Raw genomic sequence first — 144,179 nt, 5'->3', positions numbered from 1 at the left:
TTAGTGGCGAATCCATAGTTTTTTCGGGTCGCTCGCTCAGATCAACAATGACACTTCAGATACCGTTTAAATCCAAATTCAGCTCCACAACTTGGGGATATATATATATATATATATATATATATATATATATATATATATATATATATATATATATATATATGTAGATAGATAGATAGATAGATAGATAGATATGATCGAAAATAATTATTCATCAATTATTCGTTTATTACAACTCTAAGTATTTATTCTAACAATTATTATCATTACAATCCTGAAAATTATTCCTACAATTTTTTGTTTATTATCTCTAAATAATTATTCAAACAATAATTCGTTTATTGAAAAACAGAATAATTATTTCTTTATTCAAATAATAATAATAATTATTAAAACAATTGTTTGTTAATGGAATGTTAGGTGTTGATTTTATTAAACCTATGGAAGAAATATTCAAACAATCCGATTTACTTTACTTTCAGTAATTGGATTATTCGCCTTTCCTTTTAATTTTAACCCAATTCCATAACTATGTAAGCAATATCATAGCTTAACATCTGCTTACGTATACGAAATAATTTCACTCATGTAACAATAACAAAATTTTAAAAAGAGAACTGAAAGGCATTAAGAGATACGTAAATGTGAGTGATTTAATTTGTTCTGTTCTTATTGTTCCAGAAGTTTCTACTTACAAACGACAAGGAGAAGAAGTAACCAATTTTCCATGTATTTAAATTACCCTTCTTTTGTTCAGTATCCTTGAGACATCTCGAATATGCTTTACCTCCGAGTGATGTGTGTTTCATATCCTTCAGGATATTCTTAGTTTTCTTTAAGAATTGATGTGGAAAGGAAGGAAGATGAAGCAAAAATGTTTTTTTTTCTTTTTTAAAAGAATAAGGAAAAAGGGATAAAAAAAGGAGCTGAGATGATCTCTTGTGTTGTCTTCCGTCTGTTTTATATGCTAATGAATCCCTTGTGTTGCTATGACTACACAATGGATCACTTGTCTTCACGAATTGGTTCTTAGATCTTCCTGACTAGGCACTTTTTCTTACCTTAAGCATAAGGTCAGGGTCATAATAAAGATGAACTGCTACTCTAGTTGTAATACGATACAGTTAAACAATATGTTTTGGTATTTTGTGCATAATGCTTAGTGATGCCTGTTCAAAATTTAGATTTCGAATAAATATTGTGTAAAAGCAATATTAAACGAGCAACGTCTTTGTAATATGTTATTGTATATAACCGGGTTTCCAGTTACTTTTTAGAAATTAGTTCTTCCTCGTGGCTAACCGGTTAGCGTACGCTCCTTTGTCGTGTGAGGCCTGGGTTCGATTTCTGATGGGAACTCATGTGATTCGGATTTCACTTTAATCAGTAGGTCCCGTTTCTTATGGCCTCGCTGCTGAAAGGGACGTTAAACTCAGAATCAACTTATTTTAAGAAATTATATTCAATCAATTTTATTGATTGATTGCATGCTTAGTGGAGACGTCGAACCTATTCGTTCTCATTACGAAAAGTTCAACAATCGATACGAACGTCTCATTAAAAATAAACTAAATATGAAATGTTACGTACATGTGGTTAATTTTCACAGTCATCAAGTTAATTATCAATGAGAACATAACTTTGTTAAATTTAATTTTTAATGATTGACTATCGTAAGTCTCAAAACCGGTACTTTCTTCCATGAAGCAGCAATATCTAGTTTTGAATTATTTCTTTAGTTTCAATATGAATTTACGTTGCATAGGAGTTTCATGGCTTGCTGTACATTTACTCTGTGGGCCACGTAACCTGAAAATTATTCTCAAATTTTAAGTAATCATTGCATTGTAAATCGTTGATCACTACACTCATGCGATCCTAGTTCTCAAATATGTAAATAGTAAAAACAAATATGTTAAGCTAAAATTTACTGTTCCTTGGTATACCAAGTTATTAGGATAATAAAGTCGCTACAGAGCATAGCTTCTATTACTTCTGCTGGGCATAATTTACTGTTACGTCTGGGTATAACAAACAATTCTGAGAGCTGGAAATATTTTAACAACTGGTTCTAGCGAACCGGTGCGAACCTCCTGATTAGCACTAGTGGTTTTGAATACATAATTTCAACAAAGTAATTCAATTGTACTTGGAGTACAATCTGTTAAGAAAAATGATCAAGTGCATAATGTTATTTGAGCGGTTCAGTCGAACATAATGGTAAGCACCTTAAGTTATTAGGTAGAATGGGTTATGATTGAATTACAGAAGAAAACGTACTTACAGATTGCAGAGGAAGCTTGTTTAGTATGTGTCATTGTATTGAATTGCATGGCGATGAGCAACCTTTTTTTCCCAGTTTACTCTAAAGTTAGAAAATGTGGCATCATACTATTATGTTCAACCAAGCCGAACCGCTCATTTATTGACATAACTGACAATATTTCAGATACAACTATGAAGACGCTGTATGCTTGAAATGGTTAACAACTAAAGAAATTTTGGATGGGGTTAGGAAAAAACCTACATTTGAAGGCACTGTGGTTATACTGAAGACAGATCCTAGAAAAACTTCAGAATGGTCAGCTGTGACATTCAAATTTACACTCTCATGATAACGAGAAAAAATCTTTACGAGTTTATTGCTCATTTGCACTGTATATCATTTAAGGTATCTCACTTAATAATACGTTCTTTCCTCTTTAACCTCGGTACTTGAGAATACAAAAGCCGCTAATGAAGTTCTCGAAATTATTTAAAAGATGCAAAATAACCGTAACTTTTTTTTCTGTGGTACAAAATCGAATATGGATCAAAGAAGATGACTGTCGGATCACATTTGTAAAAATCCTTGAATCCACTCTCAATTATTAGAGAAACCACATCCTTGCACATCTAATAGTATTTCTTTATGAGTAAATTTTAAAATATCACTTACATTAGTTTTCCATAACAATCTACTTAAGTATTGTTTCGTTAAGGTAACTTTTAGAATGACAACTGTGCAAAAGCAAGAGAAGTAAGAAATAATCCGTACAAGTTATGTCTAATTGTAAGTAGATAGTAATCTGTCAAAACTATCATTTGATAAATGGTGATATTCGTAAGATAAAAATGTCAAATATAAAATTTGAAAAACTGTAATAGAAACGAAGATGATTTATCAGTTACTTAGTAAATTTTCTGCATGCCATACAGTTTCAAACTTTAAATATTAAAAAGTTCTCAAATACCCAAAACTAGAACTCCTGAACATTAAATAGTGTAGTTTAACTTTAAAACATATCAACTACACTGGACTGCAAAGCTAGATTTTTATTCTGGCCTAAAAGCTTTATTTGTTGATTTTATGGGAAAATTTGATCCGATTTCAAAATTGGTTATCGTTTTCTCCTACACACATGTTTTTTTTTTCTTTATTTGCTTTTCTTGTAAAAGATAAATATACTGTAGTAGTAACATTTACACTAAAGAATTTAACAAATGATCAAAGTCCCTAAAAGGTGCTGGATGATGATTTCCATTAGCATCGTATATAAGGAACGTCCCTTTTCATAGTGAACAGAAATATGCCAACAAACTTTTGCTTCATTGTCCTTTGTACCCTTTTTCATGATTGAAATATTCTGATGAGAAAGCACACCATGTTCATCGCCGAAGGCCCCAAATTCTAAAAGAGAAAAGTCCTAATGAATGTGGAGAAAGTGGATCTTGAGATACATACTCGAAATCTTCATATGCCTTCAGCAATGACTTTACTTAATCCCTATAATTGTCAGATTTTTTGTTTTCAGATTTTGGCTTTCTCCAAATCATGCGGACAGTAAATCGTATATGAAATGAACCGTTACCAACCCTTATTAAGTCTTGACTAAGAAACACACAAGTGTGAGGAGTCAAACTTGTTTTGATCCCTATGCTTTGGAACCAAAATAAATATATTTTCTATTTAAAAGAGTGAATTTCTATCTTTCAGATTTAAATGTCAACTTACAATACACACAGCAGAAACTATGCGAATGGTATATATGAGTTCTCACACACAAACCAAAGGTCCTAATAAGGAACAATATTCCAATAATCACTTCAAAAATCTACAAAGAATTGAAACAATTAAACAGTCCTGTTCAAGTAACAAGACCTGACATGTCTCTGCCTCACCCCGCCCCTAACCAAACATGATCTCAACATAAATCTGTATGTCATCTACAAATAATATAAACAATAGTAAGTGCTCCAAGTCAATCATTGTAAAAAATACAATTTTCACATGAAAATTGTTTAAAAAGATTCTTATATGTATGAAATTATGTGATAGCACATCTAGATTCCTCATATTACAATGCTATATAACGATCCAAAATTATGTCTAGGATAAGGTTATGTGAGCGTAATCGGGATTAACTAAATATTTCTCTTGAATACGGTTCGTCAAGCAAGACATATGCAAAGCGAAGAAATCAATAAAATGAATACCTTAGAAAGTATGTAAAGGAGTACTTTAGTACTGGATGAACCTATTACATAAAAAGAAATGTATAAATGTAAATGCAAAACCATCGAAAACTACATCACATAAAACCTACACTTTGTGCATTCGGATCATTTTCCATGTGATAATTGACAATCACTTACGAAACATGTTTACAGTCTAAAGTATTGGAATCCCACACCAAAAAGTGCCATGTGTTACTAATAGGTAAAACAGATTCTATCTGGTTCCGCAAAACCTTGTTGGTTATGAATAAGTGCATCCTTACCAAAATTCAATCATGCTTAGTATAAAATCTAATAAATTAATGGTAGTCGTCTTGAAAATCGATACATATCAAAATTCCTTGAAGTTAAATTTCAAGTCCATGTTGCTTTAGAAGAGTCCACGAGAAAGAAATTTCCATATTCGAAACGTTCTTAGAGTATATAAATGAAATAATACTCCAAATAATAATTATTAAATTAATATATGTTGTAAACTTGATTAACCCAGTTCATAAATCACTTCATAATAGAATTATAATTTGATTTATTTTATAATTTCATTCATGTATATCGAAATACATGGTTAATTGACAAAATGATCGTTATGATATAACTATAAATCATCAGCAATAACAAAATAATTTAGCACATTCATTAAATGTAGGTAGGATTAATTATGCAGGTGCATTGTATTAATGCATTGATAAAGCACATTAAATATAAAATAGAAATCCGTACAGATTAGAACAAAATTTATATTATTTATTAGTTTATATTTCTGAGCATTTAACACTTAATTATTCAATAAAACTATCATTCTTTTCATTTCGTTATAAATTCATTATATTAAATCTTTGCCATTTATATTAGAAATAATTACCTTAATGAAACGTTTCTAGTATTCTCGGTCATATATTCTATAGTCTTATATTCATTCAGTATTAATTTATTTCATACGAAGTTACATTACTGATTCAAGGAATATACATTACTGATACTATTAAAACACATAATACATCTTTTAAAGTTATCTGACCAACACTTAATCGTGGCTAATCTCCTTAGCAAATCATATCAAGGTTAAGTTAATTTACATTACTATATTATGGTACAGAAAAAAGTCTAGTATAGTGAGATCGTTCTACCAAACTATAAAATATTCAACATCTAGAATAACATCTGTATTTAAGCCCATGTTTTAAAGATAAATATTAGTAATTTAAAAGCAAATGAATGGACAAATTTGGTGTTGAACATATTATGGTAATTTAGATTGTAGTAAATTTTGGAATTAAGATCTAATTGATTTCTCACGAAATTTCATTTCTTGGGGAAATTCTTCTAGGACATTAAGCTTAGCATTTCATGTCAGTTATATACAAAGCCAAAGACATGAAACTTTTATTTATACCTTTGAAGATTATTAAAAATGGAATTATTCAGTTCAGATTAAAATTGTATAAACATTTCAAACGTATAGAACACACGCGAGTAGAGACAGTTAGCTTTAAATCGTAATATGGTGATTATTTAGCATTATCTAAACTCTATCGAATTCTAAGTTCCAATTTCTCAATCCTTATTAGAAAAAGAAAATATCTCAATTTGTGATTAATGCAAATTCCGAAGAGTTAGCACTCGCCGCTTCGCAACGTGTGGTACCACTAAGAAATTATAAAACAAAAGTTGCAGCACAGTGTCCAAGTTAAGTACATCACTACGCTGGTTATAAAGATGAAAAGTTGTACGAGTATTAAATAATGAATTGTATTCCATCGAAAAGTCATTAATTAAATAAGTATTGAATAAAATGAAAGAAGGTCAAGTTAAAGCAGCTACAGCTACAAATGTTGCAAATGTAAGCGTATGAGCCAATTTTCTACTGATCCCTATCCCGCCAGGCACGAAAATCACACGAACATCACACAATCAGATTCACATATGAACTTATATTCTTATCTTGTTGATTTCAAACTTTTAACATCATAAATCAGTAAGAAAAGATCATATCCTATCTCTTCTGAGAGCTCGAAATTTAACACTAGCATAATAATACGACAGAATCACAACAACATAGATATTTATGAATAATATAATTGTAATTAAATGAAACAACACTAATAAAGGTATTTATACATAAAATGATGAACAGATAATTATAAAATAGATTTGGGTAATCATTGAAATGCGGGCCACTTCAAGATGTGGAAGAGAAGGAGAAAAAAATACTATCATTATGCCGTGTGTGTTATTGAGAAATGCTTCTAAGATTGTGTAAAAGACACCTATTTAGAAGATAGTATAAAACACAAAAATACCTGTAGAAGTAGGTCTAGTATATCTGTTCCTTCTACTTTCCCTGCAATAAATACATCGTATATACAGTATTAAGTTTTGTATACATGTTATTGATTAGTTAGAGAAAATAAATTCAATGTATATCCCCTTTTCTTCCTTAATTACTAGTTTGCAATTTTATATTTCCCTATTTTCACGGAAGTTGTTATCTATCATCTGCTTGAAACTTTATATACTTCATTTCCTCTTCTTCACTTTTCCAGGCAACTTTTTTTCTTCTGCTCACTTACCCCTATTTGTCTTTCTGACTCCTTTGAAAGTATCAAGTTACCCAGTACCATCTGCTACAAATTATTTAAGTGTATGAAAAGTAAAGAAGTTTTAATGTGATATCAATACGCTGTCTAGCCATGTTGCCATAATGGCTTGAGTAATTCCTACCCAAACTTCGCGAACGAAGTCTCATCCCATCGCATCGTACCACCCCAACCCGTGAAAACTATATAATAAGATTTCTAATTAAGGGAGTGAGGGAGTGAATCTCATGACGGAGAAAGCTAGTGGCTCCTCTCAGCGGATGTGACATAAACTTTCTTTTTCCTATCTACCGTTTCCGCAGTGTGTTCCATCATCTAAGATTCATGGCGGACACTTATTACCGGAAAGTCGCTTCGTCGACTCCCAGACACGTGACCCACGCGGAAAGAAAAAGTTGCTTCTACTGTCGTTTTACTAGCTTTACTCTTAAATGACTCCTTCCGGGCTCGAGTTCTGAACCTTTTATGCAATGGCAGAAAATGACGTCATACAATTCCAGGTAATTGGATCAAGGTTGCCAGGAATTACACATTTTCTTATTCTCTTCACGAAATTTTATAAGTTTTATTTCTTACTACGAAAACCCAAATGTTACTGTCTTTTAAGGGAAAAAAGGTGTAAGCCTATTATTGTCGATTTGGAAAAGATACATATTTTTGTTCAGAATATACAAGGCTCCAACTTTGAATCCATCCTGACTATTCCAGTTTTATTCAGTAATGCATTCAACTAGGCCTATGTGACACTTACTTTTTAATAATGTTCACTAATGATGTTTGAAATTGTTATAGTGTTAATATTATCGTTATCTTGTATCCATATCTTCTGAAATGAAAACGAAATGAAATCTTTCAGTTTTACGTCCCACGATTATGCCGGCTAAACTAAAGGAGTTCACCATCCTCTTAGGTATTGACCAACACCAATTTGATCTCCCTATGACCTACAGTTCCCGAGATATGACTCCTTAAATTCCCCGAAATTGGAGATTTTTAGCCAATATATCAGGAACGGTAAGAGTGAAGTAAAAATCTTATCACTTTCTCAGATAGTTTTTGATGCTCTATCGAAGGAGGGCTCAAAATTGAAAAAAAAAATCGCACGCAAATAACAGACGGACACACGGACAAAGAGAATTCAGTAAAGAACTTTTTAAGATCGTTGAAAAGTTTAAAAAATCATGTTTCAGTATTACTATTAATGAATTTAATAAAGAATAAATTTAATTTTATTAAATTCAGGGATATTTAAAAAAAAAGTATTTAACTTAAGAAGTTATGGAAATACTTTAAAATACTGATTTAACTCAAGAACGTAGCCAAGTGGAAGACAAGGGACATGTCCCCTTCCCCGAAATTTTGAACGGATAAAACTGGTAAGGGGTTAAAATAAAAACTAAGGAAGAAAACACGGAAATGGTGTACAAAATAATTATCCTAATCAAATCTATTCTCAGATTTAGACTTATGATAGTATAGTAGAATTTAATAGCCATAGTAGGAGTTCACTAAATTAAGCTTTTACTCTGGAGTAAACAGGTACATAATTGGAAGAGGACATAGTTGTGTGTCTGGGCGCAATTACCCCGAGTAAATCGACTACTCTAAGGATAACGTTTATTCCGCCATATTTATGTGAGTAAATTGAAAATCCGCTAGTAAATTGTGAATTCCTGCAATAAGGATAATGATGGGGAGGTTGAGACAGTTAGTGTTTGCTAATAATTCGAATGAAGATGATTTTTATGATGGAATTCGGGAAGTAATATGAATAAGAGAAACAGTAAATTTGAGGATTACCTATGATGATGCTCAACTTGTCATATTTTCCGTTGAATAAAGATAGTAACTTGTACCTACTGAGTATCATTGAGCAGAAACTAGAATTTTCCCTGGCATGTAACTTATTACCGGTACTTTTTTCTTTAGTACTATTTCGGTGTAATAACAGGAAATTTGTTATTCGATACTTTTCTGTACTAGGTCAATATATTTGAGTATCGAATGTGTATGATCTTTGATTTTTTATTAGTTACTGAGTTACTCACTTGCAATTATTAGATATGATAGCGAAATTAAACTACTTTCACACTATTATGTCGTTCGATCCTAACCCTTTCTAGCAAATAACTCAATTTCACCGGGAGTGGCGCTCATTATTGTCTTCCCCCGAGCCTCTTATACGAAATTTATTTTAGGAGATGTGGATTTTGTATCACAAGGTAGTCTCTCTATCTCAGATCGTTTTGCTCTGACATCTATAAACAGAGATGCGGACGCTTACAGTCAATCTACAAGACTTCCAATAAGTTTGAGTAGAATGGTTTGGAAGTTTTAAAACAAAAAAAAAAAATTGTCTTGCTAAACTGGTCTCTAACTAGATACTTAAAGAGGGTAAATCAAACATTATCCGCAATTTTGACATATCTTTCTCACGTTGTTCATACTGAACTCTGTTCTCGTTCTTTTGTTGTTATGCTGTTGTTTTAGTGCTATGAACGTTTGATCCTAATTCCTCCATTTGTCTTCCTTTTGTTGCAGACAGATAATGGCCGGTCCATTTGAGTACGTTTGTTTTATCTTGGCACGCTTCCCGCCAGTGCACTTGGTTGGCTTTTAAAGTACTTTCTGCTAGCACTCACGTGAGCGTTTTAATCCAGTAGACATCGGCTTTGTCGTGTAGGTGACGTTAGTTGTCAGCCAGACCATCAAATGAGGTCATTGCTGTTTGGTGGGCATTCGAAGTGCTTAGTTGCCACGCGAGAACAAGTGTGTTACAATGACTTGTGAGTGGTGTGGCGTTCGCAACTTAACTGCGGCGTAGCAAGAACGCGTTACAGACAGATCCGCCTTAAGGATGGAAGCGTCACATGCTAAAAACAAACCTACTCTAGAAGTTTGCACTAAAGAAGAACATTGACCAGTGATCCGGTTTTGTTGTCGAAAGGTTATCAGGAACCATGACTAATTTCCAGACTACATGCTACTTCATCAATAGTCACTCGTCTGTCTAACACAACCATATCACTTGCATGCCCAATGCTGTCATCATTTATGGCCATAGATGGCCGTCTATCTCCTTCCTCGTGCATAACACTTGCGATCATTTTTGAATTTTTGAATCACTTTGTAGACACTCGATTGCAGCAAGACACTGTTTCCATATTGTGCCAAAAGCCTTTGATGGTTTGTGGTCCCTGATCACTGCTCGTTGTTCCTCTTTGGTGCAAACTTCTAATTGATCGTCCATTATCTATCTCCAACTAATTGAAGACAAATGAAAAAATTAGGATCAAGCTTTCATAGCATGACCACAACAACATAACAGAAAAAAAACAATGCAGAATGAACAATATTGAAAGCGTTATACCAAAATTGCATTGAATCTTTCAATGTTTTTACGTACCAAAGGATGCATATATATGAACTTTTCTTTTTCTTAATATTTTTACAATTATTGATACTACTTAGTTTATCAATAAATACGAAAAAAATGCAGAAATATGCACGAAATGCGGTTTAGAAAGCAGAGAGGAACTTTTTGTTTGTAACCACGTACTGGCAACATTGAATTTAAAATCCTCGATCAATGTGTGTCAGCAGAGACATCTAGCAGCGAGAGTAGGAAGAGCAAATAGCTGTCGTCTATCTTCATTCGTTTCATAAAGAAAATGATCTCTTTTGTCCTTTGAAAAAATCTATTTAAAGACAGAGAAAAAGAGAAAGAGTTTAATGGATATTCGAAAGTGCTTCACTCTTCGCATTAGCCACTGAAGAAAAGTCGGAAACTAGAATTAATAATGCAAACGTGTACGACCAGATAACGTTATGGTAGCTATTATAGAATTTATCTCCTCTGTTTTTCCGCTATACAGGTTATAAAAGCTATTTTCACGTCTTTTTTCATGTATATATATATTTTCTTACGGACATCCTCGAATTTTATAGCCGTAATTATCTCCGGAATTAGTGTTTAAGATTTGTAGGCCTTTTCGTTGCTCACCAGATAATTGCATTCAATCTTAAAATATAAAAATGAAATACATTCTTAAAAATTATTCATACATTTTGAATTACTCTTTCATAAATAACTTTAAAACATGGGTTAGCTTTTTTTGTTGTGACGTTTCGACAATGTGCTATTACCGTAAATCAGTAGTAAATGGTTGTCTTTGGAAGCAGCAAAGACAAGAGCGCACGCGCATACGCACTTTCTGATCCCAGGTTTTACCTAGATATCTAGAAAATGCGGGCAAGAAGGAAATACTTTCTTAATTTCTGTTTATGTTTATTGATTTAAATATGGATTATTATGGATTTCTTACTAATTTAAGATTTAGGATAGATTAGCGATTGTACGATTCCCAGTTAACCGAGCCTCTGGACTAACCAAGATAATCTAAGAAAAATTTCCAGTTGATCTTCTCAACCTATAGCGCTGATGCAAAATCGCAGCGTCAAAGAAATGCCAAGAGATATCACAGGAAATAATCCCTGATTCTTTTTGTTTAAATGAGTTTTCTATAGTACTATATATTTGCAAAAATATTAAATTTCAATAGGTTTTATTACACTGTAATAATCAATTCCTGTATTCAACAAACGGTTTTGTCATTTACAGTAGTACTACTATGATTAATAATAGTTTATCTCCATATTATCCATGTTTTAGCGTATCTGAGAAGGCCCTGTCCCATTTACCTCAGATAATCGCAAGTCTATTGTACTTTCAAACACACTTAACGGTTACTCCTCAATGGGTCCAAACTTCAACCACAATATTGTAAGTTGGTACTTAAGGAAAATGTTGTATCATTAAAATGAAAAAAAGAGAACTAACTTTCGGACGTGCTCTGCCCTCTTAAAAGTAAGGAATGTTACGGCAACGGCATTGCAAAATTCGCTTGAGTTTTAAACACTTGTTTCAGGGTTTTCAAAAAATTCGCTCCTGATAGATGCAGGGGGTAATCTGTACTTTGATTTGAAAGATTGGAAGTAACTCATTCATAGACACCCTAGGCTATCTCATGTACTTAGAAACATAAGATTTAGACAGATAACTATTTATGTGACGAGATCAATTAAAGAGAAAGAATTTGTTTCAAATAAGTGTGCTATGAGGGAAAAAAAGGAATTCAAATGTTTCACTCAGAATAGAGTACCATATGAATCCCTAAGTTAGGGATATAAACTTATCATTAAAAATAAGCAGACTTTTTTGAAAATTCTCATTTCGATAAACTGCTGAAAACTCTGAAATAAATTTTGGATTATACTTACAAGGGGCGTATGCGAACCATGACAGCTAGATTTTTATGAAAATTGGTGCTTTGACTAATTGTGGATCGCTAATCATCATGGTGATAGTCACTTGGTGCGGAAATGCTTTGTTTATCCGCTACGTATACATATACCAAGCAGTGCCCGGCGAGGCTGTGCCAAGTTGTCTCCAAAAACGCCGGAGAAAGGCAAAAAATGAAAAATGTGTGCAGATAACGTGATACCTACGAGAGAAGGACACGTGACCAAGAACATGTCAGTACTGTCACACAAGCAGTGTTTCCATTCCAACAGAAACTTATAGTTTTTCAAATAGAACGTATATTATTTGACGACATCAAAACAATTGGCATAAAACGTAAAAGAAAATAAACAAAAGTCGGGTTATCACTGTTCCCAAATAAGGGCGATATGAGGCTCTAAATTTGAGAAATTATTGAATCCGTAAAATGAAACGAACAAATGCACAACAACAACAAGACTGCAGAAGGAACAAATGTAAGTAGGGAGTAAACCACAGCATTCACAGCATCCAGTAACTAACAAGTTGGATATGTAATATCGACTGTGCGGCTAGGGCGAGAAATGCACGTATTTTGCCATACTATCAATTAATTTTATATTGTATGTATTGGTGTATTATATTGCGCATATACATTACTGGTAACCTGAACACTGTGTTCCACATTGATCGTTGTTTCACATGCTAACGTTTTCTATACTCTCGACTGACATCTATCACAGGTAATCGATTCTTAACCTTTGCCAATCGATTCTGATGTACTTTCTTGTCACAGATTAGTTACCTTTCGTGTCACAGCTTTTATGTACTCTTTTAGCCGCTACGCTGGCGTTTCTGTGCTTTGGAAGCCATGCACTATTGCATGCAGTGTTGCAATCCCGAAAGTTCGTTTTATCACTCTCGGGAATGGTTCGAGATATCGATTCCACACAAATGCCATTGAAATTGCTGTGCTCTAGGAAGACTTGCTGTTCATATTTCCGCATTATGTCACATGAGACTTCTTTCTACGGCTTTTTGAGTGAATGTAGCCTCTTTAATCAATGGATGCTAAGCATACTGTAGTTTACTCCCTACTCTAAATTTGTTCCTTCTGCACTCTTGTTAGTGTTGTACAGTTGTTCGTTTCTCTGTACTGCTCCATAATTTCTCAACTTTAGAGCCTAATATCAGTGTTATTTGGCAACACTGATAACCCACCTTTTGCTTATTTTCTTTCACGTTTTATGCTGATTACTTTAATGCCATAAAATTATATACGTTCTATTTGAAAAACTATAAACCCTGAGTATGTATTGGGATAGCAAAACTGCTTGTGTGACAGTATTGATATGTTCTTGGTCATGTCTCCTCCTCCCGTAGGTATCACGTTACCTGCACACATTTTTCATTTTCTGCTTTTTTCCGGCGTTTTGGGGTATAGCTCGGCAAACCCTCAACTGGTCACTGCTTGGTATATGTATTATACGTAGCGGGTAAACAAAGCATTTCCGCACCGAGTGACTATCACCACGATAATTAGCGATCCACAATTAGTCAAAGTACCAATTTTCATAAATATCTTGCTGTCACAGTTCGCATACGTCCCTTGTTAGTACCTGACTCGAGTTAGGCTTCAATCATAATTTTGATTAAAAGGCACATGCAAAGGGGATTGAAAATGATTGCAAAAGAATACAGCATCTCATGAGCTACTGAAGTTATGAAGATGAATCTTGGACGCCTCATTACAGATATGCGAACATGTAACCCAGCATTCTCCAAAATTCCGGATTCAAGGAGGACTAAGAGGAGTTTCTATAAATATTTCTCCCTCCCCCACATCTGAAATGAAATGAAATCTTTAAGTTTTACGTCCCACCGTTATGCCGGTTAGGCTAAAGGAGACGGTGATGATGAGAGATTAGTGACATGGTGGAATGAAGAAAGTGGGAGGAAACGGGAGAACCCCGAGTAAACCGAAGAGCATGGTGTCTGTCCATCACAAAGTCCACACGGATCGAGCTGGGATCGAACCAGGGACCCCAAGCACCGGAGGTGAACGCTCTACCACTGAGCCACCGCGCCCCCTTTCCCCACATTTGAATAGATGGTCTCTGTTTTTTTATGATCACATTACGGGATACAGCATACTCAACTGGAATGAATTTTGAAACATAGTACCTAGATTAATGGTAGTTATCATGTCATATTGATTTAAGGGCATATGCTTAGGAGGTATGAAATTCAAAATTTATTACGAAAATATAGTATCTTGTGGTCGTTTAAAAGTATGCTTTCATTAAAATGCTATCCTAGGAAAGTAGGAGGTTGAAATACGTGTTTCCAGAAACCTATTTGCTCCGTGCAAAGGAGTGTTCTAGCTATTTTTTTTTTAATGTAGCACCACAATTCACATTACAAAAATTTTCTTTACACAAGAAATACGCGTAATTATTTCTACGTACTGGAATATCATGTGCTTTCACTCGCACTTTAACATCTAATTACGACATGCATGCTAAGGTCTTTACGTTTCTGTCAGCCTTTTTAAATTTACAAGCCCTGATATTTTAGGAATGTGACACAATCGATGAAAATTAATTAGAGTTGTTTCTGTGAAATTAATATATAGAAGTGCCCGTTCTTCGCACATAAATAATAGCGCTTAATGAATATAAAACCAGAAACTTCAATATTATTAAAATGCACCTCCCTTTTACTCTTTAATAGTAGGATTTCTGCAACACGTATTCGCTTATTTTACTGAAAAGTTTGTAAATCAAATTTCTCGCCTCAATCTGAAATAAATCCTCACATTAAACGTTTACTGAATAAAAAATAAGATTATACGAATGGAATAGATAACGCTGAACCAAGTGTTCAGTTATTTGTAATTAAGAATTTATAAATCTCTAACTTATGCGCATACTCACAATGACGATTTTATGAATACAAAATTGCGAAATAAAATATTATAGAATTTATTCCGTTTGCTCCTTTAGGAGTCGAATTTACCACAACGCAGAAACATTCCTTTATTTATAATTAAGAATTTTGTGTACCAAATTTCAAACCAGTAACTTAAGCGAAATGTCTCATTAGGCATTTTTTAAATCAAGACTCAGAAATATTAATATTATTCGGAATTTTCGAAAGGATTCAAAAATGTTATGTTAATGGAATGTTTACATCAAGCGGTGTGTAATTTATGTAACTTGAGGAGTTCCTGAGACTGTATTCTTGTCAAAAAAAAAAAAAAAAAAAAAAGAATTCCTCTTAGGATAAGCTTTTTTAAGCTTTGTAATTCATTGCTTTCAACAAAAGTAGTTTTCTGTCCAAATTTCACGTCTTTAGCTATAATATCCAGTTGATAAGTGAGCAACTTTTACTCTGTTATAATATACTGTAAACATAAAATATAACATTTTGAATAAATCAATAATTCGTAGCTATACATCTCATTTTAGAATATAATATAAAGTTGAAACAAAAGGAAAGAGATAGTAACATCCACACCAACAGATCTTCAATAAGACGTATTGCCATTTAACGTCCTAATGGCAGCAGTTTGCCGTGAGATGCGACGCGAACTGCCGCGCAGAATAGAAAGACATCTCAAGCAATGGAGCTATTCACATATGCTCGGTGGTCGCCACCCGTTTACGCGGCGAGCAAAAATAGCCGCCTCCCCCCCCCCTAGAAAGCGGCAGCTGCCGCACGAAGCGTATAGCCAAGCGAAACACTGAAAGTAATGGAGCTTTTCACATGTAGGTGGCGCTCAATCACTTGGGTGTTGGAAGAGACAGCAAGTGTTGCCAGGAAAGAGTAGAGAGTGGCAGCTGTAATATGGATGTGTGTGTACGTACGTAGGTCTGTGGAGTGTGTTTGTGTAAATGGTTGTGTTCTAGCCTAGAACACCTCGAGTAATTTTAACCTGACTTGCTACATAAAATATATGAAAAAAGATTACGTAAACAAATCGAAAACGACCGATACTACCGAAGTGTCGAACCCATAGATCATTGATTAAAAAAGTTCAAATCAATACAAATTATCTCTTTCTGTATAGTAGAAGATTGAGATAAATAAATGTCCGGGCACCTTTGGGCAAATGAGCTTTTAATTCTATAAATTTGTAGTGCCCCAAAACTGAAATATACATATAAAATGTAATATAGTCTTAAATATTTTAGCAATATTACATATTTTACAATCTTTTGCTATATCTTTATGTACTATATTCCTATATAATCTGTTACATAAAAATTCGTAATCCGGACTTTAGTATTAATACCGTAATGTACTTTAGCAAAAAAAGAAAGAACTTATGATGTGATATTTGATAAATATACCGTATTTTGTATATTTTATAACTATCTTAACACTTCTATGGGTGTAATTTCTTGAATAGTCCTTTGAATTCAGAAACCAGAGCAGTGCTTTAAAGAGACTCGAGTCAATCGTCAGAACTCTTAAAAAACAAATAAACTCGAAATATTATAATAATAATAATAATAATAATAATAATAATAATAATAATAATAATAATAATAATAATAATAATAATAATAATAATAATAATTATAATGCCTACAGACCAGCCTTGGGCTCAGTGGTTGAAGGAATTCTGTGATAGATCTCAACGATCGACTATCCTGAAAGAACTTTATTCCGGTTTTCCCAACCACAACAGGTGAATACCGGAATGGTAATTTAAATATCCAGAATCTGTCCGCTATTTTGCTCACGTTCATTCATTGTGGAAATAGTATAGAAAAATCTCTTTCAAGATACCGCTTCTCTAAAAAAAAATGTGAACCCATATGTGCGCCTGACGCTTTATTTTCTACCTGTGTCTAAATCCGTAGCCAGCCCAAAACCGTAGGAGGGGCGGCAGAAGCTAGGGAGTCCATCCACCACATTATAGTTCATTTGCAAGCCTGCTGTAAAAATTTTAGGGAGGCCAGTAAAAATTTAGGAGGCCCGGGCTCTCATACCACCCGTGGATACGGGCCTGCCTGTGTCTTAACAATACGAGTAGAAGACTCTGCAACCACCGCAACATGACACAAGTCACAAGGCTTTGTTTCTTTAGTTGCACAGCAACCCTGCTCGCATATTTTCCATCCGCGGCTTAACGCCAAGTAATACGAAAGGATACATTTCTCACGCGGTAGTCTGCCGCAAGCGGCGACGGCAACTCACCGCCTCAATGTGAAAGAAGCCCAAGAAAGAAAGATGATTTATGTGACAACCATTACCATATACGGTATGATTAACTTTTCCTAAAATTGATCCAGTCTCCCCATAACGTGGGTTCCTGTCACCACGGCATGGCGCGTCCTCAGGTTGCGGATCGAGGAGAAGGCCTCTAGATATAGAGATTAGCTGCGAATATACTGAATAAGCAGTCGCGGACAGACGACTAGGAGTGGCCCTCCAGCTTGGGGTTTTGGGTAAGGCTAACACCCTCATCCTGTAAAAAAGGTACTTGTTCAGAAACATTCACAAAAGCCTCGGACAAGGACTGATAACTTGGCACGACATCAGCAAAAGAAAATGGACATGAGATTTGGAACATGGAATATTAGAAGTCTTTATAGGGCAGGCGCGTTAAAATCTGTAACGAGTGAGTTAGAGAAATACAGGATGGACTTAGTAGGAGTTCAGGAAGTTAGGTGGGAAGGAAATGGATCTGAGAATTCCGGAAATTTTACGTTCTTTTACGGGGAAGGAAATAAAAATCACCAGTTAGGAACAGGGTTTTTCGTTCACAAACGAATATTACCAGCAATTAAACGGGTTGAATTTGTTACTGACAGACTTTCTTTTATTACTCTTAAGGGACGGTGGTGTGATATTATTGTTTTAAATGTACATGCTCCAACTGAAGATAAGGGTGACGATATAAAAGATAGTTTTTACGAAGAAATGGAACGGATATTTGACCAACTCCCGCGATACCATATGAAGATTCTATTAGGGGATTTCAATGCGAAGGTAGGACGAGAGGATATTTTCAAACCGACTATAGGGAACGAAAGTTTGCATAAGGAAAGTAATGACAATGGTGTTAGACTACTCGTGAACTTTGCAACATCCAAAAACCTAATCGTGAAGAGTACAAAATTCCCACATCGCGACGTTCATAAATACACTTGGACATCACCAGACGGAAAAACACATAATCAAATTGATCACGTTTTAGTAGATAGAAGAAGACAATCTAGCATAATTGACGTCCGGTCGTTTAGAGGGGCTGATTGTGACACTGATCACTACCTGGTAGCAGCGATAATACGGGAGAGATTATCGTTGAATAAATGTAATACTCAATGTCCGAAAACGGAGAGATTTAATTTAAAGAAATTAGAAGAGAGCCAGGTAAGAGAGGAATACCAGATTGAAGTTTCGAATAGATTCGCGGTTTTAGAAGACTCGGAGTGCACTAGTGTTGAGGATACTTGGATTGAAATTAGAGATAGCATTAAAAGTTCAGCAATAGAAAAATTGGGACACGCGGAAATACGTAGGAACAAACCATGGTTCGACCAAGAATGCATTAAACTAGTAGAGAAGAGAAAACAGGCAAAATTACGGTGGCTACAAAATCCGAATGAAATAACTACACAAAATTTCGCAGATATCAGGCGGGAAACTTCCAAAACTTTTAGAACAAAGAAACGGGATTTTTTGAAAGCTAAAATTAAGGAACTTGAAGATAAGAGTAAAAATAAAAATATTCGGGACATGTATAAGGGGATCAGCGAATTTAAGAAAGGCTATCAACCTCGTGCTTATATATTAAAGAAATCTGACGGAACAGTTATCACTGATACGGATAGCATCTTAAATAGATGGAAAGATTTCTTTGACGATTTGCTGAACACGCAGCCAAAAATTAATGTGCGTGGAGAAAAGGAGATACACACCGCAGAACCGTATATTCCAGAACCCAATCGAATAGAAGTGGAAGCCGCGATAAAGAAATTAAAGAAACACAAATCTCCGGGTGTAGATGAAATTCCGGCTGAGTTAATTTTAGCTGGAGGCGAAAAATTGTGGAACAAGATACACAAACTCATTCTCCTTATCTGGAACAAGGAAGAATTGACACAAGAGTGGAAAGAGTCAATCATTGTTCCAATTCACAAGAAAGGCGACAAAACTGACTGTAATAATTATCGAGGCATTTCTCTTCTGTCAACATCCTATAAAATCCTTTCAAATATTCTGTTAGCAAGATTGACCCCATACGCAGATGAAATTATTGGAGATTATCAGTGCGGATTTAGACGAAATCAATCAACTATCGACCAAATATTTACCATTCGCCAAATACTCGAAAAGAAGTGGGAATACAATACCCCGGTACATCAACTATTTATTGATTTTAGAAAGGCTTACGACTCGGTTAGGAGAGAAACATTATACAACGTTCTTACAGAGCTTGGAATACCGAGAAAGCTAATTAGATTAATTAAGATATGTTTAAGTGAATCGCAAAGTAAAGTCCGCGTAGGAAAATTCTTGTCCACGAGCTTCCACGTCGAAAATGGCCTGAAACAAGGAGATGCGTTGTCGCCATTATTATTTAACGTCGTTCTGGAATACGCCATAAGGAAAATCAAAGATAGCAACCAGGGCCAAGAGTTGAACGGCATTCACCAGGTTATGGCATATGCTGATGATGTAAATTTAATAGGGGATGATAGGAGAACAGTAGAAATAAATGCAGAGATATTATTAAACGCTTGCAGGGACATGGGTTTAGAAGTAAATGAAGAGAAAACTAAATACATGGAAGTGCGCCGGGACCGTAATACGGCAAATTGTGGAGGCGTTAAAATATTAAATAATACTTTTGATAAAGTGGATACTTTCAAATATTTAGGATCAATATTAACAGACGAAAATCATATTCACGAAGAAATTAAATGTCGACTAAAAGCAGGGAATTCGTGTTACTATTCGGTTCAAAATCTCTTGTCGTCGCGAATTCTGTCGAGGAATTTGAAGCTTAAAATATATAAAACGATAATCATGCCTGTTGTTCTGTATGGTTGCGAAACATGGTCGCTTACTCTGAGGGAAGAACATAGACTGAAAGTATTTGAGAACAGGATCCTGAGAAGAATATTCGGACCCAAGAGGAACGAGAATGGGGAATGGCGGAAGCTTCATAACGAGGAACTACATAGTTTATACGGTTTACCCAACATTGTTAGGGTCGTCAAGTCTAGGAGGCTTAGATGGGCAGGTCATGTAGCTAGAATGGAAGAAAGTAGAAACGCTTTCAAAGTCTTGACTGGTAGACCCATAGGAAAACGACCATTAGGAAGACCTAGGAGCAGATGGGAGGATAATATTAAGATGGATCTCGCAGAGATAGGAATACAAAGTAGAAACTGGATCTAATTAGCTAAGGATAGAAGTCAGTGGAGAGCTTTTGTGAACGCGGCACTGAACCTCCGGGTTCCATAGGCCATAGAGTTAGTTAGTTAGTTAGATCCAGTCTCCTAATACGAGTAGTTAGTTATGTATCAGTTACTACTTTTCTTCTGAAACTATAAGTTCAAAATATTTTACTTATATCATCTTTTATTTTACATTCATGTTTTTTAAATAAAAAATTCAAAACCCAAACCCTCAGACATACGATAACAAACCCTCTCCGATGGATGGAAAAACGTTTGACCAGTTACTATGACTTGTTTGTTGAATGATTCCAAAAATTGCCAAAATGCTTCGTATTGCACACTAGAAGTCCAAAGTAATCTCTGAATTGCATTCGCAACTGGAAAGAAAAGTACAATCAAGGAAGATAACTTCACGAAAGAAAGAAAGGAAAGGTTATTAATTGTCCTTTTTCATAAGTACAGAGGGATAACAATATATGTATGTACCCGAGGCTGATATATGAAAAGCGCTTCCGAAATTGAGAGGAAATTTGCAGCTTGAAGTGAAAATTCAATCTCATTAACTCCTATTAGTTCACTATATCTCACATACCTGTTGTTCTCTGAGGTTGCGAAACGTCGATTATAAAAATAATGTGTAAAGGAGGATTAAGAATTTCAATTACAAACGGTAATAATATTAACTATGATTTATATAAATAAACAGGGTCAAATTCAAGTGCAAATGTGCCTCCTAATGGAAAAGTAAGAATGAACAATGTAGAGATAAGAATGTTTGTAGTGGAATATGAATCTAATTATGAGAGTAAGTTGACATTGACTATATTCAAAGAACCAAATATCACATATTCCGTTTACGTATATCAGTGCATTCAAATATCTGTAACTGGTTCATTCTTTGAGTGAGTTTGATATAACAACATAAATTAATTCAAGACAATTCGATATCTTGAAATTGTAATTATAGCATTTAAACTGGTAACAATATAGATCAAACTAAAGATAATAGTAAATTTAATTATTGTAAGGTGAAAAATATATATCTTAAAGATGGTAGAAATGAAGTGTTTTCAAAAGGAAATAGAAGTTACAGGTGGTGTAGAGAAAGGTTATTTTAAGGTGTATGAAGTTTACACTTTAGTTAAGAGAATAACGTGTGAACATATGGAAATGTATTAAGAACCAGAAGAAATTCCTAAAAATAGACAAATGCATTTTATTAGTTGTGGAAAATAGAAAATGTCTGTAAATTAAAGAAATATAAACATTGTTGTAGATTTTCAGAAATTGCAACTTAAAATACACTTGGATATGCGATTTTAATTGCTACTTATGAGCCAAAGAATAAGAAAATTATTGAAGAGTTTTAAGTGTATTTTGTAATCTGTTTATATGTATTGGTTTTTATAGAATTATATCCATAAAACCTGTAAATAAAGGTTTTCTAAACAATAAGTGGAAAAGATATAAGATTGAAAGTATTGAGCAAAAAATAGTTGTTAGTTTGAAAGAATTGGAAATGAATACAGCATGTATAAATTGAATTATGAAGAGAATAAAACCTGAATTTGAAAAAAGTATTTTAGTTGAATTTGATAAACTTAAAGTATTTTTTCTACCTTAATTTACAAAACATGTGACAGATAAAATGATAGATGAGATGATTAAAGTTCGTTTCAATATTAAATATACTGGTATAAAAAAACAATTACCTAACTTTAGAATTCTCTATATAATAAATAAAACATCACAATTTTACAAGAAAAACAGTATTAAAGTCTTAACAATTGTTAATTTACAAGATGTAGAGAAAGGTAAATCATATGAAATAACCTTATGGAAATTGATTCAAAGAAAATATGCTGGTAAAAGAGTATAAGTAAATTTGAATAGAGAGTATTACCACAAAGAAAGAATGAACATACAGAAGTGTTAAATAAGTGGAAAGTAAAAACTTTTTTATGAAATATATGCGGCTAAAGATTTTACCAAATTATTTTAAAATACACTAGCTATTTTTTAAAAATTAACCTACATAAAAGACTTTTTTAAATTTCTGGATCAACAATCTGAGCAGTTAATATGGAACCCCAAAAGAAATTTATTCTTACTAGTAATGTTAATGTTATTGTAAAAGTAGCTTCAAGACAATAAACAATTGGTATTTGAAATTAATAGATGTTGGTTTGCATTAAACTATGATAAATAGAGTAAGTTTTAAAAGTCATTATTTCCAATTGAGAACGAAGTTAATGATATAAAATTATACGTGTTTTTGGTTATAAAAGTCTGAACTAAAAAACTGAAAACCGAAATAATCGATGTTATAATTTTATTCTTAGATTTGTGCACATATCAACATACTCAAATAATTTGGATTTTAATTTTGTATTAATTGTTGTTTGAATTTTTCTAAATATCTATATATTAAAATGCTAGGTTTATATGTTTCCCTCCAAAGAAAAATTTATATGTTTGTCTCCAATCCTTTCGACAACGAGATCTCGAAAACAACAAGTGCTAGAAACGTGCCGTTTTTGCTGGTAGATTCCAAATTTTGTGTAGATTGTTCAGTTCTAATTGAATATTTAAAAAAAAACGTGGCCATTATTTCTTTGTTACATGTTTTAGAGGTACACTGGAAGTGTTGCAATTTTTAAAAAAGTAAAAGCGTCGTCATCGTATGGATTATGCATTCCAACACAACACAGTTGTACACAGGGATTATATATCTCTCTGGCGTTTGTTTCATGACCAAATGATGAATAACCATTTCTCCAGTCTAAGATGCTCATATGTGAATTATGCGCTGTGTAGAGAGCGTAGGTTCGGCTAGTATTAATAAATAACGAAGAAATTATAGTTTTTTTCTATTTTCATATTTACAATTTTATCCTTATAAGTACACAGCCATCAATAAACTTACATATAGGGTTTTTAATACTCTAGCAATTGTAGTTTGATTTTTTTGAAATATATTAATAAATAACGAAGAAATTAAACTTGTTCTAATTTGATATTTGTAGTTTCAGACTTTAGGAATTATTTAGGGAATTATTTTCGAGTTTTCTAGAAAAAGATACTGTTTATAAAAGATCCTTATTTTATAATCATCATCCTAGAGTCTTTATTTTTCAATTTCTACTTCCAATTTGATTAACAAAAATAATTAAGGTTCTAAATTTTGTCTTTAAATATAGAGCACCATCAGTACGCTATTTCAATTGTGTGTTTAATACCCATTCAAAATTTCCCCCGTTAATACCCGTTCCGTACTAAATGGCGGAGATCATGAAGTTTATATAATTTGAGATTTGCATGCTCAATATTACCAGAAACTAATATTTATTCGAACATTGAGATAATCTTTATTTTTACAATTTATGGGAAGAAAAGATACGAGAGGAGGTTGCTGATTAAATAATTTTCGAAGCCTGGAACAGTTTTGTCCGCTTGGCCGATGTACAGTTCAACAGTGGGCTTTACAGAACCAGAACAGAGCGAAAAATTTGCATAAGAAAGGGGAGAGAACAAATAGGTGGAATTGAATAAAACTGATTTACGTTTTCTCAAGATCGCTCGAGCAGCAAATACAAAATATACTGACGTCCTATCGTTACTTCACCTAAACTAATATTAGACGCGAAGTTCAGCACTTCGCATAAAGTTGGAATCCAAAATTAAGGACCTATTGAACATTCTGGTCAATTTCTCATATTAATCCTTGTATGTTTGAACTTCTAAGCCCCTCTTTTGGGGATCTGCAGCTAAAGACTTCTTGCTGTTCTCACAATAGCTAGATTTGGATATTAGTATGTTTTACATTGACAGTTCATCTAAAAGATATTTGACCACACTGGAAGAGTAATGTGCCTCTTTCACGGAGAATTAACTGATATTTGGTTGGTCATGAACAAGCTAACTACTTAACTATAACTCAGACTGTAACTGAGGTCTCCTTTTACAATAACATTCAATTTAAATTTGTATTGTCAAGCTATGAAAAATTCAAGTAGATCGGGCAAATTGATAGCCTAAATAATAAATTATGTGCGAGGTTAAGTTCGTCCATTTGCGAGATTTTAATTTTGATACTCATATGTTTACAAAATTCAATAGCAGAAATATCCGACAGTCTAAAAAAAAAAATTGAGCATTTGGATTGAGTATAGCCCGCTCCCCCAAGTGATTTTTAATGAATCATAGTGATTCTAACGATTCATGTAAGTTCATAATGAATCGGAATCGCATGTTATAAAGATTTAAGATGTAAATGTTGTGGAAAGGAAGCTTTAGTATAAGTAGTAGTAGTAGTAGTAGTAGTAGTAGTAGTAGTAGTAGTAGTAGTAGTAGTAGTAGTAGTAAAAGTAGTAGTAGTAGTAGCGGTAGTAGTAGTAGTAGTAATAGTAGCTATAGTAGTAGCAGAGTTGGCGTGGGTCAATGAAAACTTGACCCACGACCCACTGACCCACCACCCACCATGACCCACGACCCACTGACCCACCACCCACCATGACGCTCTCTGACCCACGACCCACCATGACCCACCACCCACCGTGACCCACTGTGACCCACCATGACCCACCACCCACGGTGACCCACTGTGACCCAGCACCCACCGTGACCCACTCTGACCCACCACCCACCGTGATCTACGCTGAACACGATCCACGGCCTCTTCTGAACTGACTAAAGAGTTTACACTTGTAATAAAACAAGACTGTGAAATTGTCAGTAACCGGAGTTTGAACTTCTAGTAAATCGCTCAAGCACCACTCTGTTACAATAACGGTGGATCTGACCTTTACGATATAAAATGGTAAAGTGTTTGTTAGTGAGGAAATTGAAACAGTTCGAGGTGTGGGGAAATTAGTGTGTGCCTAAAATATACTTGTACTAAGAGAGTATTCTTGCAAGTGTTAATTTCTGAAAGCATTCCACAAGAAACTTCTATTCGCAGGAAAATACCCCTGTACAATATGGAAAAGGTTATGGTTTCTCAGTTCACAGTAGTTTTCTCACAAAAGACTTGAAAAATCAGTTGTTCATAGGGTATAAAGGTGCTCGGGTACTCTATGTGAGAGCACCTCCATAAAGCATGCTCATAATTGTAATTTGTGTAATTACTAAAACACCACGTTAAATTTAAGTTACAAATATCCATAATTGCAATTATTATGAATATTTATTCAAAGTAGTTTACCTAAAGCAAAGAAGAGACTTACTAAAAATTAGGTACAAAGTTGAATAACACAAATAAGCCATTAGTAATACAAGTATACATTTTCCGTAACTCGTAATTTTCCACCTTAAAACAAATCTGAAATCAGATTTATATCCTGTTGGTAACTTTTAGGCGGTAAATCATCCGCAGTGGAATGATGTCCATCCCTCAGCCAAGAAATAACTAGCTCGTCTACTTTGAGCATGTCTAGCGGTGGGCCATTAACATTGATGAGCAACAAGTTAGACAATGTTTGAGCACTTAGTCTATTTCTAATATCAGTCATCTGTAAATTCATAAGGGGAAATCCCTGTTCGTACTCTGTCGTGGAAATTGATAATACTTCTACCCGATTTCTGCAACTTCTCATCGACAATCTACTTGTTAGACTTAAGTCTGATAACGATTTTTCTTGGTCAGGTTTGAAATACTCAGCAAGTAGTATCATCTCTCTATCACCATACAACATCTTTCCCATATCGATCATGTCAGTTGGCAATGTCGACCCATGTAGAACAGAAACTTCATCTACAACGCCTTTGATAGGAAATCTTGTGAATAAATTATCAATTAAAGCCTGATAAACTGGTGATTTCTTATTTGTTTATAAATTTAATTTTTGTAATTACACATGAAGGTTTGATACCATTACCAAATTCCCTTCCCGTCTAGAAAGGGAAAGGGAACGAGGTTCCTGGAAAGTGTTCAGAGGTGAATGGGAATTTCCCTCCTTCTTCAACTTCAATTACCACACTGCTGTTTGCTATGTGCCAAATTACGATGAATTTCAATTAAATTATCATAGTATAATTATTTCCTTGTTGAATTATCAATACTTTTCAGTGGAAAAAAGAATGAAATTTTAAAGTTCCAAATCAAAGTAAGTAGACCAACGTAAAAGGAAAAAAGTTAAAATTTTCCGTACAATTATGCGTACAATCCAAACTTCAAATTTCCGTGTAATTAAGCTTACAGTACAAATTTTATGCCTATTTTTCTCACAACTTTATGGGTTGATTGCCCTGTGCTGTAAGCGCTCCATATAATAAACATAACCTTCAGCAATTATTATAGCAGAAAGCAATGGATATATGAAGCCAAGCACTATATTTTTTGTTTCTGATTTTTTTTAATAACATCGATCGTTTTCGATCGTTTTCGATCATTTTTACAAACCAACTCACTACCAATTTTCCATATATAGAAAGTCCCCCCCCCACACACACACACATAAAGGAGAATTTAAAAAAATGCTACGACACATTCTGTTTATTTTCAATAAAGACTTCGGATCCTCACTACCCCCTTAGGATATTATACATTATAATGAAAGCAATATAACATCCCAGTTTGGATTAAGGCCTAACTATATACTAAAAGTAATTTCATTTGACTTTGCAATTTGACCGTGATGATCAGGTACACATAGTTACATTCAATTTTTTATATAACAATTTATATATTACAGTGATTCAAAAATGTATTTTTTTTTCAGTAATTAGCTCTAAAAATTCACAGGTCTCGAAAGCCAAGTTGTAGTGTAAGTCCTATTGCTATTATTACTATTAAAAATATCAATATCCAAAAGTGCCTGAAGTTCTTTTTTCACTTGGTTAGATATACTCACCTCAGGTAAGTAGACAGAAACAAGTGGAAAAGGAAGGGAAATGATGGTCTTGAAAGTAAAACGGAGACAAATTTACCAGTCTTCAGAAGATACTATCTAGAGTGCAGTGAGCAGAAGGTCGGTAGATCATACTGAGTCGGTGGGTCGCAGTGGGTCACGGGGGGTAGTGGGTCGCAGTGGGTCATGGTGGGTGGTGGGTCGCAGTGGGTCACGGTGGGTGGTTGGTCACAGTGGGTCATGGTGGGTGGTGGGTCGCAGTGGGTCACGGTGGGTGGTGGGTCACAGTGGGTCATGGTGGGTGATGGGTCGCAGTGGGTCACGGTGGGTGGTGGGTCACAGTGGGTCACATGCTGTTGACCCACGACCCACTGACCCACTCCATCTCTGAGTAGTAGTAGGAAGGGGTTAGAAGCCACACAGGGCTTGGTTGGTTTCTATTCTCGATATAAGTACGGTAGTAGTAGCAGTAGTAGTAGTAGCAGCAGTAGTAATAGTAGTTGCAGTTGTAGTAGTTGTAGTAGTAGTGGTAGTAGTAGTAGTAGTAGTAGTAGTAGTAGTACCGGTAGTAGTAGTAGTAGTAATAGTAGTAGTGACTCTACCAGTTCCGGTGACAAAAAACTGGGGTGAGCGTTAGTAAATGATTATCAAATTTCAAGGAATGATTTCAAGGAAGTCAAGCATAATGTCACTTGGCCTGACAGTTGAAGCTAGAAGTTATGTCAAACGAGTTGGAATTCTTGTAATCAAACGTAAGGTATTGCACCGTGAATATGTGTGAAATTTCCACCAAACGGCGCTATAGGCCTATTATACAATTTTATTTCTATAAAGACGTTCGTCAGTGAATAAGTTCGTGCTCCTTATGGGAAAGGCAGTTGGCAAACAGCAACGGCCAAAAATCGCTCAGTCGTTTTTGTTCTGTAAATTTCTGTCTAAAATGCTCATTATAGTGGATGACCAATCAGAGAAAAAGGAAATAATATTCTGACAAAAGTGGAGCAAAACATGTGTAAGTAGTCATGATATTGTCAGAGACCTCAACATTCACCATTAAACAGTAATAAACAATTTGGAGAAAGTTGGCTACAAGAAGTAGCTCGACGTTTGAGTGCCACATGATTTGACTCAAAAACATTCACTCGATTGAATTACTGGCCGCGAATATTTACTATAAAAAAAACGAACTCCAATCATTTCTGAAGTCGTTGCTCACAAGTGATGAGGATTAAAAATCCTATGACAACGATGTGCAAAAAATCGTGGTCAAGATGGTAATAACCTCTGTATTCTGTAACAAAGCATACACAGACGTCCAGGATGCTAATACTGTGCGTTTAGCTGATTACAAGAGCATCGAAAATCAAGAGGTTCTGCTGCCGGAGACAAAGCTCTACAAACTTTATTTCCTTCATTTGTTACAGATTGGATATTTTAAGTTTATTTCAACCCCTTCCTAACTAAGGTATAATCATTTTTTTTTCATATGTAGTATGTAATGAAATAATACATATACACACAACAATGAGTTATAACATGTGTGATATATGGTACTCACTGGACATCTCACTATAAACAATTGAGATTAATCTTAAAGGTAGAAATATTTTCGAGCGTGAACTACACAGCAAAATCCTGTGATTTAGTGCCTCACAGGTAAGCAACTGTCGTCGTCTGGTTAAATGTAAGTTGGGCTGCATCCTTTAAGGCGTTTGTGATACCAGTAAAAGTACTGGACTCAATCTACTGAATTTATAGCAGTCAGGGGTGCAAATACTTAGGTGAGTGACTGTACAATTTTCACTTATAAGTGCATACCAGCGTGAACTACGTAACAATCATTCGATTATGATAAATCATCATAGATATTTTATTTATCACATACCGATCATATATCACATACCATTAAAGTATGTCAACAACAACGTAATGATGAATTTCTCTCTCTTTCTAGTTCAGACGATATGTCCCACGATATATTCATTTAAAAAAAAAGATTTGAGGTAATATGGAGCATATTTGAGAATTAACAATGATTCTCATTGCATTAAGAATAAAGAGGTAAATGATTAATTAAAAATGTCTTAATACAAAAATATCTTCCTTTGTAAATTAGATAGATAGATAGATAGATAGATAGATAGATAGATAGATAGATAGATAGATAGATAGATAGATATAGATATAGATATAGATATAGATATAGATATAGATATAGATATAGATATATAGATATATAATATCTTTTGTAATAAAAGAAAAACGATTTCAGTAAAATATGGAATACGTTTTTCTGTGTCTTCCAACCATCCCATCTGATTGAACTGGAAATCAACCAAGGATGAGAAATTAAATTCTCTCCCTCCTTGAATTTAGGAAAGATTTCCAGAATTGCTTTCGTAATAATTATCCAATTTAGATACATGTTCAATGAGATTTCCCTACAATCCGTACTGCACGAGGATAAAATCTATTGATAACGAATGGATTTTCTCCCATTCACCCTCCACTACTAAAACATATGTTTCGCGAAAATTTCGTCAAACTATTCGATTTTTATAAAACTTGCGTGACGTTATGAAAGGTTAAGGAGATGAAAACCTACAGTAATATTATTATTATTATTATTATTATTTTTTAAATTACTCGTTTCTAGAATGCACATAACCAATATTTACTAAATAGATTTAACATGAATTTCTCTCTCATAACACTTCAATATTGCTACCTGCAACTTTCTTTGGTTTTATTTTATTTTATTCTAGGGGCGGATTTGAACAACTCAATTCTCCAATCTGCCATCCTCATCAATTTTGTCTCCCTGGTGTTCCTGTCTTTACCCAACACACTTATTTCCCCTCCTACCTCTTCTGCAGTCCCTTCCACGCGTCCACGCGAAGGGAATTTTGTTACTCTTATCCCACTACCCTGGCTCTCTCACACAAGTGTCTTCCAAAAAAGCACATTTTTCCTTATGCTATTGATCTTACTCCTCGTATATATTGAGATCTAAATAGTTTCACTTATGTACGCTAGGTAGCAGCAGAGTGCAGAGAAACCAGTGCCACACTCCGAACTAAGTTCTTCTTTCCGACACCAGAGTTCACTAGCAATCAAACATTCATTGTTTCTTTCTAATTAAATAAAAAAATTTGTATTGTTATTTCTGTCATGAATTGAACCCAATGAAAAATTATTAAATCCATATCGAGTGACGGATCCGGCCCAGCGCCGCCCCCAGTTTTTTTACTGACAAAAATAATGCAAGCTATTCTTTATATATTTTTGAAAGTTTATAGTAAACTCATGATATACCTATCATAGTCCTTATTCTGTCTGATCCCCCCGTTTTTACCTTCTAGATTCGCCTCTGTTCATATCCAATTGCATATTCTCAATAGACAACTTTATCCATCTTTTTCCAATCATGATATGGCACTGTCGAACCAACATTCCAAATGCTAATCATTTATTTTAAAAAATAATTAAAATACTTTTAAAAATTAAAGAAACAATATACTTTGAGTTTAATGTCTCACAATTATGCCCTTTAAGGTTTGTGTAAAAGGACAAGTTTTGCCGATAGATGTCACAACAGTCTTTGTCTCTCTCTCGAGTATTTTTTTTTAACCTTTCACGAAAATTCACGATTTCTCTTACAAATTTCAATGTAGAGACTTCAAATTTTTAGAGAAGGAACTTCATGACCTATCGAAGGCAACAAACCGTGCCGATTTTTTTATTTAGAATTTTCTTCATTGTTGAAATGGCTTGAATGTTGAAATGGATATCCAAACCTTTAACAATATTTTCAACAATGAAGAAAATTCTAAATAAAAATCAGCACGGATTGTTGCCTTCGATAGATTATGAAATTCCTTCTCTAAAAATTTGAAGTCTCTACATTGAAATTTGTAAGAAAAATCGTGAATTTTCGTGAAAGGTAAAAAAAACATGAGAGAGATACAAAGACTGTAGTGACATCTATCGGCTAAACTTGTCTCTTTACACAAACCTTGGGTCCGAGGGACCTACGCCGCCCCAGTTTTTTGACTGACAAAAATAATTGAAACCATTATTTATATATTTTTGAAAGTTTATGATAAGTGTTGCCTTTTAGTCTTTATTGGAAAATTTTTGAAACACTAGATAGGTTTCAATTGCGGTTTTTCTGTTATGCAATGTGTAAAACAATACTGGAGGTCCACAACGTCAACGTCCAATCTATCGTAATGTCCATCGAGAGGGAGTTAAGATGGAAATTTCTGCTGCAGGACCCATGAAAAATTATAAATTCATGATATTCATATCACAGTCTGGGATCTGGATTTTCGCACCCCCAAGTTTATAACTTCTAAATCCGCCACTGCCTTTAAGCTAAAGCAGATGCATTTTTAAAAAACAGAGAAGTTAAAATATGAAAAATATGGACATAAAAGGGTCACTTCTACAACTATGAATCTTTATTTCTCAATTACACCTTCCAGCTTCCTCAACTATGGTAGGGGGCGCGGTGGCTCAGTGGTAGAGCGTTCACCTCTGGTGCTTGGGGTCCCTGGTTCGATCTCAGCTCGCGCCATGTGGACTTTGTGGTGGACAAACACATTGCTAGTGGGTTTTCTCGGGGTTTCCCGTTTCCTCCCACTTTCTTCATTTCACTCATTTCTTATTATCACCGTCTCCTTTAGCCTAACCGGCATAAGCGTGGGACGTTAAACAAAGATTTCATTTCATTTCTTTCAAGCTATGGTATTTCGCATCCTTTGTAAACTAAGCCTGCCATACGTCCCGTAGAAAACGGTACAGTCCCAGTTTTAGACCCGAGTGTCCCGTGTCACTGTCAATTAAGTGGGGACAGGCAAATGTCCCGTATTTCAGTCCCATCCAATTTCTGTTTTCAGTAACAGCAGCACGTAACATTGTGTTTAAGAAAAGAATTATATTCTGTACAATATGAGTAAAATTTCATGTACTCATTTTCTTTGTATAAAAAACCCATTATTATTATTATTATTATTATTATTATTATTATTATTATTATTATTATTATTATTATTATTATTATTATTATTATTATTATTATTATTATTATTATTATGTTTTTGTAAGAATAACACTTGAGTAATTCTTGAGTAATTCTAGAGTGCGCACTATTGTGACCATGTAGAATATTGTAGGTTCATGATTTTCTTTCGTCTGCTCGATTTTTAAATAACATATTAGAAATACTTATGTAGCATTTTCAGATCAAAAAATCTCATGTAAATGCAAAACACCCATAATAGTTCTCCAGAAGTATAAAGTTTCATAAGAACAGATTGCACTATGGATTGGTCCTTGCTTCTTTGCATCCATTTCAAATAATGCAATGAAAATGTTTTCATAACATGTATTGTGTTGTAAACTTTAACGGCGAGGGAGGAGTCGAATGTGTCCCGTATTCTCATAACAAAAATCTGGCAGGCTTATGTAAGCAGTTTCAATACATTTTCTCTTGTTTCCCTATAACATTCTTTATAATTTCGCTTGTTTACATACTACGGTATGTTATTATAATAATAATAATAATAACATATTATTATATTATTATTATTATTATTATTATTATTAGCTGAATCTGCGCTCTTTATACAGCGCATCATTCGTATATGAGCATGAATCTCCTTGTTATTCCTCACATCTGTACATGTCCCTTTGCAGACACAAGTGAAAGAAGTCTTGGTAAAAATCGGCAAGAGATACCGTAAGGGGGAGATTTTTTCGATTACTTTTTCAATATCTCGTACCGTTTGCAAGATCTGAGCCTATTTCCGGTTGCAGTTTTTAGTTTATGTATGATTTGTGTGTTTTTTCTTTCTTGCGTGTAGTATGTAATAAGCAAATACATAAACTAAGTAATTCTATGGCCTATGGAACCCGGAGGTTCAATGCCGCGTTCACAAAACCTCTATCTGACTTCTATCATTAGCCAATTGGATCCAGCTTCTACTTTGTATTTCTATTACTGCAAAATTTATCTTAATATTGTCCTCCCATCTGCACCTAGGTCCTCCTAATGGCCGTTTTCAGGCTGGTCTTCCAGTTAAGATTTTGAAAGTGTTCGTTCTTTCTTCCATCCTGGCTACATGACCTGCCCACCTGAGCCTCCTAGATTTGATGACCCTAACAATGTTGGAGTATAAATTATGTAGCTCCGCCATGTTATGAAGATTCCGCCATTCCCTATTTCCGTTTCTCTTGGGTTCGAATATTCGCCTCAGGATCTTGTCCTCAAATACTTACAATCTATGTTCTTCGTTCCGAGTAAGATACCATATTTCGCAACCATACAGAACAATAGGCATTATTATCGTTTTATACATTTTAAAATAAGCTAATACATTACACATACAATCAATTATAATGTCAGTGATATATGGTGTTCATTGAGCAAAACACTCCAAACAATAAAGATTCAACTTAAATGGAGAAATGGTTATCAATCGTTTTCCATTATAATTTGGCCATGAAACAAACACCCGAGAGATATGTCTATATACAATTATACGGTGTTGGAATGTATAATAGGTAGGATATGATGCTTTAGTTTTTTTTTTAATTTCAACACTTCCAGTGTACCCGTAAAAATGTAATAAATAAATAATGGCCATGTTTTTTTAAATATTGAGTTAAAACTGGACACTCTACGCAAAATTTGCAATCGATCAGTGAAAACGTCATCTTTCTAGAGCCTGTAGTTTCCGAGATCTCATTGTCGAAAGGATTGGCCACAAACATATAAACGTCCAGTTAAAAGAACTCCAAAGATGGCAGCACAATTCATTTGCATTTATTTCGGAGAAAGCTTATTAAAAGGCAAAGGCTTTGAACAATAATTTAAAAGGATAAACTTTGTGAAAAAGATCTCTTTAAACAATTTATTTAAAGTACGCCTTTTAAAAAATATTTGTCTCTGTTATAAACGTGAAATCACATATAACCATAAATCAAAGGTTTGAAAACTAAAGTTATACTGTAGGTTGGAGCTCAGTCATTCTTAATTGGTATTGTAGCATTTTAATAGATAGATTGAGAGGGAAAAGGACTTCTTAAAGCAATTTCCTGTACTTGAAGTATAAGTTTGAAAAATAAATTTCATTTTCCAAATTCAAAATTGTCACGTAAAGATTAATATACATTTGTTAATCTGTTTCGATAATTTTAAAGAAATGGCAGTTACTGGTAAATACAATAAACTGATCAATGCAAATTTCAGTTTCTCATTTATAGCACAATGCATATTAAGCTTGTTAGTAAATGTACTAAGGATATGCAAAATACAGGTGCTAATGCACTTTTGTTCACGATAGTACATTTCCTTCCCATGGATGGGTCCGAATAGAGATACTTCACACTTAGACCTATATCATAAGGAATTTTGAGGGGGTGTCGGTCTTTTTATTTTTCAGAATTAGCAGCCCGAATGGACATAAACTACATCTAAACTTAAACATGGATTTGTTATCAGTAAGATGCTTCTTACAGCATTTAGTGCCGCTTTTAATCACCATATTATGACAGCTGAAGCAATGATCTCTAGCAGACGGACTGACAATTATCAATGAAAAAGCATCCTGACAACGGAAGGAACTGAATGAACTAGAAATGGAAACTCTCGGATAGGGAGAATAAGAGATTGCTGTACTGAAGGACTTGAATCATAAGACGCCTGACTTGATGAACTCTGTGATCTATTGTAAATCATCAAGATAAAGCTTTTGATAGCATTTCTTACAAATCCATCCTTCGTCAATCTTTATCTCTTTTTTTCTCAAAAGAGTAGATAAGCCTGTTACGAGGTCCTATGCAGCGATATTTTTTGTCCTCGATGCTGCATAATTGAGTGATTACTACAAATGCCAAATATCTAGTCTCTTTCCTTACCTTGATATGAACTCGTCGAAAGTTGAAAGGGCAATGACAGCAGTCGATTAAACGTCGCTGAAAACCCCTGAAGCAAGGGTACTTGTGCATAGACAGAGGGAGCTACTGAGTGACGAGAGGGATATGAATGAGGAGCACTCATTTATCCACAGCTATGGAGGATTAAATTTGTGTTTCAATATACAGAGCATTGCAAACATTGAAATCGGCAGTAGACGTGCCCTAGCACTCCAGGGGGGTTACCGGTGACTCCAGGAGTCTGCTATATATTATGTAAGCAGAGTATGATGTCAGGTGCGACGTTCAACTGACGCACAGCTCACGCATGGTGACGTTCAGCAATGGACGTCTGCCAAATCCAGCTTCAAAACTACGTCCCCATTAGTGCCCTCTTAAATTGTCTCTGTGCATTCATCTTCCATTCTTATGCACATGTGCAATCACATTAAATATTTTTGCAACTTTTATGCCTATATCTAGTTACGTGCTTGAAATATCTCATACCTGGATTTAGAATCTCCGGACGTAATTTAGCACGCAACGTGACTTTTGACCTGATCACGTGACTCAATCTGGTCTTTGTAGAAAACCGAATAGATTCTTTCAATTTCAGTCTGATTAAATACACTAGCAATTGCCGTACCTGGTATGCAGAATTAAATAACACTGATTCAATAGGAAGAGTATAAAAACTAATATTGGACTTGACAGTTGATTGATTAGAGTTCATTGGGGAACCAATACTGCGACGATGGGACAAGATTTATTGCTTAAAGTGGAGGGTTCATTAGTCTGTGTTGTTCAACGCTTCATACTCACTGAAGACAAAATCTTCGAACACATCCATATAAAGCGCGAGCGTTAGCTGTGAAGGAGCACGGGGACTACAATAATTTTCCAGTCAAGAATGAAGAGAAAAAATAAAAAACATAAACAACAAGCTGTAAAATTATACTAATGTTATACCACATTGAGTTCACACCTAGTCTTCCGTTCCAGGCGCTGCTATCGGCTGAAGGAATTCCACTCACTTTCGCTAGGACTCTCTCGCTTAGTAACTGCTGAACCCTTATTGGCTCAACGCGTGGGTGTGAGCTTTAATTCGCATTTTTGCCACTGCTCAAGACATGTTGGCAGCACAATACTTATACATTTTTAAAATTCACATAATCTATTTCAAAACTATCGAGACGAAACTTACATTAGGATGAGACCGAGACTTGGCCTTTGAGATCGAGATCAAGACACCTACTTGTCAACCAAGACGAGACCGTGACTGTATGAAGTAGCATCTCTTTTCAACCTGATACCATTCCTAATTGATTTTCATTAGAGGTCTGTACGGGCCGGAACTTTTAGGCCGGGCCGGGCCCGGCCCGTTAATTTAAAATGTGAGCCCCGAAGCGAGTCCGAAATATGCTTTAGCGTTTATGCCCAAGCCCGTTACTCATGTAATAACCAAATAAGCCCAAATTACAGAGCCTTAATAATTAACGCAAAATTGTATTTTCATTTACGGCAATTACAGGTTTAATTTTGCAGTTGTGCTTTAAAAGTTCTCCAGAAAGAACTGTCCAATAAATATTGTTGTACAGTATATTTACAAAGTTAGGTCCGAAAGGCCCTTGAAATATGGTTTTATATTTAAAAATTTACTGTCCGAGCCCGGCCCGGGCCCGAAATGATATATGCTTTTTGTAGGTCCGAGTCTGGCTCGCGGGCTCGCCCCGAGCCTGTGCAGATCTCTAATCCTCATAGAGCAAAAGTGATAAAAGATATCGAGAAGCGGTTTCTTGCAGCCTATTCAGCGTTTCAATAATAGGTTCCATATCTTAGTCTAACCATTTTTCCTGTTTCGCTATCAACGTTGAAACTAGGGATGGGCAAAACTGTTTTTTATAAAAACCGAAAACCGGTTTATATAAAAACCGAAACCCGAAAAACCGACATTTCAGTTTTCTTCAAAACCGGTTCGGTTGTCTTCAAAACCGGTTCGGTTTTCCCCGAAACTGGTTTCGGTGAAAACTTTTCGAAAACACATAAAACTATTTCTGTGGAAATGGATTTAGTTTCCGGAGAACAACGAAACACCATTCTGGTCAGAAATAGAACAAATTTTGAAAAAAAACGGAATCGGTTTTGAAGAAAACCGAAACCGGATCAGGTGAAAAATCGAACCGGGTTTGGAGAAAACCGATAACCGGTTTCAGAGAAAACCGAACCGGTTTTGAAGAAAACCGAAACCATTTTCGGTGAAAAACCGAAAACGGTTTTTTGAAAATTTTGAAAAACCGGTTTCGGTTTTTCTAAAAACCGAAAACCGAAAAACCGGTTTTTGTGCCCACCACTAGTTGAAACTCGCAATATCTTACTGTTTTTGCTCTAACACTAATCTTGTCGATACAAGAATATAGCTGTTCTATAGAACTTCCGACTTATAGTATAGTTTAGAAGTCTAAAAATTACAAGTACTTCAATATTGATAAAATGTTTATGCAAGCCCATCAACACCACAGAACCTATATTGATGACATTTTTTATCTACTTGTCAGGAATCCACTTCTGCAAAATTGGAACGTGTTTCGAAAGATATTGTAAATGTGGTAAGTTTACTTTCAGCATTTTCTTTGATAGAAAAAATATTAAGTATAGGAAATATATCAGAAGTTGAAAGGAGTATTATTGCTTTTCTTGTCTGTTGAAGATTACTCTATGTAGAAACAATTTCAAAATGATGTTAATATGTGACACGTGATATATATGGTTCATATTAGAAGATTTTTCAAATAGATATAAGCACACTTAAATTACAAGGAAAGAGAGCAAATATGATTACAATCTAACCTATATTGCTTGCTCTTAAGCTATGCTTATAGGACATGTCGCCAACAACATATAAACAATAACACTTGACAAATTATTACGTATATGTAATTTACTGCAATCACTCTTTCTTTCTTTTTTTGTTTGTTTTTTTTAAGCATAAAATTACACAGAAAAGTCGACAGATTCCATCTGAAAGACGAACTTCAATTGTCAATGAGTTAAGGGGTAAGTTTTATTTCCAAATTTGGTTATTTTCCTAGGGTGGTGAAGTTGAGGATATTCGTTCTTGCCTAAAATTAACTTATTTTACGAGAACTATTCTACAAAAAGATTTTATTTTGCATAAACTTTGGCTGAAAACAGTAATAAAAAATGACGTAAAGTTCCCCATAGACGTCAACAACCGCTTAAGGATCTACTGATCTATACTGCCATCTACCGGCGCGATGTGTACCTTCTTGCATTCTACGATTACACACCTTTTTTTCAATAGCATAAAATGGGATATGCATTACCACAGCTAAAGACATCAAATTAACTAAGAAGGTATTAATGGATTGTTTCCGTTAACAAACTCGGTCGAGCTAATCGTACTATCTATTGCAAATATCAGATAATTTGATTTCGTTGAAGATTTATCGTGTGGAATAACGGACGGACGTATTAAGTTAGAATTTTATAAAATACATTTGAGTTTCCTAATAAAATAAATGCTAATAATGTAGGGTTTTTTAAATAAGAAGGCTTTTATAGAAAGTAAGAAGAGAGCGAGTGCAAACGGTCAGGCTGTGCATCGAAAGTAATGATATTCTAAGAACTAAATAAATCTTCTCTGTTGCAGTATTGCTAGACCCATTGCGTGTTCGAAAAATTAAAGCTATCGATCACACATCATATAAATCTATTCCATTGTTGATCTTCATTACCTACGGTACTTGAATTGTGTAGCATTGGTAACTTTCAGTATAGTGTTATTACTATTAGCATAATGCTTCTTACGAATCATATTTTTCATTATATGTTGCAAGCAATAACGATATCACTGAACATTACTCAATACAAATAGCTTGAAAAAAAATAGAAAAATCGGTACAGTACATGTTCAGATTGGGAAAGATTGTATGTAAACAGATTGTATGTAAGACATTAAACGGAACAGTGCTTCCACTAACCGCAAAATTGGTTGTACAGAGCCGAAAAGAAGAAGAAGAGCAAGAAGTATTGGATGCTATATGGTTAGTGGGAAAATAATGTGCAACTATGTAAGGAGACTTTTCTATCGAGCTGGCAACAGCAAACTTCATCTGAGCCTGCCAGAATGTACTGCTTGTCAAGGACAATATGCATTGCAGAAGCGAAACGAACTATCTAGGATAATTAGTGCACAATTATGAGTTTATAAATTCTGTTAAAAAACACTAGAGAGGGTCGCGCGAACTATATGAATGAAAATGGAATAGTCACCATTATCTGTTTAATATGATAATAGAACGATTTCATTAGCGAACTCGATTAAGGTAATTGTTCTATCTATTGAAAACAACAGAATTAAAACATTCACATTCGTTCAAGAGTAAGGAATGGACCTGCTAACAATACGATCTTATAACTCTCCGTACGTGATCTTAATAAAAATATGGATATCATTATGAATTATCCTCTATATGTGGAGCCTATTGTACCACAATTGCATATATACGCCTATATAAGGATATATATTTCTACGCTTAATAAAGAAGGCAAGAATTCCGTCAGTTAGTACGACAGCAAGTAAGATTGTAAAACTAAAAGAAAGACCTATGCAAATAAAGAGTGGCCGTGAATTATTTGCTTGAATAACTATCATTGGTCAAAAACGAGAATTCAATGTGAGGCATGTAATAAAATTTCCATTTGGGCCCAAGTCTTGTTTTTCCATATTTAACCACAAGTGATGGAGAGATGTTTGAGGTTTAAGAAATTTGGTCTGGTCATTCATCTGGAATAAAAATGTACCACGTTAAATTGTGAAAGTGCTGGTTCTACGGAACGCATAACAATTGATGCAATGCTAATACTTCACACACTACAATTCATTGAAACCATTATATTATTTTACTTCCAGAAAAGAGCAAAGTGAGTGGATTTTATAACTGATGTTTACAAGGAAACCTTAATGAAGGGCAGGGAGCATACTTGAAGGCTAAACGTTACTGCCAAAACGCATGAGACACTACATCTAGAAAATCGCAGGTAGCAATCAGGAAATAACAATAACCTAATCAATGTGGATGTCCTTCCTAAGCAATGGACGAAATAAAGCGGAACTTGGTCACTTCCTTTGTAAACAGTGGAAACAGCAGCGAAATATCAGTCATAGATACCTGGAAAGTGACTATTTGTTAGAGGTGGTGATAAGTGAGTGCTAATTACTAGCACGGCTACTGATCTGGTTCTGAATCTCCAGTGCTATGGCGAAAAATCAGACACTCGACTAATTTTTCACACAAACCACGCTTTGTATCATGTATATGACATCAAACTGCTATTGTGCATTAATGGAGAAGCATTAAGAACAGGGATGCTTTTATTGACAATCATCACCTTGCTAAAAGATGGGATATCATGCTATTACAGATTTAGATTCAGTGGAAGGATCTGTAGGAAAATGAAAAATTAAACCTTTCAGTTTGGTGCCAAAACACGAACAATTCCGAAGCTTTGGAAGTAACCTGGAGCTGATGATCACAGAAACTCTTTCGTGTTTTATTAAGCATACAAATCTGATATATTGATTAACTAACAATGAGGCATGGCTACTGCAAGGTAGAAATCTATCCATGCCATATTTGCTTCCACCAATTGATAATCTGGTATGCCAGTACATGTTGTGATCAAACCACTAAGCATATATATGTAAACAATCTTTAAATATCCAGAAAAACCTACCGGGTCGAGTGCTGCATAGCTGACAAAGAAGCTCTGACGAAACTGATTTATCTTGAAATAGGTAACAGAAGATATCCCTGTAAAAGAAATTGGAAACGGTTAGCTATTCTCGCATAAAGATCAAAACCAGTAGAAGAGAGAAATGGCAGTATATGAGTGCCAAACAAGAATTTCAATGTATTTGGTGCATGTTCCTGCATGTTATGTGAACAAAAGGCATTTTCTATTACCAGAACCAGAATGTGACACTGAATGATCTGATCAGTGATCAGTTTGTATCACTAATTTAATTGTAATCTCATTTTTCCACGTTTAACCGTGTATTCATACGTGTAACAATAAAATATTTGAGTACTTTCTCAAATCAGACGTTCTTTTGTATGCACGTTGAAATTAAGTACAGTGAGAATATCATGGATATTGCAGTGTCCAATGTCCTAACAAACATTGTCAAGTTTGAATGTCTCAGTCACTGATAATTACTATATCTATAGGAAATTTACCAGTGTAAATATACTCCTCTCAGCAGACGCACATCCAGAAATGTTTGTTTGGATGAGTCCAATGCTAGAAGATACTATGTCTATGTAGTATTCAACTGGTGGTATTCTGCATTCGAAATGACGATAAATGTCAAGTAATGCAACTATTGTGTGTGTGTTTTTAATAGAACTAGGTTGCATTTATAAGAAAAGGAAGGGTCGAGATGAAGTGAAAGATGAAATCTTATGCTACATCAATCTTTTCTATGCTGAACAAGCATATTTTTTATTAAGAAAGTACATAAATGTGTACTGAATTACAAAGTTTTGGGTGGTCCGTACCAGGTGAAACCCCCGCATATGTGCGTCCGTGGGGAAGTAATAAATAAATTCAGTGTCTTCGCAATTGCTTTTACTTCAATCGATCATAAAATCTCTTTTTTTTAAATGGAAAGTAGGCCCTACCGTGTTTCAAAGACAAAGTTATTATAATATTGTTCAAAAGGTTAGGTTCTACTCAGTAAGGTTTACTTCAAGGTGATTTGCCGTATCTTTAGTTGTTTCATAGTTATCTAACCATAAAGCAAGTGCAATGAAACAAAATAGCTAATATAGATAACAGCTAGCATATTTAAAGATGGCGGCACTATATAAAATTTACACTAACTCAAACTACTTTCAGTATTCTTGTATTTGTTTTTACACCTGAATGAAGTTTCTATTTTAATACTATTACAAGAGATAATTGTTCAAGTATACAGTGAAACCAGTCTATGTTGGCCACCATAGGTTCCATTGAAAAGTATTCAACTTAGACAGGTGGCCAACTTACAGAAAGTAAGTGTGGTTGGTGTATTTTTAGAATAGTATTTCTCGTATTACTTGAATGTATAATTTTGATAAGCAACTGCACAACAGACACTTTTAAATAATTTATATAGAGTAATTATAACAATATCAGTACTAGAAAAAGTTACTACAATATATTTAATATATGTACCTTTCCTGAAAACTAGTCTAGTACACTGAATTATTCAGGTTGAAAACACAATAACACAAACAACCATAAAATTGAAACGTATGTACGCAGTTTATTGTAATTGATGTTGTAACATACTGAGTTATCCCGATTGAAAACAAGAAAAGCAAAATTATAAATTGAACAATTTATATGCAGTTTATATGATTTTTTTTCGGCAGTGGCAAATATTTTCTGTAGATACCTTTTGAAAAGTAGCAAATCAGTTATCAATAACAAATTTACTCATGGTGGTTCATTCTAGATGTATGTCTTTTATTCTTTTTGGCACATATGCTCATTCTAATTTCGTAGTTAACTACCTTTTGTTGATGAGCTACAAGTGTTTCCCTTGGAGCAAAGGATGTTTTGGGAAAATCTTAAGGGAATTCATATCTCCAAACCTCCGCTCCCTTTCGACAAGCTGCCAGGTGCCAATAGGTGACAATTGAGTTGGTTAGCTTTAACCTTGAGACTTTACCGGAATTACTAAAGCTCTCCACTGATGAAAGAAGCCGATATAGTTAATGGTTTTACCAAAACAGACAGGGTAAACAAATACGTACAGCCATTTTCTGAATTCCTGTACGTGCTTTTCCTTATTCACATCTTGCTTCACCACCCCTTTTTCAGGGTAATGTTCTGGCCATTGGCTTCCCAGAACAAATCGTACGAATCTATGCTTCTCTGTCTCCAGTTACAAATATAGAGCACATGCCTCTCATATAAAAACACGAAACAGTTAAGAAAAATAACAAAACGGTATTTCGCGTGGCCAAGATAAGCAGGTAAATTTATCATTATCATCATAGGATAAATATTGCTTCAATGCGGCCAACTTCCAAGATAGACAGGTGGCCAACTTACAGAGTAATAAGTAGCGAATGTCTTATGGGAAAATGCAGGTTCAAGATGAATCAGGCCAAAATAAGCAGGTGGCCAACTTAGAGAGGTGGCCAAGTTGTCAGGTTTTACTGAAATTAGATGTCGTCGTCCGGACGCCACATCGGTTATATATTTTTTTGGTGCACATAGACGCTTGTACGGGATGGTAACATGCAAATTCAAAATTGTCGTATTTTTGTCCATAAGAATGACTCATAAAACCCTATTGATAAACAAGTGCAACCTAGGCCTTCTAATAGTCGCTGGTCTATTAGGAAAGAAAGAAGGTAGCCATCTTCTCTCGAGACATTTTTATCTCCGAAACGCATTTCATCTTCAATAATTGAGGTGATTTTATTGGAACTTTTACTCGTCTTCTGATCATCAGATACTGTGTAGAAAGCGTGAGCACCAATTTTGTGCTGTTGAATTTACTATGGCTATCGCATTCACTGGAACCTAATAAAATGTTCTTGGCTTAAAGGCTATAATTCACCACATGAATTAAAATATTTTATTAGCATAACTCGTCATTTTTATGGATAGTTATAAGCCTAGTATTTACAACCTGCTTACGTGTTGGAACAATTATGAATTGTTCATTTAAAATAGGACTTGTATTTATAAATTCATATAAATAATCCAGTTCCCAGCCTGAATCCCCGTAAAAGTTCCTAGGTCCGGAGAATTTTATTGTTGGAATGATATAAACAGTGACAAAATAATAATAGAATCATATGTAGACATATGGTATCATCTTCGTTATCTTTTGGCAGCCATTTTTCCAATATGGTGGATGCCGTAACACTTTCCACATTATCTCGGGAACCACTGATAATTCTTAAGTGATTTTAAAGTATAAATCTATGTTTTTGGGGATATAGAATCTGATGAAACTATTTTCAGATTACTTTTAAATAGTTTGGAGTATATTCGTACCAAGTATGTGTACTTACTAGCCACGAAAACTATATAAAATTAAGTAATAGAATTTCTTTTAATTATTTCAGAGAAGATACAAGAATGACCGATACTTCTGCAACAAGTACTCCACAAGGGGCTCAACTTAGTCGTCAATGAAGAGCTCTTCAATAGCAGCAAATGCATAATTTGTCAACAAAATGCATCACAACTATTGACCAGTACGGCTGCCGGAATTAAAAGGTTACGAAAAGTTGCTGAAATTCAATGGCGACGTGAGTAGGCGTATAAAAGCAAACGATGGAGAGAAAATAGTGTATTGCAGTGGCAACGACTGTTACAGTTCTTATACTTAAAAAAAAAAAGTATATGTAATTCGGAACTTGAATGAAACCGAAACCGCTGAAAGGGTTGTTGAAAAAGAGGGAGAATGTTCGTTATTTCCCCCACGAACAGTATCGCTTCGGTCAGTAAAACGGAAACGTTCTTAACCTAGTAGCGTGGTTTCTCCGGAGCTTTTACTGTGTATCGTATGCCCATACGTAGCAACTAGAGGAAAGACGGGAGAGATTGTAAAGAAAAAGATTGTGAGTCAATACATGCAAGCTCCTTTCTAGCCGCAACTTGCCATTTTCAAGACCAGATATTCTGTCGGATTGCTGACCTGAATAGTAAGGAACAAAATTTCGCAGCTGATTTGTACGCATATGAAAATTATATACGAGAATACATTAGAAAGTATGAGAGAGCAGTTGTAGAAACAAAAACAAAGAAACGTCAATCTGTATTTCAAAAAATAATTGTGATGTTAAAAACACTTATTAACTCTGGTTATGTCCTGACCTTATCTGAAATAAGACAGTTTATAAAGTCTATTGAAAACGATACATAAGTCTAAAACAATAAAATTAAAATATTCCTTGTAAGTACGTACGGCAAAAGAATACGCTTTTGCTAACCCAATGGAATGGGAAGAATGAATCACTTCTGGTGTTTTCGGCAAGTTTGACACCAGAGGAAATTGCGCAATTGTGTTTTCGGGCTGCAAGATACTGCAATATTTTCTTAAAATGTTTGCAGCACATTTTAAGATATCGTTAGTTCGAACTGTTTGCGCAATTTCCTCTGGTGTTAAACTTGCCGAAAACACCAGAGGTGATTCATTCTTCCTATCGGGTTAGCAAAAGCGTATTCTTTTGCCGTACGTGCTTACGAGGAGTATTTTAATTTTATTGTTATAGACTTATGTATCGTTTTCAATAGACTATAAACTATCTTATTTCAGATAAAGTCAGGACATAACCAGAATTAATAAGTGTTGCTAACATCACACATATTTTTTGAAATACAGAATATTTTTCGGATGATTGACGTTTCTTCGTTTTTGTTTCTACAACTGCTCTCTCATGTTGTCATTTATAGCCCTGATCCCATCCTTGTATATATACTTTCTAATGTATCCTCGTATATAATTTTCATATGCGTACAAATCAGCTGCGAATTTTTTTCCTTACTATCCAGGTCAGCAATCCAACAGAATATCTGGTCTTGGAAATGGCAAGTTGCGGCCAGACAAGAGTTTGTATGTATTGACTCACAAATTCTTTTTTTTTTTTTTTTTTTTTTTTTAATCTCTCCCATCTTTCCTTTGGTTGCTACGTTTGAGCATATGTTGCACGGTAAAAGCTCCGGTGAAACCACGCTACTAGGTTAAGAGCGTTTCCGTTTTTCTGACCGAAGCGATGCTGTTCGTGGGGGAAATAATGAACATTCTCCCTCTTTTTCAACAACCATTTCAGAGGCTTCGATTTCATTCAAGTTCCGAATTACATGTACTTTTTTAAGTATTAGAATTGTAACAGATTTTGCACTGTGATACACTATTTTCTCTCCATTGTTTGCTTCTATACGTTTTCTTACGTCTTCATTCGAATTTCATCAACTTCTCGTAAAATTTATTTCCATAAGCCTTACTGGTCAACAGTTGTGACATATTTTGTTGACAAATTATGCATCTGCTACTATCGAAGGGCCCTTCCATGCGTTGACGACTAAGTTGGACACCTTGAAGAGTACTTGTTGCAGAGGTATCAGTCTTAGTGCCTCTTTTCTTAAATAATTAAAAGAAATTCTATTACTTAATTTTATACAGTTTTCGTGGCTAGTAAGTACACATACTTGGTATGAATATACTCCAAAGTATTTAAAAGTAATCAGAAAATAGTTTCATCAGATTCTACAACCCCAAAAACATAGATTTATACTTTTAAATCACTTAAGAATTATCAGTGGTTCCCGAGATAATGTGGAAAGTTTTATGGCATCCGCCATATTGGAAAAATGGCTGCCAAAAGATAACGAAGAGGATACCAGATGTTTACCTATGGTTCGATTATTATTTTGTCACTGTTTATATCATTCCAGCAATAACATTCTCCGGACCTAGAAATTTTTTACTAGAGTATAGGCTGGGGCTAGGACTATAAATGACAACATGAAACTTCATAACATATGTACAGGGTGTCCAAGTGGGTTGAGATGGTTTTGATACATCATTGTGTGAACATCAATGTATTGGTTTGTAGAGTATGTAGCTCCAAGTATTCAGCATTCCTTGCAGTTTCAGTACCTATGAGTTTGTGACCAGTGGAGCAATTCTAGAACTATACATTTTAGAAAATGACCATACTGTTAATGTAACTTCCAGACAATATTTAGAATGATTAAGATCTTTTACCAACTAAATTGAGACAACAGGAAAGGGAAAATAACGATTATGGCTTGAAAATGATTTAAAAGACAATTCCTAAGAAAACAAAACAATAAGCTAGTCCACTGTAGATCGAATTATACGCGATTTTCATGACCACAGCTGTACAGTCACTTTCTTTGGAAACGTACGGCTATAGAATTATTCGACTAACAAGTGAGCACGAATTCATAGTGACAAACTACAGGGAATGCTGAACACTTTAAGTGGCATGGCTTCTTGCTATTATTTTGATGTTTATACAGTGTCGTATCAGAAATCATCTTGACCCATTGGAACACTCTGTAATTCCTTAAAATTAAGAAATCGATTCTCGCTCTTTCTCGAGAAACGAATTATATCTACGAGTCATTGGTGTCCTTTTTGGTGAAACACAAATCAGTTAATAATATCCTTTTTTATTTCAGAATTCGTGGAAGATGATACCACGACAACGGATAAACATGGTGATACCAAGTAGAAAATGGAACTCTCATTTGAGAAATACTACAAGTAGATATCAGATTGTTAAAAAGCTTTGGGAAAACACCTCAGATTATTGTGTGAATACTTCACTTCATGGTTTGAAATATGTAGGAGAACCTGGGAGAAGAATAGATGAACGGTACATATTCATATAGTTGTTATTTAGAGGCAGACTATATTTCTTTTTTTACTTTTCTTTAAATTACTGTTATAAATAAAAAAATAAAAATACAATATTAAAACGTTACTTATTCTAGGATATTGATCGCTAGTCTTCAAACAATACTTATAATTAACATGTAGGTAAACATTATTTAAAGATGTATTGTGATATCTGACCCGAAGTACTCATAATAATGGGAAAATCCATTAACCAATAGTTTAACAAGTCTTTAACATTTTATTAACGGTCCCATCCACGCTGAGCAGTGGAACCTTAACACTTATTTATATAAGGTTTTCTTTCAAAAACTGATTTCTTTATTCTAGTGCTTTAGGAGATCTAAGAATGAATTGGAATAAAAATTAAACAGAAAATATTAAGGTATAAAAGAAAAATGTCAAAATACAAAGAATGAAAATATTTAAAAGTGTAATAAACAAGTTACAAATTGCTGAAAAAATTAATGTTCATATCTTTTTATCAAATCTTTATTATAACTATGGATTCTGTTTAGTGTTCCCGACTAGCTCGGGTTAGATTGTCTATCAAGAATCTTACATCGTTTGGCCTAATCCTCGTTTCGCCTAACCAATTATCTGACACTTTTATGACAGATAAAAGATAAGCTTCATTTCCGCCATTTTAGGCGAAATAAGGATACTCGTTTGGCCTAATCCTCGTTTTGCCTAAAATGGTGGACTATTAAAAAATCTTGGAGATAAAACTAGAGGGAAATTTTTCGAAAAAAAATATTCCCTACTATGTGAAGAGCTGAGCAATACAATTAGTTTTCCCATAACTAATTTGTAATAGGACTATTTGCTTTCGGAAAAAATGTTTCGACAATTGTACAGTTACTTTTCCGTTCCATTTTGAGAATATTAATGCCCCCACAGGGTGTATAGTGACTATATTTGAGATTAGAGAAACACAAAAAGTTACACCTGTTATTAATTTTGTTTAAAGGTGAGTGCTGTTCAAAAGTAACTTTTAGTTTGCAGTTTGTTTCCAAATATCTGATATTGTCAAATGGTACTGCTAATCGGTACGTTAAAGGAAATATAGTTTGTGTGTTTCTTCTTATGTAGGTGTAAAAGTTGTTTTATTGTAAGTTTTGATGATCTTTCAGACGATTTCATTCCAGTTTTCAACGCTTTTTTGAAACTGTTAATGCATTATAGGAGATCCGATTGTGATTCTATTGTAATTAAAATTCGTATGAAATTTGTAACTATTTCGAGCTAGATCTGACAAAAGATCCCTAAATTTGCTCATAACTTAACAATGGACAATTGTGATCGCAATGAGTGATTTGTGACAAATCGCTCTGCTGACAAATTGCTCTTTGGATAATTCCACAATTCAAACATCTTAATGCGTTACTGACAAAGAAAGAAGAAAAATATACTTCATTTCTTATTATTACTTTTGAAATTACAACTTTTGAGTTGAATTTCCACTCGTTTCACATACTACCGGGAATGTCCATAGCATAAGTCTCTGAGATGCACAATGAGATTGAAATCCGGGTTTCTCGGTGGTTGTTTCAGCAGGAAGAAGTTGAATGCTACTCCAAACAGATGGTGGCCAACCGGGATCTGTTACGAAGGTGGTTGTCCTGCTGGGTGAGTGAGTCGGCAGACATATCGCATTTGTGGTCAATTAGTCCCGGTTTCGAGTTTAAATGGAGGACAATTTCTCTCGGATGTAAGGCGAGAAGCGATTTGATTCCGCTTTAAGCTTATGTGACCGCTTCCAGCATAACCCGGTTGTTGTATAATAACACCAAGATGAAACAAACTTATTTCTCTCCATATGTGATATAAATACATACAGAAAATCATTTAAACAAATAAAAGACCTGGTTTAAACTCAAGAAATAACGGGTTTATTGTTTTATGTTTTTTTAAACTGTTTTTGCCAACCCTGCATCGCACCATGCTACTCGTTTTTATGGTCCAGTCACGGCATCCTGTTGCCAGTGTAAACCATTAACCGTAGTGACATATAATGACAAGTAGTAACCTCGTGGGTTATCGGCTTCTGAAGTCCATAAGATGAAGCGAACGTTGTCTACTAACTATCCGGATGAACCCCTTATTCAGTTGGGTGTCCGTCTTGGCTAAGGTTTTCTGGTGTTCGGTGCAGTAAGCAAAGTTATGAAAACATTTTTATACTTTGTTCTCTTACATGCGAGTTTCTTTTTACATTGTTAAATTACTGTAGATTTCCAAATTATGCAGATTCAATATTGAAACCGGAAATATATCTATAACTTACGCCAGTAATAGAGTGATAATGTGAGACATGCAACCTGTTTATCGGAAACTGAATTCTCATCAAAAACGATTTCTCATTATCTCTTACGATTTTTAATATTTAGGAATCAATATTGAAACTAGTTGTACTAGTTTCACTAGTTGTACTAGTTTTTACTTTAATAGAAGACTCAAGCTGAGATGAAATCTATTCTTAAGATTTGGAATCCATACCATAATTCGTTTGGATCGTTAGAGAACGTGTCGATATGTATACGATATATGACTAGGCCAATGACAAAACCCGTTAAATTCACTTTTTTTTTTAAAAAAAAATGAGATAGTGGTTGCTCTGGAAACCTTACTTGGAAAGCTATTATTTCCAAATAGTATTCAGTAGAAAAAGCCATTTTAACTAGTTGAAAATTGAGATTGAAATATGTGCCAATTACCAAAACTTGTTAAATCCATCATGGCAACAGATGCAAAACCAGTTAAATCACTCTTCCATATTCACTTTCATAAACTGTTAAATCCCAAACCTGCAAATAACCTAATGAGAAAAGCAGAATCAAAACCGGTTAATTCCATATTTCAAACAATTTGATGTTTCGTACTGTATAGGATTAGTTTAGTAATCTGAATATTTATTGCAACTCTTCGTAAATCATTCGAAATTTTATTTGGCAGAATTTGAAGTGTGTGCTTTCATTATTTTTTTTACTTTTGGACTGAAAATTGAAAAAAAGAAAATGAAATCTTTAGTTTTACGTCCCACAGTTATGCCAGTTAGGCTAAAGGATACGGTGATGATGAGAAATGAATGAAATGAAGAAAGTGGGAGGAAACAGGAGAACCCAAATAAAACCCACGGTCATGGTGTTTGTCCACCACAAAGTCCACATGGCGCAAGCTGGGATCGAACCAGGGGCCCCAAGCACCGGAGGTGAACGCTCTGCCACTGAGCCACCGCGCACACTGGAGTGAAAATGGAGACACTATACGTCTTAACCTAACTGTTCGTGAAACTTTTCTGTGCTTATTTGGTTTTCTTTAATAATTACTAGACAAATGCACGCAAAATCGAAAGAAAACGATACTCTAAGCAGCAATGATCATAATTGTGTTATCAGACAACACCAAAATTGTCTAGAAAACGTACAAGACACATGAAAAACTGGAAACGAAATGTAGCCTAAAAGACAAGGTGAGTGGACTATCTATGGTTAAAAGTCGTTTGTTTTGTATTTCAGGGTAACTCTTTACTTTGAACAGAACATTGTTGGATTAGGTTCTTCTCTAAACGGTCTCTTCAGCTTCAGCAGAACCTCATTCTTAAAATGGCTCGTGTCAATTATCATTCAAAATTATAACATGCTTCTGGTACAACATGTTAAAAAATTTTGCCACTTATTTACCATTTCTAATTCTCTTTCTGCCACTGTTTTGCTCAAACTCAACATTTGCACATTTTGTTTTGCTATATTTCAAATTCATATATTGGGATAATTGGCAAATTAATATTCACCCTATGTCAGTCCGTAAAAGGTTACAAACTCTTCCAAAATATAGTCATTCAGTTTAGAAATGTATACAGATAGGTATAATTAACTCCGCTTGTAGTTACGAAGGGTTTGACGATTGAAAGCAGCTCAAAGCTCACGTTTTACAAAGAGGTTTTTGAGGAATAGAAAATCGAGAAAGTGGTGATGCACCAGAGGACGACGGCGATATGGATTTCCATTTAGTAGATGATGATGGAGAGGAGGTTACATAATTCAATTTTTTGCACATTTGGATCCATTGTTTTCAATTTAGAACAAAATTAATGTAGCATTTATATATCCATATTCATTTGTGCTAATCTTGTGCAATGTATAGTTGATAATAAATTCCACCCCACCCCCCAATATTTTAGTAGGTATAATACTGATTTCTGACTCTGACTCCCTTTCTTTTTCATAGGTTTTGTATCTTGAGCCTCAACAAAAATGGCCGCTCGTCCAGATACAAAAGCTGTTATGTCCATTTACATACGCAAAACCTGTTTAATCCAAACTATTTCCTTCAATAACGTAATTCACAGACTAGTGTGATTATACAGCTTTCGACAAACCAACACTCACATTGTTCTTAATTTTTTTAATGTTCTCTAGTTTCTAATGTTATTTTACAATTATGACGTGTTTAAACAGTTGTTCTCGATTTGTCACAAATTATAAAATTTGAATTTAACGGGTTTTGCTATTCTCCTACTCATATATATTCGTATATATCCATGGTCCTAGTAAATACATAAAGGAGTTTTGGTAATCCTAACTCCTCGAAAATAGTTAATATAATATTAATCTATATATTTTGCATTTCTTAATTCATTATATACTAGGGAGTTTTCTCTTATATAATATCCCTCTAGTTGAATTTCCACGATTTTTTCATTGTCCGCCATTTTAGGCGTAACGAGGATTAGGCCAAACGAGGATTCTTTTTTCGCCTAAAATGGCGGACACAAACCTTATCATTTATCTGTCATAAAAGTGTCAGATAATTGGTTAGGCGAAACGAGGATTAGGCCAAACGTGGCAACACGTCTATCAAGAGACCTATTTTTGTTGAGTTGACTCGATCTTCAATCTTTTAAAGAGTGAATATAGGGTGCGTTGGTTACAAAAATTAACAAATAATATACAAGTTTTCAATTATCGCAGTTGCAATTCTCAAGAAAAATGCCTTTTTAAAAATTCAGATGAGGTAACGACCACTAATCTTCTTAGGAGCAGTGATCGCAAGATAAGGAATTGTTGCTCCTGTATTCTCCGTGTACGTTCATGGAATTTCTTTTCTTCTTTGCAGCAAAAATCCTTTAAAGACAAGACATTCTAAAAACAGCTTTTTTTTAACAGAATGAAAATTCTGTTAATTATTTCTATCCCAATAAATATGAACCCTGATCTTTTTTTTTCTTTTTGAGTGAAGTATGTCATACCTAAAATTAATACCACTAATAAAAATAAAACATGGGAGTTATATATGCATAATGTATATGGAGAGTTATTTCCCAAATCTAACTTAATGCTACTATTGTGCCTGTGATAATTAAAATTAATTTTGGAAACTGAGAAAATGAAATAAAATGATATGTTCGAGTTTAACGTCCCACGATTATGCACTTTAGCCTAAGGGAGAAAAATTTATTTCGAATCCATGATTACTATCCAGAACAAAATGTTCCAAAAGTTTTAATCCAGCGGTTTCATTCGACAGTACCACGGGGACATGAAATTCTTCATCGTGTTTGGTAACTGTTTGAAATTCAATGCTTACAATTTTGTTCCTCATCTACGAAATTGAACTTTGCAGACGCTTATTAAATTCTCGTTTTTACAGTACGTTGAAAATTTCACGTACCTCCATACGAAATATACAATACACTGATACCTTTCAACTTATCAACGTTTGGCAAAAGATGAGGGTGGTTCAATACCTCCAGGGTGTTTGACAGATAGCACTAATACAGATATCATTGGAAAGCTTGCAATTCCAGCTACAAGTCGTGGCATCTTTTCCAACAAAGCTCCCATTATGGCAACACACTTCCTCCAACGCGAAACAATGTTTTTCATGCCGTCGGCGAAGAATTGTGGTGGCAGCTGGCGTCGCCCATTACTGAACTGCTGCTTCCACCTCCGCGTCATCCTTAAATTTGGGGAAGAGCCAAAAGTCGCAGGGCGCAAGATCCGGACTATAGGCAGGATGAGGCAGAATGTCAACAACATTTTGCCAGCAGATGGGGCAACTTTGAATTTTCTGGCGGAAAAGAGGACGTGTGGCAGTATTCCAAAGAATGGTGCTTCATTTCCGGGTCGTAATGGTGTATCCACGATTCGTTGCCGGCAATGAATGTTCCTGGGCGCACAACCTCCCAGTCAAAAATTCAATGACAATCGGCTGTTTCAACTTACGTTACCACTGGATGCCATGGATTGCTCCATTACTCTGGATACGAAAAGAGATAGGAAGGTGAAACAAGTGACTTTCTGTAACGTAAACATCAGTGCATTAAAAATAAACTGTTCAGAAGGTTTGCAGTACTATTGGCCAAGTAGTGGGCTTGGAGGCATTACTTTCTGAATCATCCTCGTGTATGTAATAAAGAACTGAGTTATTACATCGTAAACATATTAATCATTAAGAAAAATCACCAGTAATCATGATATAGCCTATATATTTGTCTTCTCTCTTGCTTTCTTATTATGAAAATACAACAATTAATACAAAAACTGCATGTTAAAAGAAAGCTAATTCAGATTGATTATTGTTATGAGCAGAGTCGGATACAGGAATTTTTGAGGGGGGTGCAACATTACTATCAAAATATCCAGTCTCATTGAAACTCTTCAAAGTGACATGTGATAATATTCTTTACACCTGATACATAGAACGGCGGATATTTTAAAGAGGATCGCAAGTGGTATGCAGGAAAATTTGTTCTCTCTTCCCGGCTTCTGTTTTCTTCCCTACTTGACAAATGTTATATTGCTTTGCTTGGTGAATCCTTTTCCTTAAACCTTCAGAAAATCGACTTAAACTATTGCTTTTACAAAACCCCTTTTTCTTTTAAGCCCCAAACGAAAACATAACGGCAGAAAGTTTCGGAAAGTGTTGCTTATTTTCAGTGCTAGCTTCTTATTTTAGATACTGTATATTTACAGCAAAGGGTTGGGGGGTGCACGTGCACCGGTGCACCCCCTTAAATCCGGCCCTGGTTATGAGTATTACCATTTATTTTCCTTTGTTCTTCTACATATGTAGGTCAGAGGCGTCATTTAGGGAGGGCAGGAGGGGGCAATTGCCCTCCCCAAGAGTTTGAGGAATATATATACTTTAGTCGAATGTCTACTAATATACTAGTACAAAACGAGAAACCCTTATGTCGGTGGTGGTCTTACCCCACCCAAGCGAGGTCTGAAATGACGCCCCTGATGTAGGTATGTAATAAACGCCAGTAACATTTCTTAAAGATTAGACTATTGTAGCCAAACGAATAGCATTATAGGAACAAAATACACCATTTTAAAGATTAGGTTGTAAGTTTATTTAAAGAGCACTTACTTTACAAACACTCTATTAGGGAACCATGTGTAACTCAATAAATGTTTATACGATAATCGAAGTCTTACTACACACAGTCCAACATGGCTTCCAATTGTTATTTGTTCAATGCTTCTTTTTGAGTTCTAAAACAACAAAGGGACATATACAAGACCCTTCACATAACCCGATAAAAAATCATAAAAGGTTATATCATGGATGTAAGAGACCATTTTAGTATAGATTGATCAGTTGCTCCACCACAACTAATCCAATGATTTGATAGTTCTGCGTTGAGACACCCTAACAGCAGAATGAAAATGTGAGGGACCCTGTCTAACTAAAGGACAAAGTTCTCTTATTTAGTGTGCAACAATGACAGTGTGTAGCATCTGAAGGAAGAACTCTACGGTACATTTAAAATTAGTTCTCCAAAGAAGAAAGTCTCATAAAATTTACTTTTAATCTGCAATACACATCGAAACCGAAATTGCTGATCTTTGTCTTTAGGACATATCTTTTGCACCAACTGTCGTCTATAGGGTTTCATGTTTATAAACACAGTCACATTGTTGACAGTTACTACAGCTCAAATCAAGCTCTGCGAATAGATTATCTCGGAGTCTTCGTAAAAGTTTCTATCACTCTTTCAATGTAATTTGTGCTCATACCTGGCCGACCACTTCTCTTCTTGACACACAAACATTCACTTTCAACAAACTTTATGCCCCAATTGTAGATTGCTTTCCTGGTTGCTGCTGATTTCCCGTACTTCATTCTAAATTTTCATTGGACATTCGTTGCAATCTATGTTTTGTCAAATTCTAGCACGTTTTCAAATTTTGTCAAATGTATATGTATCCTCGTCGCCAAAAGTGCCTTTACATCACCGTGAAGGGTATGTGACTGCGCAGTACTCTAAGGAAGGGATGGTTGCATAAGAATTTGTGATTAATTTTGAAGAATTTTTATTTTGACTACGGAAATAACGTAGGTATAGAGAGTAAAGGCACAGATTTCAAGCATCAGTGCGCTGTCATCTCTGTTTTTGAATTTATTGCCTTATATGTTAAGTTAAAAACCACAACATCTGTCACTTATAGCGTAGATCATCTTACTTTTTAAAATTGCCACTTTAGCTTATTTGTCCAAACACTAATCTCCAGACATGATGTAGAGAGAAGAGAAAGAAAGAGATACAACATCTGTAAGATTTATGTAATTCATTAAGGAACTATAGGGACTGACTGAGCTAATTACTGCTACTAGCGCTTTTCACTCTTCAGGACTTTACTACGACATGTTTCCTAAGTCCTAAATCTGTGCATGAATTATATCATTCGCCTCACTGTAATTATTTGGAAATGGAAACTGATTTCGCTGAACGTGAATATGTTTCGCTGTCGTAAAGCAAGGACCGTAATAAATGTAGATAAGGTTCTTATTATTATACAAAACACAGAAGTATTTATTCCGTGTATAAAACACTATAATATAGTAACTAAGCAAAATCATAATCACTAACGCCCGAAAATTTTTTTCCAACGGGAGGGGCAAAAGACCCATATAGAAAAATCTTTGAGTTTTACGTCCCACGATTATGCCGGTTAAGCTAAGGGAGACGGTGATGATGAGTAATGAATGAAATGGTGGAATGAGGAAAGTGGGAGGAAACGGGAGAACCCCGAGAAAACCCACGCTCACGCTGTTTGTCTAACACAAAGTTCAATTTGCGTGGGCTGGGGTCGAACCCGGGACCCCAAGCAGCAGAGGTGAACGCTATACCAATGAGCCACCGCCTCACCTGACTCAAACGGCCCCGCGTCAAAAGGGCCCGAGTCAAAAGGTCTCCGCAACAAAGAGGCGCGAGTGAAGTCACGTATCAAAACGCCCCTCATCAAACGGGCCCTGGTCAAAAGGAGCCGAATCAAAATGCCTTTCATAAAAAGAGCCCGGGTTAAAGGGTCCCTCGATAAAATGACCCAAGTCGAAAGGCCATGCGTCAAACGGGCCCAGAAGAAAAAGGGGCCTGCTACAAAACGGCCCGAGGCAAACGGCCCCGGATTAAAAGGGCCCGAATCGAAAGGAACCGAATCAAAATGCCCCTCATAAATAGAGCCCGGTCAAACGGTCCCACGACAAAATGACTCAAGTCAAACGGGCCCAGGATAAATGAGTCCCGCTACAAAAGAACCCGAGTCAAACGGGCCCGAGTCTAAAGGCCCCTCACAAAAAGAGCCCGGGTCAAAAGAGTTCCACGACAAAATGACCCAAGTCAAAAGGCCCTGTGTCAAACGTGCTTGGGTGAAAACCTACGCAACGGTGTTTGTCCACCACAAAGTTCAATTTGCGTCGCCTGGGATCGAACCCGGGATCCCAAGCAGCAGAGGTAAACGCTCTACCACTGAGCCACCGCGGCCCCTGAGTCAAATGGCAAAACGCCAAAGACCCCGGGTCAAATGGTCTCCGCAATAAAAGGGCGCGAGTGAAGTCCCGAATCAAAACGCCCCACATCAAACGGGCCCTGGTCAAAAAGGAGCCGAATCAAAATGCCCCTCATAAATAGAGCCCGGGTTAAAGGGTCCCTCGATAAAATGATCCAAGTCAAAAGGCCCTGCGTCAAACGGGCCCAGGAGAAGAAAGTGCCCGCTGCGAAAGGGCCCGAGTCAAACGGCCCCGGATTAAAAGGGCCCGAATCGAAAGGAGCCGAATCAAAATGCCCCTCTTAAAAAGGGCCCGGTCAAAGGGGTCCCTCGACTAAATGACTCCAGTCAAAAGGACCTGCGTCAGACGGGCCTTTGTCAAAATTGGGCCCGCTATAAAAGGGCCCAAGTCAAACGTCCCCGTGTCAAAATGTCTCCACAACAAAAAGGACCCGAGTCAAAAGGCCCGAATAAAACGCCCGTCATTAAAAGGACCCCAGTCAAAAGATCTCCGCAACAAAAGGGCCCGAGAATAGTTTGTTAACGCAAAAATTTGTGATTTAGGTAGCGATAATAAACATAACAATTATAATGACTGTCTGCATTTTTGCATTACGTTACTATACTCAGAACTTTTGCGAAGACTGTTAAGGAATGACAATGAACGTCAGTAACAGAGGCGACTTTTGATGGAAGTTACAATTTTAAAAATTAACGTTTTACGAATGTAATCCACGAGAACTGCGCAAATGTATGGTGGAATTTCATTTAGGGTGGAAAACATTAATGGTCTCAAAACAAACTATCAAAAAAAGGAAAAAAACACAACCACTTTTTGTTCATTGTATGCAAATTTAATTATTATTATTATTATTATTATTATTATTATTATTATTATTATTATTATTATTACTTTTTCTATTATCATCATTAATAATAATAATAATATACAAGGTCAGTGGTAGCACATGCTTTCAAACCAGTATACGCCATTGCTCGAAACTATTAACTTTATATTAACATCAGTCGTCCTTCGATCATTTTATGTTACTCCGTCCCACTCCCCAAGGTGTGCAAGGGTGTCTTCTTAATTCTTGCCCCAAGGCAAAAAAAAGCAAACAATATTTTCGCAAACACAGCCAGGCTTGGAGAGGGGGTGACTCAGAACGCCCTTGCTCGTTGTATAGCTGTAAGAGACCCATGGGTAATAGTTGCCCTCTTGTTACAAAACGTTTAGTCAGTACCTATCAAGGTCAGTTACAGCAGCAACAACTAGTCCCTTCTGTTTACTTTTCACGAATATTTTTCACCTTCTTGCGTACAGGTCACGTATTGCGTAGATTAAATAACATGTGTCAAGTATATATTCCCAAAAAGATATGAGTACTCAAAAGGCAAAAACATGTAGCTATTTTTGTTTTCCCCTTTTCTATTAGCCAGTGGAAGTGTGTATGGTTGTTTCACATCCCTCTTGTAGTTTGCTTACTATTCCTTCTTCTTTTAATTGAGCTTTTGGCTATGAATACCACCGCGACAAGTCGTGGTTCTTATGATAGTGGCGTATTTTCGCCCCGAGAAATTACGGAAATAATAAATAATGTAGACTACGATGCTTTTGAAACGGACGATGAACGTAGTTTGTAGGAAGATTCTATCATCAATTTGTGACACACATGCCTTTTTTTCATATAGCCTCGCTGCTGAACGGGACTTTAAACCAGGGGCGGAATAGACTCACACATTATATATACAGGGTGGCCCATTTTAATCTTTCCACGGAAATATCTCGAAAATGTTTGAGCATAAATAAACTGAGCAAAAACTCAAATAGGAAATACCATGGGGCAAATCGAACGGCGATGCCGAGATGCCCCCGAAGCCGCTTTTCAAGCGGGCCCGGGGATAAATTAAAAATATTAAATGGAAACATGGGGCGAGTGAGACTTCATTCGATAGGTCTTTAAAAACTAAGAAGCGATGTTGCAAAAGATTTTTCATATCGGTCACCGTGTTCAAAATGGCCGCCAAAATATGTTACCTGTATCACATAAACGTCCAGTAGTATTAATATGGAAACGGTTGAACATAAATCAACCAAACAAAAACTCAAATAGGAAAGTCGTGGGGCAAATTTAATAATGTTTTCACCGTGCCTCCAGGGCCGCCTTTCATCTTAGCCCAGGGCCAACTTAAAAATTTTATATGAAAATATGGGTCAGGTGATACCTCGTTCGATAGGTCTTCATACACTAAACAGCGTTGTGACAAAAGATTGTTCATATGGGCCACCGTTTTCAAAATGGCCGCCAAGACATCTTGCCTGTATCAGATAAAACGGCCAGTACCACTAATATGAAAACGGTTGAAGATAATGACGGATGAACAGAATAAACTCCTATAGGAAATCACAGAGGGTATTTATCATCTCACGGCTCGAAAATGTTGCAACGGAGGAGAAGATGATTAGAGTAAAGGTGCCATAATGCAAAGGAGGAAATCTAATTCCTAGAAAACGGTCCAACGATAAGTGGGTAAAGGGGACGGGAAGGAACGGTGAAATTCCAAACGAGAACCTTAGTTTTTGCAAATTGTATCTACACAACAAAATTATCTGATACATGTTTTTTATGATATATATGTCTGTAATGGAAAAAAGCAGGTAAAATTCTTGTTAAACGGTACCTTCCATTTTGATTGCAGGAAATAATTTGTTCAAAATGAATCAACTGAAATGCAAAACCAATTTGTCGAACAATGTAATTTTAGAACAATGTGTAGAAACGTTGGTTTTCAAAAAAGTCGTCTGCAGAATATTGGTTCATTACAGTACCAGTCACTTCTACACCCCAAGTGTTTCAGGAGCTCCTCCGTGGCTAAGCGGTTAGCGTACGCGCCTTTGGCGTGGGAGACCCGAGTTCGATTCCCGGCGGGAGCAACTGTAGTTCGGATTGCACGTTAATCAGTAGGAACACGCCTCATAAAGCCTCGCTGCTGAATGAGACATTAAACCCAAAATCAACTCCACCAAGTGTTTCAGATAAACCATACCTATTGCAAGTAAATGTGGGGGTTTTCATTTGAAATTTTACCATTCATTTCCGCTTCACCCCTTACGGAAGGAGATCGGAAAGATAATTTCCTAAGAATTAGAGTTCCTCTTTAGCATTATCACTTATACTTTAATAATCTTTTTCTCCATAGGATCATTCTCGAGGCGTGGAATGAATAATACCCTCTGTGATTTCCTATAGGATTTCTATTCTGTTCATCCGCTATTATTTTCAACCGTTTTCATATTAATGATACAGGACGTTTATCTGATATAGGTAACATATTTTGGCGGTCATTTTGAATACGGTAACCTATATGAAAAACCGTTTGCCACATCGTTTTTTAGTTTTTAAAGATCTGTCGAATGAAGTGTCACTCGCCCCATGTTTCCATTTAAAATTTTTAAGTTGGCCTCGGGCCCACTTGAAGAGCAGCCCTGGGGGCACCCCGATATCATCATTCGATTTGCCCCATGGTGTTTCTTATTTGAGTTTTTGTTCAGTTTATTTATGTTCAACCGTTCTTGAGATATTTCCGTGGAAAGATTAAAATGGGCCACAATATATATATATATATATATATATATATATATATATATATATATATATATATATATATATATATATATATATATATATATATATATATAGAGAGAGAGAGAGAGAGAGAGAGAGAGAGAGAGAGAGTAAACCTTTCAACTTGGCCACCTGTCTATCTTGGAAGTTGGCCACATTGAAACAATGTTTACCCTATGATGATAATGATAAATGTACCTGCATATCTTGGCCACGCAAAGTACCATTTTGTTGTCTTTCTTAACTGTTTCGTATTCCCATACGCGAAGCAGATGTTCTGTATTTGTAAGTGGAGACAAAGAAGCATAGATTCCCGCGATTTGTTCTTGGAAGTCAAAGGCCAGAATACTACCCTGATGAAGGGTTGGGGAAGGAAGACTTGAATAAGAAAAAGCACGTACAGGAATTCCGAAAATGATTGCACGTATATGTTTACCCTATCTGTTTTGGTAAAATCATTAGCTATAGCCTATCAGCTCCATTCATCAGTGGGAAGCTTTAGTAATTTTGGAAAATTCTCAAGGCTAAAGCTAACCATCTCAATTCTCAACTATTGGCACATGACTTCTTGTCGAAAGGTAGTGGAGGTTTTAAAATATGAATTCCCTTAACATTTCTCAAAACATATTTTGCTCCGAGGGAAACACTTGTAGCTCATTAACAAAAAGTAGTTAAATGATTAATCTATATACATTATTTTAAGGTAGCTGCCGTGCCATTGCTTATTAACAACCAAGTAATACTAGAAATCCTATTCTGAAAATACACGAATCACACTTATTTTCTGTAAGTTGGCCACTTTTCAATGGAACAAATGTTGGCCAGCATAGACAGGTTTTGCTGTACATATATATATATAGTATTTGTAAGGCATATGTTTACTCTATTTCTTTAAGTATAAAATTTTATAATTAGTGAAATTTGGTAAATAGTTTTTTTTCGAATCATAGATTTCTGAATGGTACCTCATTTGCAAGAAATGGGGACATTACTTCCCCATGCCCTCCTTAGGGATAGTCATTTCTAAATACCTTCGAAATGAACTGTAAAATAAAAAAAATAGCAGTAAGAAACCAAACACCTTATAACACCTAACTTAATACCTAATACCAAATACCTTACCTAATTAATACCTTACAGTCTTGTAAATGAGCTCCATACCTTATTCTTCATTTCGGCGAAAATATTAATAGCTCTTTCTTTGAATTCAAATATCCTACAAAGCTTCCATACCAAGTTCTTTATTGTAAGTGTCCGTAATTCAGAAATTTTGTCATGCTCTTTGTTAAGTAAGTTAAACTCTTTTCAGGGCATTCATTGAATGTTTACAAAAAACTGGAGTTGATGGAATGCTCAATGCCATATTTAGCAGCTTCGTTATTTCCTGATATATGCTTTGAGGTTCATTACTGAGAATATATTTCAAGTATTCAGGAAGAGAAATGTGTTTGTTCTATCGGAACATATGTTGATAAGTTCTTTCTTAAGCTGATCTGAGCAAAAAGTATTAGGAAAGGTGGATATCAAGTCATTCAGTTTGCCGTATGCAATAATTAGTTGATGCATACTAAATATTGTATATTTTATTAGTTCTTTAATGACCAGATTTTTGTATTTTTCAAATCTTGCATCTGCACAGTTATTGAGCGAAGAATCTAATATAAATAAAGTAGAGTTTGTTTGTGTGTCTATCTAAATATCTTTGTGTCTGTGTGCGCCAGTGGAGCAGACGAGTGGACCGAGTTACCAAAATTTGGTCACGGGTACCTTGATCCAGGCCCCAGACCAATACAAAAAGGTTTCTCTTTTTCAAAATTCGAGCCGGGGGGGGGGGCATTTACCGGGATATGTAAAAGTACTGGTCACTCTCGCGAAAAATATAACAGTGATAGAATTGCCAATACATCTAAACTTTTCGTTACGGAGTCTTCTTCTTTTTTATTCTGATGTTGGAGACATATAATGACAATATATATATATATATATATATATATATATATATATATATATATATATATATATATATATATATATATATATACAGTTCTTCAAGGATACAACAATTTAACATTTTATAGAGGGAGCTCGAAAGATGGTTTAAAATAAAAACAAATAAGAAGAAATAGCGGTATGTTTCTGTCACTTACAAATCCAGCTTAAAATGAAGATAGGTAGCCCTGTAAACGTAGACAGAATAGCAACTGTCTTTTCGCAAGTACTACAGTGAAACCTCTATCAACGGACATTTCCCGTAACGGATATATTTTGTAATCCCCAAACACTGTAATAGGAAAAAATATATTGATAAACCTCTCTAAAGCGGACACTTTCTAGTACGGACACGGACAGCCTTTCTTGACTTTTATAGGTATTATTTACCTCCGTATTACGGACACTTTCTCTAGAAACAAGTTGGAAAGTGCAGTAAAAATACATTCTTAGTAATTCATACATGTGTCATCAAGGATGCATTGTGACATTTTGACTCCTCAACTGGCTGCTCAGTAACCCAGACGAAGTAGTAAGTAGTAGCAAGTGTAAAGAGCAGAGAACTATATCATCTTATTTCCATGTGCCTCGAACATAGAGTATTGGGTGGCGGAGGATAATTCAGGCATTTTTGTAATATTCGTAAATACATGATTCATGCAAAAATATTTGTTTTCTAATTGTGTATTACCGTGTTTACTAATTTACGTCATAAAATATTGAAACCTCTCTAAGGCGGACACCTCTCTATAGCGGACAATTTTTGATTCCCCATGCCTGTCCGCTTTAGAGAAGTTTCACTGTACTACATAGCACGAGTCTTTGGACTTCGCACGTGGTTGTTTGTTTCTCCTACGCTTCTATACGAATAATGTTCAAGGTTTCGCGAGACCCATTGCTTTCTGTCTCTCATACGCAAACATTAAAAAAAGCTCAGTATAAATTATAGGAAATTTTAAGTTCAGAATCTAAATTGCAAAATTTTAAGGTAGTCATTTAGGCTTAATGGCTTAATACATATAACATTCTAAAGGGTAGACGCTGTCTACCCTGTGTCCCCTTAGGCCTTGCCACTGCGTTAAACTCAAAATCAAAACTCAACATATACCTCTTTTTATTTAAAAATATTGTGTGGTATACAATATGCGGAATCCAAGATGGCTACTATGATGTATACTAAATCATTTAACGCAGTTTCTACACCAATGCCAAATTGTAACATTTGCTTTTCCTCCGTCTATGCATCTCTTTGCTACTGCCCTATCATGATACGTTTTTTCTATTAGATACATGTGTCAAACCTAGCACACACTGTCTCAAACAAATGATGTGTAATAAATGAGTTCACATTCTCATTTGTGGGAATATTCAAGCCTAAGTTGAAGTGTAAAATCACAACCTTTTACATTTAAAACAATATTGTGTGATATGCAATATGGCGGAATTCAAGATGCCTTCCATGGTGACCACACTCCAAATCAATGCAGGTTTTGCAATAATACCATTTGTAACATTTATTTTTCCTCCGTCCGCGCATGTCGTTATTATTGTTCTGTCCCAATACTTTTTACTAACCCTGTATGCAGATCCACATATGTATTCTCACAGTAAAATTAAACTAAACTTTTCCACAGAATATTTTTCATACTATACTTTGATCCAGGGGTAGAAATGGAATTTTACAAGTAAGGAGAAAATCAGCAATAGATAAAGTTTGATTGGGCTATGTCACGAGAATACAAACTCAGAAAGACAGGAGTCAGGGGCAGACTGGCCATAGCCGTTAGGCTGCAATCGCGGCCTAGGCCATCTCAGAAAAAAATATGAAACAATAAAGAAAGAAAGAGAAAGAAAGAAAAGCTAAAACAGAAAAAAGCTAAATAATTCGGTAGATAACTGTTATTATGCTGCCAATACACACTCCTCTTCCATCCTTTCATCAATCAGTAAGTTATCTTTTTCAATAAGGTCCTTTTGTTACTGGATTTGTGGCTAGCTCCATCTTTCACTATGGTCTTTTATGATCAGAAACTGTGATTTAGTTTTACCTGGGGCCTTCGACCCTTCTTTCAATATATTGGACAGTTGGGATCTTCTTACATTACATTGAGCAGTTGTGGCCCTGAGTCCTCTATTCATTATATTGGGCAGTTGGGGACCTTCTTTCATTTCATTGAGCAGTTGGGCTCCTAGGCACAACTTTATTCATTATGTTGGGCAGATGGGGCCCTTTCACCGTTGAAGACTGGGGTCTGGTTTGTAGCGGGGTCCATATTTAACCACAGGCTGATTGGTCCTTTATGGATGTTAATACATCTTGTAGGTCTATATTTGATAACTCAAAAATGGAAAAACGGCGTATTTTTAAAAAATTATTTTCTACCAAAAACGTTTACAAAATTGCAGGAGAAAATAGTGGAAGACGGCAAGAAAGTGGGCATTTTCAGCATAATGGTTGATTCTATTTAAGATGTTTCAGTGTTGAATAAGCTTACTATAGCAATTCTCTGCGTTGTAAGCGGTCAAGTATTGGGGCGGCTGTTAGCAGTTGTCGTAAAGAGTGACACTATAAGACAAGTAACTTAAAATGAAAACAAAAGAGTACTTTGTGCCAAACAATGTTTTGATCTCTGATATTGTAAGTTGCTCTTTTGATGGAGCTGCTAACTTGAGTGGATGCTATAAATGAGTTGAAGCATTACTGGAGAAGGATAATCCTGAAATCATTTACACCTAATGCATGGCTCATGCTCTTAATTTGGCTATGACAAATTTGACTGAGTAGATCCCTGAAGCTACAAACTTATTTGGTGTGGTTGAAACCAGTACCGTGTTCTGTCTGAATAATACTACAAAAGAAAGAATGTTTGGAAGAAAATGATTGAACAAGCCACGAGGAACATGACAAACTACGAAAAGTTCAACAAGTTGGTGCAACACGATTGTGGAGCAAAAACTAGGCATTGAATACGGTAGTCGACACTAACGAGTTTCGCTACGAAACATGAAGCCAAGACGAGACGACTGTCTATCATCATCAAGATTTCTTTCATTTTTATTGTTCCTCAATGATGATGTACAGGACAGAAGTTTTAATGGGAAATCAACATTTTAAGCTACACTTTGCTGAATAAATTGACAGAATTTAACACTGTAATGATGTGCTCTGTGTTTCAGGACTTGTTTACAGAAACGAAGCATGTTTCAAAATACCTGCAGTCTCACGGATTGAACTATCGTACAACCTCGAGACTTGTAGACAACTTGCTGCAGTAGCTTCAGAAGAAAATAGAGGCAAAAGATATCTGTTTAAGCTTTACGCAAATACAAAAATATTTTGTGTGAAAAAACAACAGCTTGTGCAATCTGGTGTAGAGATAGCAATGCAAAAAGACTTTCCGCCCAGAAGAATCTTAAAGAAGAAGAAAATGTCAGGAGAGCTTGCGGCAGTTGAACTGGGAAAGAACTTAAATATAAGTGAAAATGATTTATTCAGAATAAAAAAACTTCAACGAAAATTTTGAATACAGCTGTTACATGTGTCAGTGATAGATTTCAACAGCCAAGTGAACTCAAAATGCTGGATCCAAGCACCTTTCGGAAATCGGGAAGAATGGTATGTCTGCAGGAGCTTTCAGAGTTCTTGCGAAAAAACTAAATATAAAATATGAGGAAATATACAAAGATCTCCAGCAGTTTTTTGTAGTGTATTATGTCACAAAACGTTCTGGTTTTTGATGATCCTGAAGAGAATGATTCCCCTGAATCCGTGGAAGATGATGATGATTATGCATCTGAGATGGAACATTTTGGATGGGATTCACAGCAAGAGTTATAATGATGCTGCAAACACCTTGTGTAAAAAATTTTTGTCATGTGCAGGGAAAATTTTGTACCAATTTCTGTCAGTCTAGTTGTTTTAGTAATTTATACATTGCATACAAACATGCGTTGTCTCTACCATGCACACAAGTGACATGTGAAAGGTGCTTCTCAAAGTTAGAGAGTAAACAAATCTCAGAGCTAATTTGTGTGAAGATATTTTGGACATATTTTTACTAATGAAAATGGAAAGAGATATCTTAAATTTAGTGTCTGTGAACGAAGTTATTCAGGAACTCTGCCATTCATAATCTGAACTGAAAAGAATCTTAACGTTTTAAAATTATTAGTTTTTTAGTTGTTCAGCAGTGTTTTTCATTTTCAGTAAAACGTCGTGTTCATTCCAGAGTCAAAAGTTATTATTAGTTGTTTGTTACAATTTTCAGTAGGCTGTTCTGTTTTTTCCATAGTAAAAAGCTATTGGCTACTATTTGTTTAGTGTTTCAGCTACTATACAGAGTGTGTCTAAAAAGTCCCATGACATACGGTAACTCTCTTATTATCAGAGTTACAACAAAATGTAGGAGGGGAAACCGTCTCCAAATATAATGTTTTCAATCTAAAGTGCAAGAATTTTTCAAATCGGACAAGCCGTTTGGGCTGTACGCTCCATATGCGCATAATGTTACATGAAAATGCAACGTTACCATTTACCTGGACCCAGAACATAAATGAATGAAATTACTGTCTATTAAAAACTTTGTTTGAAGACGGTATCTCCTCTTACATTTTGTTATAACTCTGATAATAACAGAGTTATCCTAAGTCAAGGGGACTTTTTAGACACCCCGTTTTCTCTGTATATTTCTCTTTCGACAGTGCTTTGACTTAATTCAATATTGATTTATGCATTGATCTATTTTGAAATTTCACCGAAATTTGTCTGCAGCGCGGCTGTATAAGGTAGACCAGGTTTGTTTCAGGGAGGCATGAGCCCCCGAGCTCATAGCTGGTTGCGCCACTGATTGTACGATATTTTAGAAATTGCTATTATAGTCTGAGAGCCCTCCATGGTAACCGCGGCCTAGGTCCTAATACACCCAGTCCGCCTATGACGGGAGTGCAAGCAAACTTTCATGGAGAACGACTTAAGCAAAAGCGATAGTTGCAAACCAATCAACAAGCTAACAAAACTAATATCACCATTCAAATTTCCTTTTTGTTACTAATAACCACAGATATATTTCCTTCTTTTGCACAAACACTTCAATTTACTAAGAGGACAGAAACTCATTGTGCATGCTTGATGTCCAATGTTGCTTTGATTTAAAGCTTTTTACCCGTGAAACAGTATTTACCGGCCCTTTTGACGCGGGACCTTCCTGACTTAAGCCACTTTGACGCGACGCCCTTTTGACTCAGGCCCGGCTGACGATTGGCCGTTTTAACCCGTGCCTTTTGTAGCGGTGCCCCTTTGACCAGGGCCCGTTTGACGTAGTTCCCTGTTGACTTGGGCCATTTTGTCGCAGAACCCTTTTGACCCAGGCTCTTTTGACGCAGCGTCCTTATGACTCGGGCCCTTTTTTCGCGGAGACCTTTTACCTGGGCCCTTTCGACATGGGGTTGTTTTCACTCAGACATTTTGTAGCCTGACCACTTTGACCCGGGTCCGTTTGACGCAGGGCCCTTTTGACTCGGGCCCTTTTGTCGTGGGACTCTTTTGACCGAGGCCCTTTTGATGAGGCGCGTTTTCATTCGGCCCCTTTTCGACTCGGGCCCTTTTGTTGCGTAGTCATTTGGCCCAGGCTCTTTTAACACCGGGCAGTTTGACTTAGCCTTTTTGTAATGGAGACCCAATTCAGCTGGGCCCGTTTTACGCTGAGCCCTTACGATTCGAGACCTTTTGTCGTGGGACACTTTTGACCCGGGCTCTTTTCATGAGGGGCGTTTTGATTCGGGCCTCTTGATTAAGGCCTTTTTGTTGCGAGGACATTTAATCGCCCATTTGAGGCAGGTCCGTTTGACTCTTGCCCTTTTGTAGCGGGCCCCTTTTGACACGGGCCTGTTTGACGCAGGGCCTTTTGACTCGGGTCCTGTTGTCGTGGAACCATTTTAACTCGACCCCTTTTTATGAAGGGCGCTTTGATTTGGGCCCTTTTGACTCAGGCCCTTTAGTTGCCGAGATCTTTTGACCCGTGACCGTTTTGACTCGAGTTCTTTTGTAGCGGGACCCCTTTTTGACCCGAACTCGTCTGAGGCAGGTTCCTTTTGACTCGTGCTCTTTTGTCGTGAGACCCTTTTGACCCTTCTGTTTCGATGAGGGTCGTTTTGATTCGGGCATTTTTGACTCCTGCCCTTTTGTTGCTGAGATGTTTGACCGAGCCCTTTTGACTTGTGCCCTTTTGTTGCGGAGACCTTTTGACCCGGACCCTTTTGACGTGGGGCCGTTTTGACTCGGGTCTTTTGTAGCGGGGCCATTTTGACCAGGGCCCGTTTGACGCAAGGCCCATTAGTCGCGAACGCTTTTGATCCAGGTCCTTTTGACGAAATGTGATATGACTCGGGACCTTTCTTGCGGAGACCTTTTGAACCGCGCCCTTTTGATGTGGGGCCGTTTGACTGGGCCCTTTTCTGGCCACGATCTTTTTTGATCCGGGCCCGTTGGACACAGGACCTTTTGACTTGGGTCCTTTTGTTGTGGAAATCTTTTGGCCGGATACTTTTTACAAGGAACGTTTCGATTCGGACCCGTTTGACTGAGCCCTTTTGTAACGACGCCCATTTTTGACCCGGGCCCGTTGGACACAGGACCTTTTGACTCGGGTCTTTTTGTTGTGAGACCCTTTTGGCCAGAGACTTTTTACAAGGGGCGTTTTGATTCGGGCCCGTTTGACTCAGGCCCTTTTGTTGCAGAGGCCTTTTCACTCGGGCACTTTTGACGCGGGTCCGTTTTGACTCGGAACCTTTTGTAGCGTGGCCCCCTTTACCCGGACTTGTTTGAGACATTTCCCTTTTTACTAGGACTCTTTTGTCTTGGGGCCCTTTTGACCCGGCCTTTTAGATATGGGTCGTTTTGATTCAACCCCTTTTGACTCGGTCCCTTTTGTTGCGGTGACCTTTCAACTCGGTCCCTTTTGATGCATGGTTTACTCGGACCCTTTTGTAGCGAGGCACCTTTTTGACACGGGCCCTTTTGACGCAGAGCTTTTTGACTCGGGTTCTTTTTTGTGTGATCCTTTTTTCCAGGGCCCTTTTTATGAGGGACGTTTTAATTCGGGTGCTTTTGACTCAGGCCATTTTGTTGCGGAAACCTTTTCACCCGGGCACATTTGACGCGGGGCCTTTTTGATCTGGCCCTTTTGTAACGGGTCCCTTTTGTCGCGCGTCGTTTTGACTCGGGCCTTTCTGTGTTTGCCCTTTTGTCTGCCCTTCTGACATTGAACCCTATATATAAGGCAGCAGCTGATATACCAGGGACAGGGGGCCTGGTGGAGTATGAGTAAATCAATGATCGATGGATCCAGGACGCAGTAAAATTAATTACACCACTGTTCATATCTCTCTCTTTCTATTCTCTCAACATCATGTCTGGAGATGAATGTTCTGACTAATGGGCTACAGCGGCGAAAGACGATATATGCTATCAATATTAATGTTATGGATTTTAACTTAACATATATAGGCCAATAAAATGAAAAACTCTATATCGGTATCCCCCCCCTTCGTTGGAAAAATCCTGCGGGCGTTAGTGATTATGATGTTTCTTAGTTACTGTATTATATTGTTCTATATACGGAATAAATACTTCTGTGTTTTGTATAATAATAAGAACCTTATCTACATTTATTACGGTCCTTGCTTTACGACAGCGAAACATATTCACCTTTCAGCGTAATCAGTTTCCATTCTCAAATAATTACAATGAGAGGAATGAAATAATTCACGCACACATTTAGGACTTAGAAAAGTGCCCTGCGAACATGTCGTAGTAAAGTCCTGAAGAGTGAAAAGCTCTAGTAGCAGTTGTTAGCAGTTATTAACTTAACATATAAGACAGTTAATTGAAAAACTGAAAATACGAATATTTTCAGAAAGGACAGTGAGGTGATGCTTCTAATCTATGCCTTTAGTTCCTTTACCTACGTTATTTCCTTAGTCAAAATAAAAACTCTTCAAAATTAATCACAATTTCTTATGCAACCATCCCTTCTTTAGAGTACTGCGCGGTCACATACCCGTCACGGCGATGTAAAGGCACTTTTGGAGACGAGGATACATATATATATATATATATATATATATATATATATATATATATATATATATATATATATATATATATATTTGGCTTTGGCTAGCTGAGGCTCCACACTCAGACCCCTGTGTTTGCTCGGCCTACGGCCTCGTATGTCTTAGGTATGAGCCTTTGCATCAAGAGTGAATTTTGTGCATTTGCTCTTTAATTACATTTCCTGGATTTGGCACAGTTGGGGGCTTCGCCCCCCGACCCTCACGGTTAATCGGCCTACGGCCTCACACCTCTTAAATCCGCAATTCTACTAAATTTTAATTTTTTTTCCTATTTCAACTATCTAAAAGATAAGATTTTGTATCTCAAGAAAACTCCCATTTAAATAGCATGGGAATTATTTCATCCCCCTTTAGACTCCTAAAAAAAATTAAAATATTTACTTTTGGCAATTTTCCTGTAGGTTAGTCCTGGAAGGCTACAATCATGCCTAATTTCATCATTCTAATCCTGCCGGAAGCACCTAAACATTTTGGGGTGTAGAAGACGTCCCATATAAATAAAGTGTGAAAGATTTTTCAGTTCTCCATAAAACCACTCTACTATTGGAAATGTTCATTTCTGATGATTCACTTAGGTAACGCTAACGAAAACATACAAGCATACCGAATTTCAAGTTTCTATTCCAATTCCAAGTACCTAAAATATGTGATTACAGGTCCAAAAAAGGCCCATTTAAATAACATGGGGAATTTCTTCATCACCCCTTTAGACCCTCTAAAAATTAAAAATATTCACTTTTGACAATTTTTCTGTCGGTTAGTCCGAAAAAGCTCCAACCAATCATGTCAAATTTAATCATCGTAACCCTACAGGAAGTGCTCAATAATTTGGGGGTGTAAAAGGTGTCCCATATAAATAACATGGAAAAGATTTTTCAGCTCCCTATAAGACCATTGTAAAGTTGTATTTTTTATTTTTATTGATTTACTTAGGTAATGCTAACGAAAACGTACCAACATACCGAATTTCAAGTTTCTATTCCAATTCTAAGTACCTAAAACATGAGATTATAGGTCCTAAAAAAGGCCCTTTAAATAACATGGGTAAAGTTTTCATCCCCTCTTTAGAACCCCTAAAAATTAAAAATATTCACTTTTGGTAATTTTCCAGTGGCTTAGTTCCGGAAAGCTACAATCATGACAAATTTAATCATTGTAGCCCTACAGGAAGTGCTCAATAATTTGTCAACTCATGTAGTTATATATATATATATAGCAAAAGACTGAAGGTCTGTCTACAGACTCGTTGGTTCGAATCCAGGTCTCATCCCGCCCCCGGATCTTTGGGAGACATTTTAGCGTAGTTTTCTTTCTTTAGGGGTTCTTGTTTTAAAAAATTAGAAAAGAAATTCCGCTGTGCATTGGAATTATCTCTATTATTTCAATGTAGACAAACACTGAAAGGTGAATTTGGGGTCCGGTTGAACACAACCTGATCTTAACCAATTAGATCCCACGTCAATTCTTCAGTTTTTTCAATAGCAAAGCCATGGCGTCCTTAGCCGGGGTTTTTATACCCCGGTGGGAACGCTACATATTTTAACGTTAGTTCATAGGTATGTATAAGTGGTAAACACCAAATTTTTATGAGATTCTACAGAGTGGATTTTCCAATTGGAGTTCTTTCTCGAAGAATAAGGTCAAACTTGTGCCTTGTAACGTGAAAATGAAAATTTAATTCAACTCTGATAAATTTATTTAGACCTATATCAAAATTTAATGTTTTAAGTGTATTTAAGTTATTGCTTTGCACATGTAAAATCTCAGATAGAGATTAATAAATAGTGTAGATTTTTTTCAAATATGTTCATGATTTCACAATGATCGTAAATAATCTAGGATAGATTACAGGAAATTACTAGTACAGGAATTCCCTCATCATCATTTGAGGCGAGATCAAATTAGGCAAAATGGATTTTTCTATCTCGCCTGAAGTGGCAGAAGTTCTAATTTTGGAGAAAAAAGGTAGCTAGTAACCTGTTATACAAAATGGCATAGAATCTCTGTAATTTCAGGGTTTGTTCCTTTCCTTTCCAGAATATTTTGGTTCATGGCGTTTGTGGCGAGTGTAGCATTATGTGCTTATTTAATATCCAACACAATGGATATGTGGCGCAGTTCTCCAGTCATCATAAGCTTCTCTTCTTCGCCAACTAGAATCTCCGCCATTCCATTCCCAGCTGTGACGATTTGCAGCGAGGACAGGATACGTAAAGATATACCTTATGATTTAAATGCTCCTGGAGACGTGTAAGTACTTTTTGTGCATTAGAAAATACCAATAAAACCCTCCGATTAGCTAACCAGCAATTTCCATTTAGTCACCCTGTGACGTCACAGCTTGTTTTTCTTTTCTCAGTAAACCACAAGAAGAGAAGAAGGAGAAAGCATGTAACCTAGCGTAGACAAAAAAAAAAATGAAATGAAATCTTTAAGTTTAACGTCCCACGGTTATGCCGGTTAGGCTAAAGGAGACGGTGATAATGAGAAATGAGTGAAATGGTGGAATGAACAAAGTGGGAGGAAACGGGAGAACCCCGAGAAAACTCACGAGCACGGTGTTTGTCCACCACAAAATCCACACGTAGCGTAGACAAAGTAGACCTACAGTGGTGACAGACAAGATAACGTAGTCCATGCTTTTGCAGCCATTTTCTTTTCTCTTGGGTCTGATTACGTGTGCCTGACCATGTGCAAATTTACAATAGTTCGTCAAATTAGAGAGAGAAAAGACAATCAATCACTTGTCGAGCTTTAAATGATTTCCTAACAGATTTTGCATCTGCATTATTTTTCTGGCGTATGCTCAAATAATTGCGTACATATTGGTAATATGCGTGCAAACTCAAGTGCCATGGAAACTATTATTGATGACGAAACACACGCCAATGTATGTTCCGATACAATCGAGTATAGTAGAGTAGAATAAAGTAGGAGGTAGGTTAAGTGAGGGTAGTAAAGTAAGGTACATGAAGAAAGTAGAGTACGGTACGTTTGGTTAGGATAGGTAGAAGAGGTTAGTAGAGCAGGATAGTTTAGTGCTGGCATGTTGTGGTTTTCGCGGCGACATGAGTTTCTATGGCATTTGTAAGGACTTCAAACTAATAACCCTACTTCTGTAAACATAATAAACAATTTTACTACACTATACAGAGATACTCCACCAGTGAAAATTAATATCTAAGACAGTCCTCTTTCATATGAAGTCATTAATTTTAAAAGTGAAATTACCAGTTTAATGACGGACTGTTCTAAATCTGCACCTTTCCAACATTTGCAAACATGTATTCCTATGTCATTCACTGACCACTAGAAAATAGCTACTCTAAACAGTTCAATCCTTCAACCGACACAAAGCAACGAATCTCGGGGTTCACGTATGTACTTAATCCTAACTTAATTATAATACAAGACTATTCAATTAAGTGTGTTTAAATCATTACACTACTACGTTTATCACTATCCATTTTTGCTAAGGTATACAACAACACTTCTATTGTAATAAAGCTGGAACAGTGGCTGTGAATCAGTTACCATTAACAACACCATTCGTCTCAGCTGTAATATATTCTCATACTGACAATAAGCAGCCCACGGATTACGTCTCCGAAGAAATACGAAAAGGAAACGAAGAGTTACGAAGAGGACCCTACAACTCCTCCATAGGCTCTGTCTTCAGAACTCGCTATAAAAGAGGACGTCAAGAGGCACGAGACATCAGTCTCCAACTGATCAATTTCTACCTTTTCCTCCAAGCTGCTCTCGACGGGAGAGACTCCTTAACCTTACTTCTGTGCTGCATCGGGCAAAAGGTTCACTTCCAATCTCCGCGCTGCACTGGGCAGGAGTTATCAACCCACCTTTGCACTGCTCTGGGCTAGAAGTTCCTTTCCAATCTGCACTGGGCAGGAGATTCTTATTATACCAAATTAAAAGACTTCCACACTGCTGTGGACAGGAGGTCCAAATAATAGAGAGAGGATTATTGCAAGTATTACTTATTTGTAGTTCAGTGTACAGAAACTTCTATATAAACTTTTATAATAAAAAGTTGAGGGAAAAATCCGTGTACGGCTTCTCTGCCGTACATTATACAGTGGTAAAGCTTTTAATTCCAGAGAGTTGACATCGATATTTTCAGTGCTTAACCGAATGATATACAGTATAGGTCACATTTCTACTACAGTGACTTATGTCAATTTATGTAATAAATCTCATAACATTACACCTAGTAGCGCGTATGAAATCTTGCTCAAAGAGGAAGAGGGTTAAACTAAAAACTAACCTTGGGTGCACCACTGAATACTGCAAATTCTTATGACTTTACACTGAAGCAATTTACTAATTCGACTTGCGTAAAATTCAAAGAAAGTGTCTGGAACTCATTATCTATCGCATATTCTTACTTAAAGCGTTGGTTACTGTATACAGAATTTTATTTCATTTGAAACTGAAATTCTTGATTCCGTAATAAGAAGGATTGTTGATTTAATGTAATTTTTCAGAACTGATACTCTTTGAGAATGGATAGGTCTATGATCATTCGTGACCAAGTAACAAACATTAAGTTGTCTGTGCGCGTGGTTTTGCTTCAATACAAGGTAGATTTCTCAGGCGAAGACCAAAGTAGGATTCGGATCCTATCAGTACGTTAAGCAATAGATTTTTGACTATTATGGCTTATCCTTGACTTAGAATCCAGGCAGTGAGCGGATCGATCGTCTATCTCGAAGTGTAGTCAATTTTAAAGACGCATATGACATAATGAGGTTGGATGAAACAATAACAATACTTATATTAGCACTGAACAAGCCTCAAAAAAACTTCTTCAATATTATTATTATTAAACAGAAAAATGTCTAGTGATCAGACGTACTTGTATAATTAGTAATCAGTATGTCTCACTGAGCAGCACAAAATTATCCTATGGATAAGTGTAACTCCTCATGTGTTATTTTTGAAAAAATTGAAATAAAGTATGAGAAACGTGGAAATTGTTTCTGTGACTGTTACGCACCTAATGAGATGAAACTGATAACGAAGTATATTGTAAATTTATTACCTTGATAAGGTTGTAGGTAGAGCAACTTAACACATGGGATTCGGTTTTCCACCATAATCTTTATATTGTAATTTTCCTGTTATGTAGAATATAATACAAAGTCAGTATAAGTGTGGTACAAAAACCAATAGAAAGTTCTAAATGTATTTTGGATAAATAGTTGTCCCTAGTCCCAGGCAACCACAGAACAACTACAGAAGAAGGATACCACAGAACTCTAGGCAAGATGAGAGATATGGGTTTTTGGAATTCTCGCTACTCAAAGCAAGCAAAGAGGAGTTGAAATCCCACAGAGCTCCAGGCAAGCTAAGTGGTTGCGGTTTAGGATTCTCTCAGAGCTCCAGGCAAGCTAAGAGAGTGATTGCGTTTCCATAAAGCTTCAGGCAAGCTAAGTGGGCAGGAGGCTTCAGAGATTAAGGCAAGCTATGAGGCTTCGGTTAGCTTAAATCTCTCAGAGCTCCAGGCAAGCTAAGAGAAGGGAATTGACCAGCCGAAACTGATGTCCATAGAGACTTTACATTGTGTTTTGTACCATCTTCTGGACAGCGGTGGCACTAGTGTTTCTCTTCTGTCACATAACCTGATGGTGATTAGGATTCCTGTCGTCTATTTCTTGTAGTTGTTTCAGTAGAAGAGCACGTGGTTTGATTTATGAATAAGAAGCATGTATTGGTGTTTAAAACTACAGACCATGTGTAGAATTACAACGATAATATATAATTTGTATGTACTTCTAAGTATTGTCTCTATCTAAGGGCAAAAGTGCTATTTAAAAGAGCACAAGCGGTTAAGAACAACAACAAGAAGAAGAAAATATATAAAGAAATAATTTAAAATATTTTGTATTATATCGATATATTTCTTATTTCGTTGCTATGAAAACTTGTTTATCTTGTTGTTAAGGTAACTAGAAAAAGATAGAACGAAGAACCATATTGTTAGAATTGGATGTATATTATTTTAATGTGACAAATACGGTATATATATATATATATATATACACAAAAGTGCATAACTGTGTTGTGTGATTCTTTGCAATCTCGCGTACTTTATAAATATTCAATATATTTGGAACCAGGGAATATAACGGAAGAATTAACGTTACATATTTATATGGAGCCGAAACCGTGGAGACCTTGAGATTAGTCAGAAGTTTTAGTAAACTACCTCAACTTCACGTATTGCATTTTACTGCGTCATAAAAGAAAAATATATCGAAGAACTAAAATGAATACCAGTACAGGAGTTGAAGATGTTAATATTCCAGCATCTGAGACTTCAACGGATGTAATGGATATTTTACGACAGCTAAGACAGCAGATGAATTCCATGACACAAAATTGGAAACTGATGGATTCGAAATTGGATTCCAGATTAGAACTAGTAACACAAAATTTGGATTACAGACTGGAACAAGTAAAACTACAAATAGGACAGCAGATGGATTCCAAATTGGAGCAAGTAACGCAGCAGATAAATACCAAACTGGAAATAACCGACAATAGGATAGAGCAATTTATCCATAGTTTTGCAGTGGTTAGAAGTACCGTTGATGTAGTAGAAACACAAGTCAATGAACATACAAACCAAATTCGGAGACTGCAAGAAGAGGTACATACCATCAAAGATGTACATCAAAGATGTACATCAAAGATGTACGTAAAATCAGTACATTAAAGTGTAATCCTGATCCTGTCCTCAACGTAGTGTATGAGGAACATAGGAGAACTGAATCAAGACCCTTTGAAGAAGACAGCAATTCATCAGAAGGATATTCTGAAAGGGAGAACACCATCTCTAATATCAAGGATCAAGAAGGAAGACCACGTCGAAGGAACCATACACACGTAAAACCTTGACATCTAAGGTATTTTAGTACTAATAATCGTGTGAAATTTAATGAAATAAAATCCTTAACTAAATTCAGCGGTAGATTGGAGGATATCCCAGCGAGTACCTTTTTAGAAACATTTCAAGAAGAATGTGAACTAATTGGTATAGATAAGGCTAATTTCCTCAAAATATTGCCACATATTTTGTTACCACCTTGTTCGGTATGGTATAAAGCGATCAGACGTAGTCTGCGTAATTATTCAGATTTTAAAAATGTGCTGTTAACAAATTTTGAAAACAATTTTATGTTAGCAGACCGGGATGCTCAAATTAAAAACCGAAGTTCTGATCCTAAAGTGGACAAAAGTCTTAACAGATTTTGTAATTTCAGCATATAATAACTTGAAACAGATCAATCTATATCAGCAGGAATCACGCATTATTGCGCCAATAAGAATATTATTACCGTTTAGGCTACAGCAAGTATTGATCTCTTCACAGTGTATTAATATTAATCATTTAACAATAATAGTTCAAAATTATGAGACTCAGTCTAGATTACAAGGTAATAATGGCAGAAATCAAGCGAACCATATTCTTGTTCGAAATATCAATGTTAGAGAAGATTGTAATCATAATACGAGAGGTAATGTTAGATTTTCTCGTAATGGCAATACGACCGAACCTAATTTTAGAAGAAACAGAAATAATAATCATACAGCTTGTAGAAATAATGTAAATAATAGATCTCATTCTTCACGTACTCCCAGATTTCGTAGTAATTACATAGGTGGCAGAAATTTTCAGAATAGGAACGAAAGAACTGGTGAAGTAAATAACACACAGGACTGTACACAAGATTGTGCCATTCAATGCAACCTAATCGAATCTTTTGAAATTACCAATTTAAAATAGATCCAGCTGACGTGGAACGGGTTAAAGCCACGTCAGCAACTTATCCGCAAGAATATAAAAGCCGTGGTTTAAATTTAAATGACAATGCTTCAAACCATTTAAAATATTGACTAAAGTTATGGCGTCCGTCAAAGCATACCAAAAGAAAAATGGATGTACTTAGTTGAAAAGTTAGTTCCTACAGAAGTTTTATCTAAGATCAATATAGATAATATTGAAGTTTTCAGATTAATCCTTAGTGTAACCATGTCTTTATTGTGTGATATCGATTAGTTTTTGTTTTGTTTCACTTTGAATATTGTTATGATTTTATTGTAATTTTTACTTCGTTTACATTCTATGCAATCACATCTATGCATCAATGCAAAATATGCTAATTATGCCCGAATAAATAAAACATGTTATGTTGTATTTTAACTTACACCAACTTTATTGTTAATAAGTATAAATGGTATTGTATTAAAGAATTTATTTTGGACCTAAATAATCAACCAACTTATCATATTTTCAATATGTCTTTCTCATCGATATTTTTCTAAAATTAAAATAAAATTGATTATTGGACAAATATAAGAATGATATTGAGATGATGAAAATAATATATTATTTCATGAATTGTAATTTATATGTATTTATAAGGGCTATTCAAAAAGTAAGGTAACCAGGTATATAAAATGTTTAACGGTCCAGGATTCTTTTTTTAATTGTAATCAATTCAAGAAGTCGTATAGTTCGGAAGCGATACATACAACGATACTCTAAGTATCGTTTCTATTTACGGGCAAAAGTGCTATTTAAAACAGCACAAGCAGTTAAGAAGAAGAAGAAGAAAATATATAAAGAAATAATTTTAAAATACTTTTTATTAAAACGATATTTATTGTTTTCGTTTATATGAAAACTTGTTTATCTTGTTGTTAAGGTAAGTAGAAAAAGATAGAACGAAGAGCCATATAGTTAGAATTTGATGTATATTATTTTAATGTGACAAATATGGTATATGTTGAATATATATATATATATATATATATATATATATATATATATATATATATATATATATATATATATATATATCCAAAAGTGCATAACTGTGTTGTGCTATTCATTGTAGTTTAGTGTATTTTATAAATATTCAATATATTTGGAACCAGGGAATGTAACGGAAGAATTAACGTTACAGGATATTATAATATCTACATCAAGATCTTTGTTGTGACGGTAGAAGATGACATCAGACTGTATGATTATTGAGATATTGCCTAAAATTATCACAAATTCCTAATCTTTATTTTTACTTAACTATAATAATTTGCAGAGACATATATAAAATTATCATTATTCTAGACTAAACAAGTAAGTTTGCTTCACAGTGTAAAATTACGGTATACTTCCAAACTATGCGAATTCAATACTCAAACTTGAAGTAATATGTCTATAACTACTGGTTGCATTATTTTAATAAGCTCAAAGATAAAACCTGTTCCTCAGACGCTGAATCCATATCAAAAAGCCGTTACTCGATATCCTTTACTCTTTTTTTTCTACAGTGATGAAAATTCAAATTGGAAATTATTAATTTCAACCACTTCCGGTTTGAATATAGAGTTAAGAAAGGAGATAAATATTCTACTCTTGAGAAGCAGAATCTATTGCAAAACATCGCTTCTCGATTTCTCTGAACAGTTTTTGCTCAAAGAAAATCAGTATTCAATAGGAAATTAGCAGCAAATTTCAACAACTTTCACTTTCAGTAGTGTTGTGGGCTTTGATGATTTGTTCCCTGGAAATCTTGAATCGATACCAGGAAACCACTTGTCACTATCTACATAGCACGTCCCAGGGGCGGACTGGCCCACCCTGCTACCCTGCAAATGCAGGGTGGGCCCCCCAAACAGGTGGGCCCCTCCACCAATTTTGGTGGAGCCGGAACGCTTTTGAACTGCATTGTCCTCAGACCAAGCTTCGAAGAAAGAAATCGGATCAGGCTTCGTTTTTTTTCAGTGCGGTAAAGCGAAAAGAAATTAGTCGCCACTATCAACAATTGTTTTATACAAACCTCAAACAATTACTATGAAGTTGCTGCCCTCGGCTCGTGTTTTATTTGTATATTACATCGAAGAGCAAATCCGATAGCAGCAACTCAACTATTGGAACACCAGTTACGTGTCATTTGTCGTGGAATACAGATGTGGTTGTGTCAGTATGGATGGTAGGAGTGACTGTAAGATTACTGTAAAGAAAATATATAAAAGTGGTGCTAAAAAGCGAGAACACAAACGAAGCTGTGATTTACAAAAAAGCTGCAAAAAAAATGAAATGAAATCTTTGAGTTTTACGTCCCACGGTTATGCCGGTTACGCTAAAGGAGACGGTGATGATGAGTAATGAATGAAATGGTGGAATGAAGAAAGTGGGAGGAAACGGGAGAACCCCCCACGCACACGGTGTTTGTCCAAAGTTCACTTGGCGGGGACTGGGATCGAACCCGGGACCCCAAGCACCAGAGGTGAACACTCTACCACTGAGCCACCGCGGTCCCCTACAAAAAAAGCTGCATCTGACCCAAAGCAACGTAGGCTATTTGAATCTGTGTAGCCCTAAGAAACAAACGAGCGTGATGTGACTCATTCGAGTACTGCAGGACAGTTGCCAGGTATTTTTTTTTCTGTCTAAGGTATTTATAAATTATAATGTATACACCACGTCTTTGTATGATTTTAGTCAATTGTAGCTTATCTTTTATGGCTATTTTTACTTGAAATTACACAACTTTAACAGGCGAACACGAAATTAACTGAACTGTTTGCTACCGCGTAATGCTTTCAAACGTGTCAGATCAGGCTTTCATGGGTCAGTGGTCGAGTCAAGACTGCTTGAGCCACGGGTCGGGTTAGGTCACCTACACTAGGGTCAGGGCTGCTCTAGCCACGGGTCGGCTCGGGTCAACTTTCTTATGCGCCGTTTCGGCTAAATCCTCGGGTCGAGTTGAACGTCAACCCGACCAGACTCGTGACCAATAGGTTTTAGCCGAAACGACGCATAAGAAAGTTGACCCGAGCCGACCCGTGGCTAGAGCAGCCCTGACCCGACCTGTGACCCAAAGAGGTTCGACTCGAGCCCTGACCCGATGAAGCCTGACTTGACCCGTTTGAGAGCACTAGCTGCCGGCACTGGCCTCAGTAAGCGTTGGTGTAACTTCTAAAAGTGCTGAACACTTATGCTGTCAGTCAAATCAGTGTGTATATCGTGTAAATGTTAACTTCCCCTTAGTTATTTAAAGTTAATTTAAAATAAAAAATGTAGTAAAATGTAAAAATTATTTGTGATGTGCAAAGTAGGTATTCATATGAAAAGGGGAGTTGGGGCCAGCAGAGGGATGTGCGGACTACACTAGACGATAGACGATATCTAATCATTCTGCAACATGAAGATATGATATTATGACTTACTTATGTCAAGGAAAATCTTGCGTTTCGAAATCTATCGCAAATTTACCTCCAATCGCATTCTTTGTGTTGCATATTTTGGGTTTTCTAAAACATGACACTCATTTGTTTAAATAAATGGTTTAAATTCATTACATAAAAAAATAGCACTATATAAATAACTGAAAGCACCAATTCCGATATTGTGTGTGTTTACAATAAAAATGATAATGCCAATTACTCTCTGTATGAGTTACTATTAAAATGTTCCTACTTCAGATTTTTTGTAATTAATGTTTTGTTTTTGTATGAATATATGCATATGGGATACTATTTATGGGTTCGATGATGGACTTTTATATGTAATAAATATGAAGAATGCCAAGTACATTTTTTTACATTTTTATACAGTGGGCCCTCATTTCAGTTTAGCAGGGTGGGCCCTATGGTTGCCAGTCCGCCCCTGGCACGTCCAGAAAGTAAGTTCCGTTTCAATTTATCTCCGCTGCAGCGCTCCCCGATAGACGCTCCCCGATCCCATGCGCGATAGACGCTCTGTATCAAGGAGAAGAAACGTGCGCCATTTGGAGATCGCTGTCAGTCATGTACGCTTTGTTGTGATTGTTTACAATGTCGGTGTTAATTGAAAATCCTGCCGCTTGTGAAATCAGAGCGGTGATTCGTTTTCTGAATGCGAGGAAAGTGAAACCAAGTGAAATTTATCGGCAAATTTGCGATGTTTACGGACAAAATGCGATGAGTGATTTAATGGTGAGAAGATAGGTCCGACAATTCAATGAAGGACGTAGTGACGTGCACGATGAAGAACGAAGTGGGCGTCCATCTTTGGTTACAGAATAACTGGTTCACGCGATTGATGACAAGATCCAGGAAAACCGCAGCGACTTTCATCTGTTCTTACATCTCAAGTCTTTCCTTGGCGGTCAACACTTCAACAATGACGACGAGCTGAAAGAAAATGTTTCCAACTGGTTGAAGACACAGGCGGCAAACTTCTATGAAGAAGGTATACAAAACCTTGTGCCACGCTATGACAAATGCCTGCAAAATTCCGGCAGTTATGTGGAAAAGTAGTTTAAGAGTTGTAGAAGTTTGTGCAATAAATATTTTTTCTGTATCTGTACACAATTTAATTTTATTACTAAACGGAACTTACTTTCTGGACGTGCCTCGTATTACCAGTTTTGTTCTATGGCCATAAGTGCTGAAACCGGAAATGGTTAATTTGAACCATCTCGGTTTAGATAGAGTTAACGTAGAAGATGAAACTTTTACTCGAGATAACTAATCAGTTGCAAAAAAATTCACATTTCGATATTTCCGTCTTTTCTCTGTGTCAATCAGTTTTGAAACCGAAAGTAATAATAAAATTCAACTACTTCAAGGTTCAGTAGAATGTTGCGGGTGGTGATTATATGTTCTCTTGAAACCTTGAATCGATTGTAGAAAACCCCTTGTAACTACCAGTATCTTTTACCATGTTCGTTCTATGACGATGTGTTGAAATCGGAAGCCGGTAATTTGAACCACTTCCGGTTTAAACAGAGGGTTAGTGGAGAAGATTGAACCTATTTTTGGGATAATTAATTGATTGCGAAAGAAACGCAACTCGATGCCTCTTACCGTTTTCGCTCTATGGAAATCAGTACTAAAACCGGAAGTAATAGTAAATTTGAACCACTTCCGCTTTTAGTCGAGTGTTGCGAGTAGTCCTGCTATGTTGCCTTGAAATTTTGAATCATTTGTAAAAATATGTTTCTCGGTATCTGTTACTGTTTGCGTTCCACGGCGATAAAAGTTGAAACCGGAAATGGCTCATTTGAACCCCTTCCGGTTTGAATAGAAGAGTAACGACGGAGGTGAAATCTCTTCATTAGACATTGAATTGATTGCAAACAACCGCTTCTCGATATCTATTAGTGATTTTATTCTGATACCTGTCCACCGACAGAGGACGAAGAAAGTCGTCCCAAAAGACTTCCCACACTAGGTACATAGCATATAGTTTCGAAGTCTAAAAACCGTGACACCCTATGCTAATATACAGTACATTCATAGTTATGACTTGTTTCTTTTGAATAACAACTTATTATTCTGAACTTCATTATATTTTGAAATAGAGGAGTGAACAACTGGAGACTCTTCTCATCAGTTTGTCCTATTATAAACTTCCCAGACACCACAAACACTACAATTGAAGAGGAGGACTTATTTACTTTCATACAGCAAGTAAGTAAATTAGTATAGTTACTAATACTTGTATCCTAACATGCTTTTATGGTGTTCTAAGTTTAGATAGATGAAATAAGATATTTGAAAATTATCTTCCTAATTTAAGTTGAGTTGATTTTGAGTTTAACGTCCAATTCAGCAGCAAGGTTATATGAGACGTGGACCTACTGATTAACGTGGAATCCGAACCACATGAGCTCCCGCCAGTGGTCTCCCACGCCAAAGGTGCGTACTATCGTTATAATTTCCTGTTCAATCAATACCACTCCTGAAAGAAAAAACATCAGCAACTGCTGGGTGATCTACATTATGCAGCTGTTAAAGATAGAAACATTTACCAAATCGTTGCCAGCTTTAATTTCTTGGGCATCCATACGAAGGGGTAGAGAATTTTCGGGAGTTCAGCTGATATTTGTATACCAAAATTGATCGTTTAATTTTACTTGACCTTCATTACTATTATAACCTCCTGGCCAGTACGCGGGCAGGTGTAGCCGCCGTGAAGGTCAGTGGTAGAGGTTTCCCACTTACCCCATGCAAAGTTGTGCCCGTGGCTTTATTGTTATTAATTTTGTTTCAACAATATATTCATATGCGTTAACATGTCATAATGCTCACTTTATACAATGAATTTATTATTTACTTAAGAATGATTGTGCAAAATTCAATAATAATGTTCACTTCACAAGGTATGATAGTGATTCCATGTATTCGACAAGGAGACCCCATTAGTCTTCATACATTTGTATTAGCAACTACTGCTCTACTCTACACTGTATATAATAAAAAAGACAAACCATGAAATCAAATGTTATTCACTGCGTCTTTGAGCTGTATGTTGTTACACTGTCGATGATGTCATTTCTATAAGCTGAATGTTGTTACGCTGACGATTCTACCATTTCTATATCATCAATGTTTGATTAAGCTATCATGAAATCATCCAAACCGAGGAGACCTATTGCATTTTTTTTTTTTTTTTTGGCAACATTCGCTAACATATTTCCAACATTATTGGTTATTTTTACATTATTATTTTTTCGAAGCTAGAGAATAAGGTAAGTATCAATTGCATGAAATAATAACATTCTACATTGTCTTTGTAGGCCGTTCACAGTGAGAAACATACAATTGTAAGTGGAACGTTTGTGGGGAAGACCTTAAATTTTACGGCCGACTTCCTACAAATCTTTACTGAAGACGGTATTTGTTATACCTTCAATATGATTCCCTTGAAGAACATATATAAAAAGTATGTGTAAGTATACCTGAATCAACATTATTTATGTGCATTGGTGTACGCGTACCTGAACCAACACTAATTGATGTGCATTGGTGTAAATATCTGAATCACCATTAGTTGATGTGCATTAGTGTAAGTATACCCGAATCAACATTAATTGATATGCATTGGTGTAAATATACCTGAATCACCATTAGTTGATGTGCATTACTGTAAGTATAACTGAATCATCATTAGTTGATGTGCATTAGTGTAATATACCTGAATCACTATTAGTTGATGTGCATTAGTGTAATATACCTGAATCACTATTAGTTGATGTGCATTAATGTAAGTATATCTGAATCAAAATTAATTTATATGCATTGGTGTAAGTACACCTGAATCAACATTATTCGTTGTCCATTGATAGTAGGTAAAACACTTCTTCGAATATATTATTTATTTAAAAGTTATTTCTTAAAGTAATCAAATATCATGGAATCATTTTCACGTATCTAATAATGAAAGAAACACTTGTAACAATTATTAATGTATGAAAAATCGCGTTCAACAAATCAATATCGCAAAATCTTAAAATCTTAATAAAACTTATGCCGATCGTTAATGTTACGTTAGTATTGGATAGTGTTACAAGTACAACGTTAGTGCTTCTACATACAGGAAATTATGAATAAATTACACTACAATTCCAGTTTGACATCAAGCCAAAGTAGCTACTTTTATAAATAAGCTTTAGGGCTAACAATGATATATCACTCGTTAGTGCTATGTTAGTGTTCGCCAATATTACAAGCACAACGCTAGTGCTTCCACGTGCGGAAAGTTATTAATAAATTAATATAGTGTTTCTACCCTGAAGTCAAGCCAAAATCGCTACTTTTACAACTAAGCTTTCTTGCAAACGAAAAGAATGCCAATACAGTGTTATGTCACTGCTGGTTAGTGTTACATGCACAACGTTAGTATTTCTACATACAAGAACTTATTAGCAAGTTAATGTGACGATTTTGGCTTGATGTCAAACCAAACTCGCCACTTTTACAAACATGTTTTGAGTATAACAAAAGAGGTGTAAATCGACATTTTTAAACAAATAAGCTCTGCGGAAAGCAAAAAGGACGTTAATTGTTAGTGGTGGTTAGTGATGTCAACCAAGCAGAGATTCTAGTTTGACTTCAAACTAGAATCATCATTTAATAAAATAACTTTCTTGAAGAATAAAATGGGTGTCGATCCTTAGGTAATGCTGGTTTATGTTACAAGCACAGCGTTGCTCCTTTCTACATATAGAAACATTATAGAATTAAAGTGGCGATTTTAGTTTTACGAAAAGGATAATCACCACACTGACAAAGTACTTTTTGGATAATAAAGAGGTTGTTAATCATTACTCCTACGTTAGTGTGGTTAGTGCTGCAAGCACAATGTTAAATTCCTACTTAGAGAAAGTTATTACCACAAATGTGGCTTGACGGCAAGCTACGATCGCCTCTTTAACAATATAACTTTCTGGAGTTAAATAAAAAGTTTGTAATTTGTAAATGTGAATTTCCTTCCTTAATAAAACGGAAGGAAACCCTAAACCTAATATGTAGATGTATAGTACAAGCGAGTTCTTAGGGTTTTCTTAGAAAATGAGAATAAAGAAAATATAGCTGTATCTATAAAATTGGTGAACTACCGGCATAGAATTTTCCAAATATAGATAACGATAATTCCTTTTAACTTTCCAGTATACCGGGTGTACCAAAACTCCAAAGAGACATGCAAACTCTTGTTATGAGTGAAGATACGAAAAAAAATAGAAAAATAAACAAGTTGTTTGAAATAAGTGGTTTTCAATTTAAAATAGTCTAATTTATTCAATCGCATCTGCTTTTGGGCTTCACACTGGTAAAACGCTCTATGTGAAATTAAAAACAAAAACAACGTTTCCAGTTACAGCAGGTCATTCGAACAGAACGTAAGAGCACGCAAAAATCACACAGAGAACGTGTACATTCTTATATGAGGGAAATTAGAACAACTTGAATCCATTTCTCAATTATGCTACATTGAGGGGGAACTTAGAACATCTTGAATCCGTTTTCTAATAATGCTATATTGGGGGAGAGACTTAGAACATCTTCAATCCATTTCTAAATAATGTTATACTGGGGGAGGGACTCAGAACATATTGAATCCATTTCTCAATAATGCTGTATTAGGGAGAATTTAGAACATAATGAATCTCTTTCTCAATAATCTTGTATTGGAGGAACTTAGAACAGCTTGAATCCGTTTCTCAATAATGTTATATTCGTGGAGGGACTCAGAACATCTTAAATTCGTTTATCAATAATGTGTATTGAGAGCGAACTTCAAACATGTTGAATCCGTTTCTCAATAATGTTGTATTGTTGATATGGTGTGAGTTCAAGGGGAAAGTCTGCTTCACTGGCAATGTTGCTAAAGAGAGAGATTTCCTTTATATTTTACTAGCTGAAAATACCCATTCTTCGCCATGGAGACTGTATTTGGAAGCCAACGCCTGCGGGAGTATCTCCATTCATCTCAGCCACCCCGAAAATTATGGATTTGACACTAATATTGCTAATTTCGGATTATTTTTACATGTCTCGGTAACCCCTCACAGGTAACCCCCGGCCCGCATACAATGGTATCTGAATTTGAAAGTCATCGCTAATGGCAGTGTCACGATTGATCTCAGCGACTGCGGAAACTATGGATTTGACACTAATATCGGTCATTTTGGATTATTTTTACATGTCTCGGTATCCCCCCTCCCGGTAACCTGCGGCCCTTAACAAAATGGGGTGAATTTGGAAGTTAATGCAATTGGAATTTCACCGTTGATCTCAGCGACCGCAAAAACTATGAATTTGAGACTAATATCGGTCATTTTTTACTAATACCGGCCAGGGGTATCATTTTACATGTCCCGGCAAATGATACCCCTGAGACCCCCCTGGTTCGAATTTTGAGAAAACCCTTCGTCTTGTTCTGGTGTCTGGACCAAGATACCCGTGACCAAAATTTGGTAGCTCTCGGTCCAGTCGTTTGGTCTCCAGGTCGCACACAGACAGACGCACAAACAACCTCTTCATTTTATTTATATTAGATACAAAAAGTATGAGAGTGCCTTATTTTTCTTGTCCAGGATGTTTGCCAGTTGAACAACTTTTGCAAGTATTAATCTTTTATACTTTCCATTCTTCTTAGGAGGATTATGTCAGCTTGGACTTATGTCCGTACCGTCCCATTTGTTTCATTTAGTAATATATTTCCTTTCTCCTTGTTATTTCGAGCAATTCAGTTCTTCGAAAATAGCCTACCTTGAATTGGAAGAATTCTCTGAATTTGAAATCTCTCAAAGTGTCAACTTGACATTGTCAAGATTTAAATGCTATTTGGTGCATTACAACTTTGCTCTGTCAGGATCTTCTAGGCGCAATTTACTGTTTTCTGGAAGTTTCAAGGAAGCGTTTTGTTATTGCTTTTTACAACTCACTGGATGCCAAATGCGTGAACAGTTAACTTTCGTGTACCATTTACCTTGATTAAGCAGTGAAGAATATGGAGTACTAGAAAATCGAAGAATATGTAAGTATAAGAAGCTCGAACAACTTTAGTGTGTATAATAAAACTACACTAGTTTCATTTAATTTTTATCCAATGTTTTAATGTTTTCTCCCTATATAATTTACTTTTGCAAATCTGCGTTTACATGCGGGATTAGTATTCACTATTTTTTCTGTTTTTTAGATCTCTCCTACTATCAAGTTAACATAAAATGTCCGTAGAATATCTAACATATAAAATATATAATAAAAAAATATTAGTACCGAAAAATGGCGTAACCATTTGCGGAAAACTTTTTTCTCATCAGGTGGGCCATTTTTGTTCTTTCATTGTTGGTCTTACAGGCGCCATTTGCCTCAGACAGCAAATGATAATTTGAGCCTCAAATGGTCTCCTGAAGCAGGTTATAATTTGGAAGGAAACACTGAGCATTTGTATCCGAGACGAGTTCAAGAGGAAGGATTCCAAAGCGGATTGCACATTGTAATAAGAACTGATCTACTTAATAGCCACGCCATGTGCTTCTCTTCAATTGATGGAATTAAGGTAAACATTTCACTCACGTGGTGTTCCTGTCGAGAGTATCACATTCCAAATCATTACCTAAATTCAGTGAAGTAACGTATTGTGTTAGTAAGAGGAAGTTGAGGATTATCTGTAGATGTTTTATACACAAAGTAATGCTGTGATCCACGCAGGGTTTAGTATTTGCATTCTGAAGATTAACTAACCCGATAATCGCAACAGCACTGCAGGTAGTCTATCAAATAAAGATGATATCCATAATTACTTCCATAGGAACATATGGGGAATCAATTTTTGATTGCTGTAAACTGAAATCTTGGGATCAACTGGGTGGATCATCTCCACCAACAAGCTCAATTTCTATTTTTTGAACCCTCTATACCCTCGCCAAAATTGGTGATCCATCAAGTGGTTCCTGAAATTTTGTTTCCCCCGAGTATACAAACAAACAGAGTAAATGTACATGGTGTTTTGAAACAACACCGACAACGTTTCGAACGTGATTCCTGACACCAAGATAAGACAAAAAGTATAGACCAATTTGGGTGCACAAATGTTTTCTTTCGGAGTTGTAGACTTTCGAAAACACGAAAAAATGAACTTTAAAGATCCTTTGGTCCAAAGCTGTGAAACCTACCGTAGTCGGGTAAAGATTTTACTTAGGAACTAGTATATGCCCTATCTAAATATCCATGTTTCAGAATCCTGCGGTACTTCCGCAACAATTTTTATAGAGATAGTTGGTGAGTACTTCAAATTATATAACCGTAGCCAAACTCCCTCTGTAAAAATTGTTGTGTGTGTACCCCTAGGATTCTAAAACATGATTTTTTGGGTGGGGCACATACCAGTTTCTAAGTCAAATCTTGACCCGACTACGGTAAGTCACATAGTTTTGGAGCTATGTAACTTTAAATTCATTTTTTTTAAGTTTTCGGCAGCCTATAACTCCGAAAGGAGGCGTTTATGCATCCAGGTTGGTCTATATTTTTTGTCTTGTCTTAGTGTCAGGAATCACCTCTCAAACGTTGTCGGTGTTGTTTTGAAACACCCTGTATAATAAAGAGCTTTCGATAACTCCTTAAATACCCATAAAATAGCATCTACTGAAGAGAGTACGCAGCATATGGTAGTAGAAGAATAGAATTATTTTGTTTATGAAGCACCCAATTGATCTCTCTTAAAATTCCATGTTCTGTAATATAAGAACTAAATTCATAGAAATAAATATTCTTTTCTTCATGAATGTAATGTTAGTACTAGTATATCATGCAAGCGTTGAACTTCGAGAATGTGAAGTCAACCAAGAAGTGTTTTCACCCTGAAGATGTTTACTGGACAAGAATTTGAAAATATGTTTACTTCCTTGTTCCTGTATGGCTAGCATACCAGATTTTGGCTTCGGAGACTAGGTTCGAGCTAGCTCGTGTAGTTCGGTTCCCATGTTAAGCTGAAATTATAATTCATATACAGAGTTTGTCTGTAAAGTAATGAGACTGGCAGTCAGATGGCGCTCCAGTCCCCAGCAGCGCGCTTCCCGGTGGAAGGGCAGGACTAGCTCAGGAGAGTAATGCTCCCGCAAGTAGGAACGAAAAACACAGTTCTGATTGGTTGGCGTTATCCATTTCTTGCCACATTGCATTCAAATAGCAGAAATCAAACGGTTATTGCTGTTGGTGTTCGTGGCCGAGTGTGCTTCTCGTATATGCTAATAACGAAAATTTCTTTTGGCGTGAGTTCAAACCCGGCCCGAGGAAAGTTTTTTTTTTACATTTTTATGACACTTTTTAAATTAAAATATGAAAATAATACTCAAAAAAGTGATTTACTTACTTTTGTGCAGGTAAGTAGTAGTAGTAGTAGGAACGGGTTAGAAGCCCCCTCAGGGCTCGTTTTGTTCCCCTTGTACTCCATGATATAAATTTTGTGACCAACTTAAAACAACCAGCTAGGATAGCGCGTAAAACAGCTGGCTAGAGTAGCGCGCGAAAAACGTACTTGCGGGAGCATTACTCTCCCGAGCTGGTCATGGAAGGTCTATGCTAAACAACGCACCGTACAGCACTAGGGTCCGAGCTCTGACACAGTGAGGATCATGCGTGAAGCACCAACTGTTTTTGAGTTTTTTTAGAAATATTTTTGTTGTGCCATTTCATTTAAGGAACTAAAAACGAAACCACTGCCACGTTTTCCAGCACATTTACGATAATATAATATATCAATATATTGTACTTATCTGTTATAGCAGGCGTAAAAACGGACTGATCACTTTACATAACTCTCCCTCTGCCATTGTGAAAACAAACTCAAATTTAATTGTATGCACTCCATCAACAAGTTCGTATTTGTTTCTTTTCGCAAAGGATGTTTGTGTTTTGCCCATATTTAATCATCCTCTTTATTCCAAGTTGTTGGAAACCGCACCTTCGGCACTTGTTTACAAAGAATAAAGAAAAGTTGAATCAAGCTCTGTTAAATGGAGAACTTTTTTAACTATTTTAGAAGTAGACCGTCGGCCGTCACGTGTCTGCAGCCACTTATCGAAAATACGAGAAGATAAAAATGATGTAATGCACATTTCCATGTTAAGCAATAGTAGCTTCCTGGTATAATGCACAATGTTACTGAATGCAGTTACAGTACTTACATGCCCATAATAGTAGATCGCTATCTTTCTATCAACTTTTCAAAGTTGAAATTCTTGAGACGCGCCAGCGTGTTCTTATGCTGAAAATTAAAGTTGAATTTTTACTCAAACATTACTTTGAAACTTAAAAGATAATGTTTTAGATTAAAAACTTGGCGGTTGCAAAATTGTGAAACTTAGTACAGGAATCTGACTAGGGATGCGCACGAGACAAGATTTGTGGCTGTCTCGTCTCGAAAATGTGCTGTAAAAGTGATGTCTCAACTGGAAAAATGTATATTTCCCTATTGAAAGAGCCGTGTCTCGACTCGAATTTTGTCAGGAAAATCCTGTCTCGACTCGTCTCTTGCGCATCCCTAAACCTGACATTATCTATCAAAAAGCTCACAGATAAAATTTCATAGCTTTATGGTTATTAATGGAGAAGAAAAATGTAAAGGTGCTTCAATTCAATTTCCTTCACTGCGTATCGTGTAACTTTCTAATTTTGTGCAAAGTGAAAGAAATATTCGTATGCGGAATATACAAATCTTCCATACATCAAATTCTTGACATACGTGCAATAGTAAGAAAAACGAGCAACAGAAAGACATACTGTCTACGTGGGAATTCCTCGTTTTCTGCGGGCTTTAACTGAAATAAACAGTTACTAATAATTAATTCCAAAAATAATTCTAACAGATCGTTGAACAAAACCACCCACCAAATTCATATTTCACCGAATATTTCTGATTTTCGACAATTGAAATTGACAACATAGTCAACTAACGTGACTAGTGTTTACCGAACTAAAATTTAAAAAAAAAAAAACTAATTTAATGTTTTGTAATTCCTAATATCTTACCACAGCATTTACGTGACTTTTGTAGGTATCGCTTCATAGCCCTACCGATTTACCACAAATGGATAGAAATTATTTGCGAATGGGAGCAGGACTTGCAATGGAAGTTAGCATCAGCCCACGAGTGATGAGAACAAGTCCTAGGTTGACGAACGTTTCTCCGAAGAAAAGAAATTGCTACTTTCAGAATGAAAGAACTCTCAGATTCTTTGAAGTCTATGGACAGAGCAATTGTCAAATAGAATGTCTGGTTAATATCACATTCAGTGGTTGTGGTTGTGTGCCTCCAATGCTGCCAAGTAAGTAAAACTTATTTATAAATATGTTTGCTATAGTTATCCTAATTATAATCTGCATCTATATTTAAGGGAATATCTCTAGCAGGTTTCGTTCTTCGCTAAAAGTTAGAAACTGTTTTCACATGATACAAGATTACTATTTTTTCTAAATATACAGAATTCTTTGGTGCTGCTTGTCCTTTAATAGAACAGACCACCCCTCTGATTTTTCTTAAAACCGTCTGTAGATATTTACAGTATATTTTTCGAACTTTTTTAAATACTGCAAGTAGTAAAACAAACAATATTCAGTCTAATAAGGGATGCAACCACTGCATGAAACTTTTTCGCTCAAATTTCTTCAACTAAATCATGTTAAGATGTATTTATTACTGAAACACTTATTTATGAAATGCAGGGTGTTTCAAAACAACACCGACAACGTTTGGGAGGTGATTCCTGATACCAAGATAAGACAAAAAGTATAGACCAACTTGGGTGCATTTCGGAGTTATAGGCTTCCAAAAACATGAAGAAATTAACTTTGGAGGTCCATAGCTCCAATACTATGGGACCTACCGGACGGGTAGGTATATGTAGTCCGGTCAACATTTCACTTAGGGTATCCAAAAGTACGTGTTTCAGAATCCTAAGATACTCACGCAACAATTTTTATAGAGGGAGTTTGGCTACGTTCATATAATTTGAAGTACTCACTAACTACCTCTACAAAAATTGTTACGGAAGTACTGCAGGATTTGTAAACATGGATATTTGGATAGAGCACATACTAGTTCTTAAGTAAAGTCTTGACTCGACTACCGTAGGTCCCATAGTATTATAGCTATGAACTTTTAAAGTTCATTTTTTCCATTGTCGGCAGCCTATAACTCTGAAAGGAAGCGTTTGTGCACCCAAGTTGCTCTATACTTTTTGTCTTATTTTCGTGACAGGAATCACGTCCCAAACGTTGTCTGTGTTGGTTTGAAACACCCTGTGTAAAAAAAATTATAAGGCGTTTTCGGCTGAAGAAAACTCCTCCCAAAAGTAAACTACCGTGTTGTTCATTTTCTTAAATCAGAAATGTTTTTGCCAAATATTAAGGTTATTAATGAAATAATTGTTCATTAAATATAATCAATATCGCATCGGTTGTATTTGAAAGAGGTGTTGAAGAAACTCACCTCAAGAATAACCTAAACCTTGTAGGTATTTTCATGTGAAGTGATTTATGTAGCATTATAGGATTATTAAAGAAATATCTATTTACGTAATATGAACAAAACCGCCAAAGTATTTTTTAAGGTAATCGTCCGAGAAGGAACTTGCCTTCAAGAGTATATTACCCGTTGAGAATTTTTCATGTCAAATTACTTATCAGGTATTGTAGGATTATTAATAAAATACGAGGAAAGTTAGATAAGTTTCTGGCCTCGGAGTGAAAACATGACACCAGGTACCCTGTGATAGCTTTTTGTTCAACGTAGTTACCTTATAGGCTGACACACTCAATACAACGTTCTTGCAGCAATTCTATCCCATGATAATAAAACTTTTAGTCTTGTGATGCAAACCATGCCTCTACAGTTGTTATGACGTCATTAGTGTTTCTAAATTCAGTTCCTTTCAGGTGCATCTTAAGTTTTAGAAAAATATAAAAATCTGAGGGGGCCAGATCTGGAGAATAGGAAGGATGGTCAAGGATATCGAACTTCAGTTCACACAGTTTGTGCATTGCGATGGCTGCTTTGTGGCAAGGAGCATTGTCTTGCAAGAAGGTGATGTGTTTGGACAGTTTCTTTCGCCTCTTTTCCTTCAATGCGGTGTGCATTTTTCCAACAGGTTTATACATTCAATATAGTATCTGTTTCCAGATATTCGCTCAGTATTACCCCCGCAGAATCCCAAAATGTGACACACATTACTTTCCCAGTGAGTTTGTCTCTCGACATTTTTTAAACTTTGGTGACTTACTATGGCACCACTGCATAGACTGAGTTTTGGTCTCGGGATCATACACATGTAATTACGTTTCCTCATCAGTAACAATTTATTTAATAAAGTTGAAAGCACTCACTGAAAAAAACGGTGCAACATACTCTGTGCACAGTCCCGTCTTGTTCGCGTCTGATCTGCTGTGAGAAATGTGGGCACCAACTTTACCGACACTTTTTCATAATAAGTTCTTTAAGCAAGATGTGATGGACAAGCTCCACACTGATCCGTATGATCTCTGCAATACGTGACAGACCAGTTTGCCTGTCTGCGAGAACCATGTTGTAAACACGATCCACAGTCGCCACGGTCACCATTATTTTTGGTCTTCCACGCCTCTCATCATCTTCGGTGTTCCCCCTGTTTCCCCTGAATTCTGTTAAATACGATTTCACTGTGCTATATGAAAGACAGTTATTGGTCACTGTGTGTGTCGATACATTATTCTCTGTAATAGACCTAATATAATTATCTATAAGTAGCAGAGAACCCTACTTAAATTGATAATGTATTTGTTTATAAGTTACTGGCATAATAATATTATGGGAGGGAAGTATTCACACTTGCTAACAACTATATTTTATGTCTCATTACACAGGGACCAAAGATATGCCAATTTGCGGTCCAGGAAGTAACTTTTGTTGTTTAATTGCAAGAAGTAAGTATGTTAGTGAAAGTTTAGTTTTTAGCTAAATAAAAAATGTTTATACGAAAAAAATAAATACATTGATATCCATTATATGACAATACTGCTTTATTTCCTATTCCAGTTCAATACAAAGGAATATTCAATTGCATTAGCATTATTATTCATGCCAACAAAAAATGCAAAAAACAACCTCTACATTTTTCTGTAAAAAATTATCGAAAAATAAAGACAAATATAATTAAAATTTAGTGTCGCTAATAGAGAATTACACAGATAGCATTTTCTTTCCAAACTGTCAGAGATGAATTTTCATTCAAGATATACAATATGTTGAGCCATAGCAGCACACATAGTAGGGCTTACGTAGGCTTATGGTTGGGCGAACACATTCGCCCAACTTAGGTTATTGTGTTTGTGTTTGTGTTATCCAACCGACAGTTTGTCTCAATTTATTCAACAACTTGCACTAGTAATCACAATATTACTTCTCTTGTGGGGGTCACATTTTCAATTGTGTTGGCTAATGCTTGGAAAAGCGGCATATTGCAGCGTACAAAGACAACGTTGGCAGCTATACAGACTACCATTTTTCACTTTTTTGTAGGGGTTACATTGGCAATTGTGTACGCAAGTGCTTGAAAAGTAGCCAATTGCAACGTACGAACAATATTGGCAGTTAGCTAGGCAAATTATTGGAAAAGCGACCAATTGCAAGTAAGGACAACGCTGACAGCCATTTAAATGCTTGTAAAAGTAGCTAATTGCAAGTAAGGACAACACTGGCAGTTAACCAGACTACCATTTCGTGGGAGTTACATTGATAACCATGGCAAATGATTGAAAAAGCGGCCAATTGCAACGTAGAGACAACGTTGGCTGTTAGCCAGACTTCCATTTCCAATTTTTCGTGGGGGCTACGTTGGCAATTATTTTGCCAAATGCTTGGATAAGTGACTAATTACAACATAAGGACAACGTTAGCAGTTAGCCAGGCAAATGCTTGGAAAAACAACCATTTGCAAGTAAGGACAACGCTGCCAGTTAGCCAGGTAAATGCTTGAAAAAGCAGCCAATTCAAGTAAGGACAACGTTGGCAATTAACCAGACGACCATTTCTCACTTTTTCGTGGAGGATACATTGACAATTGTGTTGGCAAATGCTTGGAAAAATAACCAATTGTAACCATTTCAAAATTTTGGGCCTATGTCTGTAGTGTTAGGGAGTCCATTATTTCAAAACATGTTCTAAAATAAATATTTTTAACATTTTCTGTAAGGTATGTGGACAAATGAACGGGTCGTAAAACTCAAAATCATCTCAACTCAGCGAACTAAATTGTTGTGCCTCAGAATTTCTTATCCACTTAGCATGTGGTCAGCACGTTATAATTTCTTCACTCTAATTGCTCATAGTACTAAATAACTAATTCCATATACTGGTTTCCTTTGGTTTACTCTTAATGCGCCTGTACTACTATCTTATTAATTATGAACATAATATTCCTTTCTTACGACCATCTAATGTAAAGCACAACTGCAGAGCGAAGTGATGGAATGGCACTAACAATGACAAAATTGTTGAGCTATTTTGTAACGTATCAAGCTCAAACGTAATATATTTTGTGCTCCCTCCTGTTTGTATGAAAAGTGAGAATATTTGTGTAATTGCAATACGAGAACAAAATTAACAATGGAATAACCAAAGGTATTGCATAGTCCGGAATTATCTGCATATGTGGGTAATACTGCACACACCAATGGGTAATGCTGTCCAGTAGAAAAGAACTGTAAACAAATCAACTAGGTTTCAAATTGACGTAGTAGTACTGAAACACAAATCTATTATTTTATCTAGGATTTGCTTGAGAATCAAATATGAAAATGATAACACGTTCTGGGAGTCTACAACGTTAAGTAAATAATGTTTACTTAAACACATAGTATATCGAAAAACGTAATATAAATTTCTTAGATTAGATTTGAAAACATTTACACGTGTTTTGGAAGGTTTACATAATTTCAAACACACATAGTTCAAATCTAGTAATCCTAGGTGCTTTAAAGACATGAAACACAAACCATTAGGCTCTGTATTGTCTGTATTTTATTCTAGAAGTAAATTCAATATATTTTCCTTGAAGCCGCGATCTAAGAGTTTTTTTTTTTTTTTCGAAGTTGCCAATTTTCTCTGTCCATTGCACAAATTATCACGAACTAAATCCCATATCTTGTAGGATTTATGTTTTGCAGTTTGGAAATAAATATAGATGTCTAAAATTCGATATCTTTATTGAGATAGAAGAACTAAATTACCTTATTAAGGCGTTCAATTTAATGGTTCTTCATTTGCATTGGATGCTCTCGTGCTATGAATATAACACCGAGTAGCCCTGAAAAGACGAAACCACTTAACTATTCTACTATGTAAACCTTCAATATAATTTCTTTTTTTTTGTTGTTGTTGTTGTTTCTTTTCCTTTCAGAAAAATTTGCTTACAGCTACATTCTTAAAACGGAAGCTGACAAGGACTTAAGAAATGGTTGTGGTTGTTTACCAAGTTGTATGGACTTAAGTTATCAATCTGAAACAGACCAGACAATTTTACCGAGAGCATCAGTAATTTCGTTATACAATCTCACAAATGCTACTGAAAGGTACGAGGACTTCTCTTCATTACTTTAGAGTACAATAGAAACTAGAAATTATATGTTATTTCTCCTGTACAGCAAGTTGGTTAGCGAGCGTTCTCTGTTTGATTCTCGACAGCTACATAAAATGTTCAGTGTTAACTTATCATCAAAAGGTGACTCTGAAGCAGAGACGCTTGTGAGGGAAGTCCTATCTTTAAAGTTATATCACTATAAACTAAGAGGGGAAAGTTATTTGATGTAGACCATACTAATAGTTGCACATAAGAATTATATAATAGATAAGTTTTCTGTCCTAATTTTCAAGAATAAAACATTAATATTTATCGATATCACTACCCTGGCTTCCCTGACAGTACCATATATGGCATTGAAGAAGTGATTTTCGTTTCAATTTAGCATGGAAATATTTCTTCACTTACATTTGTACAGCGTTTGAGTAGGTTGCACAAACTTGCTGATTTTTAACACCCCTAGAGTACACCTCCCTAGTATTATAGGAACTATCGATCTATATAACAGAAAATTGCATTTGACTTTGTGTTTTGGAAAGAGGGCAGTCTGAAGTGAATAGAAAATGTAGGAGGAATCATGCTGTTAGTGGTCACAGTAAATGGAAGTGATGCGAGTAATGGTTCTTCATTGGCCATCTATTTTTTTTATTGGAGCATAATTTTTCATTACCTCTACTATTGTCTTACCCTGTTCATGACTACAATAATTTATGCATTTATCCAGTAGCGCATTAAAGAAGGGATAAATGAACCAGTTGTCCTGGATGCAGGATTCGAAGAGCAATATGATTAAGAATGTTTAATTGTAGTAGACTAATTACTAGGGCCCGGATAATTATTTAATTACATATTTTTGTAGGGGTTATATTTTTATACCAAATCAGGGTAATAATGTCATTTGTGACCCATAGTGCCTAAAAACACCCATTTGAAAGTACATATATTTACATATTTTACATTTATGTACATATAATTACATATTTTACTCATGAGCACATAATTTTACATATTTCTTGGTATTTTCATGTTTTATAGGGATTTTTCGTACAAAAACTGTTCAACAATAGACTTTGAAAAGAAGAAAACACTCAACTCTCTTTGAATTTAAAGTGCTTGCTTTATTTTTAATTTTTAATTTTTATTTATTTACTTATTTATTTATTGTTTCACTGCGTTTCACCCTTTTAAAATATTATTGAAGCGTAGTTTGGCAGATTGGTAGAGTTGGAAACAACCTGATTTGATTAGCAATCGTACACTCTCGGTCGCGGTAGTAGCGCTCACATCCTTATGTGAGATTAATAATTCAATCGAATTACTATCGCGACGCGGCTTTACGATTGCCTATCGTGTTTTTGTCGCAAACTCGCCCCACTAATATTTTCCTTCGGCGAAAAATATTAAATCAGATGGGGAAGTTTGCATTCACGCAATTGGTAAGGCTGGACTCTTGATTTACAAAAGTGAAGCGCCGCCACCACAACGCATGCCGTAGGGAAAGTGTGAGCTATTTTATTGAATATTTAATCTCCTGTGCTGTCAGCAAATCCTGTTTCCAAGATGCCAAAGGATAAAACCCCGTTGTCAATAAGACTTAAGCATTTCACGGAAGAGTTTGAGCATTTTTCCACAGATGGAAAAGTGCTTTCTTGCCAGGTTTTTGAGAAGGGTGTCTCATGCGCTCAACATTCCCAAGTTGTGTAACACATATCCACATCACGCCATCACACCCGAGCTTCAAAGCCTAAACCACAAAAGCAGTTGCTAGTAACTTAATCTCAAGCTCAAAGTAGTCCAGGGCCACGGAAGTCTCAGTTTTCAAGTGATCTGTGCCGTGCTAAGGTATGTGCTGATATCCCTATTTGGAAACTAAACAATACAGTACTTCGTGAATTTTTGCAACAATACACACACGAAACAGTTCCAGATGAATCTACAATCAGAAAGCATTACGTGCCTGATTTATATGTGGAAACAATGAACTCTATTCATGGGGAAATCGGTGATGGTCCTATTTGGGTGTCAATTGACGAAACAACTGATGTAGAGGGGCGACATGTTGGTAATGTTGTAATAGGTTTGTTGAAAGATAATGAAGTCAGCAAGCCTATCCTGTTAACTAGTGATTTGTTGCTGCGATGCAACCATCAAGCCATTGCAAAACTCTTTAATGATGCTATGGGACTTTTGTGGCCTGATGGTATCAAGCATAACAATGTCTTCCTTCTAGTGACTCATGCAGCATCGTACATGTGCAAAGCTGTAGAAGCTTTGCAAGTATTGTATCCGAAGCTGTTACATCTAACTTGTCTTGCCCACACATTCCATCGTGTTGCAAAATTTGTTCGTTCTAGATTTTCACAAGTGGATGCATTAATTTCAAATACAAAGAAGGTATTTTTGAAGGCTCCCAGTAGAGTTGAGAAATTTAAAGAACTGTTCCCTGAACTACCTCTTCCTCCTCAGCCGGTAATAACGAGGTGGGGAAGCTAGATTGATGCTGTGTGTTACTATGTTACGAACTTTGATGCAGTGAAACAAGTGTTACATTTTGATTCTGAAGATGCATCTTCCATAGAAATAGCGAAACAAATGTTTGATGACGGGAAGTTGAAGCATGATATTTCCTACATTCAGAGCAATTTTTCTTGTCTCAGTAGTACTATTTAATCCTTGGAGAAATCATCATCTACCCTTTCAGACAATCTTGAAATTGTTCGCTCAACAGTTGCTTCTTTGGTAGGTGTGAAAGACCGGTTGGGGATGCATTGAATAAGAAGATAGCTTTCGTTCTGGAGAAAAATCCAGGCTATAAGACAATTTATGCTATTAGTGGAGTGTTAAGTGAAGCTAAATCCATGTCGTGGCTATTGAACACGCACCTTCTGATTTGTGCAGGTTTAAGTATGCACCAATTAATTCGCGTAATTTTGAACGATCGTTCAGTCAATAAAAAGCTCTGTTGCGTGATACCAGGAGAGGTTTTGTGTTTGAAAATTTGAAACACATTTTCGTTCCTTACTGTTACGGAGATCGACTGTTGCAATAGTGAAAAGATTAATTGAGTATGTTTTGTTCTTCACGATATTTTTTACTAAAATGTTTTGAGAGTGTAATGTACGGGAAGGTTCTATAACGCTGGACGCTCATTAGATGTACAATGGCATAAACAAAGTTTTCGTAAAAATTCCTTCCGAAATAAGGTTAATTAAGATTAATTAGAGATTAGAGAGGTTAGGCTATGTTAGGGTAGGTTACTATCTGTTGTACAGGTAGGCGGACCAGTGTTCTAGAATTCTCCCGTAATGTACAGTTGAACGACCTTTGGATGATTTCTGAAAGTATAAATACGCAGCAAGACTTTGTGTGAAGTAAAACGACCAATTAGTGCATAGAAACTCTTTTATACGCGATAACAAGATAAGTTTTCTGACTGAAAATTTGAAACTCATTCTGTTTCTTAGTGTTGCGGACATCATGCTGGAAAAGTAACAGGTAGTAAACATTGTAATTGAATAAATATTGTATTTACCACATCAAATGTAGAAAACGTAATAGAAAATTCTGGTATTTTCATTTTACATATTTTGCTCTTTTGGAAGGGTTTTATTACATATTATTGAGATTTTATGTACATATATATGTACATATTTTCATTGTTTTTAGTACATAATTATCCGGGCCCTACTAATTACTAACTCCCAAGAATTAGTAAAAACTAACTCCGTGACCTTTTAAAGGCCATGGATACTAATGATTATAAAAATACGCCGTCCTTATTTCTTGTGTATTAACATAAACTTTTGGCGGTGTAAGTAGAATAATGACACTATTGATTTCATAGTAATAGTCGCCCTCTATTAGGACGCCAAGTACTTTTATGCGTACATCTGCTATCTTCCAATGATCAACATTACAGCACCAATGTATTAAAAGATTGTTAGTATTAAATTTGTTCATGTATTAATTCCTGCCGTAACAAAACAGTAATTTTGAAGTACCAAACAGTCCATGGAACAAGTAAAAAAAAGAAAAAGAAAAAGAAAGAAAGAAAAAGAAAAGAAAAGAATACGGGTATTTGCTACCCATTCCCCAATCTAGAGTGCAATGACAATATGAACGCTGAAACATATGATTAGCGAATCAAGACAGTTCCCGTAACAGTTCCCAAATACCCCAAAATAGCTGTTAATCTTAAAACTTCCATTTACTTCGTACCCATAGAAGTTTTCGAAGCACCGATTCACCTACGTAAACAGAATAATCTAAAAGATATAATAGTAATTTAAGAAGAATTAATTAAATATATAAATTTCCACCAAGTAGGGAAGCATAATGCATATACGTACGCCTTGGTTTCAAATAAAAGTCAAATGAAACCATAAAAGAGCTCATACAATTCCAGTTTACGATAACCATTAATGAATATAGTTTAGATTCGCTAACATTTCTTTTCTATGTTTATCATATATTCTGAAGAAGAGAGATTGCATCATTACACAAAGTTGATCCGTTTCTACAATATATATATATGCAGAGCCGTAGCTAAGGGGGGCCAGCGGGGCGCCCGACCCGGGCGCTGACAACAAGGGGGCGCCGAACGAGCAAGGAGAAAGAAAAAGTTGTGTTGGACATGAATAAAAGACGAGTCGCCCCTAGAAAGTATTGGCGCCCTATTAGATCAACATTGCTGTCGGTTATCAATGAAATACGTAGATTTCTTAAAAATTTTCTTGCTCGCTTCGCTCGCAATCCAAAAGTTTAAATAAGTCACAACAAGTTTTTACTTATTACTTAAAGAGTTATAGATGATTTCTTAATGACATGTGGTATACAAGGTGCCGAGTAATGACTTATAGTGTACGCAGGAGCATTTTCAAAATCAGAAACGAGCAAAGTCGTGTTCGGCGTTTTGACAGTGATGAGTTCAAAACGTTTTTCTACCCCTGGGGGCTCAGTGGTAGAGCGTTCACCTCTGTTACTTGGGGTCCCCGATTCGATTCCAGCCCCGCCAAGTGAACTTTGTGGTGGACAAACACCGCGTGCGTGTGTTTTCTCGGGGTTCTCCCGTTTCCTCCCACTTTCTTCATTCCAACATTTCATTCGTTACTCATCATCACCGTCTCCTTTAGCCTAACCGGCATACCGTGGGACGTAAAAATCAAAGATTTCATTTCATTTTTTTTTCCTATCCAATCCGATTAATCACGACGCACAGTGGAGCCAAGGCACTGAATTCTTGGCAAAAATAAGAATTCGCAATATGAAGCAGAAAATTGAAAGAAAACCAATTAGTTTGGTGTGTGCAGTGGCTACAATAATGTTATTTCGACATTATTTTATCAAAAACATAGAGTGTTACATCATAAAAGGAAATATTCCTTATATTCGCGCCTAAATAATATAACAGATTATATGATTGGCATAAACAAACGCGTGGGCAATATGCTTTGATTTGGCAACTTACGATTGACTTACATTCTTACGCATGAAAGGAAAAAAGTGTACTTATTCTTTTTACAACTGAAGAGTAATAAAATTGAAGAAAAGTTCTTGCTTCTCAAAATTATTTCCAAGTTGTGGGGGATTCGTTATGACAATGAAGATGCTAGGACGCTTCAACACATAAAAATTATCTCATCACAAGTTATCGATATATATCATCAGATGTATTAAACATATTATGATTTACAAGCATCAGTAACCTGTTCAGCTTGTTTCATATATTGCATCGTGCATTACGTGGGCTGATTTCAGGGCTTGATTGGAACACTCTGAGCTGGAGCGAGCGGAGGCTCATTACAGTTGATTCCAATGTCACTTCTGTGCACTTATCGCATCACAAAAAAAAACGCAATACTGAATTGATCAACACCATTTTAAATATGATTCTACCTTATGGCCCATAGATTGTTTGGCAAACATTGACGTTTCAAAATATCGCCACCATTAATCACACCTGTTTGACTAGAGTTTAGTTCTGTTGGCTAATGCCAGAGGAGTATGATTGGATGTTGGTAACAAGATGGGTCCTAGGGGGCGAAGCACCAAGTAGGTTTGGCGGCAAAATTCCCAGAATCGATCTATATTCAACTTTGTCACTGCGTGCATGGGGATCACACGTCTAATAATCTAGCTTGCTCTCACATTCATCCCACCTCAATTCAAAAGCAGCATTGCATCCAAAATGCGGTTTTCCTCAAACATTTTCATGCGCTATATTTCCCAAAAGTGCAAATATGTGCAGGTTTTCATTTTGCATACAGTAAGAACAATGTTTCCGTTACGATATATTAAAAAATCACAGACATAACATTATTATGCCATATTTTCTACTAAAATGCCATTCTATCGTTTGACTACAGTTTATATGCTTTCAGTATCACAGCATTTTCCAAATATGATATTAAGTAGGGGATTACCATAGGGATATGATACTGATATTAACATCATTCCAAATATGATTATTGATTATACATTACCTCGACATTCTAAATATACAAAACGATACATACATGTCGGTCGTGTCACCATGTTTACCAGTCACGGAATATCTACACGCAATGTAGGAATAGTCACATTCAAAGTCAATTTCCTATCTTCTGTCACTAAGCAGCACCTTTCCTGCTTCGGTGGATAACCAAATTTACACGTCCCATGAATTCATTGTAAATAGCTATCACTTCTTTTCCTGCACACTATTTTATGTGTACACTATTAAGGTCTCATTATAGCAAATTATATCAAGTCAATCTTTTACTTCATTCTTCGAGTTTTTGCTAAGAATTGCCTGGTTTGGCCCCACTGTGCGACGTTGAGAATGAAGGTATGAAAGTGAGAAGAGTGAAGAGACACATTCAAGCTGCTGTTTGCGCGGGAATATTAAAAATAAAAGTAAACGAGGGAAACAATAACATTTTCGAACTTCAAGCAGTGGTAGAATAAGGGCTTAAGGGATCAGAACTTAGCCGACGAAGTTCCACTTTTTTACACACACTAATCACTACCAATGATTTTTTAAAAAATTCCATTGACATATCAAAGGCTTCCAATTTGGAGGAATTTATTGAGGTCATTTTTCATCAACTTTTTATATCGGCACCATATTATTTTGTGTATGCGTGTCTAGCTGTGTGATGTTTTTATCTATCTACATACATACAAAACATAAGTACACACATTCTTCATATATGTACGTGTTAGTGTATTTTAATATGTTAATTAATAATAAGTACCTTAAATTCGGAACTATCATTCATTAAGAAATTAAGTAATTACTATAATTTCAGACATATGTAGTAGCCAAAGTATATTTTGGATTTTAAGTACAAACATTGAACATATTCTTCACCTCCATCGATCAATATTTAGAAATTCACAAAGAAGGATCCTTCTGAATTTCCATTACATTTCACAAAATATTTTTTACCGTTAAGAGATCGAAATTAACATACTATTGATGTGGTCACATACAGAATAAAATTAAAAAGTTTACAATTATTACTGGAAATTAATACTGTCACCCATTTGGAACAATTTAAAAGCACATAGTTTTAATGTATTAAAATTTCATTTCTTATCAATAGTATGAAATGTTGTAAATAGTAGTAACTTTCCATAACTGTTCTCGTAGCGAATTTGTATACAACCAAAGGTAGTTTTGTCAAGTTTAACAAAAAGTCCAAAATAAGACTCTCGAAAACAGCTCTTATTTGGAAAAGGATACATAATGATCATTTTTGGTTGTTGTAATGGTCTTTCCAAGAAGATTAATAAAAATTCAGCGTAACAAAAGCTGCTTTTCTTATATATATATATATATATATATATATATATATATATATATATATATATATATATATATATATATATATATATATATAGTGGCGGATCCAAGGGGAGGGCTATAGGGGCTATAGCCCCCCCTTGAGGCTCAGGTTTACACTGGATAAAATGGGCTTCAATCTTGGTTTACACTGGACAAAACGGCAAACTATGGTTTAGCCCCTCCCTTGATCATATCCTGGATCCGCCACTGTATATATATATATATATATATATATATATATATATATATATATATAATGATTGCTAAAGTGAGTGTAGGGACGCTGAATTCTACTTTGCCCCGGGCGCAGAAATCTCTAGCTACGGCTCTGTATATATGATTCCTGTAGTATATCACATTATCATATGTTAATTTAACGTCTTTACATTTCAGTGAGGGTTACCTATCCCTTCGTATCTTCTTCAAGGAACGGGAGTTCTTTGCAACACTCCGAACAGAATTGTACAGTACTACAGACTTTATAGGTAGGAAACGATAATATTTTCAGTTAGTATGTTTTAGGCTAAGATTGCCTAAGAGAGTATCGTTGATGCTGGATAATGGTGGTTCTCTCCTTAATAGACATCGAAACAGCTGAATTGTATTGCATATGTAATGTAGTTATCATAGTATATTCTTTGCCTGCATGTAGTTTCCGTGCTCATCTAGTGCCTAGCACGTGCACCTTTTGTGCATTCAGTCCCGGGTTTGATTTCCGGCGGGAGAACGCGAAATTTTTTAATCTCACAATCGTTCATTTTGATTATCCATCCTTCTTCTTTAACCAAAACGGCATAATCGTAGAATGTTAAACTAAAGTTTCACATCGTTTTATTTCGGTTGCATGATGTTGATTAAGTTAGACAATTGTCCCCTCGGAAAACTTCGGCAAGTTCGCAAATTGCTTGAGCGTTAGCAACATCTTTTGCTCCTTGGTAGCTGGCAACGCAGTTAGTAAGAATTATTAGCCTTACTGTAAGCTGTTAAGAGCGTGATTGACAGACTGTCACATTGTAGTATAACAAGAATATTTGTATAGTTCAAATGGATAAAGTAGAGATTCTCATAGGGGAAGAGGGAGTACAAGCAGAGCCGTAACTTGTGGGAGGGCAACTCTCCCCCAGGAAGCTTTCTGCCGTTCGAGGGGGGCCATTTTAAGACAATTTTTTTATTCCATATACGATTCGAACATGAAATTATAAATGAAGCATCAAATAGGTTCACTACATTCATAAACAGAACAGCACACAAAAGGTAAATAAAAATGAGTCGTAGGCCCATTTCAGAAAAAATGCCTACTATTAGGGGCTCTAGAAATAATATTTATAAGTATTGCTTTAAGATTTGTCAATATTGTCCTCTTAATTAATTTGTGAAGTATGGAACGGGCCCAGAGGCGTAACTAACGGCACCACAGACCTTGCGACAAGACCCATATCCTACGAGGGACTCATAAAGAATAAGAGAAAGATGGGAAGAGGGGGACCAAGAATTAGAAAAAGCTACTTTTTCTAGGGACCCAAATAATCGTATTAATGCTTACCCCCCCCCCGAAAAAATCTAAGTTACGGCGCTGAATTCAAGCTTCTGTAATGATTCTAAAACATTTAAAACTTTTATCATACGAACTAGTAATGAATGATTGTCGTTATTCGTTATTGATTTTAGCAAATCTTAATTATAAACGCACACTGCATTTACTTGACGTGTAATAGATTGATATCAAACGAACATTTAACAGATTTCTTGCACGTATTTGCTACTAAATCTTAATCCAAATAGCACTAAACATTATACTTAGTCTGATGAATAGTCTGAAGATTTGGTTGTAGCTTTTCGTAGACTTTGAAACCAAACTGAGGATTGATATTAAGCACATGAAAGAAATTTACATGGATTTTTCTTGCTTCTTATGTGATGTGTATATACCAGGTTTGTTCTCTAGATGAAGTACTGCCTCTTTACTCATAATGCTCTTTTTTGTATAAAAATCATTATCACGCAGGGGTACAAGTAACCTACTTTTCCACAGTTATATATCAATTCGCTTCATACAAGAAAGGCCTAATACTTTTAAGGTATTAAATATCTCTGTGTGTAGTTTTACTACATGTCTTCAAGATGAAAACATAACTTTACAATATTTTTCTTGTTTTGCATCAATAGTGATCAATTTTTCATGCACCACGGGTCAGAACGAAATATCAATCAAACTTGGTGACCATTTTTCACACCCTTCTCTGAGGGCAAGGTATGTTGAATATCGTCGTCTGTGATTCAATACCGCATAAGTAACATTTCACCAATTTTACAGGAGAGACAAAAAACTGTTTGAAGACTAGCTTCAGTCTCATTATACGTGGTATTACCTTGAGGGAGTAACAGAGCCATTTGTCGTGATACAGGTGTTTTACTTAACTTGAATGCATGCCATCATATACTGATTCTAATGGTATCAAAGACACAAATTCGCCAAAATTGGGGATATGCGGTGTTGAATTCCAGACGACTTTAACCGTAAGTTTTATACGGTCTAATTGTTTGTTGTATTCTCCGTAATCCGCTAATTATTTAATGTATCTAAACCAACTAGAGCCTATGATACGAACATTGAAAGCACATATATGAAATTTGTGTTTTACCAGAAATTGCACGGTAATTCCCTTGTTTTACAGAATGGAGTTGATATGCAAAAGGTTAACAAAATATTTTTACAATTAAAAGTCAACTCTTGATTCAGATATATTATTATAGTCAGTTACACACTTCCTGCTACGCTTGGAGTTAGAAAAGGGAACAAATCATTGACTAGTCATTTTTATTTGAGGGCCGCCATTTTTGCATCACTCCTTTAAATAGTACACTAGCACAGTCTACAGTGTCTTTTCCATGGTATAATTTCGTACAGATTGATAATATGTCTGTCAAGTAATATAGCATAAAAGCGAAGCATGTTTTATGGAGAAGAATGCTGGATAACGTTTGCACTTGATCTTCATTTTAATTAAAATCCAAACACTTTTGAGGTAAAGTTCCAATTTGGGACCCTGAGGATAGCTTTACGTTATTGCGTAGACGAACTTTTGCGTACACCTACTTCATATTAACAGTACAATTAATGGAATGTATGAACATATCACGTTTTAATAAGAGTAGTATCAGTTTATTTCTATGCTATATCTAATTATATACTGTAATCTTTTCAGCCAGCTGTGGAGGTTTGTTGAGTCTCTTCCTTGGATTCAGTATACTAAGCATGATAGAAATAATTTATTTTCTATTTCTGAAGCCCATTTACAAATGTCAAAAAACAACAAAGAAAAATAATCATACTGTGGCACATTTACCTTTTCCATTTGTTCACTAATGACATATCTGAGAAAAATAATTATGTTTTTTTCCTTCTGAATGTATTATGTTATTATAAATGTTAGTTTGATTTCTAGTTTACTTCTGATAATTCAGTATACAGATACTAAATCTACGTTGGATGGTACTCAAGTTTCATTCTTTACAGAATAATGATACCCTATTAATACTCATGACGTTTCACATTTAACAAATATTTGCCAAAGGAGCGGCGCAAATGCATATTTAAAATGCACATCTGTTATAAACAATTGATAAAAGAGGATTGATAGAAGTTATATGTGGTTGATCTGTAAGAAATGCTAAAAATATGCTAAGTGAAAGTGGGCAAAATGGCGAAGCGTGCATTAATTTTATGTTCATTTCTCAATCTTTATTTCTTGTTATAGACATCACTGCAGAGTTAGGGTACGTTTATAGCGAAATTTTCCTTTTACATCCTTTCCCTTTTCTCCTTCAACGGAATAGAAAAAGTAAAACAAACACATTGTGTTATATGGATCCTGGTTATACCGTATGCTGAATCAAGCTCCATATATCCTTTCCTTTTTCTTATTCTTTTCATCTTCCTGCGAGGTACCTTCTTCATAGACACGGATATTTCATTCTGGTTACTTTCATCCTAAGTTTACAATAAAACTTTCGATATGTGGATGATTGCTGTTGTATTTTATTAAGAGAATAGTGGTGTCTTTTCTTTATTTGTAAAGTTGTTATTTTGTAATGATTGGTTCTTATTTACAGTCATTTTCTTTTGTATTATTTATATCCAGTATTCTAATTGTAAAATCCAAAACAAAATTAAATAAAGTGCATGTATTCATAGTAGTGGTATTATTATTATTATTATTATTATTATTATTATTATTATTATTATTATTATTATTATTATTATTATTATTATTATTATTGTTGTTATTATTATTATTATTATTATTATTATTATTATTATTGAAATATATATTTTCAATTTGTTTTCGTATATTATAGTAGACTTCCTATTAGCTCCTGATTTTGAGGAATTAGTATCATATCCACTGTGACTGGTATTGTGTGTCATAAATTTTATGATCTTTTTGTAATACTTCTACTTTTTTATTATTGAAGAGATGACGTGAAAATATTAGATGATTTATTGTATCGATATCTTCCTCGCACCAACGTAAGTTTGTTTCTTTCTTTTTAATCAAGCTTAGTTTAATTGACGTTAATATAGTATTTAACATCATATGATAGTATAATTTTGTAGCTAGACAATTTTTCAATGAATTTTGATGTATATGGCTCGTTATTTTCAACAAGTTTGCAATAATGTTTACTGGGGCCAGATCTGATTCCTGTCGTTCATTGATCGATTTGCATTTTTAGGTTATCTTTGACAAAATGCCTGAAATAGTGAAATAGGAGTTTTATATTAGTACTAATTCCTTTTGTCACCCTAGATTTAGATAATTCTTCCGCATTTTTATTAATCTTTTTATATTCACATGGACTCTTATCTAAGTACGTTTAATTTAAAGATTTTTTCAATAATGTAAAATATTTTCAACGAACTTAAAAAGTTTATTACTGAGTTCTCTATGTCTGTGTGTTTGTATATGTGTGTGTGCGAGAGAGAGAGACAGAATATTGGTTATTTGCGAATTTTTCAATTTTGAGCCCTCTGTTCGACAGAGCATCAGAAAATATCCGAGAAGTGATGGATTTTTTTCGGTCTTTCTTACCGTTCTCGAGTTATTGGTTAAAAAATTTCCGATTTCGGGAGATTTAAAGAGCCATGTCTCTGGACCTGTAAGTCATAGAGAGATGATATTGTTGTTGATTAATACCTAAGAGGATGGTGGCACCAAATAGTTACCGGTGGTTACTGGCCAACTGGCGATCGTTCCTCAGATATTGGCTCAAAAAGTTCGGATTTAGGGACATTTAAGGAACCATATCTCGGAACTATAACTCCTAGAGAGATGATATTTTGCGATTTTTTTTCAATTTTGAGCCTTCCATTTTAAGCATGTATTCGTAAAACAACGTATCGTAGAACGTTTTTAAAAACTGTTAAACAAAACATGTGGAAAAAATTTAGTACTCAAGGAAATTATAAATGGATACATATATTACAGGAATTGTTTAATGACTATAATAATAAAACACATAGAACAATTTATATAAAGCCTGTAAAAGTTAATAAGGAAAATTAATTATTTTTAAGTTCGTTCTGGCATTGCTCTTGGAACATTCTCAACTGGTTTTTATTAACATTAAATTCCAAGATATTTTAGACGCCCATTGGTGATTATTAAATGCTGTAATGACGCTTAATGCATTCGAGCAAATACATGCATTCGTAATATTGAATTACTTAATCAGCATAAAAGCTTGTCTTAAAGCAAATGCTTCCCCTTCAAATATTGAAGTAGACAAACGTAGTTTATACTGCCTTTCAATAGCTAAATGCGGTATAACAGCAGCTGCTCCTTCTTGTTAGGATTCACCAGTGAATAAAAGCTTACATTCTTTTGACAGTTGATCTTTGTGAAATTGCCAGATTTGTTAACCTTTCGTTCTTGTAAAAATTGTATACTTCTTCAAAATATAATTACGTGCCTGAACTATATAAAGTTCCTTAAAATTGTTTGTTTGGCAATAACACACTCGAAGTAATAGGAGGGGAAGTGATAAGAAAAAAAGAATAGTGAAGCCTTCCCAACATGTTGTTTACTGTTTCAAATATAGAGATCCTATTCTATTACTTAATGTAATTTTAGTTTAAGACCAAAATAGTACTTGTCAAATACAGAAAACTTTGTTTAATTAAAGAAAACACATACGCTTTTTGTTCCGAATAAAATCGTAAAAAACCAAGAGGATTGAAGGAGTTCCCTCGCTTTCAATACAACCGAAAGGTGTTTTTTACAGTGTGTTTCAATGGCCATACTGTTCTTTTTTTCGATTCCCATTGACTGCTTTTATTTATTTATTTATTTATTTATTTATTTCCATTGTTCTCAGTTTACAGTTTCTGATTCATTTCCTTCTTTCTTTTTCAGGAGAAGTCATGCTTAAGAAAACTGACTGATTACAGTTTATATCCGATGATTTTAAAAACACCAAAGAAATCATTAATCCAAACCTTTTTTTTCCTTTTTTTAAGAGTACATAGATACTACTAAATTGTTACTAAAATGAGTTAAAGATTTTTTCTTTCCAGCGTGCGTATTACTGGGGATGTTAGAGATTTCAGAAATGTGTTAGAAATGTGTGCCAGAAAATCTACCAGTTCCGGCGTTAACGGTGATCGCTATAGAGTAAAAGCGGTTATAGATACCAAGAAGTTGTTTTTTGTAATCAATAAAGCATTTCAAGAATATAATCCTTCTTCGCTCTAATCTCTTTACAACCAGAAGTGTTAGAAATCTACTACCACTTCCGATTACAATATTAATAGAGAAAATGTAACCCCACACACACCACCTTCATGTGGAAGTAAACATGTCATTATATATAGATCAAAGAAGTAAATGCGTGTTTGTCCGTCAAACTCAGTACAACCATACATTATAAAGTAGAAGTTACACGTAGACATCACGAAGGGGTGGTGTGTAATGACATATATGTGTCTGATCGTTTGCTGTCCTTGACCGATTTCTTTTGGAAAAGTTGGTGACAAATATTGAATTAATTGTATCTCTGCATAGTGTTTTGGAGCTCTTAAAATACTATAATTTGACTAGGCACAGCTGTCCCATGAGTGGGCAACGGAAGGCATTTGCTCAAGACCCTGCATTATATAGGCCTAACGCCATAGGAAGAGATATGTAGACTGTTTAAGAAGAGTAACAATCCACCCTTTCTGATTCATTCTTAGAAATAAAAATATTTAGAGATGATAAACCATCAGTTTTCAAGGCACTTTCACAAGTGTTAATATCGCGAATCTTACCCATTAACATACGCTACGTTAAAAATACCTGCGATTCAATACAATCTAAACTTTAACACTGCCAACATTAATGGGCTACCAACATTAAGAACGCAATCTCCTTGTTGTCACAGAATTCCGCTGTTTGATGACCACACTTATCAGTTCGGGTGGAGACCCGCAGTCAGTGACATGTATTCAGATATTAATTGGGCATCTCAATTTGCTTGTAAAAGTAAATTAGATTCAGTACCAAAAGGCCTTCCACACGTGGAATATATAACAGACAGATGTTTATCAAGCGAAGGAAAAAACTTACATCACATCTGCCTACAATCGGAAATATATGTTTACTGGTCAAGAATGATATGTGTCTAGCACACTGATTGCTATATCTTCAGCTGCACTGCTAGCACCTTACTTTAACATCCCTGCACGCTGTTACCTAAGATTGAAGAAGAATAGACTGAAAGTTAGTTTCTTCCAAACAGGTAACTGGCGGTGATACGTCAAAGACTAGTTGTTCTTCAAGGTTAATGCAGAAATCGTTAATCTTTCATTGAGGAAATATTATACTGGGGAGATCAGTGTTAAACATTAACCTCACCTCGTAAGCCATTTGCTGTCCACTTGCTATCTATTGTCTTCCACCACAATCGAATTAAGTAAAATCAAATTTGACTTTCGAACTGATAGAGTGTTTGCCTTTCTCTGAGAGAGGACAGTAAAATTTCGACGGTGATGACCTATATGTTAGGTAAGTTTCATATCAAGAATTCATGTGAAGTGGGGATTTTACCTTGAGACCACTACTACGAAAAAGAAATGAAGCTTTTTACTACGTGCTTTGTAATACAGTGACTGGGAGATTTTTGTACTGCTCATTTGCATTCTGCTAACGCTGTTTGGGTAGTACATCAGTTTATGTGTTGGAAGAGAGTTCTGTGACGTTGATACCACAGATAAAAGGGAATAAGGAATGGGATAGGAATGTTCTCTTCGATACGAGGTTTCGCATCAGCAATGAGAATCTGTTTATGATCTTTTCTAAATGTTTCTCTCGTTGAAAGCCTGAACAGTCCCTAGATTAAGCGAAATGACCAGTTAACAAATTACGGTTTGGTCGATGTACAAAGTTCTGCAACATGACTTTTCTTGCCACCGTTCGTGCAAGACGCACCTATAGCTTTACAGGATCTGCAGGTGTACCATATGATGTGGGACTTCAAAGTATCGAAGGCAACTTATAATGTTGGAACACAGTTAAACGTCAATACCAAGCATTCACGCATTTTCGAGGTGAACTAAAAGCCAAGAACACAACGATTAGTAACTGAGTTGGAAGGATTTCACTTGAGTTCTTACTTTTGATCCAAATTGATCTCGCTAACTTTGATTTTCTCACCTTTTTGATATAATTAAGGATATCCTAACATCACTTGAGGATAACATCAGATCTCAAACAGCGAGAAAAACTATGAATCATTTAACTATCTTTGGCTGGAAACGTATTGAACATTTTTCACTCAGTGACTTCGTATTATTTCTTCCCTTCAAGAAATGATTGGATGGAAATCAATTGATCTATGTACAGGACACGAAGTTTTATTAACATTATGAAGAAACGTACACATTATAAACGAGAAAATAATGCGATTGACAGAATTTGAAATGTTGGTACGAGATAGATGTCAAAGAAACTATATTTTAAAAAAAGAAACTGACAGAAGAAATTTAGTATGATCGATATAGAAGTAACCTTAGCTACGTTTAGATCTAGTCATCATGAACTTCTAGGACTTTCTGGTGCCATGGCACAAACTTCGGTTATATATACTCTGTGTAAAACTAAGAGTGCAGCCAGTTTAGAACTTATGTCTTTGGACACTTCATGCTTCAATGCAAGCTTCTTTTTCAGATGAAGAAAATGAAAGAAATCGCTGGGTGCAAGGTCGAGGCTGTAAGGGGATGATTGAATAGCTCCCATCGGAATTTTTGAATTAGCTCAATAGGACGTGCGGCTGTGCGTGGGCGGGCGTTGTCATGGATCAAAAGAATTCTAGGGCGTAGCATTTCTCTTTGGATGGCATGTCGCCGATCATGTAGTCTTTGCTATAATACATATCTGCTATAATTGTTCGTCCTGGTTCCAAAAATTCCACAAGAATCACACTCTTTTGGTCTCAAAACATAGTTTCCATGGTTTTGTGAACTGATCGTGTTGGTTTGAATTTATTTGCCTTAGAAAACAATTAGATTGCGGCCATTGCATTCACTGCTGCTTCAACTTCTCAGTGGCATATGATATCTAGATTTCATTCTCAGTCACTATGAAGAAAAGAAGTAATCCCCATCCTCCCTTCAGCGGGCCAAAAAATCATATCTAGTTGTCATTCTTTGCTCTTTGAGAGAGTCTGCCAGCATTTTAACCCACCCACCTTGCGTAGCGTTTGTAATAACCCAGCTTGGCAGTCACGACTTGTAGACGCTTCTGAAAACTCTTTGGCAAGTTCAGTTATTGTGAACCGGCAGTTAGATCACATTTTCCCGTTAACACGTTCCACCAGATCGCTACCTGAACACAAGGCCTTCCGCTACGCTCATCATCATGGACACTGGAACGCCCTTCGCGAAATTCTCTGCACCATTATCTGACCTTTTCTTCGCTCATTATTTTCGGTACGTAAATGGCGCATAATTATCTACGGATGTTAGCTGCATTCTGTCCTTTGGCGTTCAAAAATCGTATAACATGTCTCACTTAACATTTAGCGGGATTTTGTATTACACCAGCCATTTCATCTTACTGCTACTCGCACAGACGCAACTAAATTCGGACAATTCCATCTCTGTTGAAAGTGGAGAATACCATGGTATGCTCCTGCGCATGCTCAACTTTATCAGTGTTGCCAGCCCCAAGCAAAAAAAAAATATTTTTTTACATGCTCCTCTTATTTGAAAAGGCAGCTACTTGGAACAAAAAGAAATGACAAAAGTAATATTAAAAGTTGGGGGAAAGTGGTAATAGTAAAGATATTAATAAGAAGAAAAATTGATTTAAAATAAATTTATTATTTGAGGATAGTAATAAGGATGAAATTAAAGATATGATAGAGTCTAAAATGGAGGGGAATGAACAGGTTAGAAATATATAAATAATACTAACAGAATGCACGTACTTTGCACCGAAAGAAAGAGGTTCGTGCAAATATCTGAAAATTATATACATTTTTTTTTCAGATACTTGTCAATGCAAATTTAGTTTCGCTAAAATTATATTTGCAAGTGCTCCTAAATAAGCTTTCACTACATCAAGATCCAGTCAAGATGTTTTCTCGCATAAGTAGACTGACTCATCTCCACAAAAGTTGTTAAGCAAATTTTTGTAATCTCGAAACATATATTTTTAAAGACGCCTATTTTGTCAAAGTATATTATAAAATAGCTTTCTTAATCCGAAGTCGGAAAATTTTCTCCGTCTGGTGGAAATTGAAAATTAAAATTTATATCTCTCAAACTGAGTTCTCCAAAAATCAAAATTAAATCTTTTCCCAATGTCGATAATTAGATAAACTGTTTTCTTATATGAGATTCATCTTGTGTATGTTAAAACATATACTACACAAATTTCATGGCTGTATCGTAAATATTTCGAAAGCAATTCCTAATAATATGTTTTCTTTGTCTTCCGGGTGGATGGACGGACAGGATAATATAAAAAGGACTTTGGTAAACTAAATTTTGAAAATTTCTTACTATGTATCGTAAAATTTTATTTTTCCGCAAGATAGTACTCCACATCCCTCTCTAGCTTAAATAGAAGTTGTATGAGCAATGACAACTCATTCTTCAACCAATTCCCAGGTATCCCGAAAATGAATGCTATGCATATAAATTATATTTACTCCTCCCAAGTACATCAATAAGCTCATAGGCAACTACACAAGCCTGCTAGCTCATTAACACACAGTTACACAGTACATTAAAAGCAAATATGCGAGGGGTCATCAGAAAGTAAGGTTACAAAGTCTGCATTGAAACGCGTATGTATAATTTCATACAACCAACACAGCCAACAGATGGTACATACATTAGGTTATTTTTTCACAAGTCTCCATATCAAATGAGGCACTTATTGCATCGTGGGATGACTTTAAAGATTCGCTCCTGGTAAAAAAAAAATCCTGTCCTTACGTGTTCAGCCACGTTATCACGAAGTGTTTCACCTCCTCATCTGAAGCTAAGCGACGACCTCCGATATGATCGTTCAAGCGTGAGAACAGATGAAATTCGCTTGGAGCGAGGTATGAGCGGTAGGGAGGGCGGTCGAATCTGTGTTTAAATCTGTTGATGTCGTGCTGGGTCGGCCACTGCGTTCCTCGCCAGTGACGTTTTTTCTACCAGCCGACATCATTCTGCGACATGCTGACGAGACATTAAAGTCTCTCTGTAAACTTCTACTAGTTGCCGAGGAATTTCAGCCGCGGTTACATGTTTCGCCCACAGAAATCGAATAACTGAGCGGACTTCTTCGCGAGACAAGTTTTTCATTTGTGTTTACCTACAACTAGCGCCCAGGTGGCGGGTGACTGAAACTCTGCACGGTTGCCAACTACATATATTAAAATTACCGTGCACTACTCATTCCTTTATAACAGACGAAACTCGAGGAATATCGGCTTTGTAACCTTAGTGTTTGAAATCAAATCTTTGAGTTTTACGTCCCACGGATATGCCGGTTAGGCTAAAGGAGACGGTGATGATGAGAAATGAATAAAATGATGGAATGAAGAAAGTGGGAGGAAACGGGGGAACCCCGAGGAAACGTACGTATACGGTGTTTGTCCTCCACAAAGTTCACGTGGTGCGAGCTGGGATCGAGCCGGCAACCCCATGCACCAGAGGTGAACGTTCTACCAATGAGCCACCGCGCCCCCCTTAGTCTTTGATCCCCCCTCATATATAAGTTACAAAATTCTTATTTCAGACACCGGTCAGCTGTTTCTACAACTTTACCACAACATAAATATCGTAAGATAACGAAACGCGCTGCTTACAAAGCTGATAACGACCGCACAGTATCTTAGTACGTATTCACGTTTGAGAAAAATTTAGAGGAACTTGTAACATTAAAGGAAAATAATAAACTTCTTAATTGATAATTTTAAATTAGTTTGGGTCACATACTAATTTGCTTTTATAATGTTGTAGGAATACCACACATATTCCACAAATAAGCCACTAGAATATACTAGTTTTGTATATATTGATATACAAATGAACATTATTCCAGTCATTCAAAGTTCCCTAATTTTCATCAATACGAAATAAATAGAAACATTGCATAGAGGAAGTTTCCATTGTTGCTGGGAACATTCTTGAAAACTGATCCCCACCATACAGTATAACGTAATAGTGTTTTTTTTTTCATAAATCAACTACTGTATATCTCACACGAGAAATGATAGACTTTTAAGATTAACGTTTCATATTTGTGAATGATATCTTTCAATTCATATCTCGTAAAGGATTTCAGGACTTCTTTAATCGATACTATGTATGAAACATGGTCATAAAAGCTTATTTCAACATTTTATTTCCGTATCTGTTTGTAGATATACTAAAAAAATCATTGAGAAAATATTTTTTGTCAGTATTGCGTAAACTTTTTCTGTCATAACTTACGATACAAATCAAAATGATGTCATGGTAATGTTTCTCTACCATTTTTCAACAAGAAATTCAAATATATATTGTTAACAGTTAATTAATAATATTCTCACGTTTCCTTTTTCTACCGCACAGAATGATGGAATCAAGATTTGTCTAAAATCACAAGTTTATCTACATTTGTTTACATCTAATCAATACGTATACAAATGTCACCTGTGTCGTTTCCTTATATTGATTACTAACGTAGATAGATACTAAAAATATTGTTTGAGTACTTAGTTTCTCATACATGTAGATGTGTCTATCGTAAAACAAACACCGTTACAACTGTTACGTATAAACAATGTGACATTTCATCTCAGCAAATGGTGTAACAACTTCTAAAGTAATGTTTCAAGTATAGTAAACGACTACTACTTTTCTGATTAAACACTCTCATAATTTGGGTAAGTAATTTTTTCTAAGTCCACATATTATTAGCATTTAACAGAAAAACAAAATTGTCAAAAGATGGGACTACTCCAATCGATACGTCTTTTCGGGATGAACCAAATGAAATCCATGAGTATAAAACCCATGCGTATTTTTCGAGTAAATGGAGAGGAACGAATTTGGTTGTAAATTTCAAACTTCACGCTGTACGAGAACCATGCTACTTAGTGAAATGAAACTGATGTGGGAATATATGCTCGTTAAGGTCTTTATTATGACACTAACAAGATGTCGCTACATAGTATAGTTTATCAGATGTAGCCTAATGTTATTATTGTCTCCTAAACTTGAATTTATATTTATCTACGAAGTCTATTCGGAAAGTAACCTCCGATTGGTGAAAAAAGGAACACCACCCTCCGATTGGTTAAAAAAGAAAGAAGAATTTATTATATACATCTGAAAACTACTTCTTTGCCCTATTTTTCAACATAGTTTGCATAAACATTCAGGCATTTATCATATCTCTGCACTAGCTTAGAAATTCCATCAGCATAAAAATTTGCCGCCTGTGCCTTCAGCCAGTCTGTGACCGCGTCTTTAAGCTCCTCATTATCACCAAAGCTTTGACACCTATAACACAGTCCTGGACATTTGTCAAAATTCATGGGGAAGCTCCGAGATCGTGAAACATCGATTTTCACTATCCTTTCCATCAATTTTGTGAACGAGTTCATCATTGAGCACTGATGGCCTGCCACTCCTCTCTTCGTCATGAATATTCGTTATTCCACTTTTAAATGAACGAACCCATTCACGAACAACTTTTTCACTCTCCACACTTGGTCCATAACGCGGCACAAAGCTTCCGATGATTATCTGCTACCGAATATTGTTTTGCCTAAGGAAACGAATAACAGCTCGTACCTCGCACTTGGCGGGGCTTTCTATTGGGAGCACACATTTTGAGACACTACGAAAGTGGAACTATGATCAGACAACTTTCACTCTACCGGGATGTATATTGATCTACCGTGTAAGTCAGTAAAAAGGTGATAGCGCTGTCCCCACTACTTTACGCATAATGACCAATCGGAAGTTACTTTCCAAACGCATGCAGTAAATTATTGTTCAAAGATATTATAAGGTACGATTATGCAAGTTACTCGGTAGAGCACATCGAACTGAAATAAACTAACATGTTTTGTGGGTAAATTGTCTTGTGTAGGTTTATTGAAAAGAAAACTTCCGTGATGGTAAAAAATGTGTCGTTCGATACCAACGTTCAACTTCTGATTTCACTGGAATAAATTATGTATTTATCTATGTACTGTATATACAGCAAAATCTATACTTTTAATTATCTACTGTTCTGTGTCTTTTCGTAATGATGATACAGACATTCTTTAACGAACATACTACTTGTAACATTAACAATAACAATTAAATATTTTAAAATAATAATTTAAAAGCATTCACTCAACTTCCAATGCTTCATTATAAAGAAGTATTTCAAATTCCTAATCATTGTTATATTAAACTGGTGTACAAAACATGGAGCTAAACTAATTTTAACGGAGTTTGGGTCCATTATGGATTTCTAGTCTTAATATGTGAAGATAATTGTTTGTTTGTCAATTTATATGTTTGTCTCTTATCTAAATCCATATCGTTGACCTGGCATTCTTCTAACTTGGCAAATTCTAGGTAAATGTAAGGGTGAGATCGTAGGGTATTTAGAACGTACACCTTCGAACTGTTCCCCTAAGCCTATGGCTTACTATATATCACTGCTTAAAATCGTGCTTAATTAAGATTTCTGATCATTTACATGTAACAAATTTCTTATATTTGAGTTTGTCCGGTAACCAACTTGCAGCTATCTTAATAACAAACAGCAAACACTTTCATATTCAGTATTATTATGCTTTGTGGTGGACAAACACCGTGTGCGTGGGTTTTCTCGGGGTTCTCCCGTTTCCTCCCACTTTCTTCATTCCACCATTTCATTCATTACTCATCATCACCGTCTCCTTTAGCCCAACCGGCATAACCGTGGGACATAAAACTCAAAGATTTCATTTCATTTCAGTATTATTATGCATTTTTAAATGATTTAATTGAAGCAGTATAGTTAAGTTCACATTTAAATCGTCGTGATATGTTATCTAGAAATACACAAATAATAATGCTCAAATCTAAATATGCCCACGACTCTTTGAAATAAATTGAAACAATTCAGTTTTATAGTTGCAACTGAATAGTCACAATACTTTTAAATCTCCAAATTGACTGGACGTCACCGACATGTATTGGCGTCAGGTAGGCAAGCAGCGCAAGTAACGTCACTATATGCTATTAGGAATCATTAACACACGCTGACAATGTTTGTCATTTGTAATGAAGATCGAATAAACCACGTTCCCTGTGAGCTAGGCAACCCAAACGACTTGCCCTGCTTTGCAGGTTGCATACTGTTCAGATATCAAAATCATTTTGCATGAATCAAACCGCTGCTGACTTTATAAAAGTAAAAAAAAAAAAAGAAAGAAAGAAAAAGAAAAGAAAAGAAAAGAAAAATAACTAGAACCTGTATATCGCTCACTAAAAAGAAAGTGTGTCATTCTAAGAACCTAGAAATTTTGTACTAGAAAACACATATCTTTGAGGGAAATTACTCGTATATATTTAACAAGGACGAATAGAGGATTAGTAATTTTGATCTGTCCAATGACGTTTATGAGATAAACGCAATGAGACTGCCCAGTGGCGTATTTAGGGGGGACTTCTGGACTTAAATCTTACTTACTATAGTAAAGTATATGAAATATATTGCAGAATTTTCATATTTTCAGGCAAAGCACCCCACCCCCGAAAGCTAGCAAAGCCCCCTCGAAACAAAATCGTAAATACGCCACTGAGACTGCCATATTTATAATGCATATTTCCACTGATTTTCTTTTCATTGCGCTACAAAATACTTTAGGGCTAGCTGATTACGTCAAGAACTTCCTTTCGTTCATGCGTTGATTCTAAGTGATCGAAATTTCCGATTGATATTAGATCTGTTACTCGTGAGCTTAAAACAATGACCGCCATGTTTGAACGTCGTACCTCGGTTCACGGGAAAATATCAGCGCCGCTCAGTAGGGAAATGGCTTAGGAAAAGATATAATGCATATTTTTCAAGTGTGTACGACGCTGCTAATAAAACGAAGAAGGAAAAAGTAACAAAATATAAGGTTTCTTTGAAAAATAAATTATTTGTATATTTTTTTTGTAATTAATTATTTGAATATTGTCAAATAACTGAGGACAATGTTACAGTGCACTCACTTCAAGATTATGCAACAAAGTATCTAACACATACCCCTGAAATATTGTTCAGTAATAAATTGAATTCATATAATTTACTAAACGACTTAAATATTTAACTAGTATTACCATCCTTAACAGTACAACACAATCAGTATCTACGAACACGTAATCATCCAAGTTTTCCAACTCTTTTAAAAGCTTTAATGTTCGCTACAAATACAAACACAGAAAAGCAGCTGTGATAGTAATTTTGTTTAGTATCTTTATGTAAATAAGTATTGTCTGCAGCCTGAGCTAATTCACTAATTATTGTCTTCATGTTTGTGTCAGCAACTGAGATGGATTTTATTCATTCTTAAGGAAAATCCGGTATAAAAACTCAGTGATTTGAAAGTTAAGTGCTAATTTCTGATGTGATAGTTTGTCTTCAATTCGATAGTTATGAGTTCAGGAGACAGCAGGAGGAAATTTACTCATGAGAAATCATTTCCTCAGGTAAAAATAATCTAAATTCTCAACTGAATTCAACACTAGAACGCACAAACGTAACGTGATAATCACGTCCATGAGTTCTCTGATGGATGCCCATGACTTTTCTGATGGACGTCCATGAGTTTTCTGAGTCTCCAGTACTATTATTACTGAGCCGCCTGAGCTAGAGGTGACAATATTATTTCATAGTAATATCTTTGCGCTTACCATCGTTTTCTTTAGCCAAGAGAACATACTCGTAAATTGTTTTTACTAGTCCAGGTGAACGTTTACAGATCGAATGAAGTGTTTTGAACACATAAGTTAGCATTTAAACTAACATATAAACAAGTATGGCAACAAAGTAATGACAAGAAATTAGTTCCAACTGGCTGATTTCTGAATGAAATTTCTGGGTCCACGCCCCAAGTTTATACCCTGTAGGCTAAAAGCCGGATGATTAAGGAAACTGAATGATTATAAAATAATTAATGGGATGGCCATGAGTAAGAAACGCCATAACCGCTGGAAAACACACGAACACCATGTTTTCCACTAGAAATTCAAAAACGTGGAATCGAATCAGGGACCCCTCGCACCAGAGGTGAGCACTACACCACCGATCCACCGTCTCTCCTAATTATTAATGTTGTGATATGCCATGATGTAATATACACAATATTCTGTTCTAATGAGTGAAGCAATATACGGGAAATCAATCTAGACTAATGAAAATTAACAACGTGTTCAACTCCTCAAATATCTGTTTTTGAGATTTTTTTTTTTACTTGTGGACCTCCGAAGTTATACAATATGCAATAATTTCATGATATAGTGTTTACCACCATATATCAAACAATACTCGCACTCAAAGCTAACGAGAGAAAGAGTATAAATAAACTTATGTTCATATCAGTGAGGTTATTGAAAAGAAAAATTTGAAGTTTCAAAGTAACGAACACGTAATACAAAATGAATTTCTGCCAATATTCCTCTTGTTGAAGTTCAAAAAATCCTAGGGGCTACGTAGCCATACCGTTCAGAAATGTGACTCTGGCACCTCGATAATTTAAATCCAAAGTAAAATATGTAGGCCCATGTATTTATTATTATGGTGTCTAGTTTTGAGAAGTAGCGCCTACTCAGAAGAACAATTTCGAGCACTTTTTTTTTTCATGACGCTCTTTCGGCAGCCCAACCATCTGTCTCCCACTACTACTACCGATTTCTTCAGCTCATAAGCACTCATTATGCAGTTACATCGTATCAATGCTCGCTACGTACATTTACCCAGGTACCTTTGACACAACTAGGAAATAGCTGTGTTCAGGAGTAAGTACTTTGGCTTCGACAAGTCATTCCTTCCTGGTTTATGTTTAACCATCCTGACGACGTTTGCAGCTTCCTGAGGAAGGAGTTCTGCGTGGTGCTATCATCGACAGGAGGACAGATGTACTTGAGTTGTGTCAATTTGGTTTAATGGACGGTGCTTGACTTGAGGTGAACATACATCTTCGCTTCCTCACGACGTCAGAGAGAGAGTCGAAACAAATAGACTTGAGAAAGTATGATCGTGGTCATTTGGTCATTTGGGCGAGGATCTTTTGCCGGTGGTCCTTTTCGGAGAGCCAATAAAATGATCATTACGTCTTGGATTAATTAAGTTTGTAGTCCGGCCTATGTTGCCATGTTTTATAGACGGACAAGTTGCCTCCTGGAACTTCAGCTTCTACCATCAAGCCAGCCTTGAGGAAGAAGATAGAACCTGCTCCGCTTAAAGGGTGAGACTAACCATAGACGTTGCTTACACCTAGCTCTACCTTAATAACCTTACGCCCCTATAAGCTACCATTATCTAGCATCGAAATTATGTCTTTGATTTTTGCTGAAATTAGTAGTTCTCTGGCACCTTTAGGTGACTCCCGTTTCAACCCTCCATCCCTTTGGTTCCTCTACATATGGAACGGGCCCAGAGGCATAACTAACGGCACCACAGACGTTGCGACAAGACCCATAGGCTACGAGGGGCTCATAAAGAATAGGAGAAGAATAAAAGAAGATTGAAAGAAGATGACCAAGAATTAGAAAAAACAACTTTTTCTAGGGGGCCCAAATAATCGTATAAATCCTTCCCCCCCCCCAGAAAAAATCTAAGTTACAGCGCTGAATTCAAGCTTCTGTAATAATCCTTAAACATTTAAACCTTTTATCATACGAACTAGTAATGAATGATTGTCGTTATTCATTATTGATTTTAGCAAATCTTAATTATAAACGCACACTGCATCTACTTCACGTGTAATAGATTAATATTAAATGAACGTTTAACAGGTTTCTTGCACGTATTTGCCACTAAATCTTAATCCAAATAGCACTAAACATTATACTTAGTCTGATGAATAATCTGAAGATTTGCTTGTAGCTTTTCGGAAACTTTGAAACCAAACTGAGGATTGATTTTAAGCACATGAAAGAAATTTACACGGATTTTTCTTGCTTCTTATGTGATATGTATATACCAGGTTTGTTCTCTAGATGAAGTACTGCCTCTTTACTCATAATGCTCTTTTTTGTATAAAAATCATTATCACGCAGGGGTACAAGTAACCTACTTTTCCACAGTTATATATCAATTCGCTTCATACAAGAAAGGCCTAATACTTTTAAGGTATTAAATATCTCTGTGTGTAGTTTTGCCACATGTCTTCAAGATGAAAACATAACTTTACAATATTTTTCTTGTTTTACATCAATAGTGATCAATTTTTCATGCACCACGGGTCAGAACGAAATATCAATCAAACTTGGTGACCATTTTTCACACCCTTCTCTGAGGGCAAGGTATGTTGAAGATCGTCGTCTGTGATTCAATACCGCGTAAGTAACATTTCACCAATTTTACAGGAGAGACAAAAAACTGTTTGAAGACTAGCTTCAGTCTCATTATACGTGGTATTACCTTGAGGGAGTAACAGAGCCATTTGTCGTGATACAGGTGTTTTACTTAACTTGAATGCATGCCATCATATACTGATTCTAATGGTATCAAAGACACAAATTCGCCAAAATTGGGGATATGCGGTGTTGAATTCCAGACGACTTTAACCGTAAGTTTTATACGGTCTAATTGTTTGTTGTATTCTCCGTAATCCGCTAATTATTTAATGTATCTAAACCAACTAGAGCCTATGATACGAACATTGAAAGCACATATATGAAATTTGTGTTTTACCAGAAATTGCACGGTAATTCCCTTGTTTTACAGAATGGAGTTGATATGCAAAAGGTTAACAAAATATTTTTACAATTAAAAGTCAACTCTTGATTCAGATATATTATTATAGTCAGTTACACACTTCCTGCTACGCTTGGAGTTAGAAAAGGGAACAAATCATTGACTAGTCATTTTTATTTGAGGGCCGCCATTTTTGCATCACTCCTTTAAATAGTACACTAGCACAGTCTACAGTGTCTTTTCCATGGTATAATTTCGTACAGATTGATAATATGTCTGTCAAGTAATATAGCATAAAAGCGAAGCATGTTTTATGGAGAAGAATGCTGGATAACTTTTGCACTTGATCTTCATTTTAATGAAAATCCGAATACTTTTGAGGTAAAGTTTCAATTTGGGACCCTAAGGATAGCTTTAAGTTGTTGCGTAGACGAACTTTTGCGTACATCTACTTCATATTATCAGTAAAATTAATGGAAGGTATGAACATATCACGTTTTAATAAGAGTAGTATCAGTTTTAAAAGAATGCATACATTTCTATGCTATATCTAATTATATATTGTAATCTTTTCAGCCAGCTGTGGAGGTTTGTTGAGTCTCTTCCTTGGATTCAGTATACTAAGCATGATAGAAATAATTTATTTTCTATTTCTGAAGCCCATTTACAAATGTCAAAAAACAACAAAGAAAAATAATCATACTGTGGCACATTTACCTTTTCCATTTGTTCACTAATGAAATAATTATGTTTTTTTTTCTTCTGTATGTATTATATTATTATAAATGTTAGTTTGATTTCTAGTTTACTTCTGATAATTCAGTATACAGATATTAAATCTGCGTTGGATGGTATTGAAGTTCCATTCTTTACAGAATAATGATAACCTATTGATTCTCATGACGTTTCACATTTAACAAATGTTTGTCAAAGGAGTGGCGCAAATGCATATTTAAAATGCACAACTGTTATAAACAATTGATAAAAGAAGGTTGATAGAAGTTATATGTGGTTTATCTGTAAGAAATGCTAAACATGTGCTGAGCGAAAGTGGGCAAAATAACGAAATGTGCATTAATTTTTTGTTCATTTCTCAAACTTTATTTCTTGTTATAGACATCACTGCAGAGTTAGGGCACGTTTATAGCGAAATTTTCCTTTTACATCCTTTCCCTTTTCTCCTTCAACGGAACAGAAAAAGTAAAACAAACACAGTGTGTTATATGGAACCTGGTTATACCATATGCTGAATCAAGCTCCATATATCCTTTCCTTTTTCTTATTCTTTTCATCTTCCTGCGAGGTACCTTCTTCATAGACAGGATATTTCATTCTGGTTACTTTCATCCTAAGTTTACAATAGGACTTTCGATATGTGGATGATTGCTGTTGTATTTTATTAAGAAAATACTGGTGTCTTGTCTTTTTGTGTAAAGTTGTTATTTTCTAATGATTGGTTGTTATTTACAGTTTATTTTCTTTTGTATTATTTATATCTAGTATTCTAACTGTAAAATCCAAAATAAAATTAAATAAAGTGCATATATTCAGAGTAGTGATATTATTATTATTATTATTATTATTATTATTATTATTATTATTATTATTATTATTATTGTTGTTGTTGTTGTTATTCAAATATATATTTTCAATTTGTTTTCGTATATTGTAATAGACTTCCTATTAGCTCCTGATTTTGAGGAATTAGTATCATATCTACTGTGACTGGTATTGTGTGTCATAAATTTTATGATCTTTTTGTAATACTTCTACTTTTTTATTATTGAAAACATGACGTGAAAATATTAGGTGATTTATTGTACCGATATCTTTGTCGCACCAACGTAAGTTTGTTTCTTTTTTTTTTAATCAAGCTTAGTTTATTGACGATAATATAGTATGTAGCATCATATGATACTATAATTTTGTACCTAGACAATTTTTCAATGAATTTTGATGTATATGGCCCGTTATTTTCAACAACTTTCCAATAATGTTTAATTGGGCCAGATCTGATTCCTATCTTTCATTGATCGATTTGTATTTTTAGGTTATCTTTGACAAAATGCCTGAAATAGTGAAAAACGAGTTTTATATTAGTATTAATTCCTTTTGTCACCGTAGTAGTCCAGGAACTTTAGTCAAAAAAATGGTGTTTCTTCGGAAAAATTAGAAGCCAAGGTTTTTCTTCACAAAAACGTTCATTAGGTCATTCTAAATGACATATCAAAAGTCCCCGACTTTCTGATGTACGCTTCCCCCTTTTTCAGGGGGTGGAATTGGGAGAGGAAAACGCAATTTAAAATACAATCAAATTCAGCTTATTTGCATGTTAACCTAAATATTCCGAATAAAAAACCAAAATTTACCGAGAACGCTTAGTACATTCGCTCGTAAATTTCACAGGAAGTCCCAAAGAATATCGGGTCGGGTTTCGGAAATATGACGTCATCAAAATGACCGACACCAGAATTTGTAGTGTTTTGTGGGAATGGTTATAACTTTCCGCAGAATAGTGGTAAAACCGTCGTTTTTGTTTCAGATTGAAGATAATTAATTACCAAATGTACGGAATGAAACGTAGTGTCTGCATCGTTAATTATTTCGAGAACAACAAATATAACAAAAAATAACTAGTTTTTGAGTATCTGGTTTTAAATGTAAATGCAAATAACTCAGTAATCATAAAATATTTCAAAATATATCTTCAAATAAAGGTTGTAGAACATTATAAAGCGTTTCCAACGATATCAGTACTTGAATTTTTTGTAACTAAAACCAACTAAAAGGGAGAGGTGCAACTGCAAAATTATGGGACCAGTATTTAGATATGGTGTTAATCCTCAAAGAGTTTATTGGGGCAGAGAGGATGGGTTACTGGAAGGCATATCTGTCTGCAGTGAAGAGGATGATTGCGTATTTCCACGCCGCAGAACATTTTTTGTACGCTAAAAGTGCCAACTTGTTTGTACAAGGCATGGTAAAGTTGGAGAACTTAATGGATGGAGAAATCTATAGAAAATTTACTGCAGACGTTTTCCCTGTTAAACGATCAGACAATTTTTTTAGTGGAACTCTAACAGATATGGTAATAGAACAGTCACTCATGAAGTCTTCAAAGGTACGAGGAGGTTTTGTGCATGGAAGAAGTACAAAAGAGAATGTTTTAACTAAATTTGTTGTTGGTTTGTTAAGTGCGAGCAACATTTCTGAAGGACTAGAAAACTTTTGTGGGATTTCGTTTGCAAGCACGTAGATGCACGAGAATCTCGAATCAAACGGGACCAAGAAGATGTTAGGAAAGTATCAGAGTGGTTCAGTGCCCACAACCCTTTCCCAAATGTACAAGTGATCATATGTATAGCAACAGGGGTTACAAGTAATGTGGAGAAGATAAATTGCTACGATGCACTGAACATTGGAGCAACCATGATGGAAAGAAAAGTTGGTGACAATTTTCATGACAAAATATTCTCGTACTGATAGGGTTTTATCTCTTCAAACAGTGAACAGTCACCTTACGGTACATGATGTTACTGTGTCTGTCGATCCACTGCTGTTGTTTCAACGATTCAGCGTAATCAAAAGATCAGAGGATGACCTTCGAGCATGTTTAAATTTCGAAGTGACTCCTTACCCAATAGCTCTTTTTGATGCAACTTGAATGAGAAAAACGAAGAAATCATCTTTATTCAACATCTTCAACCCGACCAATGTTCATCCTGATCTCGGAAACGCAAACTACGTCGTTGATGGAGGGTTCCTTCTTCATCGAGTGGTGTGGCGTCAAAACGATTCTTTCATGGATATTTGTGATAAATATGTGGCATATATGGAAAAATACTTCGGTGAAAACACTGTCATCGTATTTGATGGATATGGTAATCCTCAGAAAAATGTAAAAGGCATGGAGCAACTTCGATGGTGCTCGAAAGCAGCATCAAAAACAATAGAAACATGTTTGCGACTACGAGCCAAGAAAACTTTCTCGCCAATGCAAACAACAAAAGTAGGCTGATTGGTTTGCTCACCGATAAATTCTAGGCTGCCAATATTGATGTCAAACAAGCAGAGAATGATGCTGATGTCCTCATTGTAGAAACCGCACTCACGATATCAAAAATTAATTCTAATTCTACAGTTATTGCTGGTGAGGATATTCATTTGTTAGTAATTATGACAGCTCGATCTCCGCCGAATTTAGATTTTTTTTCTTGAAGCCAGGAAAAGGAAAGACAGAGTAGAAGATTTACTCATCAAGGAGTTTAGAAGGTGTATTCAAAAATCACATTTTATTTCTACATGCTTTTTTAGGCTGTGATGGAACATCTGACATTTTTCAGAAGGGGAAATCAGCTTGTTTGAAATTTTTACAAAAACGTCAAGATTTAAAACATGTCGTATAAATTTTTAATCGAAGTAATGTTTCCCACCCAGAAATAACTGAAAATGGCATACAGTTTTTTTGGGGGGGTTTATACGGTGCATCTGCAAATGACATTTCAATAAATGATTACCGTTATCATTATTTCACCAAATCTGTGAAGAGAAATAAGTCTGTCGATTTAAAAGCCATACTACCGACTTCAGCTGCAGCACAACATTTCTTTCGGGTTTATTACCACGTACAAACATGGATCGGAAACCAACTAAATCCTGAGGAGTGGGTTTGGGTTATGAAAAACAATTTGTTAGTACCAATTCGATCAACGCAGCCACCTGCTCCACCGTCCCTTTAAAATGATTATCTGTTCACGATTTAAAGGATGCGGCAATGTGTGTGGATGTCGAAAGCTGGTTCTATTCTGCTCTCTTGCTTGTGCAAATTGTCACGGACAATCCTGTTTGAATGTCACTCCAACGGAAGGAATCTCTGAACGTGAAATATTCATGGACGCCGACGAAATAGAGGCCGAATACTTATTGAGTTCCTTTGCTGATTGATAAATAATAATTGTAATTATAGCATGTCCCAAACCAGGTGGATATGCTATATTTACAATTATTATTTACCAATCAGCAAAGGAACTCAATAAGTAAACCATTTCAGGTAAGTTGAATAGTTTACATTTCTTATTCATTATTACTCTGAATTTTACATTTCTCATTCTACAAACGATACGAATCTATCGCCGAACGTTGTAAATCCTCATTTTTGTATCTGTGTCTGGGGTGTGTGTGACTTACGGATTCTAATGTGATATTGAATCTTATATCCTATTTTTTTCAATTTTTTTTAAAAAGTAGGCTTATATTGTCTTTACAAGAGTCGGTCTATTAAATAAAACAACATACCTTCCTTACATTTCAAAATACAAAATAAATGCAGGCACAGGTACTGTTGGAAAGGCTTTATAATGCCCTACAACCATTGTTTGAAGATATATTTTGAAATATTTTATGATTACTGAGTTATTTGCATTTACACTTAAAACCAGATACTCAAAAACTAGATATTTTTGTTATTGTATCTCAAAAGAAATTAACAATGCAGACAGCACGTTTCATTCCGTACATTTGGTAATTAATTATCTTCAATCTGAAAAAAAAACGACGGTTTTACCACTATTCTGGTGTCGGCCATTTTGATGACGTCATATTTCCGAAACCCGACCCGATATTCTTTGGGACTTCCTGTGAAATTTACGAGCGAATGTACTAAGCGTTCCCGGTAAATTTTTGTTTTTTATTCGGAATATTTAGGTTAACATGCAAATAAACTGAATTTGATTGTATTTTAAATTGCGTTTTCCTCCCCCATTTCCACCCCCTGAAAAAAGGGGAAGCGTACATCAGAAAGTCGGGGACTTATGATATGTCATTTAGAATGACCTAATGAACGTTTTTGTGAAGAAAAACCTTGGCTTCTAATTTTTCCGAAGAAAAATGCTAAAGTTCCTGGACTATAGATTTAGATCATTCTTCCGCATTTTTATTAATCTTTATATTCACACGGACTCTTATCTAAAGTACGTTTAATTTAATGATTTTTTCAATAATGTATAATATTTTCAACGAACTTAAAAAGTTCATTACTGAGTTCTCTATGTCTGTCTGTGTGTGTGTGTGTGTGTGTAAGAGAGAGAGAGAGAGAGAGAGAGAGAGTATTGGTTATTTGCGAATTTTTCAATTTTGAGCCCTCTGTTCGATAGAGCATCAGAAAATATCCGAGAAGTGATGGATTTTTTTTTTTCGGTCTTTCTTACCGTTCTCGAGATATTGTCCAAAAAAATGTTTCGATTTCGGGAGATTTAAAGAGGAACCGTAAGTCAAAGAGAGATGATATTGTTGTTGGAGAATGGTGAACACTTTGGCAGCAAATAGTTACCGGTGGTTACTGGCCAACTAGCCATCGTTCTTCAGATATTGGCCCAACAAGTTCGGATTTAGGGAGATTTAAGGAGCCATATCTCGGGAACTGTAACTCCTAGAGAGATTATATTTTGGGAATTTTTCGATTTTGAGCACTAAATTTTAACCATGTGTTCGTAAAACAACGTATCGTAGAACGTTTTTTAAAAACTCTTAAACAACACATGTGAAAAAATAGTACTAAAGGAAATTATAAATGATTACATATATTACAGAAATTGTTTAAAGACTATAATAATAAAACACATAGAACAATTTATATAAATCCTGTAAAAGTTAATAAGAAAATTTAATTATTTTTAAGTTCGTCCTGGCATTGCTCTTGGAGCATTCTCAACTGGTTTTTATTAACATTAAATTCCAAGATATTTTAGACTCCCACTGGTGATTATTAAATGCTGTAATGACGCTTAATGCATTCGAGCAAATGCATGCATTCGTAATATTGAACTGGTTAATCAGCATAAAAGCTTGCCTTAAAGCAAATGCCTCCCCTTCAAATATTGAAGTAGACATACGTAGTTTATACTGTCTTTCAATAGCTAAATGCGGTATAACAACAGCTGCTCCTTCTTGTTTGGATGCATCAGTGAATAAGAGCTAACATTCTTTTGAGAGTTGATCTTTGTGAAATTGCCAGATGCACTTATAAATATGTGTTACCCTTTCGTTCTTATAAAATTGTATACTTCTTCAAAATATAATTACATGCCTGAACTTTTTAAAGTCCCTTAAAATTGTTTGTTTGGCAACAACACACTTGAAGTAATAGGAGGGGAAGTCATAAGAAGAAAAGAATAGTGAAGCTTTCCCAACACTTTGTTTATTGTTTGAAATATAGAGATCCTATTCTATTACTTAATGTAATTTTAGTTTAAGACCAGAATAGTACTTGTCAAATGCAGAAAACTTTCTTTAATTAAATAAAACACACACACTTTTTATTCCAAAGAAAATTGTAAATATACAAAGAGGATTGAAGGAGTTCCCTGGCTTTCAATACAACCGAAAGGTGGTTTTTACAGTGTGTTTCAATGGCCATACGTGTTTAGTTCTTATTTTCTAATCCCATTGGCTGCTTTTATTTATTTATTTATTAAAAAATTTTTCCATTGTTCTCAGTTTACAGTTTCTGATTCATTTCATTTCATTTCATTTTTTTTCAGAAGAAGTCATGCTTAAGAAAACTAACTGATTGCCGTTTCTATCCGATGATTTCACAAACACCAAGGAAATCATTAATCTAAACATTTTCCCCTTTTTTAAGAGTACATAGATACAACTAAATTGTTACTAAAATGAGTTAAAGCTTTTATTCTTTCCATCGTGTGTATTACTGGAAATGCTAGCGATTTATTTGCGACAAAAATGTGTGTCAGAAAATCGACCAGTTCCGGTGTTAACGGTGATCGCTATAGAGTAAAAGCGGTTGTAGATACCAAGAAGTTGTTTTGTGCGATCAAAAAAGCATTTCAACAATATATTCCTTCTTCGCTCTAATCTCTTTACTACAAGCAGAAGTGTTAGAAATCTACCACTTCCGATTACAATATTAATAGAGAAAATGTAACGCCACACAAGCCATCCATCTTCATGTGGATGTACATATGTCACTATATATAGATCAAAGAAGTAAGTGCATATTTGTCCGTCAAACTCAGTACAACCATACAGTATGAAGGAGTAGTTAAACGTAGACATCATGAAGGGGTGGTTTGTAATGACATATATGTGTCTAATCGTTTGCTGTCCTTGAGCGATTTCTTTTGGAAAAGTTGATGCCAAATATTGAATTAGTTGTATCTCTGGATAGTGTTTTGCAGGTCTTAAAAGACTATAATTTGACTAGGCAGACCTGTCCCGTAGGTGGGCAACGGAAGGCATTTGCCCAAGACCCCGCATTATATTAGGCCTAACGCCATAGGAAGAGATATGTAGACTGTTTAAGAAGAGTAACAATCCACCCTTTCTGATTCATTCTTGGAAATAAAAATATTTAGAGATGATAAACCATCATTTTCCAAGGCACTATCACAAGTGTTAATATCGCTAATTTTACCCATTAAGTTAACATACACTACGTTAAAAATAACTGTGATTCAATACAATCTAAACTTTAATGCTGCCAACATTAATGGGCTACCAACATTAAGAACGCAATCTCACTGTTATCAAAGAATTCCGCTGTCTGATGAACACACTTATCAGTTCAGGTGGAGACCCGCAGTCAGTGACATGTATTCAGATATCAATTGGGCATCTCAATTTGCTTGTAAAAGTAAATTAAATTAGATTCAGCACCAAAAGGCCTTCCACACGTGGAATATATAACAGACAGATGTTTATCAAGCGAAGAAAAAAGCTTACATCACAACTGTCTACAATCGGAAATATGTTTACTGATCAAGAATGATATGTGTCCAACACACTGATTGCTATATCTTCAGCTGCACTGCTAGCACCTTACTTTAACACCCCTGCACGCTGTTACCTAAGATTGAAGAAGAATAGACTGAAAGTTAGTTTCTTCCAAACAGGTAACAGGCGGTCATACGTCAAAGACTAGTTGTTCTTCAATGTTAGTGCAGAAATCGTTAATCTTTCATTGAGAAAATATTATACTGGCGAGATCAGCGTTAAAGATTAACCTCAAACCGTAAGCCACTTGCTGTCCACTTGCTATCTATTGTCTTCCACCACAATAGAATTAAATGAAATCGAATTTGACTTTCGAACTGATAGAGTGTTTGCCTTTCTCTGAGAGAGGACAGTAAAATTTCGACGGTGATGACCTATATGTTAGGTAAGTTTCATATCAAGAATTTATGTGAAGTGGGGATTTTACCTTGAGACCACTACTACGAAAAATAAATGACGCTTTTTACTACGTGCTTTGTAATACAGTGACTGGGAGATTTTTGTGCTGCTCATTTGCATTCTGCGAACGCTGTTTGGGTAGTACATCAGTTTACGTGTTGGAAGAGAGTTCTGGGACGTTGATACCACAGATAAAAGTGAATAAGGAATGAGATAGGAATGTTCTCTTCGATACGAGGTTTCGCATCAGCAATGAGAATATGTTCATGATCTTTCTCTCGTTGAAAGCCTGAACAGTCCATAGATTAAGCGAAATGCTCAGTTAACAAATTACGGTTTGGTCGATGTACAATGTTCTGCAACATGACTTTTCTTGCCACCGTTCGTTCAAGAAGCACCTATAGCTTTACAGGATTTGCAGGTGTATCCTATGATGTGGGACTTCAAAGTATCGAAGAGAACTTATAATGTTGGAACAACGGTTAAACATCAATACCAAGCATTCACGCATTTCCGAGGTGAACTAAAAGCCAAGAACACAACGATTAGTAACTGAGTTGGAAAGATTTCACTTGAGTTCTTACTTTTGATCCAAATTGACCTCGCTAACTTTGATTTTCTCACCTTTTTGATATAATTAAGGATATCCTAACATCACTTGAGGATAACATCAGATCTCAAACAGCGAGAAAAACTATGAATCATTTAACTATCTTTGGCTGGAAACGTATTGAACATTTTTCACTCAGTGACTTCGTATTATTCCTTCCCTTCAAGAAATGATTGGATGGAAATCAATCGATCTATGTACAGGACACGAAGTTTTATTAACATTATGAAGAAACGTACACATTATAAAAGAGAAAATAGTGCGATTGACAGAATTTGAAATGTTGGTACGAGATAGATGTCAAAGAAACTATATTTAAAAAAAATGACAGAAGAAATTTAGTATGATCGATATAGAAGTAACCTTAGCTACGTTTAGATCTCGTCATCATGAACTTCTAGGACTTTCTGGTGCCATGGCACAAACTTCGGTTATATATACTCTGTGTAAAACTAAGAGTGCAGCCAGTTTAGAACGGATGTCTTTGGACACTTCATGCTTCAATGCAAGCTTCTTTTTCAGATGAAGAAAATGAAAGAAATCGCTGGGTGCAAGGTCGAGGCTGTAAGGGGATGATTGAATAGTTCCCATCGGAATTTTTGAATTATCTCAATAGGACGAGCGGCTGTGCGTGGGCGGGCGTTGTTATGGATCAGAAGAATTGTAGGGCGTAGCATTCCTCTTTGGATGGCATGTCGTCGATCATGTAGTGTTTGGTAATGCATATCTGCTGTAAGTGTCCGTCCTGGTTCCAAGAATTCCACAAGAATCACACTCTTTTGGTTTCAAAACATAGTTTCCATGGTTTTGACAACTGATGGTGTTGGTTTGAATTTCTTTGCTTTAGAAAACAATTAAAGCGCCGCCATTGCATTGACTGCTGCTTCAACTTCTCAGTGGCATATGATATCTAGATTTCATTCCCAGTCACTATGAAGAAAAGAAGTAATCCCCATCCTCCCTTCAGCGGGCCAAAAAAAAATCATATCTAGTTGTCATTCTTTGCTCTTTGAGGGAGTCTGACAGCATTTTAACCCACCCACCTCGCGTAGCGTTTGTAATAACCCAGCTTGTCAGTCTCGACTTGTAAACGCTTCTAGAAACTCTTTGGCAAGTTGTGAACCGGCAATTAGATCACATTTTCCCGTTAACACGTTCCACCAGATCGCTACCTGAACACTAGGCCTTCCGCTACGCTTATCATCATGAACACTGGAACGCCCTTCCCTAAATTCTCTGCACCATTATCTGACCTTTTCTTCGCTCATTATTTTCGGTACGTAAATGGCGCACAATTATCTACGGATGTTAGCTGCATTCTGTCCTTTGGCGTTCAAAAATCGCATAACATGTCTCACTTAACATTTAGTGGGATTTTGTATTACACCAGCCATTTCATCTTACTGCTACTCGCACGTACCCAACTAAACTCGAACAATTCCATCTCTGTTGCAAGTACAGAATACTATGGTATGCTCCTGCGCATGCTCAACTTCATCAGTGTTGCCAGCCCCAAGTAAAAAATTATATTTTTTTACATGCGCCTCTTATTTTAAAAGACAGCTACTTTTAACAAAAATAAATGAGAAAGTAATATTAAAAGTTGGGGGAAAGTGGTAATAGTGAAGATGTTAATAATTAGAAAAATTGATTAAAATGTTATTTGAGGATAGTAATAAGGATGAGATTAAAAATATGATAGAGTCTAAAATGGAGGGGAATGAACACATTAGAAATATATAAATAATACTAACAGAGTGCACGTACTTTGCACCGAAAGAGAGAGGTTAGTGCAAAATATCTGAAAATTATATACATTTTTTGTTTCAGATACTTGTCAATGCAAATTTAGTTTCGCTGAAATTATATTCGCAAGTGCTCCTAAGTGAGCTTTCACTACGTCAAGATCCAGTCAAGATGTTTTCTCGCATAAGTAGACTGACTCATATCCGCAAAAGTTGTTAAGCAGATTTTAGTCAATTTTTGTCATCTCAAAATATATATTTTTAAAGATGCCTATTTTGTCAAAATATATTATAAAGTAGCTTTCTTAATCCGAAGTCGGAAAATTTTCTCCGTCGGATGGACATTGAAAATTTAAATGTATATCTCTCAAACTGAGTTCTCCAAAAAAACAAAATTAAATCTTTTCCCAATGTCGATAATTAGATAAACTGTTTTCTTGTATGAGATTCATCTTGTGTATGTTAAAACATACACTACACAATTTTCATGGCTGTGTCCTAAATATTTCGAAACAGATTCCTAATAATATGTTTTTTTGTCTCCCGGGCGGACGGATGGACAGGATAATATACAAAGGACTTTTGGTAAACCAAACTCCTTAAAATTTGTTACTCTGTATCGTAAAATTTTATTTTTTCGCAAGATAGTACTCCACATTGCTCTCTAGCTTAAATATAAGTTGTATGAGCAGTGGCAATTCATTCTTCAACCAATTCCCAGATATCTCGAAAATGGATGCTATGTCGCTTCTCATATAAATTCTATTTACTCCACCTGAGGACATAAATAAGCTCATAGGCAACTACACAAGCCTACTAGCCCATTAACACACAGTTACACAGCCCATTAAAAGAGAATATACGAGGGGTCATCAGAAAGTAAGGTTACAAAGTCGGCAGTGAAACGTGTATACATTATTTCATACAACCAATACAGCCAATAGATAGTACATACATTAGGTTATTTTTTTCACACAGTCTCCATATCAGACGAGGCACTTATTGCATCGTGGGATGACTTTAAAGATTCGCTCCTGGTAAAAAAAAAATCCTGTCCTTACGTCTTCAGCCACGTTGTCACGAAGTGTTTCACCTCCTCATCTGAAGCTAAGTGATGATCGTTCAAGAGTGGGAACAGATGAAATTCGCTTGGAGCGATGTATGAGCGGTAGGGAGGGCGGTCGAATCTGTGTTTAAATCTCTTGATGCCGTGCTGGGTCGGCCACTGCGTTTCTCACCGGTGACGTTTTTTCTACCAGTCGCAGACTTTCGAGACATCATTCTGCGACATGCTGACGGGACATTAAAGTATCTCTGTAAACTTCTACTAGCTGCCGGGGAATTTCAGCCGCGGTTAAATGTTTCGCCCACAGAAATCGAATAACTGAGCGGACTTCTTCGCGAGAACAGTTTTTTCATTTGTGTTTACCTACAACTAGCGCCCAGGTGGCGGGTGACTGAACCTCTGCACGCTTGCCAACTCCATATATTACAATTACCGCGCACTACTTATTCCTCTATAACAGACAAACCTCCGGGAATATCGACCTTGTAATCTAAGTCTTTGAAACGAATCTTTGAGTTTTACGTCCCACGGTTATGCCGGTTAAGCTAAAGGAGACGGTGATGATGAAAAATGAATAAAATGGTGGAATGAAGAAAGTGGGAGAAAACGGTAGTACCCCGAAGAAACCTACGTATTCGGTGTTTATCCTCCACAAAGTTCACGTGGCGCGATCTGGGATCGAGCCAGCAATCCCATGCACCAGAGGTGAACGTTCTACCAATGAGCCACCGCGGCCCCCTTAGTCTTTGATCCTCCCTCATATATAAGTTAAAAAATTCTTATTTCAGACACCAGTCAGCTGTTTCTACAGCTTTAACACAATGCAAATCTCGTAAGATAACAAGATGCATTGTTTACAAAGCTGATAACGATCGTACAGTATCTTAATACGTATTCACGTTTGCGAAAAATTTAGAGGAACTTGTAACATTAAAGGAAAATAATAAACTTCTTAATTGATAATTTTAAATTAGTTTGTGTCACATACTAATTTGCTTTTATAATGTAGTAGGAATACCACTCATATTCCCCTAATAAGCCACTAGAATATACTAGTTTTGTATATATTGATATACAAATGAACATTATTCCAGTCATTAAAAGTTCCCTAATTATCATCAATACGAAATAAATAGAAACAGTGCGTAGAGGAAGTTTCCATGGTTGCTGGGAACATCCTTGAAAACTGATCCCCATCATACAGTATAACGTAATAGTGTTTTTTTTTTTTTTTCGTAAATCAACTACTGCAGGCTCACACGAGAAATGATTTACTTTTAAGATTAACATGTCATATCAGTGAATGATATCTTTTCAATTCTTATCTCGTAAAGGATTTCAGGACTTCTTTAATCGATACAATGTATCAAACATGGTCATAAAAACTTATTTCAGTATTTTATTTCCTGTTTGTAGATATACTAGAAAATCATTGAGAAAATATTTTTTGTCAGTACTGCGTAAACATTTTCTGTCATAATTTACGATACAGATCAAAATGATGTCATGGTAATGTTTCTCCAACATTTTTCAACAAGAAATTCAAATATATATTGTTAACAGTTAATTAATATTCTCACGTTCCCTTTTTCTACCGCACAGAATGACGGAATCAAAATTTGTCTAAAATCACACGTTTATCTACATTTGTTTACACCTAATCAATACGTATACAAATGTCACCTGTGTTGTTTCCTTATATTGATTGCTAACGTAGATAGATACTAAAAATATTGTTTGAGTACTTAGTATCTCATACATTTAGGTGTGTCTATCGTAAAACAAACATCGTTACAACTGTTATGTATAAACAATGTGACATTTCATCTCAGAAAACGGTGTAACAACTTCTAAAGTAATGTTTCGAGTATAGCAAATGACTACTACTTTTCTGATTAAACACTCTCATAATTTGGGTAAGTATTTTTTTTTAAGTCCACATATTACACTGTTTAACAACGAAAATGTAAATTGAACAAAATCAGCTAATTCTTATTGATTTTGTGGTGCTGATCACGAATTTGAAAGTTATTTTCGAATATTAGCTCTACTTTTCGTTTTACAGGCATGTCTAATAATAACGCTTTAAAAATAAATATATTCGCTTCGTTTGGGGTAAAATGTTACACTGATCCGGCAACACTGGAGAAACTATATGAACGCTTGGTTTCATTGTGTTCCTTATCTCAGTAGTGTTCTGCTATTGTTAGAAAAGACAGGTTTAGTGCAGTTATCACCGTTTTGGGTGTGACGTTTGTGTAGTGCAGGACATAAAAATACAACTACAAGTACGCAAAAATACTGGTATTTCGAATGTATATCTTTAAATAGTTTTCGAAACTATTTCAAGTGACATTTTGAGGATTTCAATAAACAAAAATGCCGCGAAATTGTGTAAACAGTGTGGATAGCGGGGAAGTGATATTTTCCTCACAAAAGCAGACTATAACACCACTAATAAGAAAAGCCTATCAATATTACTTTGGTTGTAAAATTGGAGACCAAGATAAATCTTGGGCACCCCACATTGTGTGTAACACTTGTGCCAGCAATCTAAGAAATTTGATTAATGGGAAGAGGCGCTCAATGCCTTTTGCAGTGCCCATGATTTGGAGGGAGCCAAGCGACCACATCAGAGACTGTTATTTTTGTATGGTTCCTTCCGTCAAGAAGGGAATTTCCACGAAGAAGAAGCGGGCCTTGATCTATCCTAACATTCCTTCTGCAATGCGCCCTGTTCCACATGGAGAAGGACTACCTGTTCCTGACCCACCTAAAGAATACGATCTTTTTTCTGATGATGATCAAGAAGTTGAAGCTCCTGAATCAAGTACTTCGAAGGACCCCACGTTTGTTGTAGAAGAACCTCCATGTGAACCACATAGACTTACTCAAGAGGAACTAAGTGATCTAATCAGAGACTTGGACCTCTCGAAAAGAAAAGCCGAAATTTTAGCGTCACGCTTAAAGCAATGGAATTTATTAGAGGAAAAAGTAAATATTTCAGTGTATCGGAATAGGGAGAAGATGTTCACTTCATTTTTTACTATGGAAGACACACTTGTGACATGTACAGATGTAAATGGTCTCATGAGGGCACTTAAATTTAATTACGAACCTACGGAGTGGAGACACTTTATAGATTCGTCCAAGGTGAGTTTAAAGGCAGTGCTTTTACATATTTGAAATGAACTTCCTTCAATTCCTGTAGGTTACGCAGTTCATATGAAGGAATCTTATGAAAACTTGAAACGTTTACTTCAAGCCATTAAATTTACGATTTTCAGTGGCTCATTTGTGGTGACCTTAAAGTAATAGCACTGTTGCTAAGTATGCAGTTAGGGTATACAAAGTATTGTTGCTTTATATGTGAATGGGACAGTAGAGATCGTGGATCTCATTACCGCAAAAGTGATTGGAGTACCAAAGAAACTCTTCAGCCGGGAGTGAAAAATGTGCAGCATGAACCACTGGTAGATCGTAAAAGAATTTTGCTTCCCCCTCTACATATTAAATTAGGTCTTATGAAAAGTTTTGTTAAGAGCATGAACCAAGAGGGTGAGGCCTATAAGTACCTAAGAGGACAATTCCCTCGATTAAGTGATGCCAAAGTTAAAGAGGGTGTTTTCATAGGGCCAAAGATTAGGCAATTATTCAAAGATCACAAGTTCGACGAAATTCTCCAAGGTGAGGAGAAAGCTGCGTGGGAAAGCTTGAAGAGTTTGTTCACAGTTCTTGGGAAGACACCGAGCAACAAATTACAAACAACTGGTAGCAAAGTTGTTATTGGGCTACGAAAATCTTGGTTGCAATATGTCTCTGAAACTCCACTTCTTCATTCACATCTAGACTTCTTTCCC

General features: G+C 35.6%; 1 protein-coding gene across 1 annotated transcript; it reads left to right on the top strand.

Moving 5' to 3' along the window:
* The first annotated feature begins 67,126 nt into the window (after nt 1–67,126).
* On the top strand, nt 67,127–114,047 carry LOC145679507 (pickpocket protein 28-like). The gene is made up of 7 exons (XM_081750086.1): nt 67,127–67,245; nt 73,585–73,797; nt 77,815–78,264; nt 90,211–90,412; nt 93,908–94,178; nt 99,285–99,456; nt 113,870–114,047. Exons 1-7 carry the CDS (start codon nt 67,127–67,129, stop codon nt 114,045–114,047), a joined length of 1,605 nt encoding a protein of 534 aa, XP_081606212.1.
* Nucleotides 114,048–144,179: the final 30,132 nt, after the last annotated feature.

Source organism: Thermobia domestica, chromosome 2 (genome assembly GCF_964235325.1).
Source record: "Thermobia domestica chromosome 2, izTheDome1.hap1.1, whole genome shotgun sequence".
Classification (NCBI taxonomy): domain Eukaryota; kingdom Metazoa; phylum Arthropoda; class Insecta; order Zygentoma; family Lepismatidae; genus Thermobia; species Thermobia domestica.
Note: the sequence above shows the minus strand (reverse complement) of the source record. Positions and strands in the feature narration are given on the sequence as shown.

Coding starts and splice junctions, on each gene's coding strand:
- LOC145679507 (XM_081750086.1), top strand. CDS start 67,127: ATGTCACAAAACGTTCTGGTTTTTGATGATCCTGAAGAGAATGATTCC. Junction 73,798..77,814: donor TTAAATGCTCCTGGAGACGT/GTAAGTACTTTT, acceptor GCGTCATAAAAG/AAAAATATATCGAAGAACTA. Junction 99,457..113,869: donor CTCACAAATGCTACTGAAAG/GTACGAGGACTT, acceptor TTTTCTTTCCAG/CGTGCGTATTACTGGGGATG.